This window comes from Mastigoproctus giganteus, chromosome 7, assembly GCF_048544385.1.
Source record: "Mastigoproctus giganteus isolate SK-2022 chromosome 7, ASM4854438v1, whole genome shotgun sequence".
Lineage (NCBI taxonomy): Eukaryota > Metazoa > Arthropoda > Arachnida > Uropygi > Thelyphonidae > Mastigoproctus > Mastigoproctus giganteus.
Genome location: NC_143581.1, coordinates 46,188,997 through 46,333,175, shown reverse-complemented (window position 1 = coordinate 46,333,175; position 144,179 = coordinate 46,188,997). Strand labels below are relative to the sequence as shown.

At 35.7% G+C, this 144,179-nt stretch overlaps 2 protein-coding genes across 2 annotated transcripts; both read right to left on the bottom strand.

The window, feature by feature from the left end:
- Positions 1-9,234: 9,234 nt before the first annotated feature.
- LOC150082868 (dynein axonemal assembly factor 4-like) lies at positions 9,235-54,343 on the bottom strand. Its single transcript, XM_090378304.1, has 9 exons — positions 54,215-54,343; positions 52,680-52,830; positions 25,029-25,162; positions 21,918-22,078; positions 19,541-19,829; positions 16,867-16,967; positions 15,123-15,203; positions 9,454-9,526; positions 9,235-9,300 (listed from the first exon to the last, which is right to left on the bottom strand). Exons 1-9 carry the CDS (start codon positions 54,341-54,343, stop codon positions 9,235-9,237), a joined length of 1,185 nt encoding a protein of 394 aa, XP_090234430.1.
- A 34,044-nt stretch (positions 54,344-88,387) lies between these two features.
- Positions 88,388-142,829, bottom strand: LOC150082867 (ras-responsive element-binding protein 1-like). Its single transcript, XM_090378303.1, has 5 exons — positions 142,784-142,829; positions 139,298-139,525; positions 114,297-114,531; positions 110,623-110,719; positions 88,388-92,709 (listed from the first exon to the last, which is right to left on the bottom strand). The coding sequence occupies exons 1-5, from the start codon at positions 142,827-142,829 to the stop codon at positions 88,396-88,398; spliced, it is 4,920 nt and encodes a 1,639-aa protein (XP_090234429.1). The 3' UTR covers positions 88,388-88,395.
- Positions 142,830-144,179: the final 1,350 nt, after the last annotated feature.

Genomic DNA, 144,179 nt, shown 5'->3' with positions numbered 1-144,179 from the left:
AACTACCATAGGTGTTATCATGTAATCTCCTGATGCCGTACTGCACATAAGTAATGTTGCATGATATTTTGATGCCTTAAAACCTGGTGTAGTTTTCTCTTTTTTTGAAATAAACATTCTGATGGACATTTTTTTCCACCAAAGACCTGTGCACCAAAAACTTGATGTGGTTGTATCTGTGCTCTTCAATAATTTTTTAAAATTCCTCTGCATACTTCTTAGCAGCTTCATTATCAGCCAATGCACTTTTCCTTTGAATTCTTATGTTATGTAATGAGAAGCAGTTTTTAATTCCCTCATTGGGTAGCACAGTTGGTAGGATCACCATCTTCCCACACCGGATGGAAAAGACTTGAGTTCGCATCCTGTTGATTACAGGAGGAATTTTTATGGGTTTTTTTCACGTGGCTGAGTTAGTCAGTCTCCGGCAAGGGAAACATGGTTTTTCTCCTGGAAACTCTAGTTTTTCATACAGCAAAAAGAAGAAAATTGACCTCGGAACACACCCGATTTACAGACAATATACAACACAGAGCAACATGACCTTAGTCGCCAACGCTCCTAAAACCCAATAACAACAACAGCGGTTTTTAATTCGCTAAAACCAACCTTTACTGGCAAAATCTCTGGATTAACAGAAGATTCTCCATTTTCTTTTAAATGGCTATGCATTTTTAGTGCCTTTTGTTTAATTACATTGCCGTTTAATGGGATCATTTTTTACTGCTATCATCAATCCAAATACTGACTGCTTTTTCCATTTTTTCAGTTATTGGCAGTCGGGTATGAGCTGCCATATTTGCAGAAATGAAAGATCCTGCAGCAACAGCAGTTCTAATTTTCTGTTCAATTTTCTTTATGGAAATTTTCTTTATGAACAAAAAAAAAAAAGAAAATTCAATTTTCTTTTTTTTTCTTAACTCTCCAGAAAATTTCAAGTTGAAGTCCGATTGTTTCATTTCATAGTGGTATTTTAAATTATAATCCTTCGGAATGCTTATAATCTGATTGCAAATTAAACAGATAATGTAGTTTTTTGTTGAACAAAACAATCCGTTGGTCTTGAAATACTCGTCCTTCTTCATCTATAGTCTGTTTCTTTGTTGGTCTGCTGTTAGTCGACAATTTATAAGGGTACTAAAATAATTTAATATATAAAATGTGTTATTATTCAGACTGCATGGAAACAAATATAAATCTGTATACTTGTCAAATTAATAGAGAATAGCTATACTTGAAAGTGTAAAAGAAGAACGGTGATAATTTCTTTTTGTTAGATCTAGATACAATTCTGTAAATAACATTAAATAAAATATTAGAATTCAAAGATAAATACAACCATTGAAGTCGATTAAACATCAAGGGACGAATTGTTACAAATGATGATAATTTTAAAATTTAAAATAAAATCAAGCTATACATCATTTAATTTTTTTTATTTGCAATGGAAAATATTATTAAATTGATATAAATATATTATTAAATAGGTGTGTATTATTATTATTATTGGAAAATTACTGTATTATAAAAGTGAAATGTAAAATATTGTTAGAAGTTTTTTGAAATCAATGTGAGTGGTTACAAGCTACCTAAAAAGCATTGTTGGGCTGCATGCAGTCTGTGGGCTGTGCACCTTAGCTTTATACTATTTCAACTTCCTGTAAGAAGGGCAAGTATTTTTAAAGAGTTCTCTTCTCTCACAGACAGCCAACTTTCGATGATAAGTTGCTTCTAAAAACCCACTAAAAAAAAAAGACGCCAAAAAACAAGCTGTATACTGCTATTTATTTAGAAGAGTGTCACTACTCTTAACAGTTTTTTCAGTGGTCCATCATCTTGCCAAGAGAGTGAATTTCTATGTTAATTTAGCATTGGCAAAGCAATCAATGAAATTATTTATTTATAATTTTTTGAGACACTTAAATTATATAAAATTATCTTCAACCACTACCTTCAACCATATACCAATATATACAATTTGGTTAAGGTTTCTGAATTCTAACTGATTCCTTTCAGAACTTATAAGTAATTTTGCATTGCAGTAACGTATTCTAAAATTATATTGCTGTATATATTCTCAAAACAGAAACCAGTCTTAATACAAATGAATTTCTTGTATATGTATTAAAAAAAAAACTCCAGTTGACAATTTTTAGATCATAAAATAAATACATTTCCTTAATGTGACAAATTATTCTGTTGCAAAACAAAAAACAAAATACAAAATTAGTTGGCACTTTACAATTTGTGTATGATTAAAAATTCCAAATACATCTGAACTAAGTTATGAAATCTGATGAAAAGATTTCATAACTTAGTTCAGATTTGCATTTGCTCGATAGATTTTTGTAAATTTCATGGTATGGAGCTAAACATTTTTGAAGCTCCCTTTTGAACTTTGTGCTCCTTTCAGTCGAAAGATCTGCATCCAAAAATTAAGATTCTAATTGCTCTGCTAAGTTTATACCTTTCCATATGCTTTTTAGTGTAAAATTTGGAACTTCAGAACTTCAGAAACTACCTTGATGGTAGTTACATATTTAAGTAATTCCCACATCAGTACATTGCAATCACTGTCACCCAGTGGTTCCTTTATCTGCAAATTCTTAATGCATGAATAATCACTACTGATAATCAGATCAAGAGTATTACTCCCTCTGGTTGCCTCTCGAACATGTTGCTGTAGAAAACAGCCATCCAATAAATCCACAAAAATCTTGCTAGTGTGGAGCGACTAACCCACAAGTTCCAGTCAATATCTGGAAAGTTAAAAATCCTGCATTGTAAGACATTCTGATTTACTGGCCCACTCTATTTCTCTGCACAATTGCTCATTATACTCATTAGGCCTATAACACATACCTACTCTCATTTTTCCTTTCCCAGTGCTTATGTCACACCAAACGGACTCAACATTGCATGGTCCACCAGCATCAATTGGATACACTTCCTCAGATTTTGTGTTTCTTAACTAACAGTATAACCCCTCCTCTCTTCCTGTTCAGAGAGGTTCACAAAGATATGGTCAAAACTAACAACTGAGAAAATAAAATTTTAACAAAATTATTACCTTCTACATACAATTCCAATTGACAAAGTGCAGTTCCTCTACGAACGTGACATTTAAGTCGTGCAGATGCATTTGCATCTACGTGAGGGATAAGTAAATCCAGGGCCTGCAATAAAATGATTTTTTTTGAGAAATAATCCATATAGTGTTAACAAAGCATAAATTAAAATATTATTTGTGATATTATAACTAATAAATTATAATAATGCCTTTAAAATTGAAATAATATTTTTAAAAATTATTGACTTAAGTATATATTTAAGGAGAATATAAAAGAGATAATAAAGAGATAACAACAAAGATTTAACGTTTCACAATAAAAAAATATATATATACTAAAATCCTCTTGTCTTGTTAATCTATCAATCAACCTTTTTTGTCGTGAGTTTTTTGAACATATCTGGATCCTAAGGAATATTTTTTGTTGGTGGGCTCTGTGAAATTTCTTCATGAAATGTGAAAATTTTTTAAATTGACACTTCTTCATAAATAAATGCTTTTGAATATTAACATTATTATTTTAACTTAATTGGTTGTTCAATATTAGCGTGAAATTATTTCAAAAATAAAATTAGAATTAAAAAAAATTACAAAAAACTTTGAAGAAAAAAATCAAGAAAAATTCATAACCTCATTGTTTCTTCTTTTTTGATGTAATATTATCTTATACATCTATTTCTGTGTCACTTGATTCAATTTTATCAACTTCTGAATTCTGAATCCAGAGAACTTGGGCTTTTGCAAGTCAAAATCAAACAATCTTCCAACTCCTCCTCTTCCAATTTTAAAATGTATTTTTGTTCTACCATCTATTTATTACAAATTGTGCCTCCAATTATTTAGAACCACAGTTAAAAGAGATGACAGTGCTTACTGGAATATTTCTAATGTAATTTGAGGCATTAATTGAAAAAAAAAAATCCTGAAAAACATGTGTATGTGTATACAGGTAGTTCCCGACTTCACGAGTTAATTTGTTCCAAGCGTGCGCTCGTAAAGCGAAAACTCATAAAGTTGGGAATTTATTTCCCATAGACATAATGTTAATAATAGGAGTGATGTTTTCAACAATGAAATTAGTTAGCTAATTAGTTTGTTTAAACAATGGTTGATTTATCCAAAGAAATGAAAATGTAGCCTGTAAAATCAAGCAAATTATAATAATAAAGAAAGAAAATATATGCTTTAGTCAAGGCTTAATAATGGTCATTATTAATAATAAAGAAATTATTTATGACTTACAAATGTTAAAGAAAGTTTATTCTTCATCATCATCGACTAAATGCACACTCATTGATCACTCATTATTGGCTCGGCACTTGTTGGTTTGTTGCACAAGGAGTCCTTCAGAAATGCTTCAAGAGGTGTTTATTTCCAAGATAATCTTCTCTTTTCTTTATAAATTTTAATAGCATGCATAAGCATTTTTTAACTGAATGCACAAATTGCAACTAACACGATTTGCATGGCGTAAGAAGTTTATGAAGCTTAAAAAAAAAGGAATGAAGAGAAGATTCTGAAAATTTATTTGTTTTTTATAGGATTGAAGATTTCAGTAAAGGGGAAACACATTTCACCATAATAACGTAAAAAACTACACAAATCCAGCTATCGGTATTTTCGCAAATGCAATAACATTGAGTTTACTACCTGTTTATAATTGCTTGTAGTAACAGAAAAGCCCAATAAAACAAAAAGTGCAAATTGTTTTTATTATTTTATGGTCGTGACCTCCAAAAATGTGCTGTAGAAAAACATCACAAAGCCGTTCAAAATTGGTTCTAATAACAGAATATATGATAATTAATGCAATTTACACTATTAAAACGATTTTTTAGAGAGTTATATAGCGAAAATTTCAACTTTTGAGGTCATGGAATGAATTACCAAAAAAACAATGTGTTATTGGGTTCACATTATGATATTTTCACAATACGATGGTGCCTCTGGAACAGATTAATTAATATTGTAAAGCGGGGTACACTGTATTGTATAGCTAAGCGCATGGTTTGAAATGCGGTATTTATGAATGTTTAACATTAATTTATCGCAATTAATGTTCATATTTTCAATTCTGTTGATACTTGAGAAAAAAAAAAACTTGTAAATCCAGGAACTTGTAAAGTGGGAACTGCCTGTATATATATATACAGTCGAACTTCGTTATAACAAGCACGGAAATAATGAGATCACGGCTGTAACGAGCAAAAAACCATAATGATTTTAATTTACACATATTCCCATACAATCACTCACTGTTATAACGGGCATACTACATGGATATACCGAACAAATTTTGGTAACTATGCAACCATTTTTAATTGCTTGGGTAGTCGAAAAAACTCAATTCGTGGAATAGACAAAAATGAAAAGGGTGATTTAGCTTTATGACCACCTGCATCAGATTAGCAGCCATTTTATGACCCTGTCCTTCTGGGGACAGGGGCTATACAATAGTGCATTGGCGTTCCACTTGTCGCATTACCCTATTTACAGATTGTCTTGTATTCACTGAACCATAAATTTATTTCAAGACTTCTAAGGATTTTGGAAACGGGACATCTAAGAACTTTGTATGCATTTCGTGCTTCTAAGAACTTTGTATGCAGATCACTTTATCATTTTAAAGTAAAATCAGTTAGAAACAAACCCTTCCTTTGGAAACATGTCTACTAACAAAAGAAAGTCTCTCGATTCGCAAAAAGTCAAAATTATTTGTGAGTTAGAACGTGGAGCAAAAAATGTTGAAGTGTGTAAAAAGTTTTCTTTGTTCTCTTCAAGTGTATTGACATTGTGGAAGAATAAAGAAGTTTACATAGTGGCACCGGAAAAGAACATAACTGAAAAAAATTTAGCAAGTGCAAGGTTACAAACATTGATGAAGCATTGCTTCAATGGTTCACCAAACAAAGAAGCATTGGATTTTCAATAGATGGTCTGATCTTGAAGGCTCAAGCAGAAAAATTTGTTAAACAATTTGGATGTGACGATTTTGTGTGTAACAACAGTTGGCTGGATCGATTTAAAAACTGACATAACATTAGTTTATGGAAAAATTAGTAGAGAATCTCGATCTGCAGATCCAATAAAAGAAAATGAATGGATTGACCATGTTTGGGCAGAAATCAGGAAAGATTTCAATGACGAAGACATCTACAATGCTGATGAAACAGGACTATTTTATAATTTGACACCTGACACATTTAAATTCAAAGGGAAAAAATGTGTTGGTGGAAAAAATCAAAGGCTTGCTTGATAGTGCTTGTATGCGCAAATATGACAGGAACTGATAAAAAAAACTGTTTGTTATCAGAAAATCATTAAAACCTTGATATTTCTAAAACATAAGGAAACTTCCTGTGGATTACACTGCAAACAAGAAAGATTGGATTGACTTCGGGTATTTTTCAGCAATGCATAAATGATTGGAATAAGGAGCTATTCAAAAAGAAGAAAAATATTTTATCGTTAGTTGATAACTATCCAGCACATCCCCAGATTCAAAATTTGTACAACATTAAGCTAGTGTTTCTGCCTCCCAATGCAACATCAATTTTACAATCAATGGACATAGGTGTAATCAAGAGTTTGAAGGGATTTTATAAAAGATTTCTAGTTCTACATCTCATCAGTCAAAGAGAACAGAAACTTATTGAGTCTATATTAGTATTAGATGCTATAAATTCATTGAATGATGCGTGGAATAACATTACTTCAACAACCGTATCAAATCGCTTCAAGAAATCGAAATTAAATTCAAATGAAATTTCAACTGTAGATGAAGAAAGCAACTTACCATTATCCGAATGTTTGCTACGTAACAACATTGTAGGTTTTAATACAGATAACATCAATGAATTTGTATGAGTCGATAACAACTTATTAACTAGTGGTTTTCCTACAGAGAGTGACATTGTAGATGCTGTGCTCAACAAAGACGATAACAATGATGGCAAAGATGGATTGTGCTGATGATACGATGACAACTGATCCTCAGTTCCTTCAAAAAAACTAATTATTAGTCAATTTTTTTGAAGGAAGTGAGGCAAGTAATGAGACTTTTAACGTGTTGAGTGTTTTAAGGGGAATCTTAAGATATATCAAAGTGAAATCTTTAAAACAAAAACATCAATTTTAAGATTCATAAATAAAGACTAATTGAAATCGTATTTATTATTAAATAGTATTGCTTACAATTACAGAGAAATAAATTGTTTAGTATTAAGTGTATGGTTTTAAAATTACAGACAAATAAATTGTGTTTAATATTAAGTGTATTATATTTTATACAAGCATATTAATACAAATAATATGTAGGCATATTCTTATATTATTTTTTTCTCTCTAATATTTCTTTAGTTTTTTAAATCTATCTTTTTATCAAGTTATTGAGAATTTAAAAAAATAGGAGGTAGATTTAACTCATCACTGATATAAAGTGTTCATTGTTTAACGGTCCCAGAGGTTCCCCATCTCCGCTATCACTGAGATAGAGAGTGATGGTGATAACGAGGAAATTTTGTTGGTCTCTTGATGCTCGTTATAACCAAGTTTGACTGTATATTATTTTTTTTCACATAAGCTGGAAAATGTTATTGATTATAGTAATCACTTATCTTGTCAAAGTATACATACACACACCTGCCATTCTATAAACCAGTAAAATTACAAGAAAATTTGAACTATAATATTAAACTAAATAAAACCAAAGTACTTAACATTAAGAAATGGGATCCTGCATATAAAATTCACAAGACAGCTGAATAATGGCCATGCACATCTGCAGGAATGCACCTTTCAAGTTTTAAAAAGGAAAATTGTGGGTTTTGACAGGAAAATTGTGGGTTTTAATAATCTAGACTTTGCCTTGAAAGAAACTTTCCTTGACATATTATACAGCTTTTATATTAACTTTTAATCACTAGTGAGCAATCACTGGAATGGAGAAAAACAATTTCTTTAAATACTATATCTTCCCATATGGAGAAGAAAGTAACTAATAAAATAATCAATTCTATCCCAGAAAAAAAAAAAAAAGAAAAAAAAGAGAGAGAGAAAGAAAACAATTCTTGATACTGAAATCTAGAACCTGATCAGTAAGTATTCCTATAATGCTCTACAGTAATGCTTTGTTTTTGATATTTAGTTGTTTTAATGTTTTTCTGTTTATTTTCTTTATTAAAATGTTTAATAAACGAAATAAACAGAATATTCTGTTTAATGTTTATTTCTGTAACTTCAATTAAAACAAAAATTGATCAAATCTGTTCTATGCCACAGATATCTGAGCACAATATTTAATGAAATTTGCCAAAACAATGAAGTTTTGAACACTCCTCTTACTATGTTAAACAGAAATTTTTTTTAAATATTTATTTTCTCTCTTTTATTTATTCTTATAATACAATTATGTGAATGAAAAAAAAAAATTGTTGCAAAACAGTGCCTTCTCACATGAAAATAATCAACATGGCAATTACAATCCAAACTGAAAAAGACAGATGTATGATAAATCAACTGTTACTTGCCATGGCACTACTAACTGTGGACTTCGCTTTCAAATGCAACATGTTCCAACAATAAGATACTAAACTTCTCTTAATGGGAACGTGCCAAATTTTGTTAAAATTTTTTAGAATATCTTGTGTTGTGCATAAATAGGAATATGGATAAATGGACAAAAAAGGTGTTTATGAAGATATAATTTTGAATCTAGTACAAACTGCAAATATCAAAACATAGCATTTTGTTTAATATTAATTATCTCTGTTGTAACTTAAAATCTGTTGAGGGTAGCGTTGACAATTCAAAAGATAGAGCTGTAGGGTTCTCTCCCACCCCCCAGTATATTTCTTAAGATTTTTCATCATACAAATATGCAGACCAATCCATAAACCATTATAATGGTTCTCTTGGAGTCACACTACAATTATTATACCTCTATTTAATCATGGAGATAACATTTAATGATAATGAAAAAAGTTCAGTATCAACTCATGGCCCTGAAGCCTTCAGTTATGAAGAGTGTAAAAATTTCGCAAATGTATTCAACCACCTCATCTTAAAATAATTGTCTGACAGATAAAAAGCATTCTAAAGTGCATTGTGAGAGAACATTAATAAATTTTAAAAGAATGTACTACTCAAAATGTAACAATGTTAGATTAGGAATATTCTGAAGGACATGGCATCAGTTCACATCTTAGGAGTGGCCACTGAATTGGTATGAACTGAATATGATTGTTAAAAAGAATATATTTAAAAAAATCACTAATGTAATAATTATATCCTTTATGGCATATTAAATAAGTATCATTTATTTAAAATAGGAAAATTCTACATATTTATCTTATTTTTTTTAGTGAAGGATTGAATTTAATTACCTTTGAGGTATCCTCTATAACTTTATGGAGATTTTTCAAGTATAGGTGACAAGCTGAACGATTTGAATAAAGGCTGTAAGTAAACAATAAGTTACCCAGGATGCATAATTTATTTAATGAAATAATTTTTTTTTTTTTTTGACTGATGCTGCATAAGCTTGCTTTCTTGCATCGTATGCCTCTACTAATGCTAATGCTATACTAGTATGCATTACTTTGGAATCTGGGAAAGCTTTTGATAATGCTAAATGATAATTTGCTATTTCATCATGCAAAGAATAATTTATACATACAGAAAAGTCCTCACTGTTCATCACAGTTATGTTCCCAGAACCATGACGAACAATTAAAACGACGAACAACAGGACCGATCAACATCCATATGTATTGACTTGCATATGACATGTTAGTTAGTTAGTTATTTCGTTTTTAGGAGCATTAGCAACTAAGGCCATATTGCTCCGGGATATGTGGTGGTCATTCCCTGACCTTTCCGCATCCTCCGTATTTGGTGGTGACTGGCTTGAAATATGAAATGTATTGCAAGAAAAATGTTTCAAAGGCAAAACAGAAAGAAAACTGTTTTATTTATGGACATCAAATCACAAATGTTTTGTAAGATCACATTTATAACTTTTAATAAAGTATAAAAATATTAATAAATAGAAACACAACTGAAGGCTCAACTCCCCTCCTCACTTTGTTCACGTCTTTCCCTCTCTTCCACATTATTCATGTTCTCAAGTCAGCAACTGTATTTATGCTAGTATAAACTTCATGTAATGTAAGCTATAAATATGCAAAAAAGTCACCAATTTATTTGCACAAGGCCTTAGATACTGCAGCTTCATTTTTCTTAAAAAAAGAACTGATTTTTGCTCATTTTATTTGCTTTTTTTTTCTTTTTGTGAAGTTCCTTTTAACATGAAATTGCATTTAAAACAATCAAGCCATCCACGACTAGCATTAAAAGCCTCTTCATTTTCTGCACTTTCACCAAATTCTTGCTTTATATGCACACATAAAGTAAACTAATACATAAACTCAGTACCTTGTCCATTATTATTATTTTCATACTAATGGGCATATGTTGATTCATATCCTCAGTACAGATGGCGAAAAGTTTTCCATTCTTTCCATAACATTGCTTCTTGTTCTTGTTACTTTGGGGGTACCTATATAAGTAACAATTTGAGCAGCACTTCTTTTTTTAGCAAGCAGATTTCACTGAAGTTGGCAGCATGGATAAATCTTGTGTAATGTCCACCAGCTTCAAACTTGTGAATATGTTTAACTTTTGTTCCAAATTGAATCATGTCTTTAGCTTTTTTTCTTTTCAAACATAAAATTATCAGTTGCAGTTGCAGGCCATTTAGATGTCATAATTAAACAGGGTATAGTTTTTACACTTACATATAAATTTAATTAGATAATTTATATTAATTTTATTAATAGTAGCACGGTTATTAAAACATGTAAAGATATTTTTAGTTTTTTTAAAAATTATTCTAAATATTTAAATAATCAAAATTAACATTAAGTTTATAATAAAATTTATAAGAAATTTTTAGAAATTCTAAATAAATACACAAAATTAATTGATTTAGCAGTAATACATGCAATGTTAGCAATCATGGACCATGGTGTGCATGTGATAGACAACAAGTGATGAATTACAGAAATGGAAAAAAATGGGGTGATTAAAAATGAGGACTTCCTGTAGTTATATATTTATCAGGCTAAATCAGTGTTTTCCAACCTTCTACTATGCAATCTCCTTTATGAGCAAACAAAATCAGTGAGTCCCCTTACTAGTAATAGCAAGCTTAGTTTTTTGTGATGGCTCATCAGTGTATATATACACTGATGAGCCAAAACATTATGACCATCTACCTAATATGATGCTGGTCCTCCACGTGCAGCCAAAACAGCTTGTACCTGGCGAGGCACGGATGCTACAAGATTTCTAAATGTGTGTTGTGCTATCTGGTACCAACACGTAACCAGCAGATCCTTTAACTCCTGTAAAGTCCGTGGTTGAGATGCCGCAGATCGGAGTTGCTGTTCCAACACAAACCATAGATGCTTGATGGGATTGATGTCTGGGGAATTTGGAGGCCAGGGCAATACCTAGAAGTCTTCCTCATGTTTCACGAACCAGTCTCGAACAATCTGGGCGATGTGGCATGGTGCATTATCCTGCTGAAAGACGGCACCACCAGAGGGGAAGACCACTGCCATGAAAGGGTGTACCTGGTCGGCAAAGATGTATAGGCAGATAGTAGACATCAGAGTGCCTGGCACATGGATGACTGGACCCAAGGTTACCCAGCAGAACATGGCCCAAAGCATGACGCCGCTGCCACCGGCTTGTTTTCATCCCACGGTGCATCTAGGTGCCATCACTTCCCCAGGTAAATGACGCACACGTACCCAGCCGTCCACATGGTACAACAGGAAATGTGATTCATTGGACCAGATGACCTTCTTCCAATCACTCAAGGTCCAGTTTCGATGCTCACGTGCCCACTGTAAGCGCTGTCACGGGTGAACTGTGGTTAGCATGGGCACTTGGAGCAGCCCCATTTTCAGCAGGGTTCGATGTACTGTGTGTTGTGACACATTACTCCCGTCACCAGCATTCCAATTACCAGCAAGTTGCGCCACAGTCGCCCTTCTGTTGTCACGTACCATCCGGGAGCGCCTTCGCTCAGCTTGAGCACTGATGATCCGTGGTCGTCCAACACCTCGCTGATGGTTTGTGGGTTCCCCTTCCTCGGACCACTTTCGGTAGGTACTAATCACAGCTGACCGTGAGCATCCCACCAGCCATGCCATTTCGGATATGTTCTGACCCAGTCGTCTGGCCATAAAAATTTGGCCTTTGTCAAACTCGCTTAAGTCCGCTGCCTTTCACATCTGAAGAACAAGAGTAACACTGATTAACGGAGCTCAGTATCAGGTGTTTTTTATACTGTGTCTTGACCCGTGCATGCGCCGTAGTTCATCTGCAGTTGCTTCGATTTGCATAACGACTCACTGGTCATAATGTTTTGGCTCATCGGTGTATATATACATATATAATGTGATCCCAGTGATATTCTTTGTGGGTAGTGGAACTCATGGTTTTTGACCCACTTGTTGAGAAAAACACTGGATTAAACAAAAATGCTGCTTCTCTTATGAAGTTTTGATGTGTTTATTGAAGTTGCATATTGATAACTGGAAAAAGTTCTTCACGAATGTAGTATTTTCTGTATGCTATTTTTGTACCATTACAAAACTCATGGTAGACTCATATCAGTATATGAATATCTGTAGTAAAATAAACCATTTCCCACAAAAGGCAACCCTTCTAGATCATCCTTGAAGTAAAATCTTCTAGTATTAATTTTCATGGGCAAGAAAAAGTAACTATCGAATTCCCAGTGCCATGCGTCATTCTGAATGCTAAATGAAAGTCAGAAAGAGCAATGTGATTAAGTTATCAAGTTCAACTGTGGCACCATTTATTGTAAGGAACTCAAATCACTAAGAATTTTGTTTCCGTTACCAACAGATGAACATTATTTTAAGGGAGACTTATGGTGAGAGGCTATGGAACTCAAACTTGACATAACATTTGAAACTGTTTATAAATACCTGGTCACCAAACTGAGGGTATAAACTGTCCTTTTAGCCAATTAATAGGTTGTGTTCAAACTGACTGCTAAGTCACCTTAAGACATTTAAAAGTTAACTGTTTAAAAGTTAAAACAGTAAAGGGTAGAGTTAACATTATGACTTTAAACAAATATATCAACTCTTAAGTCATGTGAAATGCTACCCAGGTTAATATAAACTCTACAATCATGTCCAGCTCTCAACTCTTTTATTTGAGTCATGCCATTTCTGATTTTGAAACTGAGTTTGATACACCAATACTATTAATTTTTATTTATTTTTCTTTCAAGACTCTGTAGAGGATTTTTTGTGTTCCGGCTGGGAGTGTAGCATCCCCAGTTTGAATACCATTGTTCTAGAGAATTTTGTAATAATGTCAAAATATTTTACTTACCTCTTCATTGGAGGTAAATAAAACCATAAATAAGATAAAACACATCTTACAAAACAAAAACAAAAAAAAGAGAAAAGGAAAAAGAAAAATGAATGAAAATGTTTGAATCCATGAGGAACAATTCTCAACCTGCCATATCTGATAAGAGCCAAGTTCCTTTAATTACAAAAACACATGCATCAAATTGTATGTAGCTGTAAAGAAAGTATCATAGTGCAAATCTCTCCACCCAGTTCCCCTACTCATGCCTTTGCCCTTCAAATAAGTAGCATTTCCCAATAAGAGAAATATACTGCTATTTATTTTCACTTGAGTGCTGTCAACCAGATGGCATACCATTTCAGACTGTTGTCTCCTCATCAGTGGGTGGGTGGGTGGGCAGGCACTATAAGTACAGGAGCTGACAACCCAGTTGTGACGTGACTAAACAATATGAGAGGGTGCAAGATATTTCATCTACACTCATGATGCCTACCCACCCATCAATGAGGAGGCAACATGCTCCAAAACATCTGGATGGTGGCAGTCAGTTGAGAATAATTAGCAGTGTATTTCTCTTATGGGAAAATTCTATTTATTTGGAGTGCATAAGCAGAGCAACTTGTGAAAGGATTCACAATGTGAGATGTATAATGATGCTGTTTTATGCAAACTTCAATTTGCTTTCATCACAGCTACAAAAAATTTGATGAACTACATTAACTATACAATGAAACATTTGCTCTAAATTAGCTAGGAATTCATAAAAAATACCAAATTATCAAAAAATCTAAATATATTTGTAAACCACACAAGAATTACTAAAATATCTTGCTTGTCTCTGAGCTTGTCCCTGAGCCTGTCACACAGGGTTGTAAAACTCCAGACAATATTTTAGTAATTTGTGCTCTTCATTTACTATATCCATGCAGCTGAAACTCCTAATAGCTTTTGAAAATGCTTCATTTCTCCATTGGAAATTCCAAAAAACTCAGTTATTTATCATGCAATTAGAAAAAAATTCAGGAATTAAATTAAATCTGATTATATACATATGAGTGGCATCTGTCATGTACAATTATTGACAACAAACTGGCTTTATTGATGTAAACTTTCCACCAATCGATAACACTCTCTGGCTTCATGACAATGCAGTGTTGATTGGAATAAAACTGTTCATGCATGGGCTTCACATTTCATTCAGGGGTGCTCCTGTTAGTGACAGGCTGACATCCAACTGCATACATTCGTTGAAGCATGTTGGTTTTTGAATTTGCATTTTGCTCACTGACAGGTCTAAAGGGAGTTTTAATTTTTAAAAATTAATTAAAAATATATGTGGCATCAAAAAAGTGAACAAGTTTGAATTATTTTCTGTTGATTTTTCAATTGCATGCATGTGGAATCAAAGTGATCCTGTATGCATAAAGGAAGAACAATCCTTGACTGCTGGCAGGTTAATGAAATATAAACAAAAATTTAATACCTTTGCATAATGAACATACATATTATTACCTAGATTTATACATTTCTTGCACCATTTGGTACCACTAACACTAATATTTGTTTTATAAATGTTCAAATATGTAAATGCAGTATATGTAAATAATATATCTTTCAAAAATACACTTACCTATACATGTTTGGACACATACTTATTGCTAACGAATATGCATTTACAGCAGCTTGATAATCACCTCTTGAATAAAATTGGCTAAGAAAGATAAGATATTATACATAAGCATTCTGACAATTGGCAAAATAGCAAAAACTATATTTCAAACATTCCGCTTCAAGCCAGTTCCATGGAAATAATTTGGTCACTACTTAAATTACAAAATTCAAATTATGAGTTCAATTAGCAGGTTAACCATAATTTATTGTCAAAATACCATATTTATTAAATATAACTCTTAAAACGTTAATGGTATCTGAAAAATTATTAATTAGGCTGTTTCAGAAGACTGAAAGACTTAAGCTTTAGATCCTAGCTAAAATTAGAGCCCTTGTTATAATGATGCAGTTAACACATGAATATTAATTTTTTATGTTATAACATGCAGTATATTTCTGAAATATCAGATTTGTAGTTACAGTAGTTCCCCCGCCACCAAATTACTTTACAACTAAATTAGTCATACACGTGATGATTTCTGCAATTGGATTTTCACCATTTGGCATCTCTCATATTGTGGAATTCGCAACCATGATGGCATATCTGCATTATCAGGGTACCTGCCTTCCCACTGATGAGTGAGCCAACAAGCTCCAAAATGCATCTGGGTGGCGGTGCCCACTGAGAATAAATAACAATAGTCTCCTCTACTAGAGAATTGTTATTTATTCAAGGTAGTGCAATACTTGGTATCTCGTTGTGAAGGTAGCCACAATATGAGATATAATCAAATGATGCCATTACATTACTTAAGTAGTTAAATTTATGGGTAAACTATGGTGTATTTACACAAATATTATATAGTTAATCTCAACCCATAACATATTATGCCTTGTGCATTTAGTCTTCAAAATATTATCATTATCTTCACCATCTGGCATCTCTCATATTGTGGAATTAACTTCTCTCATATTGTGGAATTCTTACACATTTTGTGGTACTTGACGTAGTACTTCTTTATTGTGCGGTGACCGGGCTAGCCGGGTGGGTAAAGTGCCTGCCTGGCAACCCAAAGGTCGTGGGTTCAAATCCCGCCTCGGGCTTGGATCAGAGTACTGCAAAAACCTTGGGAGGTGCATTATGGCCACAGAAGCCGATGCGCCAACAACTAACTAAAAAAAACAAAAACAACCAATCTTTATTGTGCAAAGCAGATGGTGTAATAACGGCAGCAATTCAGTTGCTGAAGTAGCACAGGAAGTACCAAGAAACATCTGAAAACTGTCTATAACCCCTTTGATAATTAAAGACACATTTTACTCTGTGCAAGATGACATGCTTAAATTTTCAATTTTTTTTTTCATTTTTATTTACCTGCATTCCATGCTACTAAAAGACCAGTTTAGAGTTTCTATTGTTTTAGTATTTAAACATGTATTAACAGCTTTTATTGGTAAACAAAGCAGTTGGCATATGAGTGTAACATTGTTTTTCTTTTTGTTATCTCTTAGAGACAATAATCTCACACTACTTGAGACTACACTGCATCTTACTCTCAAGTAAGATGCAATGTTTGGAGTACAGTCTCGTCTTTTCTTAAAAAAAAAAAAAAAAGGCCTTAACATCTATTTCTTCATTTTTTATACTTTTCTAAACCCTCTAACTCCCCTACATCAATTAACTTTAAGAAAAGAAAAAGGATACAAAATTCTTAAATCCTAAAAATTAATCATAAATACATATTAAATTTTTTTCTACTCACTCTCCTTTATCTTTCAACCATTGTGGATTTCTTTCTTCAGGTTTCAAATCAGCATATTCAGCCTCTAAAATGCGACGTCCTTCTGCTTGATTTCGTAGCCACTGAAAAATTAAAATGATTTATAAATAAATTCATATGCTTTCATCTTTTAAATGTTTTACACATTTATTTTCTTAAAATAATACTTTTATAAGAAAATAATGCAACTTTAATTTTATCTCAAGGTATATCAGGCTTAATGTCCAAGTATGCAAATGATACAAAGGTTGGCAGGGTTGTTAATGACAGTAATGACAGCATGCTACTGCAACAGGATCTAGAAAAGTTAGGCAAATGGGCTGAGAAGTGACAACTGAAGTTTAATATTGATAAATGCAAAGTACTGCATATGGGTAGAAGTAACCCCAGAGAACCATACCAATTGTGTATTGCGTGGTATTACACTCAGGGTAGCAGAGAATGAAAAAAACCTCAGATAATTGTGCATTCAGATATGAAGTTCTCTGACAGTGCAGACAGGTTGCCAGAATAGCTCATGGAGTCTTGTCAATGATATACAATAATTTTTTCTAGCAGGGATAAGAAGGTGATTATTCCTTTGTATAATCCAATGGTCAGGCCAAACGTTGAGTACTGCATACAAGCCTGGAGGCCTAATTTTTAGGAAGGATATAGGGTTGCTGGAACAAGTACAGAGAAGGGCAATGAGATTGATGATGAAAACAAAGGGGTGCGCTTACCAAGAAAGGATTCAGTTCTGCAAATTGTAGCCTCTGGAGACTAGGCACTTGTGAGGTGATCTCAATGAGGTGTTTAAGGATTTGAATGGTTTGAGCAAGCTCAATGCTGATGGGATTCTTCCTCTTTCTCAGATAACGCAAGGTGGCATAAATTCAAATTGAGAAAAGACAGTTGCAGAATAGATGTGTAGAAATTTGCCTTTAGCCAATGAGTGGTTAATTGCTGGAACAAACTTCCATCTGCTGTTATGAAAGGTGATAGCTAGATCATAGGTATAGCTTAGCTTAATTATCAGCACTCACCTCATAGTAATCCGCTTAGTTTGATGAAAGTTTCAACACATACATAGTAGTTATGAAATTTTAAAATTCCGATTAGTAACTATTTTTAACTTAAAGAAATTATGATCTTTAAAAATTGTTAAAATTTGCCTAAGAAAGGAAAGTGCACATTCCATTCTATAGTTGTCTAATTAAAATTATGTATTAAAAATAAATTAAAGTGAGATAAAGGCTAATAGTCATGCACGAGCGACTTTTGAAACCATCTTCAGTTGTCTAATTGAAGACATTAGTCTTCAGTTAGTCTAATTGAAACTAACTGAAGATGGTTTTGAAAGTCGTTCATGCACGACTATTAGCTTTTATCTCACTTTAATTTATTTTTAATATATAATTTTAATTAAACAACTATAGAATGAAATGTGCACTTTCCTTTCTTAGGCAAATTTTAACAATTTTTAAAGCTCATAATTTAGTAATTTCTAATTTTTAAATTCATAATTTCTTTAAGTTAAAAATAGTTACTAATCGGAATTTTAAAATTTCATAACTACTATGTACATGTTGAAGCTTTCATCAAACTAAGCAGATTACTATGAGGTGAGTGCTGATAATTAAGCTAAGCTACATGTATGACCTAATTATTGCATCACAGCACATAAGGATTCCTTAATATATCATCAGAAAGTTGATAGCTTAAATAAATTCAAGGAAGAACTAGTCAAACTCTTGGAGAGAATGGATAGGTGAAATGGTAAGTGGTCCCCCCCTTTTTTTTGGCTGTTGCTGTATAAGTTTGCTTTCTTGCATCATATGCCACTACTAATGCAAATATTTAACTCTATGAAGAATATATTCATCAATGGCATGAATGTAGTTCTTTCTGCTTCAGTTCTTCTCCTCAAATACCAATACTTCTACAATGAAACTGCCTTCTGCCACCTGTCTAAAAATATATAACCCCATAATCCATGACAGCATGTGTTATGTTGCCATAGTTATTTCTATTGTTATACCAAAAATTTTCCCATGCTAAATTAATTTATCATGGGAAAGCATCAGTTCATATCTGGAGTTCTATTTGCATGAACTAATAACTTCTCTGAATGGCATGATGCTCATATGGATTAGATATGTCAGATAAGAAATTAAACATTGATCCTATAAAGTTTAGCTGAACTAGTTAATTCTTGATTAGTTCAAATAATCAATGTCTCACTGTATTAGATAACCTTTAATATTAACTGCTATTTTTTCTTTTCAAAAATTTTGACCATAAGAAATCATTTCTATTCAGTGATGCTTTTACATAATACTCTGTCCTCTGTGACTTTTCACTTGTTTGAAGAAGTCTGAGTTTGAATCCTGTCAGAGACTGGAAGAATTCTTAATGGCCTCTTCAATTGGGTTGTACTCAGCTGTTCTGAGGTGGATGAATAGCATTTGTCTGCAAGTTATTCCAGCATTTTCAGACCACACAATGTACGAAGTCTCCCATGAACACACACTTGTACAAGCATAATACACACAGTGAATATGGCCTTGGATGCTGATGAACTATATAAATAGTAACAATAATATAATACTCTGTTTTTGCTCACAAGCCAAATTTGAACAGAATTATATTTATAAAAGCAAACTTTTCTTCTTACCTCATCTTCTTTTTCCTTCTGTGATTCCCTTGCAGCTGTTGGAAAAGCTCTAGGTGTAAAAGAAACATCAATATGCCCAGGTACTCGAGGAGGGGCACAAGAAGGCTCAAAGTTATCCTTTTTTGTTTTTGAAAGCCCAATATTCTGTTTTTCTTTCACTTTTTTTTCCTGTGTTCTAAACTTTTCAGAACACAAATGTTTACTTTTCTTGTCATTTAAATTTTCATCTAGGAGAGTAGTGACAGATTTGATTTTAGCATCACATGCAAGATTATCACCATCCTGCCTACTAAAAAAAAAAAAAAATACTATAATTAAATTGCTATATGCACTGAAAGTTTAAATTGATGTTTTTTATTATATTAAATTTTAAAATAAGGAACCCTCAAAGTGTTTCCTTAATTAGTTTTACATATAAGTTATTTAACAACAACAAAAAAATGGAATATGAAAATACATATTTAAATATCTAAAACCAATAACTGTTATATTTATATTTATTTCCTCCTACCAGATCATAAAAATTGCTTATCCAAAGAAATAAATGCAAAAACATGGATTAAAACATTGCATTATCATATAAAAATATAATAATAAATTACAACCAAACAAAATACATTACAATAAAAGTTGCACTTTTCAGTCATACTAATGATAATGTTTATTGTTTAAGTAATATATTTAGACAAAAATCTGAAACTGCCCTACTATTACTGCTGCTATAATATTGGAATCAGAAGCCTATCTGCAGATCCTCTTCTGTCTCAGTTCATGAAATTTCAGTATTTAAAATCAAGATACAAATTAAAAATCTAACCAAAACTTTACAAGAAAGTATGATCTGCAATATTTAATTATGAGTAATTCATTATTTTTGTGAATCTTCAGACAGCATTCCTGTTGCCATTTTACCATGCCAAGAAATCAGTGATATAATATAGGGCAAAATAGAGCCAAAATATACCTTATGCATTAAGACTTTCTTGCACCCACTACACAAGGGTCTGATCTGATTTTCCTTTTTTTTTTGTATTCACATATGAAAAACTCCTTGTCCCTGGTCTTTGCTCTCTTAGCTAGTGATTTCTTATAAATTTCAAAGGTTAAGTTTCCTTTGCCAACTTAACCTTTTCTGCAATACTATTACACATCAATTTGTAGCTACTATAGGCTTCATTAATTTTTATCACGATATCACTTTTCCATGCCATTTTTTCTGCTTCATTAAACTGGCTACTTCATTATTCTTTCATTATGGAATTCTTCTCATGCTATATATATGCATTCAAGGCTTCTGTGACTATAAATTTAAAGATGTACCATAATTCTAATGCATTTACACTCTGAGTTTTCTCTCTAGTTGTTAAAGAAAATATGCAGCCTTGACAGTATGTTAGTTAAAATACTTTTTTAATGCATTGTAATATGGGGCAATCACTAGCTGTGATTCAGTAGGGGCCCAAAACATAATTAATGTCTGAAATTCTGGGTCCCTATGAGAGATTCACAAATGGGCTACTCATTCTAACAACCAGGCCAAATATCTGGTCCCCTGACCACATTTTCCCCAGTGCCTCCGTAGCCAGGTGGGAAGGAGCAGCAGTGCGTGGTACACACTTCTTGATTAGACCGGGGTTCGAGCCCGTCATCACCAAATACGGAGGATGCGGAAAGGTCAAGGAATGACCACCGCATATCCCGGAGCAATATGGCCTTAGTTGCTAATGCTCCTAAAAACCAAATAACAAACAAACAAACATTTTCCCCTTTCCCTCTGGAGGCAGACCTGGCAGTTTCAGTACTGCTGTGATTGGCCAATAACAAGATAACTGAGGCTAACAAAAAACTCAAGGCTTACTTACCACTTATATATACATTACCACTGAATATATATATATATATATATATATATATATATACATACATACATATATATATATATATATATATATATATACACATACACACACATTTCACATTGGATTTTAAGGTTGCATCCAGCAGAAACTAAATGTTAAAAAAAAAAAGAATATTTTAAGGAACTCTTATGAGTAATACAAAACTATCAGTAACTCACAAAAATACCCTGAGAATTGTAAATGGCCAATGAAATACTAATTGGACAGTCCTTTTGTAATCAAAACATGATCACTGTCTTAAAAGCACAATGTGACACAAGATATCATTCCATTCCCTGTATGCACAATGTTTCTGCACATGGCTGACCACATAATCAAACACGACTGCAGTACCGATAATGCTAATGACTTCACGTAAATTCAGCTTACCCTCAACTTTAATATGATGATAAAATAGAGTTAAAAATGATTTTGCTTACTTATGATACTGTTAATGTCATTGAGAATGATGTACTTACTTATTATTCATATTATCCATGCTGATAGGAAAACATGTTCTCTGTGTTTTTTTTCTACAAGACTTTAGTCCATTTATTTTCCATTGCTCCAATTCTTCTGTAAGCTTCTGTCGTTCCATCTCTTTTATATTTTCTATCCTCTTTCGTTCTTTTTCATCCAACTAAAACAATTTGGAATGGTGCCATTTAATTTGAAAATATTCTTTACCATAAACATACATATAAATTAGATATATTACATATAAATAAACATACATATCAATTACACAATCAATTAAATTTTTGAAATACAAATACAATAGTATTTGTATGTCAAAAATTTCTATTATGGGTAAAATTTTTCCATAATAGAAATCTTGGACAATCAAACCATAAAGTGAAAGAAAACTCATAAATATGACAAAAGACACAAATATATGTAAATTTATTTAGACATGGATAACAAACTGGTACTGTTTCTCCAAAGTCCCAAGTTCAATCACCCCCCACCTCGAACAGATCAATGGAATTACTGAAAGATTAGTTTTTTTTCCAAAGCACCTTCTCATCAGTGAGAGCATTATTTCATGGAGTCAAGTACTGACTCATTAAAGTTGACACCTGAACACTTCAAGTTTATTAAGGAGCTGAAGTTTTTGTTCAATAGAAAGAACAATCTTTTTCCATTTTAATAAAATGGAGGCATACAGGCACAAATTTAAAAGACTTAGAGAACAATTTCAAAATTAATATTCCAGTAGTAAAGCTGAAGGACTGTTAAAATATAACTAGAATGAGCAAGTAGGCAGAAAGCAAAAGTACAAATGAGGTTTTTGAGAAATTCGAGGACAGAAACATTACAAACTACACTTGTAATAAATTCAACTTATCTTTTTTGTTGTCCAACTTAGACTTCTGTACACCATAGAGATACCAGTTAATATTATAAAGTAAATAAATTTAGTTTCATAACAGATTACTCGAGAAAAAAATAAAATCATATCAGTAACTCTTAAACACCACCTAGTGCACTTCTCCTGGTAATACCAACATGTTCTTGTGCAATGGAGGTGTGATTATTAACCCTTTCATGAGGGTTTTGGGACTATATGCACATGACTTGGAGCAAATTTTTTCGAGAAATTTGGAAGTTTGTAAAAATTGAAAAACTAAATACATGAATGCTTTTAAATATTAATTCCTTTCTATTCTGATTTTATAGTTAAATGTTTGAGTGTGATTACTGTCAAAAATAAAATCAAAAATTTTATTAAAATTTAAAAAAATATATTGAAAAAAATTATTAAAAAAATAAAATGTCACATTTTTTTATTTGCAGTAATATCTTTCCACATTTATACATGTACTATTTGATCAAGTTTCAGCAATTTCTGGATTTGCATTCCAGAGAATTTCTTTGATTCCAGTTTGTGCAAGTCCACATCATCTTGAACGCTGCTGAAAGGGTATAAGTATATGTATACATGTACATACTCATGAATGGGTTAATATAAAATTTCAGAAGTATTTAATACAGATACAGGTGATTAAATAAGAAAAAATTATTTGCATTCAAAATTTTTGATGTGCTTATTTAACAGAAGAACTAAACTGGTTTCCTGTTTAAGAATTGTTCACTTAAGCAGTTCCTGTTTAAGAATTGTTCACTTAAGCAGTTCCTGTATAAGAAGTTTCTTGTTTCAGCAGTCTACAATTTACTTCAAATTGGGGATATTTGAAAAACACAAATATCTGAATTGGAGCTTTAATTCTATATATACAAAATGGCTCAGAATAAAGAAACTTAAAAAGTGTCGACATGTATCTTAGTTCAAGTGAATTTGACCCGAATCAGAATATTTTGTAGAAGCCTGTTACTTAATTGTGTATATTGTTGTGCTATATCATTAAAGTGAAATAGATATCTGTGAAAGAGAGTTTATTTAAGAGCATTTTTTCTCTCATATAGAAATGGATGTGCTGGTGGACCAAGCATTAAAGCAGTAAGGTTGGTATATGAAAATAAATTTTGAAAACAGCTTTTATGGAAGAATGCAGTATAGTTCAAACAGTTCACACTGTGTGAACAAACTAGCAGTGTGTTCACACAGTGTGCAAGTGGTCTTTGATAAAATTCTGCAATCTCCAAAGAAAGTTAGTGATATATTGAAAAAGAACTTTATTGGCTGATTTTTCATTATGGTTCTAAGTGGCCTATCAGTTATATGCCTCAGACAAGAAACAGAGGGAACTACACTGCTCATAGACCATAAGTGACCCTAGTAATACAGTTTCAATCAAAACATTTTGTTTATCAATGTATCCAATCACCAGGATACATTAATAAATAAACACCATTTTCTAGGATTCCAATGACTAAAGGAACCAAAATGCTCTTGCATAGCAAATATAACAATATGGTGTGCCATTTCTAGTCATAGAATCACAGGTCCTACTTTTTGGAGGATGGGGATGGGTATAGTGTTACATCACTGGGAATCTGATCAACAAGAGAAGTAGATAAATTAATCTATTTTGATTCGTTCATTAATAAAAGAGTTAAATAAATATATATAAGCTTGGAAAGTATGAATAAACTAAATAAAATAAAATTTATAATGACAAAAATAATCTGAACATCAGAAACTGACGCTATATGAAGTTCTTGTTTATACTCCAGTACGACCACCAGGTCAGTGGAGTTTACAGGAAATCGTCTATACAAACTTAATCATATTTAGCAGTCACAAGCTTGAAACCCCGTCCACTCAAAGATCGCATACTACAGCACTCTCACTCCTGACCACTCGGCTACGCCAGGCCTGACGCTATATGAAACTAATTATCCCAACATCATGCTTACAGAACAGAGATTCATAGTTCCTATGCTGAGTGAGTGAGAATTTGAGAGAAAGAGGGAGGAATGGGAAGAATATAAGTATTCTGGGTAGTCTCTGTGAAAGATTAATGGAACCACGTGGTAAGGATACCAAACAAATTATGCAATTGTATAGGAAATTAAAGTACCTAGATACAATAAGATAAAATGCCACAGAAAATAGTACCTTTGCCCATGCGCCAAAAAATAATAAATTTCATATTAAACTTCTTTTTTTTACTTTTACTGCTGACCTCCATCTGTTTTCCAACAGTAAATCTTCTTATTTCTGCATTTTGTTCATTTCTTTTAGTTGAAATCTCCTCATAAACTTTCTGAATTTCCTCCAAAGCTTGGTTCCTTTGTTGTCGCCTAAATTCTTCATTACCTATAAATATTTAAACTGCAATCACTAAAACTAAAATAATATATTAAAGTGAAATGGAATTAACAGTGAAAAGATTTTATTACTTTAAATATTATTACAGTATGTAATGCTTATAAGTTCACTTTTTATTAGAACTGAGCACAAAGTAGAATCAGTTTTCCAAAGATGAAAAAAATTCTAGTAAACGGATTATATTGCACCACATATCATGATCAAAAACTTCAGTTGAATATGAGTACTCTTCGATGATTTAAGTTAGTGGTTCCCAATTTTGGGAGCCATGGATTCCCACGATGTATGTGAAAAATAATAACAATAATAATGGTGCAGTACCACACACAAGCACCTAATCTTTGACTTACTGGTATGATAGGTAAAAACCAGCAGGCAATCTATTAAACACTTTTACTGCCACATGGTGGCCTTGGGATTTAATTTGCTACTCCACCAATGGAAGGTTGCACTTTCTATTTAACTGCTATTTAAGTATGGTAGCATTAATTCTGTCATGGGTGGGTATGTGTGTTACTTCGTCAGCTTCAAGCTAAAAGCATGTGAAAGTGATTTACCATTGCAATTTCTGGATTTTTTTTTTTATTATACTTTATTGTCTTTATAAGAAAAATGTATGTTACAAGACAGTGACATCAAAAACCAAACAAACCTGCATGGCAGGGCGATCTAGGAAGGTAAGGAAGATGCATTACACCTGGACAAGACACATGTTCATTGTGAATGTATAGAACAGAGTTTAATTTTTAGCTTCAATGGTAAAACATAAACGAGAGTCAAGTCCATGAAGCATCTTGGAATCACACTGTTGGACATTTTCTCCATTAACATATTCACTTATGCCTATATCTGAGAGGGTGGGTTCAATGTGCCATAATTTTCAGAATGTCAAGGAGCAACTGCTTTAATATCTGACTAAAAATAAATAATGGTTGAAGAGAAAATGTCTGGAATTCATAGTTGACATTTACTTTTGGGCCAGGCTGTAAATCAGAACAAACCTCAAAATTTTATCAAAAGTTCATTCCATGTATATAAATTAACCACAACACAAAGTAAAGAACAAATAAACTTATCAAGTATTTACAGAACATAGTTGACAGTAAACAAAAATCAAGAAATGCTGAAAATAATGCAGATTTCAATCAGTATATGCACTGATATCAAGCAGTTGTTTATTTCATGTGCCTTTACTTTTACAGCTTTTACTTATTGACTACTTAAGGATAACCACATATATGCATCAGGGCAAATTACTTTGGGGCCATTTGATGCATATTTGCACAAGAGGCAGAAAATGTGCTAAGATTTTATATCAATTAAAATAAATGAATTTCATTTAAATTTTTGTTTAAATCTAATGTTTTAAAGTATAGCTAATATTCTAATTCCTGATTCTGAAATTATTCCAAATATTATTTTTATTTAATCTTTTATGAAAAAGATGCATTAAATACTAACTGCTTGCCCCACTTGATTATATATTGGCCATACACAGTTATTTTCCACTTAGCCATGAAATCCCTACAGCTGTGATTCTATAGTGGCCTAAGTTTATTGTTGTCATTCTACTAACATTAGCTGATGCTTTCTCTAATTGTACAGCGGTTTCAAGTTGGCAGTCGATGAATTTAGTCATTACTGTGTCACGTTTTCTTTAATATTAGAAATTGTGTTATGTATTTGCTTAAAAGTGAAACAAAAAAAAAAGGAATATATCCTCACATGTGAACCACTCAGTTATGGAAGCTATTTGTGATAAGTGCTGCATAATACACTTGGCAGTGAAAATGTTAAATTATGAATACAGAATTATTTTTGCTATCTTCAAACACTATAACAGTGATTCAACCTCTTAATCAGAGAATTATGGAATCTTCCAAGATGTTTTATTGATGTGATATGAGGCAGCAAATCATCTGGTCTAGATAATGGCTTTGAAAATTTATTAGAAACTGTTAAAAAAAAAAAAATCAATTTTAGATGCTTTTCATATGAATGCCTGAAATTGAGGTACTGAAAATAACATGAAACTATTTAGAAATTCTTGGAGATGAACAGAAGAGGAATTTCAAGGACTGGGCCTAGTAAAGCCATCTGATGAGATGACTGAGTAAAAATTCATTAAATGGGTGGATACTGATAAGGATCTGCAAGTGAGTGCAATCTTAACAAACACAGCCATTGTTACATAACTTCAAGAAAGTTATTTACAGGTTGACAATGAGGAGGGAAAGGAAGGAGAGGAAGAACCTGAAAAAGTTCCTGTTCCTAATTTGCACACAAGAAGACATTCTTATATTGATGAGGACTTTTGAAGAAGATGGTGTCACTAGCAATAAATACCTTTAGTTATATCAGTTTAGTTCTGGTCTTATTCCCAGAGGAATGGATCCAAGGCTACTAGGTGTATCCCTGGGTTGCAGATAGAGGAATGGCCCATAAATAAGGAAATTAGCTGTGAATAAGCTGGGAAACATGCAAAAAAGCAATCATGGGCAGTGGGCTAGTGTTAAACATCAGGAAGTGGTGAGGTAAGAAGTGGCATACCTGTCTCAATAAAAAAAAAAAGCCCAACAATTCCTAATGACAGTGGATGGATAAGATATAGTACAAATCTGCCATCAAATCAAACCCAGCCTGGGTGATGGGGCAATAAGATACTCTCCTGAGCATTGAAGTATCACAAGAAGTAACACTGATGTGATGTAAAAGTGGTAGGTGGAGAATCGTGAGGAATGAGTAAATAGTTTGCACACCAATCTTAGCAATTGCTAGCAATGGGATGTCACCTTATCAGACTTTTCCCTACTAGCACCAAAATGACAGAAATGAAAAGCAAAGCAGAAAGTACTGCTCAGTAGGATAAGGCTGCAAGTGTTACTGATAGTAGAAGGAATATCCAAGGGATATGAAATACAAGGTCTTGTCTAAGAGTTCAGTGAATGACCTTATAATTTCTGAATGTACAATGACAGGAGTTGTCCCAGGTAGGGGTTAAAAGGGTTCCCTCCTTAGAAAATCCTGGGCCACCACTGCATAGTGGTAGCTAAAAGATTGTGAGTGGAATTTACAATGACATCTTTTGAACATTTGCACACCAATTTTAGGTTGATGTTATATGTCAGTCTAGTGGCTACTCTGAATGAGAGCTTGTTTTTCTCATTTGTGATGTACTGAAAATAATGATATTTGGAAATGTGCAAACATTAAATTTGTCGTACACTTGGAAATTGCCACAGAAACACATGAAGTATTCATTACAGCTTACAGAGATAATGCTATAACAAAAAAAAAAAAAAAAATTCAAGTGGTTTTAGAGGCTTCACGAGGGAAATTTTTTACTTGAAAACGAAAAAAGGAGACAGTTGCCTATCAATATCCAAAAACAATCAAAACATCAATGACGTACACACAATCATTCAATTAGATTCATGACTGACCAATAAAAACTGTAGAGAATATACTCTCATTTTGTTTGGTTCAGATCATTTTTACTGAGGATTTGAACAAGAGGTGAGGGAGCACCAAGTATGTTGCACATATTCTCGCTCAAGATCAAAGACAGCATCTAGTACTCATTTCATTTGAGTTGTTTGTGCAAGCTATTTCAGATCCTGCATTTTTAACAAAATGTATAACAGGTGATAAGTCTTGAGTGCATAGATACAACCCAGAGACCAAGGTTCAAAACTCAAATATCCCAGAAAACAATGTCACCAAAGCCAAAAAAGACATGGCAGTCAAAATCACATATGAGGTTATGATGATTACATTTTTTAACAAGGGAATAGCCTCAGAATTCATTCCACAAGGTGTCACTTTTAATGCAGCCTACTACCAAGAAGGTTTAAATTGGTTGAAAGTTACAACATGCTATAAATGACCTGAAAAATGGCAAAACTGTTGACTCCTTCATCATTACTTGCCCCTTAGCAATTATGACCAACAAAACCATTCCCACTGTGCTGCACCCACTCTGTTCACCTGAGCTGGCACCATGCAACTTCTGTTTTAATTTATTCCCAAAATTAAAACAGTAGATGAAAGAAAACAATCTGAGTTGATTCAAGAAATTCGATTAAGCACAATGGACTACAGAACAGCTTTTTTTAAAAATAGATTGATAGCAATAATGATGGACCTGGTAAATAAATATCAGTAATGATTGCATTCATTTTAAAAATAATTAACTGCAAACTCCTCTGGCCTAGTGATCACACAGGAATATAAATAAGAACATTTAACGATGCAAGGGAAAAAAAAACAGAGATGAAATGTAGACAAACTTAAAAAAGAAGGAAAAGAATTCAAAACTGCAACAGAAAAATCAATAGATATAAGGGGAGGGAGGGGGGAGAGAAGATGATGTAAACAGAGGGGGGGGGAGTTTAAAAGATGTCATAAAGAAGAAAGCACAAAACAGGGTAGGTACATTAACTGAGAAAACACCAAGGTAGCAATGGATAAAGGAAAAGAAGAAAAATATATCAGAGCACATAAGAAGCATGAAGAAGCTATTACAGAAAACAATGCTACTTTTATGCTTTTACTGTCAGGAGAATGTTATTATTCTCTAGTAGCAGTGGCAAAGTTTGGGCTTATGCTCAATTTAGAAATTACATTGCTATCCACAAGTTGGCCTTAAATTACTAATGCCATTTTTAATTAAAAATGACATTAGCAACTTTAGTGACAATTAAAAGTGAATTAGTATTAGCCATATGGTACAAGGCAGCCAGAGTTTTGGTGCACCAGCCAAAAAAATAGTAATAATAATTAATTAATTAAAAAAAGAATAAATAAATAACAAAATAAAATAAAATAAACTATCTAATTGATCCCCTACTCACACCGATATTGATCCATCTGACCCTTGAATTTCCTTAAGCTGTAAACCTCAACTACAACACATGGAGGTAATTTATTCCAGTAATTAATAACTTGCTGGCTAAATAAAAACTTTCTGCAATACAGTCTAAATGTCTCTCCTGTAATTTGAATTTATGGCCACTAGCCTCTGTGATCATTTATTTACAACAGTGAAAATATCCCCCTTATTCATTTTACTCTCACCTCTTCGAGCCTTATCCACCTCAATCAAGCCTCCTCTAAGGTGCCTAGTTTCTATGCTCTGCAGCAAACATACAAGGTGTGGCTATTAAATAATGAGACTGTTGCAATAAAATAAATATAATCAAATATCTCATACCTTACAAGTTATCCCTTTCAAAATAATCGCCTTCGGGTTGCATACACTGCTCCATATGTTTCTTCCAAGCACAGAAACATTTCTGGAAGTCATCTTCTGTAAACTCTTTTAATGCTTCAGTCATTTTTTTCTTTTTTTTTTCGGAATGTCTTCACTGGACTGAAAATGAGTTCCCTTAAGTACATTTTTCAGTTTGGGGAAGAGATAAAAGTCACATAGGGCTAGGTCTGGTGAGTAGGCTGCACATTCACACAGAGGGATTTGTTTTTGGCTGGAAACTGGTGAACAGAGAATGCACTGTCATGATAGGGCATCCAACTATCCTTCTGCAATATCAGGTCCCGTTCTTCAAATTTTTTCATGCAGCCTTGTCAGAACTTCAATGTGGTATGTTTGATTGACAGTCTGATTTGGTGGGACATATTCAGCCATAATAATTCTTTTAATATGGAAGAAAACAAGAAACATGGTTTTCATTTTTGATTTTTTTTTGGTCAGCGGATTGTTTTGTCTTCTACTGCACTGACTGTCTTTTAGTTTTCAGGTCATTGGAACAGCCAACTTTTACTGCAAGTAATTACAGTACTCAGAAAGTCTGCATCTTCAATTTTTTTTCAAAACATCTTCAGAAACTTGGAACTGTCTCATTCTTTTATATTCATTCAAAATTTTTGGCACCACCCTAGCACACACTTTTCTCAGGCCTAAATTTTCAGTTAAAATTTGTCTAACTGTTTCTTTGTCCATACTAAGTTCTGATACAACCATTCTACTGCTTAAATGATTATCACTTCTAATCAACATCCATACCCAGTCCACATTTTCATAGGTACCAGACAGCCTGGTCTTCGTCGTCATCTCATAAACTTGACGTAACAACTCATAACTTTCAGCTGTTTTTTTCTTTAGTTTTGTTAAAAATTTGAGGTTGATTTATTGTTCAATTCTTTTGTCTGTCATGTTTTCAGCAAACTGCAAAACACAAGCTAATGAAAACCTGTTTCACTGCAAAGTGTGTTAGATATGCCAGCAGACTGATTAAAGAGGTTATTGGACTAAAAAATTTCCTGATATCCATTTTAATCCCAATAGAAAAGAAGGGAACAACAGATTGCACAGATCTTAAGACAATTAGCTAATTTTGAAACCAAAAATATTTCTAAAAGTCCTTAACAAGAAAAACAAAGCAAAGGTTAAAGAATGTGACTATATATTGTGTATGACTGAATCAAATGTTTTGCTAAAGTCCAAATATATAATGTCAAAATTATTTCATACATCTAACTCATGTGCGATACTTTTAAAATAGCTAAACAAATTAGTAACTATTCTACAAGTAGTACAAGGGTGGTCAGTAAGTAATGCAAAATTACACACACAGGCATGTGCATAAGGCAGCGTCAGGTGGGTTGGAAAACTGATAGCATGGGGGTATGTTATTTATTGTTATTTGGTTTTTTTAGTAGCATTAGCAACTAAGGCCATATTGCTCCGGGATATGCGGTGGTCATTCCCTGACCTTTCTGCATCCTCCGTATTTGGTGGTGACGGGCTCGAACCCCGGTCTAATCAAGAAGCGTGTGCTACGCACTGCTGCTCCTTCCCACCTGGCTACGGAGGCACCCACATCGGGGGGGGGGGATACACAGACTAAAAGGTTAACAGTGGCCGCAGGCAGAGGCAAAAGTGATTCTTGCACTGCTTCTATTAGAATGGGCAGCAGACTGGAAAGCAAGGTAATGGAGATTTCCAGGACTGCTGGAAGTCATAGTGGAACAAGTAAATACATGGGCTGTGTTAGGGTAACTAAGACGGCAATCGTAACTATTGTACCCGCCACAAGGGCAAAAAGTTTGTTTGTAGTTGTTGGCACATCAGCTTCCGTGGCCATAATGCACCTCCCAAGGTTTTTGCAGTACTTTGATCCAAGCCCGAGGCGGGATTCGAACCCGCGACCTTTGGGTTGCCAGGCAGGCGCTTTACACCCGGCTAGCCCGGTCGGCTAGGTAACTAAGAGTAGAAACAGGTGCATGTACACCAATGCTAGGAGTATAGTTAATAAATTTGATGAGCTTGAAGTGCTAGTGAATACAACAAAGGCAGATATTGTTGGGATGTCAGAGACGTGGTGTCACACAGAAGGCAGTGTAGAGTTGGAATTTGGGGGGTACAATGTGTATAGGAAGGATAGACAGGATAGGAAGGGAGGAGGGGTTATGTTGTTAGTTAAGAAACACATAAAATCTAAGGAAGTGCATCCAATTGATGTTGGTGGACAATGCAGTGTTGAGTCTGTTTGGTGTGAAATAAGCACTGGGAAAAGAAAAATGAGAGTAGGTGTGTGTTATAGGCCAAATGAATCTGATGAGTATAATGAGCAATTGTGCAGAGAAATAGAGTGAGCCAGTAAATCAGAATGTCTTATAATGGGAGATTTTAACTTTCCAGATATTGACTGGAACTTGTGGATTGGTCACTCACACACTAGCAAGACTTTTGTGGATTTATTGAATGACTGTTTTCTACAGCAACATGTTCGAGAGGCAACCAGAGGGAGTAATACTCTTGATCTGATTATCAGTAGTGATTCTTCATGCATTAAGAATCTACAGATAAAGGAACCACTGGGCAACAGTATTCACAATGTATTGATGTGGGAATTATTTAAAGATGTAACTACCATCAAGGCTAAAGGGAAGAGCTTTTGCTTTCGTAAAGGTGACTACAGAGATCTCAGACAGTTTTTAAATTCTGTACAGTGGGATCAACTGATGATGTTACCAACAGTGAATTCTAAATGGGAAGCCTTCAGGGACTTAATTTTGGAGGCTACTAGGCTTTTCATTCCAACTAAGAAATACTGTTCAAGGTTTAGGCCTAAATGGATGTCAGATGAACTAATTAGATATGTGGCAGAGAAGAAAATGCATGGGATGCATATAAATTAACAGGTGACACAGAAGCCTGTGATAGATATAAGCTGTTCTGTAACCAAATTACAAAGGAAGTTAGGCAGGCAAAGACAGATTATGAGAAATCTTTGGCAAAGGATGCAAAGAAAAACAGCAAAGAGTTCTTTATTTATGTAAATTCTAGAAGGAAGGGGATGAATCAGATTGGCCCACTTGATATCGATGATTCAACTGTTGATGATCCTGCTTAGGTAGCTAACAATCTAAATGAATATTTTGCATCTACATTCACATTTGAGGAGTTATTCAGGGAGGGGAATGCCAGAGGTGTATTAAACTCTGACAGTAAGCTAGATAATCTTGTAAGAACTGAGAGTAAAGTGAAGGAGAAATTGTTGAAGATAAACATAAGGAAGGCACCTGGGGTGTACGGGGTCTATCCAGTTATATTAAAGGAGGCAGCAAAGGAAGTAAGCAAACCCTTAGCCATAATTATGAGAGCTTCCTTGGACTCAGAGGAAGTCCCCATGAACTGGAGGTATGCAAATGTATCACCAATTCACAAAGGAGGTTCAAAAGGTGACATAAGTAACTACAGACCTGTTAGTTTAACTTGTGTTCCGGGGAAAATAATGGAATCACAGGTTAGGGGGCTCATATCTGGTGAGTATGGGCTTGGCACACCCAGGGTCCTGAGCTGGATATCATCATTCTTCTCTTTCTTGGTGATCCCCCTCTCTCTCTCTGGGGAATAGGGAAATTTTTTTTTGGCCAGTGCAGCATAAGCCTCAAGCTTCCTTGCCATATGGCTAATAATAATAATAATAAAGAAGCATTGCAGGATCATCTAGACAAGATTGCAGTAATAGTTAAGACACAGCATGGGTTTGTCAAAGGGAGGTCTTGTCTGACCAATTTGATTGCTTACTATGATGTGGTCACAAAGGAACTGAATGCCAAAAATAATTTTGATATCATATACTTGGATTTCAGGAAAGTTTCTGATACTGTTGCACATGGAAGACTGCTATACAAATTGGAGATGTACGGCATCAAGGGTAAGCTGCTACAATGGATAAAGGGATGGTTGAGTAGGAGACAACAGAGAGTGGTAATCAATGGACACTGCTCTTCGTGGACAAATGTTATTAGTGGAGTTCCCCAGGTTTGTTATTGTTTGTTATTTGGTTTTTAGGAGCATTAGCAACTAAGGCCATATTGCTCCGGGATATGCGGTGGTCATTCCCTGACCTTTCCGCATCCTCCGTATTTGGTGGTGACGGGCTCGAACCCCGGTCTAATCAAGAAGCGTGTGCTATGCACTGCTGCTCCTTCCCACCTGGCTATGGAGGCGCCGGAGTTCCCCAGGGTTCGGCCCATTGTTGTTTTGTATATTTATCAATGATATTGATGAAGGTATATCAGGTTTAATGTCCAAGTTTGCAGATGATACAAAAGTTTGCAGGGTTGTTAATGACAGTAATGACAGTATGCTACTCCAACCGGATCTAGATAAGTTGGGAAAATGGGCTGAGAAGTGGCAACTGGAGTTTAACATTGACAAATGCAAAGTACTGCAATATGGGTAGCAATAACCGAAGAGAAACATACCAACTGGGTGGTACTACACTCAGGGAAGTGGAAAGTGAAAAAGACCTGGGTTAAATGTGCAGCCAAATATGAAGTTTGCTGAGCAGTGCAGATGGGCTGCCAGGGCAGGTCATGGAGTCTTGTCAATGATATACAGGAATTTTGCTAGCAGGGACAAGGAGGTGATAATTGCATTATACGAGGCAATGGTCAGGCCACACCTAGAGTACTGTGTACAGGTCTGGAGGCCTCATTTTAGGAAGCATGTAGAGTTTCTAGAACGAGTACAAAGAAGGGCAACGCAACAAGATTGGTGAGGGGAACAAAGGGGGTGCTCTTACCAAGAAAGGCTTAAGTTCTGCAAATTGCAGCACCTGGAGAGTAGGCACCTGCGAGGTGATCTTATTGAGGTGTATAAGGCCTTGAATGGGTTGAGCAAGCTGAATGCTGATGGGATTCTTCATTTTGCTCAGTCTAAGAACCTGAGAGGGCACAGTTTCAAATTGAGGAAAGATAGTTGTAGAATAGATGTGCGGAAATTTGCCTTTAGCCAGCATGTTTTTGATTGGTGGAACAGGCTTCCACTTCCATCTTTTGTTGTGGAAGCTAATAGCCTAAATAAATTTAAGGCTGAGCTGGACAGGCATTTAGAATGAATGGAGGGATGAAATGTGAGGTTTTTTTTTTTTTTGGCTGATGCTGCATAAGTTTGCTTTCTTGCATCGTATGCCTCTACTAATGCTAATGCCAATAAGAAGGGGGGGGATTTATGATGTACATTTGTTGTACTATCAATATCCCATTAACACACCTAATATAATTCTTCTAGTGTTTTTAGCTTGAAGGTATGGATGGACAAAGTGATGGCCATTTCCGGCAATGGTGTGTGGAGTTCCTGTTCAAATCGGGTGATCAGTCCAGTCAACCACATCTATCCACTGAAAACTCCTGGCAGTCTCTGGGGACCATACAACCGATCAAAGTAACGTCCAGAGGTGGCTCCAATTGTTTCAGGAAGGTGATTTCAATATCAAGGACAAACCAAGAGCCAGAAGACCAATATCTGTCACAAACTGTGAAAAGAAAACTCACTGACCAACTCATTTGAAATGACAGGCACATAACCACCAGAAAAGTGACAGAGGGTGTGAAAATGTCAAAAAGAAGTGTTTTGCCCATCGGCAACAGACTGGGGTAGAAAAAAATCTGTTCTCGATGGGTGCCTAAACTGTTCACACACGAGATGATGGCTGCGAGGAAAGAGATCTGTGAAGACCATCTGGAGAGGTTTGGTGCTGGTGGTCCTGAGTGTTTTAAAGGAATCATCACCTGTGATGAAACATGACTCCTCCATTATGGCCCACAAATTAAACAATAATCCATGAAATGGGCACACCTGACATCACCTGTGAAAAACAGTCAAAACTTTCCAAATCGTTGACTAAACTTATGGTCATCGTCTGAGATCAAAATGAAAACATTTTTATCAATCTCTTGGAAACTGGAACAACCATCAACAAAGAAAGATACTGCTTGTCTCTGAAAAAGCTTAATCAAACTCTGAAAACTAAAAGACCTGAACTGAATTGGAAAGACATCAAGTTTTATCAGGATAATGCAAGGCCACACACAGCAGAGATGATACTGTCAAAGATTACCCAGATAGGGTGGATCTTAATGCCTCACCCCCCCCCCTTATAAGCCCTGACCTTGCCCATCAGATTTTTTTTTTTTGGTAGACTGAAGGCTACAGTCTAGACAACAGCTTACTTGTGTGATAAGGTGTAGAGAGTGATATGGAACTAATTTCTGATATTAAATAATGGTGTAAATGTCAGCCTCGACGTTCAGCAAAGTGAATTCGCTGCCTGAAAAGAACACAGGAGAAAATGTAGTGAGTGTGCTGGTGCTTATATTTAGTGATATTAGCAAGAGCACATGATGCAAGAAAGTAAGCTTATATAGCATCAGCCAAAAAAAAAAAAACACACACACACACACACACATATCCCCTTCTCATTTCACCCATCCACTTCTACAACGACAGCTGGAAGTTTGTTCCAGCAATCAAATACCTGCTAGCTAAAGACAAGCTTCTGCACATCTATCCTACAACTGTCTTTCCTCAATTTGAATTTATGCTCACTCAGGCGATTATTCTGAGCAAGAGAAAGAATCCCATCAGCATTGAGCATGCTCAAACCATTCAAGGCTTTATACACCTCAATCAGATCACCTCGCAGGTGCCTAGTCTCCAGACACTGTAATTTGAAAAACTTAAGCCTTTCTTCGTAAGAGCAACCCTTTGTTCCATTCACTAATCTTGTTGCCCTTCTCTGTACTCGTTCCAACAGCTATACATCCTTCTTAAAATGAGGCCTCCAGACCTGTATACAGTACTCAAGGTGTGGCATGACCATTGCCTTATACAAAGGGATAATCACCTCCTTATCCCTGCTAAAAAAATTCCTGTATATCATTGACAAGACACAATGAGCTACTCTTGCAGCCTGTCTACACTGTTCAGAAAACTTCATATCTGCCTACACAATTACCCCCAGGTCCTTTTCATTCTCTACCACTGTCAGTGTAGTACCACACAGTTGATACGTTACTCTGGGGTTATTGCTTCCCATATGTAGTACTTTACATTTGTCAATGTTAAACTTCAGTTGCCACCTCTCAGCCCATCTGCTCAACTTTTCTAGATCCTGTTGCAGCAGCGTACTGTCATTAGTGTCATTAACATCCCTGCCAACCTACGTATTGTCTGCAAACTTAGACATTAAGCCTGATATACCATCATTAATGAATACAGAAAACAACAATGGACCCAACACTGAACCCTGGGGGACTCCCTTAATAACATTAGTCCACGAAGAGCTGTCTCCATTGATTACCACTCTTTGTCTTCTCCCACTCAACCATCCCTTTACCCATAACAACAATTTGCCTCCAATGCCAGACTGCTCCAATTTGTGCAGCAGTCTTCCATGTGCAACAATATCAAAAGCCTTTCTAAGATCCAAATATATGATATCAAAATTATTCTTTGCATCCAGTTCCTCTGTGACTACATCATAGCATCCAATCAAATTGTTCAGACAAGAATTGCCCTTAACAAACCCATGCTGTGTCCAAACTATAACTGAAGTCTTGTCTAGATGATCCTGCAATTCCTTCTTCAACCAGTGCCTCCATTAATTTTCCTGGAACAGAAGTAAAAATAACAGGTGTGTAATTAACTGTGTCTCCCTTTGATCCTCCTTTGTGGATTGGGGTCAAACCTGCACATTTCCAGGTGCCTTTCTTATGTTTATCTTCAACAATTTCTCTTCCACTATACTCTCAGTTCTTACAAGATTATCTAGCTTACTGTCAGAGTTTAATCCGCCTCTGGCATTCCCCTCCCTGAATAACTCCTCAAATGTGAATGTAGATGCAAAATATTCATTTAGTTTGTTAGCTACCTGAGCAGGATCATCATCGTTGAACCATCGATATCAAGTGGGCCAATCTGATTCATCCCCTTCCTTCTAGAGTTTACATAAATAAAGAACTCTTTGCAGTTTTTCTTTGCATCCTTTGCCAAAGATTTTTCATAAGGGCTGCAAGAGTAGCTCATGGTGTATTGTCAATGATAAAGAGGAATTTTTCTAGCAGGGATAAGGAGGTGATTATTCCCTTGTATAAGGCAATGGTCAGGCCACACCTAGAGTACTGTATACAGGCCTGGAGGCCTCATTTCAAGAAGGATGCAGAGCTGCTGGAACGAGTACAGAGAAGGGCAACAAGATTAGTGAATGAAACAAAGGGGTGCTCTTAGGAAGAAAGGCTTAAGTTTTGCAAATTAGTGTCTGGAGACTAGGCACTAGCGAGGTGATCTGATAGAGGTGTATAAAGCCTTGAATGGTTTGAGCATGCTCAATGCTGATGGGATTCTTCCTCTTGCTCAGAATAATCACCTGAATGGGCATAAATTCAAATTGAGGAAAGACAGATGTAGGATAGACGTGCGGAAATTTGCCTTTAGCCAGTGGGTGGTTGGTTGGTGGAACAGACTTCCATCCCTTGTTGTGGAAGTTGACAGCCTAAATAAGTTTAAGGCTCAGCTGGACAGGTATTTCGAACGAACAGAGGGGTGAAGTGGAAGTGTTTATTTTTCATTTATTTATTTTATTTTATTTTATTTATTTTATTTTTTTGGCTGATGCTGCATAAGCTTGCTTTCTTGCATCAAATGCCTCTACTAATGCTAATGCTAATTTGCCTTTGCCTGCCTAACCTTCTTTGTAATTTGGTTACAGACCAGCTTATATCTATCACAGGCTTCTGTGTCACCTGTTAATTTATATGCATCCCATGCATTTTTCTTCTCTGCCACATATCTAATTAGTTCACCTGACATCCATTTAGGCCTAAATCTTAAACAATATTTCTTAGTTGGTATGAAAAGCCTAGTAACTTCCAAGATTATTTCTTTGAATGCTTCCCATTTTGAATTTGCTGTTGGTAACATCATCACTTGGTCCCTCCATATAGAATTTAAAAACTGTCTGAGACCTCTGTAGTCACCTTTATGAAAGCAAAAGCCCTTCCCTTTAGCCTTGATGGTAGATACATCTTTAAATAATTCCCACATCAATACATTGTGATCACTGTCGCCCAGTGGTTCCTTTATCTGCAGATTCTTAATGCATGAAGAATCACTACTGATAATCAGATCAAGAGTATTATTCCCTTTGGTTGCCTCTCAAACATGTTGCTGTAGAAAACAGTCATCCAATAAATCCACAAAAGTCTTGCTAGTGTGTGAGTGACCAACCCACAAGTTCCAGTCAATATCTGGAAAGTTAAAATCTCCCATTATAAGACATTCTGATTTACTGGCCCACTATTTCTCTGCTCAATTGTTCATTATACTAATCAGGTTCATTAGGCCTATAACACCCACCAACTATCATTTTTCCTTTCCCATTGCTTATTTCACACCAAACAGACTCAACACTGCATTGTCCACCAACATCAATTGGATGCACTTCCTTAGATTTTATGTGTTTCTTAACTAACAGCATAACCCCTCCTCCCTTTCTATCCTATCTATCCTTCCTATACACATTGTACTCCCCAAATTCCAACTGTGCTCTGCCTATATCTGTGTGACACCAAGTCTCTGATATCCCAACAATATCTGCCTTTGATGTTTTCACTAGCACTTCAAGCTCATCAAATTTATTAACTATACTCCTAGCATTGGTGTACATGCAAGTATACATGCACCTGTTTCTACTCTTAGTTACCCTAACACAGCCCATGTATTTACTTGTTCCACTATGACTCCCAGAAGTCCTAGTAATCCCCATTGCTTTGCTTTCCAGGCTGCTGCTCAATTTCATTTCAATAAAAGCAGTGCAAGAATCACTTTCGCCTCTGCCAGCGGCTACTGTTAATCTATTAGTCTGTGTATCCACCCAAGCTAACAGTTTTACGACCCATCTAACTCTGCCTCGATAGCATCAGCAAATATTCTTGCACCCTTTCTATTTAAGTGTATCCCATCCCTGTAGAAGCAGTCTCTCCTGTTATCAAGCACAGACCAGGCTGAGAAAAATTCTATCCCTTGAGCCTTGCACAATCTCTCCAGGGCCGAATTGATTGACAAGGCTATCGTCATATACTCCCTCCTATCGTGTTTGGGCAGAATTGCAGACACTTTCAAATTCAACGCTAACTCACGGCTTTTTTTCAACATTGACCTGTACTTGTTAAGTAATTCTTTCCCCCTGGCAGACATATCGTGGTCCTGTTCCACCTATCCTTTTTTGCACAATATGTTCCCCATTTCCCTGACAATAGTCACCGACAACAACTAGTGTCTTTGGGACCAGTGCATTCTGCCTTGGGGGTTGCCACTGCATTGCATGATGTTCAAGTGCAAGCTCTAGCATTGATGTGGGCAGCTGAGAGCTTGATGGCCCTCAATTTAAATCCTTCGAGGGAATCCACCCTGTCCTTCAAGCTCTCATATAGGCCCATAACAACGCTGAGTTGGCACCTGATTTCCTCACACTCCTTACTTCGCACATAAACAAATACATTCCCCTTGGTAATATTATGTCCTGTTCCTGATTGCTCCACAAACATCAAACAAGCAGTGCATTTCAAAAGGCTGTGATTCAGAGGACAACTGCTCCCCTCAGTTCTTGCCTGGGCCACAGCACTCCCATTAGTTTGAGCCCCCCCCCTGAGTTCTCTCGAGCCACAACACTTCCATATTTTCACAAAGTTGAAAGATTATACTTTATGTATATAAAGTATGGTTGCAATATCTCAGATAATAAAGATGTTACAGATTACAGTGTGTTACTTATTGATCTGCCCTTGTATGATTGAATTAATTTTTATGCAGCTATAAATAATGCAAACACAGTTTCCATAAAAGGCATCATTACATGTCTCATATTGTGAATCTTTTCACAATGAGTTTCCCTCATGTACCTTGAATGAATAGTACTTTGCATGAGGAAGTATGCTGGTATTTATTATCAATTGAGTACCACCACCCACAGAGTACTGTTTCAGAGATCTCCTCATTGGTGGGTTGGTGGGAAGGCACCCTGAATAGGCAGAATCTCTGAACTGATGCTGTATAGCTGATGACACTTGGCTCAGATACAGATAGCAGCATACTTCTCCTTCTGAGGAAGTGCAACTTATTCAAGGGGCATGAATAGAGCAACTCATTATGAAAGGATTCATAACATGAAATGTTATATAAGGATGCCTTTTCTGCAAACTTAGTTTGCTTTCTTTGTGCCTTTCTACAAAATAATGCTTCTGCTTCAAGCTTTATGCTCTAAATTTATTAATAATTAACTAATTCAGTTAAAGAAGATTTTCCCCTTTACAAAACTGTGCTGTTTTCCCTTAAGAATATCATTTCTATCTAGATGACTCTAAATTACATTTGTAATCACTACTGCTTTCATGATTTTCTCTATTGCTTAAGTCGGAATAACTGGTCAATAGTTATTTGCTTCATTCTTATAACCAACTTTATGGAATCCACAGAAATGTCCTGAGTCCAAAGTAGCTGTCATAATTAGCCTTAATGGTTTGATGCATTCCCTCCGAATAACTGGGGACCTTTTTTTTGATCTTTTGGCCAGGGGGGTTTCTCATATTCAGTATTTTCTAGACTAATCATTTCTGTGGTGCTGTTATGTTGTTGTTGTTTGGTTTTTAGGAGCATTAGCAACTAAGGCCATATTGCTCGGGGATATGCGATGGTCATTCCGTGACCTTTCCGCATCCTCCATATTTGGTGGTGATGGGCTCGAACCCTGGTCTAATCAAGAAGCGTGTGTTACGCACTGCTCCTTCCCACCTGGCTACGGAGGTGCCCAGTGCTGTTATAGATCAACTTATAACTGTTATATGCTTCAGAGCTTTTCATCACTCTGTAACTGTCCAAATGTTCTCCCTTTTTTTTTGATATATTAAATGAGACAGTTCTTCATTCAACCAACTCAGCATTCTTGTCACTCAAGATTTTATATACAAATATAAACAAAATATACTACTGATTATAAATATAATACAATGGATGGCATAATGCTAAGGGGGGCTAGCACCATTCATATATCTAAGTCACAACTGGCAAGGCCATCTGTTTCTGATTGTGTTTTACCAGTTTTATAAATTTAAACTTAATACTTTACTGGTAAAAAAATAGCCAGCCTGAGAAAGAGCAAACCAATTAAATAATATGTATAAATTACAATGAACAACAAATTTTGGGTCATATCTTGTTACGGGCATAAAAGTTTGCTTTATAGATTTTGGGGTGCTAAACGCAAAAATAGTGCTTAAAATGGTAGATTGGCTCTTGTTTTCGAAAAAAGTAGTTTTTTATATTTATACAAGGTATTTTTTATTTACATGGCAGTAAGATATAGCTGCAAGCATACCTGTATCAAACACGGGACCTTTTCGTTTGTATTCAGCTTCGGGAGCATCCCTTTTCATCATCCAACAATAATCGGCTAATGTGGCAGCACTCCATTTGCTTTTGTATCGTTGTTCCATCGCTGTGATGTCTTGATGGAAGTGCTCACCATTTTCGTCACTGATGGCACCACAGTTTGGCAGGAAAAAATCCAGGTTGCATGCAAGAAATGCATCTTCGATGACATGTTGCACCCAGTATTTTGTAAGAAGTAATGAGATCTTCCACAAGTTGTCTGTAGTTGCTAGCTTTAACATTTCCTAGAAAACCAGCTGAAACATTTTGAAAGGCTTTCCACACTGATTTCTCGCTATTACTAAGGACACATTCGAACTGTTTATTTTTGAAAAGTTGCCTTATTTGTGGACCAATGAAAGTGCCTGCCTAAAAATTCTCTGTATTAAGTCTTGGGAATTTCACCTGCAAGTATGTGAATGCAGGACCATTCACTTCTAAAGCGTTCAAAAATTTTTCATGGCCACCAGTTTGATGTGGAATAGTGGAAGCAAAACTTTATTTGGATCTACCAGAGATTCAAATGCTGCGTTCTTCATTATAGGTGTTAGCGATTTACATTGAGGTTAACTCCTCTTCTCGGAGTGCATATCCTTGGTACAACTATCCCACTTGTTGAAAACGCAACAGTATTTAGTGTAACCCTTTTGGAGTCTTAATAAAATGGTGATTACCTTTAAATCACCACAAATCTGTCACTCATACTTCTGATAGTGTACACATAAGAGGATGTTCTCCATGTTTGCGTATGTTTCTTTTTTGGGATGGCATATGCAAAGAGGTATTGAAAGCAGCATATTTCCATTGCATAATAACATAGCCTTAAGGTTAACCTTAGAAGTGTCTATAAATAGCCGCCATTCTTTGAGAATGTACCTCGTGTTCATTGCTGCCATTAGACCATCAACATCCTTACAAACAGTGAGTTCATCTTCTGTTTGACAGAATTTATCAGTCTTTATTTCGAGTATGAAATGTTGTCACTTTCTCAGAATGATCTAGAACAGGAGTGGCCAACTTAATTTGTGATGCGATCTACTTTTTTCCTTCAAAATGTACCGCGATCTACCATCTCAAAAATTTCATTGCACAAGGTGCACAAATCGAGGGATGACTGTATATTTAAAATTCGTCGTGATTGACCGAAATTAAATCTGCGATCAACTCGACTCACTGGCCACCTGTGATCTAGAAGATTCCACTGTTGTAGCCTCAAGGCCAAAAGCTTTGCCTTATTCTTTGCTAGTTCAAGATCCCTGATGAGGTCATTAAGCTCCCTTTCCGTGATATCATGTGGTTCAGAAGAATAAAGGTTTGGACAAAATGGTGAATCCCTTGACATAGATGGCTGTTGTACTTCATGTATATCAAGGTGATGTTCATCAGTATCTTCATCTTCATCAGAGTGTACATAAAAACAATCAGATGGTTCAGGAATAGATAATACTTCACTGTGAGGCACAGGATGAATTGCAGATGATATATTTTGGTACATCACTGTCCGTTTTTTCTTCATTGCCATCCCTTTTCTAATAGGAGGCATCATGCAGAAGTAACGGTCTGTGACGTGATTTGTTGGCTCCCTCCATATTGTGGGCACTGTGAAAGGCATAAAACGTCTCTTTCGATTCACCCACGCATTGAGTTTTTATGAACAGGTAGGGCAGCATATGAGTGAAGCCCAGTTCTTGTCCTGGTCACCTACTTTAGACCCAAAGAACATGAAGTAGGCCTTTTTTATGGCTAGAGTTAAGGGACGCTTTCTTGAAGCTAAAGTGACTTCCCACATACGTAACAGAAGTCATATGGACTATTCAAACAATTAAAGGGCATATTAATCTTACATGACACAAATATTGTGCAAAAAGTAGAAATCTCACAGAGAACAACCGTTAACTGAGAACACATCATCCAGTATCCTAGCCATATTCGAGGATTACTGCAACAGAGTTGAAGATGCATTTGAGGTAACAACTTATCACTTGATGAAGAGCATTTTGCCGAGAGCCGAAGTTGATAATGTAGAGTAACTCGCTAATATGAGACCCCAACTCTAATTCAAATACAAGAGCCAATTGACAAATTTTAATTTTCTTGTTTAGCAGCATGAAATTAGTCAAGATTGGGTATTTTCACTTTCATAACATTTTACATGTTGACTAGTGTTATAATAGCTATCTATGGATTAGATAAAAAAGGTAAGGTAAAAAGTGGTAGAGGACAGCAGAAAAGCTTCCTCCTTTAAAATTATCTATATGGTGTGTGTGTGTGTTTCTTAATAGTATATAGGCATAATAAAACAAAAAAATAATTACATTTTCGATGGAGAATGGTTCAAAATATATAAAATTTCATATCGTGTAGCAAAGTACAAACATTCAATAATAGAAATTACCATAAGGTGATTTTTACTTACTGATGATTAAATGTAAAGTAATGCATATTTTTATCCATATTTTATTACAGATTTGTGATATACATTATACAAGTATACTAAATATTCTAAGATACCTTACAAGTATACTAAATATTGTAAAATATCTTATACAAGTATACTAAATGTTCGAAGATACCTTAATCAAGTATACTAAATATTCTAAGATATAAATAGTCTAAGATAAAATATTCTGGTCAAGACAACAAATGCAGACGTTAAGATATCAGAGAGGTGGCATCACTCAGATTAAGGGATGCTGAATTTGAATATAGGGAGAACACTGTACAGGTAGTTCCCAACTTTACAAGTTAATTCATTCCTAGTGCACACTCGTAAAGCGGGCATTTCTTTCCCACAGACACAATGTTATAACCAGGGATTACGTTCTCAACAATGAAATTAGTCAGCTAATTAGTTTAAACAATGATTGATTTATCCAAATAAATGAAAACATAGCTTGTAAAATTGAGCAATTTATAATTTAAAGAAATTATTTATGACTTACAAATGTTAAAGAATGTTTATTCATCATCATTGACTAAATGAACACGCGTTGATCACTCGTTGTTGGTTTGTTGCACAAGGAGTAGTCTTCTTCAGAAATGCTTCAAGAGTTTCCAAGATAATCTCTTCTCTTTTCTTCATAAATTTCACGACAGCATGCATAAGTTTTTTAATGGCATGCACAAATTGCAACTAACTAACATGATAAGCGCAAGCGAGAATGCAACTAACACGATTTGCATGGAGTAACAAGTTGACGAAGAAGAAAATAGAGGGAATGAAGAGAAGATTCTGAAATTTTGTTTTTTTATATGATTGAAGATTTCAGTGAAGGAGAACTCATTTCACCATAATACTGTAACGTAAAAACTCACAGCATTCCAGTTATCGGGATTATCGCAAATGGAATAAGCACATGTTTGCTACCCGTTTATAATAGCTTGTGCTAACAGGAAAGCCCAATAAACCTGAAAGTGAAATTGTTTTTATTGTTTTCTGGTAGTGAACTCCAGAAATGTGTTTTAGAAAAATATCACAAAGGTGTTCAAAAATGGATTCTTATAATGGAATATAGGATAACTATGAAAGTGTAGTGTGTTTTAATGATTTGAATTGGTAACTAATACAATTTCCATGACCGTTTAGAGAGATAAATAGATTAGTTATATAGCTAAAATTTCAACTTCCGAGGTCTTGGAACGAATTAACAAAAAAAAAAAAAAAAAAAAAACAATATGTTATTGGGTTCACATGACAATATTTTCCCGATACAGTAGTGTCTCTGAAAGGGATTAATATTGTAAATCGGGGTGCACTGTATTGTACAGCTACGCGCATGGTTTGAAATGCAGTATTTATGAATGTTTAACATTCATTTTTTTATAATTAACGTTCATATTTTCAATTTTGTTCATACTTGATACTTGGAAAAAAAAAAAACACACTCATAAACCTGGGAACTCGTAAAGCGGGACCTGCCTGTATAAAGAAATGACAGACAGGGTAGGAGGGTTTACACTCTTATTAGTAGTAGTAATGGAGGCAAGTGATACAAGAAAGCAAGCATATCAGCTTATGTAGCAACAGCCAAAAAGGAAAAAAAATAATAAAAAAAATTTCACACATTCATTCCCTCTAAAAGTTTGTCCAGTTCCTCCTTGAATTTATTTAAGCTATCAATTCCACAATGACAGATGGAAGTTTTTTCCAGCAATTAACCACCGCTGGCTAAAGGCAAATTTCCGCACATCTATTCTACAAATGTCTTTCCTCAAATTGAATTTATGCCCCCTCAGGGTCATAATCTGAGCAAGCGGAAGAATCCCAACAGAAATCAGCATGCTAAACCTATTCAAGACCTTATACACCTCAATCCGATCATCTCACAAGTACGTAGTCTCCAACCGCTGCAATTTGCAGAACTTAAGCCTTTCTTGGTAAGGGGACCTCTTCGTTACCCTCGCCAATCTTGTTGCCCTTCTCTTACACACTCAAGCAACTCTACATCCTTCCTAAAATGAGGCCTCCACACTTGTACACAGTACTCAAGGCGTGGTCTGACCATTGCCTTATACAAAGGGATAATCACCTCCTTTTCCCTACTAGCAAAATCCTTCTATATCATTGACAATACCCCATGACCTGCTCTGGCAGCCTGTCTGCATTGTTCAGAAAACTTCATATCTGACTGCACAATTACTCCCACATCTTTTTCATTTTCTACCACCCTAAGTGTAGTACCACACAGTTGGTATGTTTTTCTGGGGTTCCTTCTACCCACATACAGTATTTTGCATTTGTCAATGTTAAACTTCAGTTGCCACTTCTCAGCCCATCTACCCAACTTTTCTAAATCCTGTTGCAGTAGTACACTCCATTACTCTCATTAATAACCCTGCCATTCTTTGTATCATCTGCATACTTGGACATTAAGCTTGATATACCTTCATCAATATCATTGATAAATATACAAAACAACAGTGGGCCCAACACCGAACCCTGGGGGACTCCACTAATAACATTAGTACACGAAGAGCAGCATCCACTGATTAACACTCTCTATCTTCTCCCACTCAACCACCCTTTTATCTATTGTAGCAACTTACCCTTAATACCATACTGCTCCAATTTGTACAGTAGTCTTCCATGCACAACAGTGTCAAAAGCTTTCCTGAAATCCAAGTATATGATATCAAAATAATTTTTTGCATCTAGTTCCTTTGTAACCACATCATAGTATCCAATCAAATTTGTCAGACGAGTGTTTCCCTTAACAAACCCATGCTGTGTCGGAATTATTACTGCAGTCTTGTCTAAATGATTCTGCAATACATCTTTAACCAGTGACTCCATTATTTTGCCCAGAAAAGAAGTTCAACTAACTGGTTTGTAATTACTCGTGTCATCCTTAGATCCCCCTTTGTGAATTGGGGATACATTTGCACATTTCAGGGGAAGTCCGTGGGGACTTTCTCAGAGTCCAAGGATGCTCTCATAATTATGACTAATGGTTTGCCTACTTGCTTTGCCGCCTCCTTTAATATAACTGGATAGATCCCATCCACCCCAGGTGCCTTTCTTATGTTTAACTTCAAAGATTTCTCCTCCACTTTGCTGTCAGTTATTACAAAATCATAAGCCCCTGTTACAGTTTTATAAACAAACTTCTGGATTTTTCCTCCCTTAATAAAATTCTTCTCTTTCTTGGTGATTCCCTTCTACTTCTAACTCTTGTTTTCTCTCTCTCTCACTCTCACACACACACACACACACACACACACACACACACACACACACACACACACACACACACACACACACAGTAACTCAGAAATTTGTTTTTGGCTGGTGCAGCAAAAGCCTCGGCTTCCTTGCACCATATGGCTAATAATAATAACTCCTCATGTGTGAATGTAGATGGAAAATACTCAATCAGTTTGTTAGCTATCTGAACAGGATCATCAACAGTCGAACCATTGATATAAAGTGAACCAATCTGATTCAACTCCTTCCTTCTAGAGTTTATATAAGTAAAGAAGTCCTTGCTGTTTTTCTAACATACTTTGCCAAAGATTTCTCGTAATCTGCCTTCACTTACCTAACCTCCTTTGTGACTTGATTACAGACTAGCTTATATCTGCCATAGGCATCTGTGTCACCTGATAATTTATGTGCATCCCATGCATTTTTTATTAGCCACGAGTCTAATTAGTTCATTTGACATCTATTCACAGGCCTAACCTGTGAACAATATTTCTTAATTGGTATGAAAAGCATAATAGCTTCCACGATTAGTTCCTTGAATGCTTCCCATTTAGAATTTGGTGACATCATCAGTTGGTCCCACTGTACAGAATTTAAATCTGTCTGAGACCACTGTAGTCACCTTTACAGAAGCAAAAACCTTTCCCTTTACCCCTGAGATTTACCCAGGGGTAAAGGGAAATACATCCAGCTCAGGATATCGTCATTCTTCTCTCTCTTGATGATTCCTTTCCACCTCTCTCTCTCTCTCTCAGTAACTCGGGAATTTTTTTTTTTTTTTTTTGGCCGGTGCAGCATAGGCCTCAGGCTTCCTTGCACCATATAGCTAATAATAATAATAATAATATCTTTAAGTAACTCCCGCATCAGTACACTGTGATCACTGCCACCTAGTGGTTCCTTTATCTGCAAATTATCTATACACGAATAATCACTGGTGATAACCAGATCAAGGGCATTATCCCTCTCTAGTTGCCTCTCCAACATGCTGCTGCAGAAAACAATCATGGCGCAATATAGCCGAAGCAGCTTTTGTGCCACAAAACTACAAACAGCAACAACAAAACAATCAACCAATAAATCCACAAAAGTCTTGCTACTGTGCGAGTGACCAACCCACAAGTTCCAGTCAATATCTGGGAAGTTAAAATCCACCATTATAACACAATCTGATTTACTGGCCCATTCTATTTCTCTGTACAATTGTTTGTTGTACTCATTAGAGTCATTAGGCCTGTAACACACTCCTTCTCTCATTTTTGCTTTCCCAGTGCTTATGTCACACCAAACTGACTCAAAATAGCACAATTTGGATGCATTTTCTTAGTGTCATTAGTTAAGAAGCATATATAACATAAGGCAGTGCATACAGTTGACATGGGTAACCAGTGCAATGGTGAGTCAGTTTGGTATGATATATGTACTAGAAAAGCAAAACTGAGAGTAGGAGTGAGTTATAGGCATAATGACTCTGATGAGTACAATGAATAATTGTACAGTGAAATAGAATGGGCCAGTAAATCAGATTGTGTTATAATGGGGGAATTTTTACCTCCCGGATATTGACTTGAACTTGTGGGTTGGTCACTCGCACAGTAGCAAGACTGTTGTGGATTTATTGGATGATTGTTTTCTGAAGCAGCACATTCAAGAGGCAACCAGAGAGGGTAATACTCTTGATCTGGTTATCGGCAGTGATTATTCATGCATTAAGAATCTGCAGATAAATTGTTATTGTTATGTTGGTTTTTAGGAGCATTAACAACTAAAGCCATATTTCTCCGGGGATATGCGGTGGTCACTCCCTGACCTTTCTGCATCTTCCGTATTTGGTGGTCATGGGCTCGAACCCCGGTCTAATCAAGAAGCGTGTGCTACGCACTGCCACTCCTGCCCACCTGGCTACGGAGGTGCCCTGCAGATAAAGAAACACTAGGTTGCAGTGATCACAGTGTATTGACTTTGGATTTACTTAAAGATGTAACTACCATCACGAGTAAAGGGAATGGTATTGCTTTCATAAATGTGACTACAGTGGTCTCTGAGAGTTTTTAAATTCTATACAGTGGGACCAACTGATGATGTTACCATCGCAAAAATTCTAAATGGGAAGCATTCAAGGAATTAATCACATAAGCTACTAAGCTTTTCATACTAACTAAGAAATACTGTTCGATGTATATGCCTAAATGGATGTCAGATGAACTGATGAAACTTGTGGCAGAGAAGAAAAGTACATGGAACACATAAATTATTGGATAAAACAGAAGCCTATGGTAGATATAAACTAGTCAGTAATCAAGTCACAAAGGAGGTTAGGCAAGTGAAGGCAGATTACAAGAAATCTTTGGCGAAGGATGCAGACATAAACAGCAAAGACGTCTTTATTTATATAAACACTAGATGGAAAGGGATGAATCCAATTGGTCTACTTGATATCAATGGTTCCACTGATGATGATCCTGTTCTGGTTGCTGACAAACTGAATGAGTATTTTGCATCTTCATTCACACATGAGGAATTCATTAGGGAAAGGGATGCCAGAAGTTCATCAAAATCTAACAGACAGCTAAATGATTTTGTAATAACTGAGAGGACAGTGGAAGAGAAATGTTTAAGTTAAACATAAGAGATTAATTGAAGTTTAATACATTAAATTCCAAGTACTGAATATGGATAGTAGTAACTCCAAAGTAATGCACCAACTGTGTGGCACTACACTCAGGTAGTGGAAAATTAAAAAGACCTGGGGTTACTGTGTAGTCAGATATGATGTTCTCTAAGCAATGCAGATAGGCTGCCAGGGCAGCTCATGTTAATGATATACAGGAATTCTGCTAGCAGAGATAAGGAGGCAATCCTATTGTATAAGGCAATGGTCAGGCCATATCTTGAGTACTGCACACAAGTCTGGAGGCCTCATTTTAAGAAGGATGTAGAGCTTCTGGAATGAGTAGAGAGAACGGCAATGAGATTGGTGAGGGAAACAAAGGTGAAATTGGTGAGAGGAACAAGTAGAACTGAAGTCTTTCTCTTACCAAGAAAGACTTCAGTTCTGCAAATTGCAGCATCTGGAGAATAGACACCTGCAGGTGATGTGACTGAAGTGTTTAAGGCTTTGAATGGATTGAGCAAGCTCAGTGCTGATGGGATTCTTTCTCTATCTCAGACTACACACGAGAGGACACAAATTCAAATTGAGAAAGGATGGTTGCAGAAGTTTGCCTTTAGCCAATGGGTGGTTGATTACTGGAACAAACTTCCACCTGTTGTTGTAGAAGTTGATAACTTAAATTCAAGGAAGAACTAGACAAACTATTGGAGGGAATGAATAGGCAAAATGGGAAGTGTTTTTTTTTTTTTTTTTTTTGACTGATACTGTATAAGCTTGCTTTCTTGCATCATTTGCCTCAGATTGTTAAGCTATTCAGTACAGATATCAAATATTCAGACTGTTTTTCAAAATGACAGCTAAACTTCAGGAGGTTGTTACTTATGTGATTGAGTTGAAAATGTTATATAACCATATAGCTCCTTCTCAAGCATTATAGAACTATGAACGTGACTTTGATGAAAAGTGGCTAAATGAAAAGAAAAGCACAGCAATTCATAAGCATTTCTGATTTTTTTAAAATAAATTGCACCAGATAATAATAGTAGGTGACAAAAGTTTTTGATACACAGCAAAATGAAAATAATTTTTTGATATGTTAGTAATTTAAAGAGTGGTGACAACCTTTTGTGAAGTATTGAAATAGGGCCAGTCCTTGAGGGGAGAGGGGAGTGCAGCAGGTTGTGAACTAAAAATGCATAAAATCCTAACAAAAAGGAGTGAGGCCTCAATCCAGGCAAGAACACCTCCTCCTTGGTGTTCTTTTTCCCAACATTAATTCTTGCACCCAGATCCCATGAATTCTAAGACTGGCCCTATATTTAACAACTAAAATCTGACATCCTGGTGGTATTTATCTAAAAACTGATGTTACCTACTGTTACTAGCTGCAATAAGTTATTAAATAAAATCAGAAAGGTTTAAACTCAAACAACAAAAGAATAATACTGACCACTATATGAACTATAAAGATCACCCCAGATTCCTTTCTCTTTCTTTATCAAGTGAAAAGTAATTTGATTTTCCTCAATTCTTGCAATACTCTGTTGTGCATCAATAGGCGATTTTAGAAATGCTTCCCAGATGTGGGGTGGATGACTTGCCTGATGAAAGTAATCATATTTAATTATAACAGAACTCACTTTATGAATCATAAAATTACAAATAAATTAAAAATGAAATTTCAAGGAAAGGAAAAAACAGAATACATTACTTAAAATATAGCATAACTATGAAATAAGGAAATAAAATAAAATCTTTAATAAACATAATTCAGAATATTATCAATTTCATGATTAAAGAAGCAATGACCTGTTACATCTTTCTTCACAGCTTTTTTTCATCATGCTGACTTTCATCAACCGGTGAAATACCACCACTTTGCTTATTGGAGGCTTGAAGTGGTGAAACCCATGTTTTGTCTCTAGAGCAAAGTTTCCGGCATCCCCCTCTCCCCATACTTCTCCTTCAACCCATGCACGGTACTAAGTACTATAGGTTTTGATACTTTTGGGGTTTTCATAAAAAAAATGTAATTACTGCATACACATTGGTAGTTGCAGGATTTTCTAAAGGGAGGGCTAAAAAAAAAGTGTTCTGGGAAATCATTAAGCTTTAATCATCATGCAGCAGTAAAAAAAAAATCTGCATTATTTTGATCATGAAGAGGCTATAGCCACTCTACTCCTGGAACTACTAACACACATATATCTTCTTCAAGAATATCTTCTAATATAATGGAAGAATCATGAAGGAGCTTTTCCAAAGATGTCAAAAATAGTCAAGATTATAATTGTTTTAATGGTAGAGGGGAAAACATAATGAATTAATTTTTGTCTGTTTGTGCTCAATATACAATTCCCTTCTTACACAATAAATGAATCTGAATTATGACTGGTAAGAAATTTTATTTATTTGAATTATTTTTGATGACTCATTTAGAAAACGAATAAAGGTGTGCTGTACGGCATTATATTCTTATTCGTATTATTTACTATTGCCCCATTATAAAGGATATTTGCAACAGGATATCCAGTTAGCAACTGAAAATTCTGAGCCTAAAACAAATATTTTGATAACTAAACATCCACTGTGAAGTTAACAAATTTTATCATAATTTGTTTCAGGGACGCGAATGGGGAGAGGATTGGGCAGGCGGATTCGCTGTACGTGGCTGAGCCATGTAATTGGAAGCGGGGGGGGGGATTCCAAAGCATGCCGCACACTATATAGAAGAGGAACTGGAGCAGTAAGACCCAGACGCTGTTTTTCACAGGGGTCGATACTAACTCTCAAAATGTCCTTGATTTTTTATATTTCTTATGAGGCTGCTAAAGAATGATTAATCTATGTTTCTTTAAAAGCAAAACGTTATCAAGCATTTCTTTACTTCATTTTTATCTTAGTAATATAATGTAAGTGTATTTATACTTTAGAATGAAATAGCAAGTAAATAAAAGAGAATAAAGAATAATGATTTACCATTACCTTCAGGTAGCTGGTAGAACAAAATATTGAAACATTCTTTTTCGTCACCCGTTTAAGAGGTACAATGACAGTCACACCATTATCATTTTCGGTCCAATCAACCTCTTTCGTCCCGATAACAAGCGGCATGTTTTACACGAAAAAAAAAAAAAAAAAAAGACTATAAAGACTGAATGTTGATCAGTGCATATGTTAACTAACCACAAATCATAATTTCAATAAATATTTAAAGTATTCGGATTTAAATAACAAAACAGAACTCTTGTACAGAAGTGCTTCGAAACTGATATAAAATCCAACTATATTTAACATCTCTCAAGTGTTATTATTTTAATTGTAATATTTATGTAATTGTCGAGTCAACGTCAGTAACATTCTAAGACATTCCCTCCTCAACACACATCCAACCCAAATATGTATGCACGCTAACTCGCACGCACGCACATACATATTTGATAGACACAATCGAATGAAGTTATCGAATGAAACTATCGAGTTATTCGATTGTTTCAAACTCTCCACAAATGAGATTGTTGGAGAAACAATCGAATGAATTCTTCCGTTTTTCATTCGGGCAAAGATAACCAATCAAATACAAGACACGTGACACTCAGCTTACTACAACTTGCTTTTCATTGGCAAAGTCTTGATAATGTTCAGTCGCTGGCTGACAGCAACTGCCTAGCAGTATGTTATCTAGGTGGCGTTGGTTTTGCATATGTCCGAAAGTTGAGCATAAGCTAAACCAATGTTGAATCCAGGGTTTTTTCACCGGGGGATGTAAACTTCGGGGGTTTATTATTATTATTTTATTATTATTATCAGCCATACGGTGCAAGGAAGCCCGAGGCTTATGCTACACTAGCCAAAAAAAATTCCCAAGTTACCCTGAGAGAGAGAGAGAGTCAGAAATAAAGGAGTCAGCAAGAAAGAGAAGAATGATGATATCCAGCTCAGGACCCTGGGTGTGCCAAGCCCATACTCACCAGATGTGAGCCACTGGGGTTTATATGTGTATATTTTTTATTATTATTTAATAATAATATTATTATTAGCTACATGGTGCAAGGAAGCTTGAGGCTTATTTTACACCAGCCAAAAAAAAAAAATAAAATAAAATAATAAATTCCCGAGTTACCCTGAGAGAAAGAGAGAGAGAGAGAGAGAGAGAGAGTCAAAAGTAGAGGGAATCGCCCAAAAAGAGAAGAATGATGATATACAGCTCAGAACCCTGGGTGTGCCAAGCCCGTACTCACCAGATGTCAGCTCCTGGGGTTATATGTATATGTTACAAACCAATCTGTATATTTATGAATGTTATAGTAAAAGAACACGAGAAAACAAAATAAGAAACAAAAGGAAATACTAAGGCAGTTCACAAAAACCACATTACTGACAATAATCATAGTTTAATAATATGAAAATCACCGATTAAAATTCGCAAAAAAATCATACAAATTATAATCAAACATGCAAGTATAATAAAAATCTTATTTTTCTTTGCATATGTATCGATCACTTTATTTATTAATTTTTCCGATAACTCACTAGGGCCTTCTAAGCTTATCCTCATGCAATTTTGAAATATTACAGTACAGATACATATACAATAAAAACATTATAAAATGTATTGTTTATAGGCTGCGACCAAACCGTTTTGTTTACGGTATACAAAGGAAGAATTAGTCACAACACAAGTAGACCTTTGCTGTGAAAAAAAAAAAAAAAATAAATAAAATAAAAGGAATGTGAAAACCATGAAGTGAAACTGCCGACGATTGAAATAGTGGCTGTAGTAGACTGCTCTCTGCCTAAACATCGTTTTAGCCCTCCTCCTGAAAGCCACGGGACACTCTAATTACAATATCATCCGTCTCTGGCGAACCTATTCACGGCTTGCAATCCAGTCGTTGTCTTCTTCGCGATATACAAACAAAGAATTAATCGCAAGTAAACCGTTTGATAGTGTTTGAAACACTATCAAGAGATGGCTTGTGCGAAAATAAAGGGAACCTAAACACCATAAAACGAAAATGGAGAAAAAAAAAATGAAATAGTGACTTTTAGTTACAATTTTTGCAGCTAGAAATATTGTCCAATTTATTATTTTGAAATTTTCATGTCTTTTGAATTTGAAGGGTTTTTTTTCGCTATGTACCACCTAACGATTACCATACTTGTTGGTGTGAATTTTTGTGTTGAGTTTATTTGACATAAATTTATTGAATTCGTGTTTTATAATTACAACATTGTGTAAACTGATAATATGGTCCCTGAACTGCGCAGTAAGAAGAAAATTTCCATTAAAATTAAAAAAAAAAAAAAAAACCTGGATATCATCATTATTCTTTTTCTTGGTGATTCCCTTCTACTTCTCTCTCTCTCTCTCTCTCTCTCTCTCTCTCTCTCTTTCGGGGGTAATTCAGAATTTTTTTTTTTTTTTTTTTTTTTTTTTTTGTGGCTGGTGCAGCATAAGCCTCGGGCTTCCTTGCACCATACGGCTAATAATAATAATAATAATAATAATATGAGGCGATAATTTCAACGTCTGAGGGCTTTGAATGTGACCGGGGGTTTCACCCCTGGTGAGACCCCCGGTCACCCCCTTGAATTCAACACTGGACTAATCCAATGCCATCAGAGTCAGATCTCAATATGAATACGCTCATTCATATTGAAATCTGACTACCTATTGCAAAATGGCCTCATGAGTTATTTATTTCATTCACTTATTTCAATAATCACAAAAAAAGCGAGACTGACCTAGCCTCGGTATGGGAGAGCCAAAATGCACCACGAAAAGGCCCTAATACCATTACAGATCTATCACCAACCTGCACTGCTGATACTTGGTAGGACTGCTCGATGGACTCATGCTGTTTTCTCTAGATTCTGGTCTTCCCATCAGCGTGAAACAGCAAGAACCAGGATTCATCACACCACCCAGCTTTTTCCAATCCGCCAGTGTTGGTGTTTCCAAACGCACCAAACTGTACCTTCTTGTCTTTACTGACAAGAGTGGAAGTGACAAGAAGTTTGGTCGTTGGCTGCAACACCCCATCCGTGATAAGGTACGGCTGGTTGTGCATCCTGAAATGCTTTTCTGATTACCTTGTTGTTACTGTACTGGGTTTTTATTTGACTGACTGCAGCCTTTCTATTATCCTTCAAGGCTTATCAGCGTCCGTCCCGTTGGTCTCTCGCATTTTTTGACCACAGCATCGCCGTTGACTGGACGTTATTTGCTTATTGGACCAATCTGAATGCACCAGAAAGTCGTACATGAAAATCCCTGCTGGGATTTTCTTGTACGACTTCTGGTGACGACTGCCGTACCATATTCAGTTACTAAAATCTTTCGTCTTGCCCAACCTCGCACTGAATTGTATGCATACACCGATGAACCAAAACATTATGACCACCTACCTAATATGATGTTGGTCCTCCACATGCAGCCAAAACAGCTCATACCCGGAGAGGCATGGACGCTACAAGATTTCTAAAGGTGTCTTTTGGTATCTGGTACCAACACGTAACCAGCAGATGCTATAACTTCTGTAAGGTCTGTGGGTGAGAGGCCGCAGATCAGAGTTGCTGTTCCAACACAAACCACAGATGGTCGATGGGATTGACGTCTGGGGAATTTGGAGGCCAGGGCAATACCTGGAAGTCTTCCTCATGTTCTGCGAACCAGTCTCGAACAATCTCGGTGGTGTGGCATGGTGCATTATCCTGCTGAAAGACGGCACCGCCAGAGGGGAAGACCGTTGCCATGAAAGGGTATACCTGGTCAGCAATGATGTTTAAGTGTAAAGTGTGTGTTCGGGGTCAAGTGGCACCGGGGATTTCCCCCATCTCTGCTTGATGGTTAGGTAAGGTGTAAGATATGTTAGTGTCTAACGGCTCCTGGAATTTCTCCCATCTCCGCGGGTGTACATTGTATCGGGACAGAGATTTGAAGGTGTGTGGGGGAAATGTGCTGTATATTGTGTTGTGCCCTTTGTTCCTCCAGTCTATTAGCCGCCAAGTCTCTAGTGGGACCCGAAGTTACCACACCGTGCCACGGGAAGGCTGACTGGGTGTACCACTGATGCTAGAGTACTCTGGCGGGTCCTACCACCTACTTTCCTGGGATTTCAGTGGCTAGGACCAGATTTAGGAATGAGATGATCGCTGTTTCTTGAGCAACGGTAGTAATTTTAACAGAGCGTAGGTTTGCTCGCTGATAACTTTTTTCTAGGGCCAAATAGGCCAAAAAAATCTAAATACATCAAAATTATTTTGATGTATTTAGATTTTTGCAGGGTAGGTACGGCTAGCATAGCCAGTCAGTAGGAGCTGACAACTTGGTGGAAAGCCAGCAGCGCGAGTGCTGGTGGATGGGAAGGTCTAGTCCAGGTGTCGTCATTGGGACTCCATTTGGAGTCTGTCGCATCCAGACTGAAGGCTGGTCCAGTATTCCATGGTAGCGAATAGTGAGGAGGTCAAAACCGGGACTCCAAGGTAGGATTGTCAAGTCCAGGGATCGATGTTAGGTCTCTTCTTGATGAGATGTGTCACATCCGGTGGGGAGAAGTTGGTTCAGGAGTCAATGATGAGGAATTTGTCAATGTATGTGAGGACCCTGTCTTTGATTGCACCGCTAGTATTGTCACAAACAAGTGGGGAGACCAGTTGACTACACGAGATGTGAGAGATCAAGTTGAGTTCTGTACTCTGGACGGTTTGTTGGTCAAGTCTTGTGTAAGTTAGGTCAAGGCGTTAGCATCCATGGCTCGGCGATGCGCAGCAACAATTGGCAGCCATGGTTGTTTTGACCTATTGATTCGGATACTATGATGGTGGTAGGGCTTTCTGCCAGATAAATAGGTCCATTGCAAATTGAGTCAGGGCTCGGTAAATTTCTTCATTCTTTAGGGTGAGGTGTTCTTGGTTTTGATAGTTGAAGTGTAGTTTCGTTATTAGGATCCTCTGGAAGTCCTCGTAGATTTCACAGCTGTGGGAAAGGTGCGCCCAAGTCTTATCCTTTTCACAGTGGCAGCGGGGTGAGTCTGAAATTCCGAAGTCATGTAGTTTTTTCTGGAAGGAGCCATATCCAGTGAGGAGGTCGGTAGCATAGAATCCCGATGAAAACCAGCCAGGTGTGAGGAGTTAAAAGGCCCTGACATCTAGTAGGAATCTTTTAGTGACAGCGCCATTAGTTGAGGTCTGCCATCTTTCTTGCCAGGTGTCTGTTAGATGTTCATTAAGTCTCTTCTTTTCAGTGTTTCTATTATTTGCTGGGTCAGTGGTGAAACTGGCGCAGGTAACTGTCCTTCCTTTGGCTAATTGGTTGGGTAAGGTGTGTTGAGGGTCTAACGGCTCCTGGAGTTTCCCCCATCTCCGCGTATTTTCTGTTTCGGGAAACCCTGAGATTTTTTTTTAAAAAATGTATGGTTCATGTGCTATGTGGTGTGTTGTGCCCTTTGTTCATCCGGCCTATTATCCGCTAGGCCCCTACTGGCACCTGACGTACCCAGTGAGGCTATTTTACTCTGACAGGTCCTGTCACTTACTTTCCTGAGATTTCAGTGTCTAGGACCTAAAATAAATAAATAAAAAATAATAAAATAATAATAATAAATATATATACATATATGTGGGTGGAAGACATCAGTGTGTCTGGCACATGGATGACTGGACCCAGGGTATCCCAGCAGAACATCCCCAAAGCATGACACCGCCGCCACCAGCTTGTTTTCGTCCCGTGGTGCATCCAGGTGCCATCATTTCCCCAGGTAAACACGCACACGTACCCGGCCGTCAGTATGGTGCAACAGGAAACGTGATTCATCGGACCAGACGACCTTCTCCCAATTGGCCAAGGTCCAGTTTCGATGCTCGTGTGCCCATTGTAGGCGCTGCCACCTGTGAGCCTTGGTCAGTATGGGCACTCGGAGCGGCCTGCGGCTACATAACCCAATTTTCAGTAGGGTTCGATGTACTGTGTGTTGTGACTCATTATTTCCGTCACCAGCATTCCAATTATCGGCGAGTTGCGCCACAGTCGACCTTCTATGGCCACGTACCATCCAGGAGGGCTTTCGCTCACCTCGACCATCGATGAGTCGTAGTCGTCCAACACTTCGCCGGCGTTCGTGGGTTTCCCCTCCTCGGACCACGTTCTGTAGGTACTAAATCAATCAATTATATCGTATGGTACGAACACGTATTGAAATAGCGCTCTATTTTAATATTATTAAAAAAAAAAAAGCTAGGTGTATCTCATTAAGCGGCCACTCGGTGCGTATGACGTACGAAAAGAGCAAAAATCGAAAATAAAAAAAAATATTAAAAATGAATATTTCTAAATTTTGTAGCCAATTAAAATTTTAAAACAACGAGAAACAATATTTAACCCCAGTGGTTCACATCTGTGAGTATGTGCTTGTCATACCCAGGGTCCTGAGCTGGATATCATCATTCTTCTCTTTCTTGGTGATTCTCTTCTACTTCCTACTCTCTCTCTCAGGGTAACTCTGAAAATTTTTTTTTTTTTTTTGGATGGTGCAGCAGCAGCTCGTGGCTAATAATAATAATAGGAAAATTTTTTCTCTCTACAATATGGAATTACTAAAGCGAATTTCAGTCACCATCCATTCACTGTCCAATCCAAACTAATAAAACTTCACTGGTCTTGTCTTCTCTGCCATCGGCCCACGCATGGTATTAAGTACTTCTTTCTCTCTCTCTCTCTTTTTTTTTTTTTTTTATTAAAAAAAATAATAAATAAAATTCCTGCAGTGAAAACAGCTATGGTAACTTCCACTGTATAAAGGCTGTATTCATCACAAATCTGACTGTGGTATTCATAACTTTATATTTAAAACAATATTTATACAAAAACTAACTATTTTTTTGATACAGCCAGAAGGTGGCTAAGGGATTTTACAGTTTTAAGGTTTACTGTTTTACGAACTAGTATATAAACAGGTTTTCATCCTGTATTTTTTGAAGATGGTGAGTTAGTAATAGTTTGACTTAAATAACTGAATGATAACTATAAACATACATAAGCAAAAGGTCGGTTTTTGCTAACTTTGGCATGGTTGAGATGACAATTTTATTATGGTATTTTTTGATTTGACTGGTCTTGCCGTTTCATTCCATGGCTTTATATATTTTTTTTTCGTTTGTGCTTTTATTTAATTTTCACAAATTTTTTAAATAATTACGCAATTTTATTTATTAATTTTATGCACTAAATATCTTAATTAGTAAATCAAACTTTTCAAAGTTTATTATTTTTAAAACAATCTTTTTCGTATAAAAACGTACTTCCCCACCTCCTGTTTTTTGGCTGAAGTCCAGATTAGGGTACCCTGTCCAACATGGCGAGGAAAGAAGTGATTGACAGGACAAGGCACATCCCACTCAGTGCTCTGATTAACGGTCCAGTTCTGTGATTGGATGATTATTCTGGAGGCGTTTTCTTTCTGATTGTTTTTTTTTTTTTTTTTTTTTGATTTGGTAGTTGTTGGCGCATCGGCTTCTGTGGCCATATTGCACCTCCCAAGGTTTTTGCAGTACTTTGATCCAAGCCCGAGGCGGGAATCGAACCCGCGACCTTTGGGTTGCCGGGCAGGTACTTGACCCACTCGGCTAGCCCGGTCGGCGATTGTTTTGTGTCGTTGAGGAGGGGGGGGGAGTGCTTAGCAGGGTGACAAACCGCCCCGAATTTTGCGGGACATCCCGATTTTCGGCTCTCTATCTAGGTGTCCTGAAAGAACCCTAGGCGGGACGCCATTTGTCCCGATTTATCACATAACGTAAAATAAATAATATAAAATACAGTATAATAATGAATCGTACTCAAATTCATTAACTAGCACAACGTGAATGTGTATAGAAAGTTTAAATAAAATAAATTTCCAGTTATACCTTCGATGTTTATTTGACTTAGATTCCTGGAATTATATCAGTCTAGTTTTAGACTAATGATTATTTATATTAAAAAATAATAGACTATGTTCTGTTGATTGTTTGATCTTGACCTAATAATGAATAAACATTTTACTTACCCACCTATGTATATTTAATTTATTCAACCTACATATTTTAAAAATTAATATGTCAAGATATACTTATACATGTATAATAACCAAGAAGGGACAATTACACACGTTAACATCACAAGATATTTTGTAATCTGATGTACCACTGAAAAAATCCCAATTTTTTTGGTTGTCTCGATTTTTTAAGGTTGATATCCCGAAATTGTTAAAATTTAGTGACGGGTACCCCCTTCCAAAATGGCACTGATTGACATGCCTAACCTGCTATGGTTGGGTGTTTATCTTCCCCCTTGCCGCTGTTTTAAAATCAGGAATTTGTGTTCCTATGATACTTATTAGTTAATTGAATTGTATATTCTCTAAAAAGTCTTCATTTTATTAGGCCTAAATATGATCAACTAAGTCTAACATCCACAAGCATGACCCAAATCCATGGTGTGCTCAGCTGCTTTAAAATAGGGTGTTTATCCCTGCCCTCCCGCTGTTTTAAAATAGGAAAAGGAGTTCCCGATTTTAAAGCAGCAGCAAGAGGGTTGGGGGAAATACCCCCAGGGGCTCACATCTGGTGAGTATGGGCTTGGCACACCCAGGGTCCTGAGCTTGATATCATCATTCTTCTCTTTCTTGGTGATTCCTTTCTACTTCTCTCTCTCAGGGTAATAGGGAAATTTTTTTTTTTTTTTTTTTTTGGCTGGTGCAGCATAAGCCTCAGGCTTCCTTGCACCATATGGCTAATAATAATAATAAAAACCCTAACTAACACTAACCATAGTGGGTTAGGCATGTCAGTCACTGCCATTTTGGAAGGGGGTACCAGTCATTAAATTTCAACGAAAATTTTAAAGAAAAATGATGCTTCTTCCTATTCTTGATAGATCTGCCCAATTTATTGTACAATATTTATTACTTGGTGTATACACATTGCATCAAAAGTCTAGGCCTCCTTGTGCAAAAATTAGATAGCAACAAAAAAAAGCGATTTGTTAATCATTTGGCTTAATCATCACCAAAATCATCTCTCATATCATAATTGATCTTCATTATCAATGTCAGGAAAAAAACCCATACAGATAGCACATAGTTGTAATCTCCAGAAACGCTATCCGTATAACAAAATAGGCAAACCGATCAGAAAACACGTGCCCATTTATTTGTGCACATTACATTTGGAGTGTATGAGTTATCACTCGAGCAACCATTATCTTAAACAATTACTTATACGAAAAACTATTTTATCCTAAAATAGTATTAGTATGAGTTACATGGTATAAGGGAAGTCCACGCTTTAACTGTATCAGCACAAAAAAAATATATTTTTCTTCTCATATGGGGACCATTCCACCTGACCCTTTAAATTTTCACTAGGTTGGCAGCCTCAAGGTTCATGGAGACAAATATTTAGTAATTAGCAATTGCTAGCTAAAAGAAAACTACCTATAACTTTCACCCCTTAATGTGAATTTGCGATTGCTTGGTCCCACTGGTCAAAACGTTAATTGTGGCTTCGTTGGAACATGTAGGAGCAGTTTTAGAATTTGCTAAAGGAGAGGGATAAACCATTGTTCCCAGGAATCATTAAGCTTGAATCATTGTGTAGTAGCAGTAAAAAACACATTATTTTGATCATGGGAGTGGTGGGGGGGGGTATAGCCTGTGTAGCCCTACATGGGAATATGACACGACAGAAATTGTTGCAGTTGAGTTTTAGGCGCATCAGCAACTTAGATCATATTGTGCCCTTGTGTATTGTCTTTGTATCGACGATGGACTGACCTGAATATTGTGAGGGCTGAGAAACCTGGAATAACTGACAGGGAAAACTCTTATTTCCTCCCTCTGAAATCGGCTAACTACAAATAAAAAAAAATATTATATTAGGGTCACCCGGTAATTTCTTAATGTATCCATGTGTATTTTCCTCTTTGCTGGCCCAGTTTCTGGGGGGGGGGAACCTCGCTATCTACACCTGAGACTGTCTTTCTCAGCCACAGAGTGAAAAAAGTCCATTAAAATTCCTCATGGCATTGACGGGATTCAAACCTGGGCCTTTTCCACCCAGTGTGGGGAGGAGAGTGACAATGCCACTGTGCTACCTGCGCAGACATCAGCTAACTACAAATTCAAATTATTATATTAGGGTCACCTGGTAATTTCTTACATATACCTGTATTTGTGCCTGTAAATTGTGCATGTTCTCTGGTCGATTTTCCTATTTTGCTGGAAGAAAAAACCTTGCTATCTATACCAGCAACTAACTCAGCCATGGAGTGAATAAATCCCGTTAAAGTTCCTTATGTCATCGACGGGATTTGAACCTGGGCCTTTTCCACCTGGTGTGGGAAGGACGGTGATGATATCACTGTGCTACCCGCACAGACCATCGGCTAACTACAGTCATCATTGAAGAGAACTTTACAAAGTTAGTCATAGATGGAATAGAACGCAGATCTTTCAAATGAGTAAGGTACTCACCTCTCAAACAAGTAGCAAAACTACCATACTGTCACAGAGGACACGTAAAACATCATAGGTGCTAAGGTACTATTTTGTCACTGTTAGGGATTACTTACAGTGTATAATCCCCAGAAACTGCTGGGCATTAGCATAGGCATATGATACAAGAAAGCAAGCTTATGCAGCATCAGCCAAAAAAAAAAAAAAAAAACTTCCATTTCACCCCTCCGTTTGTTCGAAATACCTGTCCAGCTGAGCCTTAAATTTATTTAGGCTATCAACTTCCACAACAAGGGATGGAAGTCTGTTCCACCAACCAACCGCTGACTAAAGGCAAATTTCCGCACATCTATCCTACATCTGTCTTTCCTCAATCTGAATTTATGCCCTCTCAGGTGATTATTCTGAGCAAGAGGAAGAATCCCATCGGCATTGAGCATGCTCAAACCATTCAAGGCTTTATACACCTCTATGAGATCACCTCGCCGGTGCCTAGTCTCCAGACACTGTAATTTGCAAAACTTCAGCCTTTCTTCTTAAGCGCAACCCTTTGTTCCATTCGTTAATCTTGTTGCCCTTCTCTGTACTCATTCCAGCAGCTCTACATCCTTCTTGAAATGAGGCCTCCAGACCTGTATACAGTACTGAAGGTGTGGCCTGACCATTGCCTTATATAAGGGAATAATCACCTCCTTATCCCTGCTTCACATCTGCAATGAAAAGAAAATGGAAGTGTCGCTCAGTTGCGGAATCAGTCTTGACTCTTGTGTAAGTGTTTTTTTCAGGGCATTAAGTGTCACTAGATGGTTTTGACAAGCAATAAATCTTCATAGCATATTCCAGACGTGATTCAGGTCGGGGAAGTAGGATTAATCTGCATGGGTGATATCCTTTTCTTCCAACATATTGTTGACCAGTGTACCCTATGTGGTTGAATTTCCCATCCATCAGAATAAACTCCCAACTGCACCAGCATAGGGAAGAAACATGTGTCATAGTATCTCGTGCAGGCAGGATCCTATTCCTCATGATGTGAAAGTCTGCTGGATCACTGAGATGAGACTAATACCAGCAACTCACCACGATGAGTTGCTGGTATTAGTTGCAGAAAGAGTAGTCTTTCTGCGTGGGCCTACCTTGTTGATTGTAGCTGGGCCTTTTTAGGAGCATTAGCAACTAAGGCCACATTTCTCTGGGAATATGCGGTGGTCATTCCTTGACCTTTCCTCATCCTCCGTATTTAGTGGTGATGGGCTCGAACCCCGGTCTAATCAAGAAGCGTGTGCTACGCACTGCTGCTCCTTCCCACCTGGCTATGGAGGCACCCGGGCCCAGAATTAGACATTATGTTGACAGTTATGAGGGCTAGCTCGGGGATCGGGAGTAGTCTAAGTGGATCGGGAGAAGTCTAAGTGGACCCTCGAGGGCAACTTTGCCAGAAAATATGCATTCCATTTTAATGTTTTTAAAGATTATAAGGAATTATGCCTGTCTGGGTCCCTTGACTCTTCCCTCTCAGGTGTGCCTTTCAATGAAATCCTTCAGGTGCATACCCTGAATATACACAAGTTTTAACGGCTGTTATTATTATTAGAAATAATAATACTTAATTGGAAATATTTAAAAATGCATACACATTAACACAGTAGAAAGTGCTTCAAGAAACAAAGTTATAGATAAAAGAGTTGTCCCTCCTCCTCTTCAAAGGTTCTGAGTTGTTTCGGGTTCCTAGAGAATATTTAACTGTAGGCTATACCTGGACTCATCTATGAACCGCACAGGATCAGCCCAATTATGATATTCGAGTGCCCATATTCTTCTAGCCCTACAATGTTGGCCATTCATTGGAACACAAAGCAGAGGTCTTGAATAAAATCCATGCATGTGCTGGCGATTGCAGATATAATCCTTGCCAAATTTGTAGGCACATATATTTGCAAGGGAAGCACATGATTTAATCCTTTACTTTTCGCATTGAGCCTTCACAGCACTTCAGTTCCAAACTGACTGCATAGATTCACATATGAGGAATTCTGTAGGGAAGTGGAGGACAGAAGCTTATTAAATTCTAAGAGGGAGCTTAATGATTTTGTAATAACTGAGAGTAAAGTGGAGCAGAAATTTTGAAGCTAAACATAAGAAAGGCACCTGGGGTGGATGGGAAATATCCAATTATATTAAGGGAGGCATCAAAGGAAGTAAGCAAACCTTTAGCCATGATTATGAGAGCATCCTTGGATTCAGAGAAAGTCCCCATGGACTGGAGATGTGCAAATGTATCCCCAATTCACAGAGTGACACAAGTAATTACAGACCTGTTAGTTTAACTTTTGCTCCTGGGAAAATAATAGTCACTGGTTAAAGAAGCATTGCAGGATCATCTAGACAAGAATGCAGTAATAATTCAGACACAGCATGGGTTTGTTAAGGGAAAGTCTCGTCTGACAAAATTGATTGGATACTATGATGCAGTGGCCAAGGAACTGGATGCAAAAAAAAAAAATAATAATTTTGACATCATATACTTGGATTTCAGGAAATCTTTTGATACTGTTGCATGTGGAAGACTACTGTACAAATTGGAGCAGTATGGTATTAATGGCAAGTTGCTACAATGGATAAAAGGGTAGTTGAGTGGGAGAAGACAGAGAGTGGTAATCAATGGATGCTGCTCTTTGTGGACTAATGTTATTAGTGGAGTCCCACAGGGTGTTGGGCCCACTGTTGTTTTGCATATTTATCAATGATATTGATGAAGGTATAGCAGGCTTAATGTCGAAGTTTGCAGATGATACAAAGGTTGTCAGGGTTTTTAATGGCAGTAATGGCAGTGTGCTACTGCAACAGGATCTAGAAAAGTTGGGCAGATGGGCTGAGAAGTGGCAACTGAAGTTTAACATTGACAAATGCAAAATACTGCATATGGGTAGAAGTAACCTCAGAGAAATGTACCAACTGTGTCGTACTACACTTAGGGTGGTAGAAAATGAAAAATACCTGGGAGTAATTGTGCAGCCAGGTATGTAGTTTTCTGAGCAGTGCAGACAGGCTTCCAGAGCAGGTCAAGTGGTATTGTCAATGATATACAGGAATTTTGCTAGTAGGGAAAAGGAGGTGATTATCCCTTTGTATAGGCAGTGGTCAGTCCACACCTTGAGTACTGTGTGCAGGTCTGGAGGCCTCATTTTAGGAAGGATGTAGAGTTGCTTGAGTGAGTACAGAGAAGGGCAACAAGATTGGTGAGGGGAATGAAGGGTTCCTCTTATCAAGAAAGGCTTAAATTTTGCGAATTGCAGCATCTAAGCTCAATGCTGATGGGATTCTTTCTCCTCTCAGACTACGAACCTTAGGCGGCATAAATTTATATTAAGGAAAGATAGTTGTAGAATAGATGCACAGAAATTTGCCTTTAGCCAGCGGATAGTTGATTGTTGGAACAAACTTCCATCTGTCATTGTGAAGTTGATAGCATAAATAAATTCAAGGAGGAACTGCACAAACTTTTAGAGGGAATGGATGTGTGAAATGGTTTTTGGCTGATGCTACATAAGCTTGCTATCTTGCATCACATGCCTTTACTACTACTACTATTTTATTATCGGTGACGTAAACCTACCAGATATTTCTGTCTTCCAAAGAACACATTACAAGGTAATAGTCCAAACTGTTTGGACACATTGAATATTCATATTTAATTGGATATATATTATATTCAATCATGTCACTTCCAAGTACAGTTTCTGGATGGCTGCAATAGTGAACCATGTGCTGTTGCTCATTGCCACGTAACAAAATGACACCACTCATCTAATATGTGGATTTCTTGTTTTTGATAACATAATCACATATGAACTTTGATGGTTAATGCGCCATTTTCACCTTTATGCATGAAATGGCATAAGAGCACAAAACTTTCTCAGTGCTTCAGTCTTGAACCCCAGGGGCTCACATCTGGTGAGTATGGGCTTGGCACACCCTGAGCTGGATATCATAATTCTAAGTTTAGGATTTAATTTTGTACAGAAATTGAAATTTTATTGAAAGTAAATCTAAATCATGACTCAAACCAGAGCAGCAAAGCAAAAGGCTCAAGCTAATGGGAATGCTGTGGCCCAGGGGAGAACTGAGGGGGGGCAGTTGTCCTCTGAATCACAGCCTTTTAAGATGCACTATTTGCTTGATGTTTGCGGAGCAGTCAAGTATGGGACATGATACTGCCATGGGGGATGTCTTTGTATGTGTGCGATGCAAGGAGTGTAAGGAGATCAGGCAACAACTCAGCGTTGTTATGGGCCTATATGAGAGCTTGAAGGACAGGGTGGATGCCCTCGAAGGATTACAAGTGAGGGGCCCATCAAGCTCTCAGCTGCCCACACCAATGCCAGAGCTTGCACTTGGTCATCGCGCAACACAGCGGCAACCCCCAAGGCAGAATGCGCTGGTCCCAAAGGAACTAGTAGTTGTTTTTTTTTTTTTTTTTTTTGATTTGGTAGTTGTTGGCGCATCGGCTTCTGTGGCCATATTGCACCTCCCAAGGTTTTTGCAGTACTTTGATCCAAGCCCGAGGCGGGAATCGAACCCGCGACCTTTGGGTTGCCGGGCAGGTATTTTACCCACTCGGCTAGCCCGGTCGGCTACTAGTAGTTGTTGGTGACTCTATTGTCAGGGAAACGGGAAACATGCTTTGTAAAACGGATAGGTGGAACAGGACCAGGGTATGTCTCCAGGGGCAAAAGTTGATGACGTTGTAGAGCGGATATCATCTTTTAAGGGCACAAAAGGTGATATAGTTGTACACGTTGGCACCAATGATATTAAGAGTAGGAGACCGGCGGAATTACTTGACAAGTACAGGTCACTGATGAAAAAAAGCCGTGAATTAGGGTTGAAATTGAAAGTGTCTGCAATTCTGCCCAGACAAGATAGGAGGGAGTATATGATGAGAGCCCTGTCAATCAATTCGGCCCTGGAAAGATTGTGCAGGGCTCAAGGGGTAGAATTTTTTTCAGCCTGGTCTGTACTTGTTAACAGGAGAGACTGCTTCTACAGGGATGGGATACACTTAAATAGAAAGGGTGCAAGAATGTTTGCTGATGCTATCGAGGCAGTGTTAGGTGGGTCGGAAAACTGCTAGATTGGGGGGATACAAGGACTAATAGATTAACAGTAGCCACTGGCAGAGGTGAAAGTGATTCTTGCACTGCTTATATTGGAATGAGCCGCAGCCTGGAAAATAAGATGCAGGATATTTCAGAGACTGCTGGGAATCATTGGGGTACAAGTAAACACATGGGTTGTGTTAGGGTAGCTAAGAAAAAGAACAGGTGCATGTATACTTGCGTGTACACCAATGCTAAGAGTTTAGTAAATAAATTTGATGAATTTGAGGTATTGCTCAAAACATCAAAGGCAGATATTGTGGGGATTTCAGAGACGTGGTGTCACACAGATATAAGGAATGCAGAACTGGAATTTGGGGAGTACAATGTCTACAGAAAGGATAGACAGGATAGGAAGGGAGGAGGGGTTATGCTATTAGTTAAAAAACACATAAAATCCAAGGAAGTGAAGCCAGTCGACATCGCTGGACAGTGCAGTGTCGAGTCAGTTTGGTGTGACATAAGCATTGGGAGATCAAAATTGAGAGTAGGAGTGTGCTATAGGCCTAATGACTCTGATGAGTATAATAAGAAACTGTTCGGAGAAATAGAGTGGGCCAGTAAATCAGAGAGTCTTATAATGGGGGATTTTAATTTCCCAGATATTGACTGGAATTTGGGGGCTGGTCACTCACACAGTAGCAAGGCTTTTGTGGATTTATTGGATGATTGTTTTCTACATCAGCATGTTCGGGAGGCAACTAGAGGGAGTAATACTCTTGATTTGATTATCAGTAGTGATTCTTCATGCATTAAGAATCTGCAGATAAATGAACCACTAGGTGGCAGTGATCACAGTGTGCTGAAGTGGGAGTTACTCAAAGAGGTAACTACCATTAGGGATAAAGGGAAGGGGTATTGCTTTCGTAAAGGTGACTACAATGGACTGAGACAGTATTTAAATTCTATACAGTGGGATCAACTGATGATATTGCCAACAGCAAATTCAAAATGGGAAGCATTCAAAGAACTTATCTTGGAAGCTACTAGGCTTTACATACCAACTAAGAAATATTGTTCAAGGTTTAGGCCTAAATGGATGTCAGATGAACTAATGAGGCATATGGCAGAGAAGAAAAATGCATGAGATACATACAAATTAACACGTGACACAGACGCCTATGATAGATACAAGTTGATCTGTAACCAAGTTACAAAGGAGGTTAGGCAGGTGAAGGCAGATTACGAGAGATCCTTGGCAAGGGATGCGAAGAAAAACAGCAAAGAGTTCTTTACTTATGTAAACTCTAGAAGGAAGGGGATGAATCAGATTGGTCCACTTGAGATCGATGGGTCAACTGTTGATGACCCTGCTCAGGTTGCTAACAAACTAAATGAATATTTTGCATCGACATTCACACATGAGGAGTTATTTAGCGAGGGGAATGCCAGGGGTGTATTCAACTCTAGCAGTAAGCTAGAGAATCTTGTAATAACTGAGAGCAAAGTGGAGGAGAAATTGTTGAAGATAAACACAAGAAAGGCACCTGGGGTGGATGGGATCTATCCAGTTCTATTAAAGGAGGCAGCAAAGGAAGTAAGCAAACCCTTAGCCATAATTATGAGAGCTTCCTTGGACTCAGGGGAGGTACCCATGGACTGGAGATGTGCAAATGTGACCCCAATTCACAAAGGGGGATCAAAGGCTGACACAAGTAATTATAGACATGTGAGTTTAACTTCTGTTCCCGGAAAATTAATGGAGGCACTGGTTAAAGAAGCACTGCAGGATCATCTAGACAAAACTTCAGTTATAGCTAGGACACAGCATGGTTTTGTTAAGGGAAAGTCTTGCCTGACCAATTTGATTGGATACTATGATGCAGTCACAAAAGAACTGGATGCAGGGAATAACTTTGATATTATATACTTGGATCTTAGAAAGGCTTTTGATACTGTTGCACATGGAAGACTGCTGCACAAATTGGAGCAGTGTGGCATTGGAGGCAAATTGCTGCTATGGATAAAGGGGTGGTTGAGGGGGAGAAGACAGAGAGTGGTAATCAATGGACACTGCTCATCGTGGACTAATGTTATTAGTTGAGTCCCTCAGGGTTCAGTATTGGGTCCTTTATTGTTTTCTGTATTTATAAATGATATTGATGATGGTATATCAAGCTTAATGTCCAAGTTTGCAGACGATACGAAGGTTGGCCGGGTTGTCAAGGATACTGACACTATGCTGCTGCAACAGGATTTGGAAAGGTTGAGCAGATGGGCTTCGAGGTGGCAAATGAAGTTTAACATTGACAAATGTAAAGTACTACATATGGGAAACAGCAACCCCAGAGCAACATATCAACTCTGTGGTACTACACTGACAGTGGTAGAGAATGAAAGGGACCTGGGGGTGGTTGTGCAGGCAGATATGAAGTTCTCTGAGCAGTGCAGACGGGTTGCAAGAGTAGCTCATTGTGTATTGTCAATGATATATAGGAATATTTCTAGCAGGGATAAGGAGGTGATTATTCCCTTGTATAAGGCAATGGTCAGGCCACACCTAGAGTACTGTATACAGGCCTGGAGGCCTCATTTCAAGAAGGATGTAGAGCTGCTGGAACGAGTACAGAGAAGGGCAACAAGATTGGTGAATGGGACAAAGGGGTGCTCTTACGAAGAAAGGCTTAAGTTTTGCGAATTACAGTGTCTGGAAACTAGGCACCAGCGAGGTGATCTGATAGAGGTGTACAAAGCCTTGAATGGTTTGCGCATGCTCAATGCTGATGGGATTCTTCCTCTTGCTCAGAATAATCGCCTGAGAGGGCATAAATTCAAATTGAGGAAAGACAGATGTAGGATAGATGTGCGGAAATTTGCCTTTAGCCAGCAGGTGGTTGGTAGGTGGAACAGACTTTCATCCCTTGTCGTGGAAGTTGATAGCCTAAATAAGTTTAAGGCTCAGCTGGACAGGTATTTCGAACGAACAGAGGGGTGAAGTGGAAGTGGTTATTTTTATTTATTTATGTTACTTTTTTTTTTTTTTTTTTGGCTGATGCTGCATAAGCTTGCTTTCTTGCATCAAATGCCTCTACTAATGCTAATGCTAATGGCATAAGAGCACAAAACTTTCTCAGTGCTTCAGTCTTGAACCCCAGGGGCTCACATCTGGTGAGTATGGGCTTGGCACACCCTGAGCTGGATATCATCATTCTTCTCTTTATTGGCGATTCCATTCTACTTCTGTCAATCTCTCTCAGTGTAACTCAGGTATTTTTTTTTTGGCTGGTGCAGCATAAGCCTCAGGCTTCCTTCCTCAGACTCCATATGGCTAAAATAATAATAATAATCAGGAGATAACTGTTATTGCACTGCATGCCCTCTGGTTAAACATTCCTGTGGAACATTTTTGCCACCATATGGGCAGGGCGGACTCAAAGATATGTGGTACCCCTAGGTCACATTGACTGATAGCATCTCCCCTCCCACTGATGCAAAGATTTTAATTTTTTAGAATGATTAATTTTACCATGTGCCAGGGTTTAGGGAGCACCAATGCCCCCTAAACCTTAGTGGCTCTAAACCAGTGCCTACTCGGCCTTACCCAAAAGCTCGCTCCTCTGTGGGTAACAAAAATGTTTCACAGGAATGCTAGTTAATGCAGTTTGATCAGATCCCAGAGATTCTTCAGATTGCATGGTGAAAGGTCTTTGTCGTTAACAGCTTATCCATCTCATTCCAGAGATGCTCGATCATCTGACCCAAATTTCCTTCCAGACCAATTGGGGCTAGATTAGAAACGTATGGGAATTTGGGAAACAATTCATAGCTAGCCTGATGAATTGTCACCATGGCAACAGCTGATCTGTGTATAGGTACATTGTCCCAGCGAAACAAAACACAAACACTTACCTTCAATTAGCTTTTCTGGCCTCTTTTTACTTGGTTGTATCTTATAATTTAGTCAAGTTAGCACAGTATTAACCATTTCTCGTTTGTCCCTTTGCAAGATAATCTACCATTATTATCCTCTTGAATTCCAGAGGATAGATACCATGACCTTACCTGCTAAAGGCACTGACTTGACTTTCTTGGGATGTGATGAATCAGCATGCTTTTATTGTTTTGATTGCAGTTTTGCATCTGATGAGTGGTTAATTCTGAAGCCATGTTTCATCCATAATTATCTGGCCAGACACTTTTTTGGGATCTGCTTGATAACAAGCAATATGATCCTTTAAAGTTTTGAATCATAGATGTTTGTAATTGAATGTCAAAAGTAGGCACCCAAAGTACAAAAACCTTTGTCATACCTAATTCATTTTACAAAATATTTTGTACCAATTCAGTTGAGATGCCTGTAGCATCTATTTTTCATATAATTACAACTGATTCCTTGTTGAGGGAGCTGTACCTAACAAGCTGGCCACTCAGTGTGTATATATAGCTTATGTTTGATGCAGAGTAGTAGTAATGGCAAATGATGCAAGAAAGCAAGCTTATATAGCATCAGCCAAAAAAAAAAAACACAGTTCACCCATCTGTATCCTCTAAAAATTTTTCTAGTTCTCCTTTGAATTTATTCAACCCATTGACTTCCACAAGAACAGGTAGAAGCTTGTTCCAACAATCAACCACCTCCTGGCTGAAGACAAACTTCCACACATCTATCCTGCAACCATCCTTCCTCAACTTGAATTTATTCCTTCTCATGTGTGTAGTCTCAGCAAGTGGAAGAATACCATTAGCATTCAGCTTACTCAATCCATTCAAGGCTTTAAACACTTCTCAAGATGCTGAAAATTGCAGAACCGAAGCCTTTCTAGATAAGAGCACCCTTTTGTTCTCTTCACCAATCTGGTTGCCCTTCTCTGCACCCATTTCAGCAGATCTATATCCTTCCTAAAGTTAGCCTCCAGACCTGTACACAGTACTCAAGATGAGGACTAACCATGGTCTTATACAAAACGATAATTACCTCCTTATCCCTGATAGCAAAGGTTATGTATATCACTGACAAAACACCATCAGCTGTCCTGGCAGCATAACTGTACTGCTCAGAGAATTTCATGTCTGACTGTATAATTACCCTCAAGTCTTTTTCATTCTCCACTAGTATAGTATCACACAGTTGCTAAGTTACTCTGGGTTTACTGATACCCATGTGTAGTACCTTGGATTTGTCAATGTTAAACTTTAATTGCCATTTCTCAACCCATCAACCCAATTTTCCTAGAACTTGTTGCAGTAGCTCACCCTGATGACTGTCATTTACCACCCTGCCAATCTTTGTATTATCTGCAAACTTAGATATTAAGCCTGATATACCTTCATCAATATCACTGATAAATATTAAAAACAACAATGGGCCCAGCACCAAACCCTGGGGAAATCCACTAAAAACATTAGTCCACAAAGAGGAACTCCAGTAATAACATTAATCTGCATAGAGCAGTGCCCATTGAAAACCACTCTCTATCTTCTTCCACTTAATCATCCATTTATCCATAGAAGTAACTTGCCCTTAATGCCACATTGCTCCAGTTTGTACAGCAGTCTTTTACTTTCAACAGTATCAAAAGCTTTCCTGAAATCCAAGTATATGATGTCAAAAATTATTTTTTGCATACAGTTCCTTGATCACTGCATCATTGTAACTTATCAGATTGGTTAGACAAGATTGCCCCTTGACAAATCAATGCTGTGATTTCAGTATAACTGCATGCCTGTGTCCAAATGGTCCTGCATTACTTGTTTAACCAGTGATTCCATTATTTGTCCTGGAACAGACATTAAGCTAATGTGTCTGTAATTATTCCTATCACCTTTTGATCCCCCTTTATGAATTAGAGATATATTTACACATCTCTAGTCCATAGGGACCTGCCCTAAATCCAGGATGCTCTCATAATTATGACTAAGGGTTTGCTTACCATCTTTACTGCTTCCCTTAATATAATTGGATAGATTCCATCCATCCCAAGATGCCTTTATGTCCATCCTCAACAATTTATCCTCTACTTTTCTTTCAGTTATTACTAAGTCATTTAGCTCCTCATTAGAGTTTGATAAACTTCTGGTATCCCCTCCCTAAAGAATTGCTCACGTGTGAATGTAGGTGCAAAATACCTATTCAATTTGCCTGCAACCTGAGCAGGATCATCAACACTTAACCCATAAACATCAAGTGGCCCAATATGATTCAACCGTTTCTTCTACTGTTAATATAAGCATAGAAGTCTTTGATGTTTTTCTTTGCATTTTTTGACAGAGACTTATAATCTGCCTTAGCTTGCCTAACCTTCTTTGTGACTTAATTACAGACTAATTTATATCTACCATAAGCTTCTGTATCACCTGATAATTTATATTTATCCCATGCAGATTTCTTCTCTGTCACATGTCTCAATAGTTCATCTGACATCCATTTAGGTTTAAGCCTTGAACAGTATTTCTTTGTTGGTATGAAAAGCCTAGTAGCTTCTTTGATTATATCCCTGAATACTTCCCATTTAGGATTTGCTGTTGGTAACATCATCAGTTGGTCCCACCGCACACAATTTAAAAACTGGCTGAGAACTCTGTAGCCACCGTTATGAAAACAAAAGCCTTTCCCGTTACCCTTGACAGTAGTTTTGTCTTTAATTAAATTCTGTATTAGTATACTGTGATCACTGCCACTCAGTGGATCTTTTATCTGTAGATTCTTAATGCATGAAGAATCACTGCTGATAACCACACTAAGAGTATTGCTTCCTCTTGTTGCCTAATGTGCTGCTGTAGAAAAACTGTCATCCAAGAAATCTGCAAAAGTCTTTCTAGTATTCCAGTGACCAACCAACAAATTCCAATCAATATCTGGAAAGTTATAATTCCTCATTATGAGACATTCTGATTTGCTGGCCTACTCTATTTACCTATATAGCTGTTTGGTATACTCATCACAGTCATTAGACCTATAACACACTCTTGCTCTGAGTGTTGTTTTCCCAGTGCTTATATCACACCAAAGTGACTGAACATTGCACTTGTCACCCAAGTCAAGTGGATGCACTGCCTTCAATTTAATATTCTTCTTAGCTAAGAGCATAATCCCTCCATCTCTCCTGTCCTTCCTGTATACATTGTACTCCCCATATTCAAATTCAACATCACTTATGTCTGCGTAACACAATTTCTACACTATTCCTACAATGTCTGCATTTGATGACTTAATCAGTACTTCAAATTCACATTTATTTATTTAGTGTACATGCATTAGTGTACATGCATGTGTTCTTACTCTTAGTCACCCTAACACAGCCCATGTATTCATTTGTCCCACGATGATCCACAGCATGGCCTGAAATCCTAGACACCTTGCTTTCCAGGCTGCTGCATGTACCAATAGTAGCAATCCAAGAATCACTTTCACCTCTGCCTGTGACTCTAGTTAAACTATTATTCTGTGTCCTCCCCCAAGCTAGCAGTTTTCCTACACACCTATCACTGCCTCGATAGCATCAGCAAATATTCATGCACTCCTATTCAAGTGTCTCCCATTCCTGTAAAAACACTCTCCTGTTAACAAGCACAGACCACACTGAGAAAAATTCTACCTCATGAGCCTTGCACAGTCTCTCCAAGGCCGAATTGATTGACAAAGTTCTCATCATATACCCCTTCCTATTGTATCTGGGCAGAATTGCAGACACTTTTAAATTCAATCCTAACTCGCAACTTTTTGCCAACATGTACAATGATATCACCTTTTGTGCCCTTAAATATGATATGTGTTGTACGTCATCTACTTTTGTCCCTGGCAGACATACCCTGGTCCAATTCCACCTATCCTTCTTGCACAACATATTTCCCGTTTCTCTGACAATATGTCCTGTGAGACCAGCACATTCTGCCTTGAAGATTGCTGCTATGTTGTCTGATGCACAAGAGTGAGATCTCCCATTGAGTTGGGCAGCTGAGAGTTTGATGGGCCCACATTTTAATTCCTTCAAGGGCATCTATCTACCCTTCAAACTCTCATAAACACCCATCAGAATACACAGTCTATGCCTAATTTCTTCGCATTTTCTGCACCACACACACACACACACACACACACACACACACACACACACACACACACACCCTCCTTGGCTGAATCATGTCCTATTGAAGAAAGGTATGCAAACATTTCACAAATTTAACCCCAGGGGCTCACATCTGGTGAGTATGGGTTTGGCACACCCAGGATCCTCAGCTGGATATCATCATTCTTCTCTTTCTTGGTGATTCCCTTCTACCTCTCTCTCTCTCTCTCTTGGGGTAATTCAGAATTTTTATTTTTTTTTTTTTGGCTGGTGCAGTATAAGCCTAAGGCTTCCTTGCACCATATGGCTAATAATAATAATAATAATAAGTTGCACATTATGGAGAACCGCCCCTTTAGTTCTCTGAGTCACAGCACTCCTGCTACTTTGTGCCCGTTGCTTTGCTGCTGTAGCCTTGTCCAATCTGGAGCATGATTTCCGTTAAATCCAATTTAATTAATTAACAATGAAAATTAATAAATTTAACTGACAGTAGACTACACTAAACTAATAGATTCCCGAATTCAGTGATACGTATTACACTATCTAGTTTTATGTTATACCTTATGCTATCAAGTTCAAGATATACATTATACTATGCAGTAACGATTGCAAAGTTAAATTAGTTATATTCTTGCTAAAAAGTAAAAATTCCTTAGATAAACACAAAAAAGATATATGCTCAAGTGATTAGAGCCTTTGAGCTACTTATTTATGTCAATTAAATCCCTACTATTCCTCTGCACTATTCATATGCTATGATATTCGCACCAAAACACCGATATAATGGCAGTACGAATGGCAAGCCATAATTTACAAAATCACTAGCTGAATTTAAAAATAAGCTAACATAAATGACTAAGACTATTTAAAAAACACAATTTAATATGTTAATTAATCAACAAGACGATAAAAATTTCCAAAAAACTTATGTTTCCATGAGCTCAAAATTCTGCATCCTGGCTTATTGGGATACAAAGGTACAGGTACACTTTTAAATGTTTCAGTATACCATTCATGTTAATGTTGGCATCACGTTCTTTAAATTAACAACAAAGACCACAGTAGTAAAAGAAAATGGCCCCTAATTTTTCCATCAGAAATTTGGATTGACATTTTTTGCTCTTTGAGATTGATGCTTCCACTGCATACTTGAAAGTTACCAAAGCAGTTTTTGAGTAGCAACCAACACAGCTAACATTCTTTTATGAATTATAAAAAGTAAACCTTGTTATAAGCTAGCATGTTTGAATTTCTGTGCATTTGATTAATCAAACTCTTGGACGTACATCCAAGAGAATCATTTCTACTGGAACTTTGAATTAAATGCAGCTGTCAAAGAATAGTTCACACTTCAACAGCTGAAAGAATTTTTTTGATGATAGAATATATAGATTAGTGAAGAATTAAGTACATGTTTAAATACTGAAGGTGATTTTTAGAAATTTTTCGAAAATAAAAATGTCTGAAATGTTTTTAAATGACAATCCTTGTGTGTACCCATACAATAAACAGTAATGTATATTAGAGCTCAAAGAATTAAAGAAAAAGAGTGTGGTCAATAAAGTAGCAATTCTTGCAATTAATGGAAAAATCCAATTTGTGGGCGATAACAAAAAGTCTTAGGATCTCCAATGGTAAACTTTTTACAACTTTGCAATGCATTGTAGTACTTAAAAATAATGAGTGTACTGTGATACACATTAACCTATTATGAAATTGTAGTGTACCTAACTATGTTATTAGCAAAAAACTGTTTTTTTTCCCCTTCTAATAGAAATCCTGGTGTGAAAGCATAGATTAGGTAAACAAAATTCTGATTATTTGAAATAATATGACACAGAAGCAACTTGTGAAGGTAGAGTACTTGTATGAAAGATCTATCAGTCCAGTGCAGAACAGGTAAAAGTTTATTTTTCCTTTTCTAATTTCTTGTACAAACCTAGAAAAATCATTGACACATAAGTGTTTAAGTTTCTGGATCTGTCACTCCCCTACATCCCCATACCACACAAACATAACAATTTGTGACTGCTGATGGTTTTGGAAAAGTTGCTAGTCTTAAGAATGTTATATTTGTTTTTTTTTACGATATTTCAAATAAAACAAACAAAAAAAAAAGAAATTTCACTATTAACTTTTTTTTTAATATATGTACAAGAGAATCATTTCTATTCAGATGCGGAAGTCAAAGACTTACCTCAAGAGCTTAAAAGAATTTTTTGATGTGATATACAGAGAGTAGTGAAGCAATGTAAAGAAAAACACACTTCAAAACATTTACAAACTTTATTGGAATCTGTAGCATGCTTTATTATAATAAAGAGAAACAACAACGTGAGCAATGATTGTCACAAGAGTAAACAGATTAGTGCACTTATGAGCAGTGATATTTTATACTAATTCTAAGTGATTTCTTATCGGTATACCACAGCCCAAAACAACTAGCACTCAATTTATACATTGCAAATATATATTTGTGCATAGAAATTATGTAAACATAAACACAAGCCGACTAGCAAAAGGAGGTACTGATGTTCTTAGCTGTTAAGGCATGTCATTATATAATTATTTAGAATATGGTTAACAGAGTATGAAATGATAAAAATAAATATCTTTAAATTCTCTTTAGCAAACACACAATGGTTAACAAGCAGCAATAATTCGAAAAACTCTCACTTCACACTTCTAAATACTACAAAGCTATTTTCATCAGCAAAAACAAATTTGCTTGGTAAATATTAACACAAACTTTACTACATATGGGAATGATTTAATACAGGATCAATGTTAAGCTAATGAATACACTATTATCACATTGGTGAAACTTAATATTCATTCTCAAAATTACTTGGACAATATGTGCACTCATACTATACAAAATATTACAAGTATTTAATTTCAAGAGTACAGTTTTGGACAAAATAGAAGCTATTAATTGCCACTTTTTCTATGTGATCAAGAATATAAATTAGTTCTTGACAAAGAGAAGGCAGGAAAAATAACATACAAATTCTAGAAAAGTTCTGTAGTGAATGTGGTCCCATAGAATTCCTATTATAGCTTTTATTGTGCAACCTGGTCATTCTTATCATTTAAAATTTACATAAAGCATAATTTCTATATACACTGCATGTGAAAAATGCTTTAAAATTTCTTTCAATGTCCTTCAGTTTTTTATTTTCCCTGACATTTATATTAAATCACCTCCAGTGAACTTTGTTGGATATACATATATTTTGTAACTCTCATGTTATTGAGGTATTGAATGATTCAGAAAAGCTTTGCATTTCAAGAATTTCATACAGTTATTCATATACATTTATTTAAATTATAACTTTGATAATAAAGGCACTTAATACATAAAAAAAGATGGAACGGTATTACCTGATATGAATATTTGATAGACAGTGGTGGGGGGGGGAGTACCTGGTAACCATAGTTTCTGCTTTAATCAGAGTAACAGTATGGACGGCATATCATTTTTAAATGCATCAGTTACTTTAGAACACAAATATCATCCAAAGATAAGTTACTATATACAGCAACTATAATTTTTGCAAAAAGTGTTAAACTGAAAACCTTAAGTTACTGTTCACGTGAAAAACCGTAATATTTGTAAAGAGCTGGATGGATGCTTAGGAATTATACCCATCCTCATATTTATCTTCATAAGCATTGTCAGAAGAAAATATTTAAAAAATTTTAACATCACAAGTACTATATGTTAAAAAAAGAAAAAAAACCTGAAGATGTGATGAAACTGAAAAAATTCCTACTTTAATTTTAACTGGGTTTCAGTTAAAGAAATTTCAAAAACTCTCTTGCCTATACTCAGAAAATTATGGAATGGAAAAGTATGAATAATATTTTATGAGTATTTAATTTTATGATATTCTGCTCAGAAATTCAGCTCACATTTAAGACAACAATGAATTTTATTTAAACTGATTTACTAATATAAAGTGATTGGCAATTACTATGATATTGTCCTTGTTTTTCACTTTTAAGAAAAAGCCTTAAAACTTTATATATAAAATTTCATATCAAAAGATAAAGATAGTAAGCAATGTTTTAGACAGTATCACACTAAATTAGTCGGCATCCTTTCGTATTTACTATTTTTATCTTTAGATATTATGAAATATATTTTTCATAATTTATTTAAAGGCTAACAATAAGTTACAAAACTACATCTTAATTGCTAATTAGAAGATTGCAGTTTTGTGACTTATTGTTACTTCCATCTCAACCACACACAAAGATAAACAGAAAAAAAAAAAGCCTTAAACACGTAAGAGTATAATTTTTAGGATAACAAAGTTTATTCAAACATGAAAATAATGCCTCCAACCAAAGTCACAGGATGCTGTGAAAGGTTCCCAGGCATAGGAAAAATGGAAAAAAAGAGTTGCTTGCCTCCTCTCATCTATTCATGTTGCATTTTATGAGCTAGTTGTGATGGTGAGGAACCAAATAAGTTTTTTGCATTTCAAAAATGCAAAAGGTTTATAAAAATCCACTCAATTACAAGAAACTTTCCTTAACACATAAAAAAAAAATTACAAAAATAATAGTTTAACTCTAAATTCTTTATCAAAGCTGAAAAACTGGCATCTTGCTTTCATCAGCTTACTATTAGGATTTTAGTAAAGTTAAACTAAACTAAAAAGTTATGTAAGGTCATTAAATGAACTCCTATATGAATATCATATGCAGGAAATATATCAGTTTTACTTGTAGTTTTAAGTCTGAGTAACCATTGCAATTCCTTTTTTTTTATTCATTTTTAAAAAATACACTTGGTCCATTTTTTACTGTAGAGAAACATTAACAAGTTTATCTTTGCTCATTTCAACTTTTTTTAGCCTTTGGTTCATTCTACATAGAGAAATAGTAAAAAGAACAAAGCTGTACATTGTATTGCTATTATCATAAAATATTTTTAGAGTCTGTGCATTTATGCACCGACTCTGACACATTTAATGACATATCTCACTAAATTTGCTTTATTGCCAGTGATATGTATATAAATGTTAACAAATTGCTGATCACACATGGCTTAATAATGCAGATTTTTTTAAATAAAACAATTTGAGGTACTGTTCTCTGGTCCCACTTTACATTCATATAATAAATGGTAGATAAAATTAAAGATATCTACATATATATATTCTAAACAAAAATATTTTAAACCATTATTAAGCTCTTTTAGCCAAATAGGTGAGATTTATTATGAACTTTTTTTTGCTCAAAACGTAATCAAAAATTTATTCTAAAAATAAAGAAGTTTTCTTGAAGATTTTTTTTTAACTTAGCACATTAGCTCAGAAATCTGTGCTGTATGTACTTGTGCATACAGCACAGTATATTGTACATGTACAGTGATGTACATACAGCACAGATATCCAACTAATTATAATATGCATAAAGGCTAAAAACTTTGCGAATGATTGGTAAAATGAAGTAAACAATAATTATATATATAATAAAAATTATTTCATTTAATTTTACATGATTAAGATAACAACAAAAGGTCATAAAAGGTACTAAAGTATATAATTACGTGTGCTTAAACCATTTACCCGTGTCACAGGACCTTCGATTAGAAAGCATAACTGGAGTTACATATTTTATATAAATTGTGTGGCACTGAAAGAGGAGATAAATCAAAATGAAGTCACTGTTTATATAAAGGATTCATAACTTTTCAGAATTTTCTTAAAACCATAATATCTGATCATATAAACATAAAACCCAGGAAAAAAATGAAAAAAAAACAAGACTAATGCAAAACAGAAATAGATAAAAACTGATCCTTTCAATACTCAATTACTTTTAATATTCTATATCATGCATATTTATTTCCCTCTAGAAGTAATAATACTGATTGGCGAAAGTGGATATGTGTTTGCCCTCACTGATCTGCTCTCCCTCTTTCAGGGTACATTAATGGGGCAGCCCCACTGCAAAAATTTTGTATTTAGAAAATTTTACTAGGAGGGTATTTGATGAATGAAACTGATTCACACCTTATGAAAAATGCTATTATTGTTTTATGCTGTTCTAATAAAAAAATTCTTACTCGAACTTTTTATAAGTTCTATTTTATGCATAAGTTTCAATTATGTTTTCAACAATTATCACCCTAATAAAATTTTTGCAGTGAGAGTGTCCAAAAAATCTACCTTGAAGGAGGGAGAGCAGATGAGTGAGTGCAGAACATAACCATTCTTACCAGTCAGTAAACACTTAGTGAAAAAGCAACATTTAATGCAGCCACATATCAATAACACAAATTAAAATATGTAACCCAAAGCATCAGTGGTTATATACTGTACAGTCACCTGATGAAAGTACCGTTTGCTTAAAACAAATAATTTGTTTCCCACCGCCTATATTTATACAAATCATTGACACACTTTTTTTTATGATGAATTTCTATCAGCTGAGAAAAATGGAAAAATATATTTGTGTTAAAAAAAGCCAAACTTATTATTTGTAGTAAATAAAGTACTCAAAAACTGTATTATAATATAGACCTTAAATTCACTATACTATACTACATTTTATGCATAATTATATGTGTGTGTATAATAGCTAGTAAAAATTAGATTTACACATGAATGCTATTTTAAAATTACAGTTAAAAGCTTTGTAAATGGTCACTGTGCTGAAACTATTATAAGATGACAAGTTTAGGCAATAAGCAATAGCTAAAAGCTATTTAAACTTATTTTGAATGCTAAAGCACTCAATTTTGGGGAAAAAATGAATATAAATATAGAGTAAAGAAAAGAATTACACACTTTTCAAGTATCTAACAACTGTATATTAGAAATAATATCAAAGCAAATGAAAAAATAATTGCTTTGAAACCTATTTTGTATTATGGAGATGATTTGCAAAAAATGTGTCAATATCAGATATTTCTAGAATTGTCACCAATCAGTTGGAGTATCAGTATTATGCTTAATATAAAAACTAAAAAAGTTTATCAGTTTTAGGTATCAAAGAAAAATATACACAGAGAGTCAGATAAACTTTAAGTATTTAAGTAATATTTAAGTAAACTGTAAAATTGAAACAATAGCTTAAATCAGGGGAATGTACAATGCTTTAAGATAATATGGAACCATTCAAATAATGTGGAGCCATCACAAAAATAAAAGAACTTAACAATTATCTGCAGTGATTGCTCATGAAATATTAAGGTAAATTAATAATACTACTGCATTTAGATTTAAGCCAACTTCAAAATAATTTCGCCAGCCTAAAAAAACAAACATGAGCACTTCTAAAAAGAGATCAGATCTATTTTTCAAAGAATGGAAATCCTTATTAAAACACAAAGTCTGCTTAAAACATGTGCTGCTACTATGAGCATTTTAAGTGAATCTGCACTTATTTGTTAAATTCTATATAGTATACTAATACTATACTACCTTATTAGGTAATTAATGTATTAATTACTGATTTCTATAACAGGAAAATTAATTTTTATTTTTAATATAATATTAAAATAGTATAATGTGAAAAGTATTGTTATTTTCTTAAACAGGATATTTGTCGCTCATAAAAAAAAATTAAGCTGTCGATTTACTTATTCAAGTCTACATATTAAGCTTAAAAGCTAATTCTTTAGGTGCATTTTACAATACTAATAAAAAATGACGTGAATACATACTTGTGTTTCACTATGGCTTTATACTTTTATGTGCTGTTTTTACTCTAGTTTTTAACAGCTAGAGATCTTAAATATTCCCTAATTGAAGAATTTTATTCATAAAATATTAAACCTGTGATGAAACTAGAACCTATAGTTTCTCCATTACATTAATTATGACTGCTTATATTTAAATTTTTACTCTAGATTTTAACAGCTAGAGATCTTAAATATTGTCTAATTAAGGAATTTTATTCATAATTTATTAAACCTGTAATGAAACTAGAGCCTATAGTTTCTCCATTACATTAATTATGACTGCTTATATTGAGATATATATCTAGATATTTAGGTTTTTTCTCTTTTAAATAAGAACCTGCCATAAAATATAGCAATAAATTCAAGCTGATAAACTCTAAAATGACCAATCCACAACTGCTTCAAGAAGCTTCAGAAATGTGTGTACATATAAACACACAAGAGAGGATTTTTTTTTCTTTACATTATATATTTATGTACATTATGTTTTCTTTCAAATAACATAAATGACCTAAAAGATAATTCAAAACATATATTCTGTTTCCCTTGCATAATATTCTTAACAAAAACATATACATCTGTCTACACATAAATGATGATGAATGATAACAATTACAATTCAAATACATTTTACTGTACTGCATTATGTATAATTATTAACATTGACTCAAGCACATCTCTGAAGAATGTAACAAAACACATAATGATTACTGTTTTAATTCTTTTTTTTTTAATCAATTACACTAACTGACAGAATTATACTGCTAATGCTATCTAATTTTCTTATTAATATGATTAAGAAAATACTAATTTGTGGTGATTTTTTTAACCTAAAAATCTTAGTATCTTAAATGTTCCCAGTAATGAAATTTCAGCAGCACCCTACATTTCTCTCATACTTACACAGTTACTTTCTCTAGAAATGATAATGATATTTACAAGTGAACAGTGATTAAAATATTGGTCAGTTATAAAGTCGAGAGAGAGATTACTATACATAATTTGCCTAATTATTCTGAAATTAAAAAATAATAAGCAAATACAGTATGTATTTCATTTATCTACGTTTCACTTACTAAAAAGCAATGTGAATGAGAAAACATTTAATAAAGCAGGGCATGTGTTTTTGTTGGTTGCGAAGAGGAGCAAAATGCATATGTTACTAGTGTACATAGCATTAAATAATGAAAATTAGCTGATATTTCCAGAGACAATATTCTTCAATAAAGTATAGATACATCTCTCTACACCCTCAAAAACTACAAAAAACAGCTTTCCAAATTGAAAATTACATGAAAAGATGACTACTTCACTCCTAAAAGGTTTAGAAAGTGTAGGAATTGCATCATAGAAGTTGCCAAAAAGTATTGCTTACTAACATATTTGTAAGGGTGGATTCAGAAGGGGATAATAGAGATAATTACCCCTGAGGTAATTCCAATAGTTTGGTTTTGTATGTTGTGCTCTTGCATTATCTGTAAACAGAACAACATTCCCACACTGCATCCCCAAAACATAAAGGTAATCAGGCACTCAGGTACCCCTGAGATAATTTGAATAGCATATTTTTGTATGTTGTGCTTTTGCATTATCTGTAAACAGGACAACATTCCCATGCTGCATCTCCACCCCCAAAACAAACATAAAGGCTGAATCTACCCTTGTTCTGTTATCCTCCCACAATAGGAAGGCTCATCCATCCTTGTTTATTTTGTGATGTGTAACTCACAATTTGAATGCTTTTATGTGTCATAGAACAAGGCAGTTAATTTTTTCTTCATTTTTGGGTAATGTAACATAAACTTATCAGAAAAAGTCAGGAAACCAAAAGGGCAGTATGATAATTCAATGTATAGTTAGCTTTAAAAAAGTGCCATAAATGAGAAGATAGTAAAAAGAATATCATGATTAGTCCGACTAGTAATACAATAGCTAACTGATAAAGAGAGAGATGAAACAAAAGATTATTAAAAATTTAAATTAAACATAATTAACATATTTTAATCATTATTTAAGAAAGTCTGTGATTATCACTGGTTTTATTCTAACCTTCGTGAAAAGCCAATAAAACGTACAATACTAGAAAATAAAAATACAAATTCTTTATTTTATGATAGTTAAAAACAATACTTGCTTTCTGTTAATTGCCAAGGCTTGATTATATCTTAGCAAAATAATGCACTTGGTATTTTATTTATGTCAGCTTCATTTTAATATACAAATGGAATGTATGAAAATCCACTGCAGCAGAGGCGGATTCCTATTTTTTGCTGCACTAATCTGTAGAACGAATATACCCTGAGGATTAACACACTTCAGGGATGAGAATGGAAAAAACTCCCTTTCAAACACAATACTTTTTCAGCATATATGCAACTATGAATAAGATATTCAAATCAACACAACAGTAAGGAGCTAAATATACATGAATTTATCAAAGATACAAGCAAACTTTAGCACCAATGGAATTCAATTACATGCAAATAAACAGATGTATCTCTTGAAGAGACTGTGGAATGTGGAAAGCACATTGTTAACTAAGTTAATAAAGACTCAAATGAAGCCTTAGTAAAACTTAACTTGTTGCATAACAAAGAAAATATAAACTGACAGAGAGCATACAGATATTGTAATAAAATGTGATGAAAATCTACAAAAAAAACAAACAAACAATGATATGGTCTCATAATTATCACAGGACTGACTTTACATGTGATAATTTTGTTAACTATTGCATTTAAACAATCTAGTTATCAGAAATTATATTTAAATACAAAAAAACCTTTTGCGGATGATTTTTCTGTTATACTTCTTTAACTCCTAGAAGGCGGGCAGCTGAATCAGCAGACTCGAGCATTTCATCAATCATTTTTGAGTCATGAATGTCCAAAAGCCTTTGAATCAAATCTGTGTCATCAGCATCTCTATGTGCAGTTTCTTTATTACCAGATGAGGCAGATGTTCTGAGGTCAACAGACCCATCTGCTGTGCCATGATGAGATTTGGAAGAAGATGCAAGGGTGCTTTTGCCAGGAAGGAGATATAAGAGAGAGTTCTTAATTTGCTTCTTTGGATGCGATTTTTTTAAATCTGTTAATTTTTCCTTCTTATTTATTAATGAAAAATTAAGTTGACTAGCTTCCTGGGAGCAGCAATTTTGAGGCAGAAGGTTTTCTTGACTGTTTGGATAGGAATCCTTTAAGTGTATTTCCATATGTTTTTGTAACTCAGCAGTAGAATGTAAATACTGGAAGCAAAGAACACATATAATACTTGAATTGAGCATTTCATTTTGCAGTAGAGACTTAGAGTTATCAGTATTGACCTCAAATTTGTCGTTTGCAGCTTCAGGTATCAAATTTATATCAAAATTTCCAGTTTCAGCAATCTGTGGATCTATAAGATGTTGACATTTAAGATGATCCAAACAATCCTGTCTATTTGTAAATGCGTCATTACATACATGACACTGATATGTAAGACTGGAATGTTCCTCTGTATGCAATCCAAGTTCTTCAGCACTGCCAAAATTTTTGTTGCAGCTCTGACAAAAGAACCGATAAAATTGATCCTCTGTTTGTTCTCTGTTCTCTGAAAAATTTGATATGTTATCTGAATCGCTATCAGCAAGTTCTAAAAGTTCACTTTCACTCATTCTTGGGCTCCTTCCAATGAAACGCTTTGCCCAATGCTTTAAATAGTAGTGCTTTTTTAAATTTCCTTGGGTTGAAAATGTACTGCTTGGGCATAAATTACACTTGTAAGGCCTTTCAGGAACACTGCGGGTAGCTGTATCCCCATTACGCCCATGTTTACGCACCAAGTGTCTTTCACAGTTTGATTTTGTAGTAAACCAAATGGGACACCTGGGACACTTAAAGGGTTTTTGTCCAGTATGTGTTAAAATATGTCGACGAAGAGAACTTGACCATGGAAATTTTCTTGAGCAAAACGGACAAAATACACTGTTTGGAGATTCAGTGTATGAACTTCGTTTCTTGCCATTATTACCAGTCACACTATTGCTGCCAAGGAAAGCCTCACTGTTAACATCAGAAAGCACATTTTCATTATTTTCATTTCTTACTGTGTTGCTTGTTTCTGAATCGCCTGCTGCTAAATATTGCTTGAATTCTTGAGAATTTGCTGTATGTATAACTGAAGAAACACTAGCTAAATCAGCCAAATTCTCTGGTTCTTCACCATCACTGCTAAAGTTGGATGTTACACATTGCTCTGGACTATTGCATGGAATGGGTTCTGAAATATTTTTCATTTTTTCGCTCTTCTGACTGAGATCAACAGACTGGTAGTTTGCCATATTCTTTTCTTCTTTATCTACAGAATGTTGCAAATATGCTAGCTGTGTAGGATTTTCTAATGAAGCTTCAAGAGGTTTTTCATTACCCTGTGCAAACTGAGAACTGACCTTACTACTAAGAACTTCCCTAAGGGCATCTCTAGTTTTAGTGGAGAGAGTTTGTATGCTAGGTTTCTGTACAGTTGGTGTAAGTGAAGGTATAAAATTACGACTACGGGTTGGTCTTGCAAATTCAGGATGTTTCCTTTTAATGTGTCTTTCCATATTTGATTTTAAAGTAAACCTTGCAGAACAATATACACATACAAATGGCCGGTGATGAGGGGAAAGTCTGTCATTTACAAATTTAAATGTCATTTTATAAGCATCAGGCTTATTTTCAGATGAGGAGGGTGGAGTCTGTTTGTTGGTACTGTCATGTGAAATATTTAATGTTTCTCTTGGTTCTATGTATGAGTTAGAAGACTTATTTGACAAGTCTAAAAAATGAGCATCAGTTGATGGAGGTCTTGAAACAGTGTATATACTAGTTGGTTTTGACTGCATCCTTAATAGTCCAAGAGTGGAAGATTTCATACTCAAGTCTATGGCATGAACAGCTAAATCTAATGGTTCTTCTTGAGGAATATTTGATTGAGCAAGACTAACTAACCCCTGAACTGCACTATCGATGTCCTCAGAATTGGTAAAATTGTGGTTTTCATCTGTTTTAAGATGTTCTTGAGGTTTTAAAGTCAGATTTAAAGGCTCAGAAGAATTATTATTACTATCAAAACAGCTTTTCTCAGGACTTTCATCTATTAGTATAAGTGACTCCTGGTCTGACACATCGCTTTGCACATTAGGAGATACGGCATTTCTAATTTTATCTTTCATATCGGGATGCTGCTTCAAAACATGTCTGATGCAATTGTTTTTTGTTGAAAATCCTAATTTGCAAATATTACAGCAGAATGGTTTTCTATTGCAACTATTATGTAATGATCGAAGATGATGTCTGAGTACTCTATTGAATTTAAAATCCACGCTGCAGTATTTACATACAGTCTCAGTGCTATTTACCTCAGATGGAAGGATGTCTGAAGTTTTCTGTTCCATATTTGGATTATATTGCATAGAACTTCTTATTTCTTGTTTTGAAAGTTTTTTATGTCTTTTTCTTACATGCCGTTCACAGTTGGCTTTGGTGGTGAAAGCATACTTGCATATAGCACACTGAAAGGGTCTTTCACCATTATGTGTTCTCAGATGACGAATCAGGGTACTCTTATCTAGACTTTTATAAGAACACATATGGCAAGAATAGGAGGCACCTCCTTGAGTGTGGGATCGGTTGTGCCGTTTTAGTGCATTAGCACTTCGGAATGACTGCTTACAAACCTGACAGAAAAATTCACCATTTTCATCATTTGAACGGCTACCATCAACTTCATCAGAATCTGTTCCTTTGCTAGAACGATGATTAGAGTCATCTTTGGACGGAGTTTCTGGGCTGGCATTAGCTGAATCTGCAACAAGAGGAGATTCTGGCAAGAATGATGATGATGTTGATGAAGTTCTTTGTACTGGAGATGTTGGGCATACTACTGAAGATGATGATGAAGAAGGATTGATATTAGGTATAACAGGAGTTTTTGATGTCAGAGAGATGATTGACTGTATATCTGCAAAATCACTGCTTGAAGTTTCTGATTCTAGTCTGCTTACTACTTTTTCAGGTTTTCCATGTATAAAATAAGAAAAATTTTCAAAGTTTTCTTCTCTAGGTGTATTTGTCTGAAGTCTTGATAGTAGAGTGTATTGTGATGATTTAGTTTGTAGCTCAAGCAATGCAAGGAAATCCTCTTTCTTTGATTGTAGTTCTCCGTTAGCTTTAACTTCTTGTACTAAACTTTCATTCTGTGTACAGTGTTCTGCAGATCGATGTTTTAACTGGTGTACCTGAAGAAATGCTGGTGCTTGAAAATCACAGCTGCAGCTTGGACAGTATGTTCCTATTTTATCAGTATGTACAACCTTGTGTAGATGCAGAGCACTTCCACAAGGAAATGCTTTCAGGCACCTTGGACATTCAAAATTATGAAAGGCACTACTTGGACGTCTACTGTTATGCTCACAGAATGACTTAGCAATCAAAGAAAACTTCTCAGCAGAAAATTCTACAAATGCTAATTCTTTGAAACCAGCTGGCATCGATTCAGTAGGAGTTGTGTCAAAACTTTCTTCTTTTGTAGAATTGCATTTGTGTATTGTAAACTCTGAATAATTACTCGAAATTTCTCCACATTTCTGACAACGTATGGGATCATTAGGATGGGTTTCCATGTGTGTCTGAAGGCCATAATTACAAAGGAATGTTTTACCGCAAACAGGGCAATGCAGCTGATCTTGTTCTTCTGAAAGGGTTTCCGATTTCTTTGACGATGATAAGCTATCAAAAGCTAAACTCAGTTTACGCTTAACAGAATTCTTTGGCTTGTTTTCTTTTACTCTAGTAGTTTCACAAGCATCATCATTTTCACTATGTGTGCGCATGTGTCGGTGCATATTTCCATTTGTTGTAAATGCCATGTCACATAATTTGCATTTGAAAGGTCTCTCACCAGAGTGTACAAGCATATGTCGATCTAAAGAACTTGCTGAGCTTAGTGTTTTACCACAGAGAACACAAGTATGTGATTGGCTACTTGGATGATACTGTTTAATGTGAACTGTCAAGAACTGAGGAGATTCCACTTCCTTTTCACAAATTGGGCATACATGGGAGGACTCCAACTGAGCTTGGGTGGCTTCATTCTAAAAATACATAAGAAGTCAAATTATTAAGGTTTCTTCAAACAGAAGATAATCTTGTTAAAATATATAAAAAAAGGTAGGTTTTGTACTAAAAAAAATTACTTTAAAGTTCCCCTTGTTATCAGTGAACAACAAAAAAAAAAAAAAAAAAAAAAAAATATATATACAGGAAATCCTTGATTAGTGCGGTTAATGAATCCTTGAAATATACCGCACATATTAAAACCGCACTAATCAAACTTAAGAAACAATGGGAATAATTATAATGAATCCTTGAAAATTATGAAATTGTAAAAATATATTTTTTCTTACTCAACGTACCTATAATGCACTGCATAGTTCTTAAATTATTAAGGAATAAATTTAAAAAAAGATAGTATGATTTAAATTTTATTTTTTGCAAAAAAAACTTATCTAACTTCAATTGAACAGTGGTAGCTTTCTTCCTTTCCTCCATGATCTTGCGATAACAATCAATTTGCTTATCTAACCCTCAACGAACGTTCATGCTTCTCTCTGCATCTGGATCAATCTCTAGTATGAGTTCTTTTGCTTTTTAAAGTGTATTAAATAGTTCAAGTTTTTTGAATGAAATTTCTTTGGGAGCAAATTGCTTTTCTTCTGCTTCATTTTCGTCTTCTTCCTCGTATGCATGTTGATGCTCAATTTCAAGAAGATCGTCGTTACTTAAGTCTTTTGAATGCGATTCCAATAATTCTCTAACGTTTTCTGAATCTACTTCCTCAAAGCCGAGGTCTTTTCCAATTGTAGTAATTTCATCAATAACTTTGTTGACAGGATTAATGAAACCGCAAAAATCATTTGCGCATTCAGGCAAAAGATTCTGCCAGACAGCTCTCATGCAGCTGTTCGTCATTTCTTCCCACGATTTGTGTATGTTCTCAACTGCTTCTTTAATATCATAATATTAAATAAGTTTAATATTAATAATAAAAGAATAAAAGAATATGAGTTACCAGAGCAAATTTCAATTTCAGAGTGGTATGGGGTGCTGCTGTCGAGCATTTTGGAGTCGATTCCCATTCATTTAAGTTAGAAGACCCTGGTGAGTGCGTATCACGTATTTGCCGCTTTAGGCGCCGTTGTGATTGCCAAGCACCGCAAGAAAAAAACAGCGCACTAATCAAATTTGATAACGCATATATTAAGGGGATAGTATCAAAAAAATTTTGCGCACTAATTAAAACCGCATTAATCAAGGGTTTCCTGTGTATATATATATATATATATATATATAATGAGTAATATGGAAAGAAAGTTAATTGTAACAGTTAATAAGTTTTGTGTATATATTTTAATTTATATTCTCTTCTTTCCCTTTTTTTGTGTATGTATATATATATGTATATATATATATATATATATTTTTTTTTTTTTTTTCTACTAACCTTTTTTTCTATAAATCTATCTTATTGTCTTCTTGAATTGTCTTCAATATTAATTGCTATATACAAAATATTTTGGTGTTAATACACCAAAGTTAACCCATAAATTTGAACTACATAAGTAGTATAGAAGGCATTTACCAAAGGGTGTTGGTAAAAAATGTAATTTGAAAATGAAATGCACAAGGCATAATTATACTACTTATGTAGTTCAAATTTATGGGTTAACTATGGTGTATTTATACCAATACAGGCATACCTCGGTTAACGTTACCTCTGATAACGAAGCTTCGATATAACGAAGTCCGCAATTTCAAGCCCCATTTAACATTAAAAAAATATTCCAGTTTAATCACCTGAAATCTAAACAAACTGACGAAATTACGGAAACTTTTGGGCTTCTCGTGGTTGGTTCGAGAAATTTAAAAAACGGGCCAGGGTTCATAGTGTAAAATTAACAGGAGAAGCCGCAAATAAGTTTTCAGAAAAACTAAAGGAAATAATTGAACGTGAAAATTTTCCAAATTTGGTGTTCAGTGTTGACGAAAGCGGTTTGTTCTGGAAACGGCTACCAACAAAAAGTTTCATTTCTATTGAAGAAACACCAGCTGCTGGGTTCAAAGCAGCTAAAGACCGTTTAATGTTACTCTTTCGATCAAATGCCTCTGGCGATTATAAATTAAAATTGTTATTAGTTTACCATTCAGAAAATCCGAGAGCGTTAAAAGGTAACATAAAAATGAATTTACCTGTAATATGGAAAGCAAATAGAAAAGCGTGGGTTACCAAGGAGTTATTTACTGATTGGTTTGTTAACCACTTTTGTCCTGAAGTAAAACGGTATTGTCAAAAAAACAACTTTGAAGAAAAAGCTCTTTTGTTGTTAGCCAATGCTCCGGGACATCCTACTGATCTTAACACGTTGGACACATGCATTCCTGTCAAAGTTGTGTTTCTTCCAGCAAACACAACTTCTCTGATTCAACCATTGGATCAGGGAGTGATAGCATCATTTAAAGCTTATTATCTGCGTCGAACATTAAGCAATTTAACTGAACTAGAGGATAAAGAGGAAATGACAGTTAAAACTTTTTGGAAAAACTACATCATTAAAAAGGCAATTGAAAACATTGATAGTTCTTGGAAAGAAGTCACTAAGAAATGCTTAAATGGAGTTTGGCGCAAAATATGGCCAGAAGTTGTACTAGAAGAAGAAAATAGCATCCAAGAAATTAGAAATGAAGTTATCCAGATGGCTCAATCAATAGGTTTCGAAAATGTCGATGAAGAGGATGTTAGAAATTTATTGAATGCAGAAGATGATGGTTTTTCAGTGGAAGATTTAGAAAACCTTGTTAGCAACGAAGACAAAGATAATGAAGACGAAGTTAAAGAAGTTCCTGCCGAAAAAGTGTTAACAAACAAAGATTTAAAAAGCTGCTTAAATGACATTGAAAATGTTTAAATTTTTTTAGTGAAAATGATCCTGATTTAGGAAGAAGTTTTATTGTTAAGCGATCAGTGTTAAATGCAATAACTCCGTATAGGCAATTGTTAAATGAAAGAGTTTGTTATTTGGTTTTTTAGGAGCATTAGCAACTAAGGCCATATTGCTCCGGGATATACGGTGCTCATTCCATGACCTTTCCGCATTCTCCATATTTGGTGGTGACGGGCTCGAACCCCGGTCTAATCAAGAAGCGTGTGCTACGCACTGCTGCTCCTTCCCACCTGGCTACGGAGGCGCCTAAATGAAAGAGAAAAAAAGCATAAGCAATCAACTTTAGACTCATATTTTAAAATGTGATTTCACTTTGTATGTAAGTTGAATGTTTATTTAATAAAACTTTTCTTTGTTCGAAAAAAAAGCTTTTCATTTTCTTTACGTAGGAACGTATCCCTATTCTGGCCATAGTATTTTTACCTCTGAAAACGAAGTTTCGCTTAACGAAGTAATTTCGTGGAACGCATCCTATTCGTTATTCGAGGTATGCCTGTATTATATAGTTAAATACCAAAACTCATAAGAATTATACCTTGTGCATTTCATTTTCAAACAACATATTATATATATATATATATATAAAACAAAGTAACCTTCAGCTTAAAATAACTTATGTATTAAAAAAAAAAAAAAATCGCCAATTACCAACCATAGCTCACTGATTTGATTACGGGACTGCTTGACTATTATGTGCTATTAATCATGAGTTTATGTTCTATAAGGGAAAATAATTTGGTGAAAATTAACAGTTCAGTGTTTACATAACAATAAATTGTACACTGTGTGGAGCCCCATGTGAGATAACAGTTCTCTAAACCACTAATACATTTTGCAATTATTTTTATGTAGTGAACAGTCTAGTTTACTGACTCAGTCAAAAATCCAATGTGGACTGATTAATTTTTAAAACGTTCCCTGAAGGACTTAAATTTTTTTGTGAACACCTTTAAGTATTTCTTCTTATTATTATTCTCCTCAATAACTATAAAATCATTATGAATAACATTAAAGTTAAAGTAAATTTGATAATATACAAGGTGTTACCCAAAAGTTATGAGAATGGTCACAAGGCTGCTTATAACAATATGAATTTCTATAGGCTAGGAAAGACTGGTGATGGAGTATACTTTTGTGGTATTTTGCCTCCATGTACTATTCTGTGTTGTTTCTGTGATAAATGCAAAACTGTTTAGTGAAGGTGTACAGAACATGCTCTGCCACTTTTTGAAATAAGTGATTTAAAAGAACAAAGAGTTTGCATCATGCTTGGTTTTTTTTTTTTTTTTTTTGGTAGTTATTGGCGCATCGCCTTCTGTGGCCATAATGCACCTCCCAAGGTTTTTGAAGTACTTTGATCCAAGCCCGAGGCGGGATTCGAACTCGCGACCTTTGGGTTGCCAAGTAGGCACTTTGCCCACCCGGCTAACCCGGTCGGCCATCATGCTTGGTAAACCAGCTTAAGTAATGTGTAAATGTTACTGAACAGCTTTGGAAGAAATTGCTTCATCAAAACCACAAACTTTCAGTTGTTGCAAATGATAAAGTACCACTCGTCTGTCTCAGAGTTTCTGGCCAAGAATCAAATAACTGGGGTCTCTAACTCCTCTTACACTTCAAGCTTTGCTGAATTTAACTTTTAGTTTTTAAAGATGAAATTGAAGTTCAAATTTATGCGATTTAATGATGTCTTGGATATTAAGCAAAAATCACAGAAGATACTTGAAAGTATTATGAAAAAAAAAATTTTCAGACATACTTCCACCACTGGTAGGATTGCTGTGTTCTTCAAATAGGCCTCTGAGGTTGGGAATGTTCTGATTTATAATAACTGCAATAATATACCAATCCGTATAACTGAAACTTTATTAAAATAGGAATAATATAGTATAAGATCGAATCGAATTAAAATGATAAAATAAAATATACTGATTGTACAATAAAAGCAATAAGATAAAACAAAAATAAAATATAAAGAATAGCAATTACACTATATGGAATAAAAGTGATAAAAAAAAAAACAACTGTAGCTTTCAGAGGTGACTGCCTCCTTTATCAACAATAAGATAAGTTGTCATGGTACATCCAAGATCTTCTGAGGGTACCCACATTTCCTGAGATCTGCTGTGACATATTTAATCTCCTATCTTGGATAAATACGTTCAGAAAGTGGCACACAGACAAAGAGAGACATTTGCACCCATTGCCACTGCAGAAATCCCTTAATATCCAGGCTTAATTGAGTGAATCGCTCGAGTATTACATGCTTGTCAGAAACACTGTGTGCAACTACCAGGGCGAAGATTGCACATAGTCGTGTCAAAGGTTAAAGATCCCGTACCCATGGAAAGTACAAGTGGGATCATATATGAGATTAAATGCTCGGATTGTGGGGAGTGCTATGTTGGCAAGACAAAATGGTGTTTCAGAGATCATATGGGGGAGAACATTAATGCAATAAAAGCCACAGATTATGGGAAATCTGCTGTGGCTGAACATTTTTTGGAGGAGAACCACCAAATTTCACCTGGCGATGTTGTTATAGTCAACCGTTTGCACAGATTTTGGAACAGCAAATGGCTTGAGAGTTTGCGGATTTGCTCTTCTGAGCATACTACCATTAATAGAGATGGGAATCTGTATTCATCCCCTCTTTGAAACCGTAATTCTGGGACAGGATGAACAGTTCCAACTGGCATGCTCCTGAGCCATTTCTGGTTTCAATGCAAGTGTGGAGGATACTGCCCATGCTCCTACGGTAACACGTGCTGCAAGCCGTGCTCCTGCAGTTATTTAAGGATGCACCATGACAAGTTGAGTCTTACTGTTGATAAAGGAGGCAGTGGCCTCTGAAAGCTACGGTTGTTTTTATTGTACAATCAGTATATTTTATTGCTTTAATTTGATCCGATCTTATACCATATTATTCCTATTTTAATAAAGTTTCAGTTACACGGTTAGTGTATTATTGCAGTTATTATGAATCAGGATTGCTATGCACAGTATATTATGCACCAATACCATACTTTGAGGTAGACGTGATACAAATTTGGGTAAGTTAAATGAATCTTTCTTTTAAAATATATTCTCAACTTTTGTGTAGCAATGTTTATGCGTTTTTCATGTAGATAGCATGCATATTTCTTCTTTTATTGATGACTGCCATTGGTTCTTTTCAAAAATTAATTTTTCTATTGTTGGGTTCAGGGGTATTAAATAATTCAATTGCTCATGTTCATGATCTTATACAACTAGATGATATTTACTATCCAATTTTATTTTGCTAATGAAATTGGTATTTCTTATGGGACATGTCAATCAATTTTAACACAAGATTTGAGAATGCTATGCACTTCATCCAAGTTTGTACCTCATATCCTCATTGATGATCACAGAGAGTGGCAAGTTTTGCATGTCAGGATCTTTGTCAATGCGCTTCTGGTGACCCACGCTTTTCTTCTATCATTAAAGCTGCCAAAATTAAACCTTCAAAAAGCTGAGAATCAGGCAATTGCAAGCAGGACCAAAACAGGAAAATTTTGGGACAAAACAGAAAAAAAAAAAAACACTAGGTTTTTTTCACAAAAAGCAGTTCATTGCATAAAAGAGGAGGAAGATAGTAGATTTTTCTGAAAAAGCAGAGGATCCTTGTAAAGTCCATACTGCATTAGAAAAAAAATTTCAATGAAAAAAAAATACACATTTTATATTAAAATACAGCCCCAGAACTGCTTATTAGTACAGTATGGTTTCAAGCATTAACTTAGGATTTTTCTGTCTGTGGAGTTCTGTTTGGACTGTGTGTTAGACATCAACTGACTATGTTTGCTTCAAGAAAGATACTATTACAGACTGTGCACCTCTTCAGAAATGTGAAGTCAGACATGTCAAAAAGAAATGTAGAATCGGAATCATCCTTCTGGTTTACTCTGCTGTAGTAAACCATTTCTAAAATGGAACTGGAAGATTTGAAAATTGTTGGTATAATAAATTTGCACTTAACATTCTTCATACATTCAGGAATAATGACCCTTGGTACATGGGTGTGAGATACAGTGGATTAAAGAGCTACGTTTGGATTTTCAAACATTGACATAATATTTAAAAGAAACAAGCAAATTGCTTTATTCAAGCAAGGAGAGAGGAACATGAACTGACTTTCTGTAAAAGAGAGAATAACATGCCTAGAATTGAATATCAGCTTGCCTGGCCTGTCTAGGATTGCTTACACCAAACGTTTCTTGAGGAGTTCATTAATTTGTCATCTTTAAAGACTTATTTTGGATTCATGAACTGGATTTAGATATGGACAGTGGCACTTGCTAGTGATTGCATGTTGTACTTTTCAATTTGTTAACTATGGAAGGTTCTCACACAGCTTTTCTCACCACTTCTAACCTCTTCTTTAAATAGACTTGTCAAAAGTTACCACTGTTCAGTTAAATATTTAACCAAAGGTGGCTAATATGTACACACATGCTTCAAATCTCTTTTACTTCAGTGGTACACATCAGTTGAAATTGTTTAAATATATCTTTTCTTCTGGCACGTCTTTCTAGATAGTAGTAAATGACCACCAAATATTCACCAACTTTCACAAGAAGGCATGCAGCTCTCTTTTAGCATGCAAATTAATAAGATAACAAGGACAGTCTGTTATCATCAAGTGCTCAATCTCTTCTTTTATTACCCTTACTACTCCAATTTTTAGGCCTACCATAATAGGCACATTTTCAACACTAAATGCCAGCCAGTTTTTTGAAGAATCCAACATGCATTCAGGTTATACATAAGATGCCCAATATTGTACCTAGTAGAGCCATCTTCCAATGCTTTCATTGAGAGCAGGCTGCTTTCAATTTTATGATGTTTCACATTTTATGATTATTATAAAAGGTCACCACAATGGTATATAACTTGGAATTACTTTGATTATTGGTCACCTGCATGTGCAATGAGCAGCAGCCTGGAAAACAAGATGCAGGATATTTCAGAAACTGCTGGAAGTCATTGCGGTACAAGTAAACACATGGGTTGTATTAGGGTAGCTAAGAATAGGAACAGGTGCATGTATACTTGCGTGTACACCAATGCTAGGAGTTTGGTAAATAAATTTGATGAATTTGAGGTATTGCTCAAAACATCAAAGGCAGATATTGTTGGGATATCAGAGATGTGGTGTCACACAGATATAAGGAATGCAGAACTGGAATTTGGGGAGTACAATGTGTACAGAAAGGATAGACAGGATAGGAAGGGAGGAGGGGTTATGCTATTAGTTAAGAAACACATAAAATCCAAGTAAGTGAAGCCAGTCGACATCGCTAGACAGTGCAGTGTAGAGTCAGTTTGGTGTGACATAAGCATTGGGAGATCAAAATTGAGAGTAGGAGTGTGCTATAGACCTAATGACTCTGATGAGTATAATAAGAAACTGTACAGGGAAATAAGAGAGTCCTATAATGGGGGATTTTAATTTCCTAGATATTGACTGGAATTTGTGGGTTGGTCACTCACACACTAGCAAGGCTTTTGTGGATTTATTGGATGACTGTTTTCTACATCAGCATATTCATCTTGATCTGATTATCAGTAGTAATTCTTCATGCATTAAGAATCTGCAGATAAAGGTACCACTAGGTGGCAGTGATCACAGTGTGCTGAAGTGGGATTTACTCAAAGAGGTAACTACCATCAGGGGTAAAGGGAAGGGTTTTTGCTTTTGTAAAGGCGACTACGATGGTCTGAGACAGTATTTAAATTCTATACAGTGGGAAAAACTGATGATGTTACCAACAGCAAATTCAAAATGGGAAGCATTCAAAGAATTTATCTTGGAAGTTACTAGGCTTTACATACCAACTAAGAAATATTGTTCAAGGTTTAGGCCTGAATGGATGTTAGATGAACTAATGAGACATATGGCAGAGAAGAAAAATGCATAGGATACATATAAATTAATGGGTGACATGAACATCTATGATAGATATAAGCTGGTCTTTAACCAAGTCACAAAGGAGATTAAGGCAGATGATGAGAAATCCTTGGCAAAGGATGCAAAGAAAAACAGAAAAGAGTTCTTTACCTATGTAAACTCTAGAAGGAAAGGGATGAATCAGATTGGTCCATTGGATATTAATTGGTTATTCAGCGAGGGGAATGCCAGAGGTGTATTCAACTCTAGCAGTAAGCTAGAGAATCTTGTAATAACTGAGAGCAAAGTGGAGGAGAAATTGTTGAAGATAAACACAAGAAAGGCACCTGGGGTGGATGGGATCTATCCAGTTATATTAAAGGAGGCAGCAAAGGAGGTAAGCAAACCCTTAGCCATAATTATGAGAGCTTCCTTGTACTCAGGGGAGGTACCCATTGACTGGAGATGTGCAAATGTGACCCCAATTCACAAAGGGGGATCAAAGGCTGACACAAGTAATTATAGACCTGTGAGTTTAACTTCTGTTCCCGGAAAATTAATGGAGGCACTGGTGAAAGAAGCACTGCAGGATCATCTAGACAAGACTTCAGTTATAGCTAGGACACAGCATGGTTTTGTTAAGGGGAAGTCTTGCCTGACCAATTTGATTGGATACTATGATGCAGTCACAAAAGAACTGGATGCAGGGAATAACTTTGATATTATATACTTGGATCTTAGAAAGGCTTTTGATACTGTTGCACATGGAAGACTGCTGCACAAATTGGAGCAGTGTGGCATTGGAGGCAAGTTGCTGCTATGGATAAAGGGGTGGTTGAGGGGGAGAAGACAGAGAGTGGTAATCAATGGACACTGCTCATCGTGGACTAATGTTATTAGTGGAGTCCCTCAGGGTTCAGTATTGGGGCCTTTATTGTTTTCTGTATTTATAAATGATATTGATGATGGTATATCAGGCTTAATGTCCAAGTTTGCAGACGATACGAAGGTTGGCAGGGTTGTCAAAGACACTACTGACACTATGCTGCTGCAACAGGATTTGGAAAGGTTGAGCAGATGGGCTTCGAGGTGGCAAATGAAGTTTAACATTGACAAATGTAAAGTACTACATATGGGAAACAGCAACCCCAGAGCAACGTATCAACTCTGTGGTACTACACTGACAGTGGTAGAGAATGAAAGGGACCTGGGGGTGGTGGTGCAGGCAGATATGAAGTTCTCTGAGCAGTGCAGACGAGCTGCAAGAGTAGCTCATGGTGTATTGTCAATGATATATAGGAATTTTTCTAGCAGGGATAAGGAGGTGATTATTCCCTTGTATAAGGCAATGGTCACGCCACACCTAGAGTACTGTATACAGGCCTGGAGGCCTCATTTCAGGAAGGATGTAGAGCTGCTGGAACGAGTACAGAGAAGGGCAACTAGATTGGTGAATGGGACAAAGGGGTTCTCTTACGAAGAAAGGCTTAAGTTTTGCAAATTACAGTGTCTGGAAACTAGGCACCAGCGGGGTGATCTGATAGAGGTGTACAAAGCCTTGCATGGTTTGAGCATGCTCAATGCTGATGGGATTCTTCCTCTAGCTCAGAAAAATCACCTGAGAGGGCATAAATTCAAATTGAGGAAAGACAGATGTAGGATAGATGTGCGGAAATTTGCCTTTAGCCAGCGGGTGGTTGGTGGGTGGAACAGACTTCCATCCCTTGTCGTGGAAGTTGATAGCCTAAATAAGTTTAAGGCTCAGCTGGACAGGTATTTCGAACGAACAGAGGGGTGAAGTGGAAGTGGTTATTTTTATTTATTTATGTTACTTTTTTTTTTTTTTTTTTTTTTTTTTTTTGGCTGATGCTGCATAAGCTTGCTTTCTTGCATCAAATGCCTCTACTAATGCTAATGCTAATGCTAATGGTTCAACAGTTGAGGATCCTGCTCAGGTGGCTAACAAACTAAACGAGTATTTTGCATCTACATTCACACATGAGGAATTATTCAGGAAGGGGAATTCCAGATGTGAAGTAAACTCTGGCAGTGAGCTACATGATTTTGTAATAACTGAGAGGAAAGTGGAGGAGAAATTGTTGAGGATAAACATAAAAAAGGCAACCGGGGTGGATGGAATCTATCCAGTTATATTAAATGAGGCAGCAAAGGAAGTAAGCTGTGACCCCAATTCGCAAAGGAGGATCAAACGCTGACACAAGTAATTATAGACCTGTGAGTTTAATTTCTGATCCAGGAAAATTAATGGAGGCACTGGTTAAGGAAGTACTACAGGATCATCTAGACAAGACTTCATTTATAGCTCGGACACAGCATGGCTTTCTTAAGGGAAAGTCTTGCCTGACCAATTTGATTGGATACTATGATGCAGTTACAAAAGAACTGGATGCAGTGAATAACTTTGATATTATATATTTGGATCTTAGAAAGGCTTTTGGTACTGTTGCACATGGAAGACTGCTGCACAAATTGGAGCAGTGTGGCATTGGAGGCAAATTGCTGCTATGGATAAAGGGATGTTTGAGGGGGAGAAGACAGAGAGTGGTAATCAATGGACACTGCTCATCGTGGACTAATGTTATTAGTGGAGTCCCTCAGGGTTCAGTGTTGGGTCCATTACTGTTTTCTGTATTTATAAATGATATTCATGATAGTATATCAAGCTTAATATACAAGTTTGCAGATGATAAAAGGTTGGCAGGGTTGTTAAGGACACTACTGACGCTATGCTGCTGCTGCTGCAACGGGATCTGGAAAGGTTGAGCAGATGGGCTGAGAGGTGGCAAATGAAGTTTAACATTGACAAATGTAAAGTACTACATATGGGAAACAGTAACCCCAGAGCAATGTATCAACTGTGTGGTACTACACTGACAGTAGTAGAGAATGAAAAGGACCTAGGGTTAATTGTGTAGGCAGATATGAAGTTCTCTGAGCAATGCAGATGGGTTGCAAGAGTAGCTCATTGTGTCTTGTCAATAATATACAGGAATTTTTCTAGCAGGGATAAGGAGGTGATTATTCCCTTGTATACGGAAATGGTCAGGCCACCCATTGAGTACTGTATACAGGTCTGGAGGCCTCATTTCAAGAAAGATGTAGAGCTGCTGGAACGAGTACAGAGAATGGCAACAAGATTAGTGAATGGAACAAAGGGTTGCTCTTACGAAGAAAGGCTTAAGTTCTGCAAATTACAGTGTCTGGAGACTAGGCACCGGCGAGGTGATCTGATAGAGGTGTATAAAGCCTTGAATGGTTTGAGCATGCTCGATGCCGATGGGATTCTTCCTCTTGCTCAGAATAATCACCTGAATGAGCATCAATTCAAATTGAGGAAAGACAGATGTAGGATAGATGTGTGGAAATTTGCCTTTAGCCAGTGGGTAGTTGGTTGGTGGAACAGACTTCCAACCCTTGTTGTGGAAGTTGATAGCCTAAATAAATTTAAGGCTCCGCTGGACAGGTATTTCGAGCGAATGGAGAGGTGAAATGGGAGAGTTTTTTTTTTTTTTTTTTTTTGGCTGATGCTGCATAAGTTTGCTTTCTTGCATCATATGCCTATACTAATGTTAATGCTAATCTGTAGCTGTCAAAAATGGCCAATTTTTCAGAGAGCCATTACTACCTGTTATTTTTCTATCAGTGTAATTTCACTAACAATGCTATTTATTTATTTTTTTTTTGTTCTTCCATAACCACATTTTATTGCTTTTTCACTATTGGTAAACATATTTCTGAACAACATGCCTGCATGATTAGCACAACTAAGAAAAAGATTATATTCTATGACAAATGTTTTTGCATTTCTTTTATCCATTTTCTGCAGCTTGAAATTGAAAAATCACATCTACATGCAGCACACAAGAAAAACATACTGCCTTTTTCAGATTTTACAATACATGGAATATTTCACATGAATGTCTTCTGAAATTTTATGTCATATTTCTTTAACATAAAAGAAATAAGGGACATACTGGAAGACGGTGTTAATTAGCTTTTCACCACATTAGTATGATGAACTTATTCCATGTTACACAGAACAATATTATTATCCCACATATCTATTTTATAATGCAAACTAGCACATCTAGTGGTGCCTATTCATTAACAAAAATAAGTGGAAATTGGCAATTTTTTTTTTTTTTTTTTAATTCCAAGTTTAAAATAATTTTATAATTTTTTTTTGGAAAAATACAGAGAAACTCTTTGTCACAAACTATATTATGATGATGAGACAGAGAAGGAGTTAAATTGACTGAAAAAAAAAGATTTCCATTGCAAATTCAGAATTGGCAGCTATGCTAATGATGAATCAGGTGTATAGCTATGATCCAGAAACAGACTCAATCTTCTCCAAGGCCCGGAAAAAAAAAAAAAAAAAAAATCAAGACAATGTCAATCAAATGCCTATAGAATTTTTTGGCTCACAGGTAATTGTTAATTATGAATGTGTTATTGTCTTTATTTAATGTGTTATGCACATTAAAATACTGTGTTTAAATACTTTTAAATTAAATTTTAATTAAAATACTATGCATTTGAATATTTTTATCATTATATGCTTTCCCATTTAAGAACTAAATTAATTTTTATTCAATTTTTTATTTTATCTGTAGCTAGATGCATTTTAGATTCATTCTAGGATGGCACTGCTGCCCCTAGATGGTAACACCAAAAGCAATTCATGTGCCATTCCTATAATATCCAATGCTTCTGTTCTCTGTGCCAGAATAGGTGGTGATATATGCTGCTGGGAGGCATCTTTGATGTACAATCAACTGCATGACCTCAGTAAGCCATTCTATGAGGAGTTTTCTGATGGTTGTCGGTTCTACACTTATCACAGTTCTGCAAACTGTCTCTGAGATTTGCTACTTCAGGGTGCTGTCACAACTTTCTTTTACTATCTGTTTTAGCTATTAACATTCTCTGGGCTATGCACCTACCTGATCAACATTCTCTGGGGGTATGCACCTACCTGATCAACATTCTCTGGGGCTATGCACCTACATGGCTTGGAATAAATGGACATGTTACCTCCTATCTTCCACTGACATATGTTTACAATAGTTGATTTTTGATGCCACATGCTCTTTGTTATCTGAACATCCCTGCTTCATGACAACCTTCTATGGTATCTTTTGAGAAAGGATCTAGGTTCTTTTCTCATGTACTATTTATGTTTTATTTTAACTGGTACTGCCATATACCTGTCATATGACTTCTGGAATTAACCATTACTTACTTCCCAGGGGTGAAATAATGTAATATATGTTGGAGGAGTGTGTGTGTGTGTGTGTGTGTGTGTGTGTGTGTGTGTGTGTGTGTGTGTGTGTGTGTGTGTGTGTGTGTGTGTGTGGACATTAGATAATTCAAACACTTTCACTTATTCTGGAAAATGTTAACCATTCATATGACAATAAGTTCAAAAATATGAAACAGTGGATAAAGACTTTATTTTATTTTATTATTTTTTAATCCCTTCTGGAAATGTACTGGATGGTTATAAAATAAGTTTCCTTATTCAGGAAACCCTAGTGTCAAAACAGTTAGAGTTAGCACTGTGAAAATCGGAGGGTATGTCATTTAGGGTATGGGGAAAGCAATTTGTAGAAGAAAAAAAAAAAAATAGTTCAAATTTCTGCTACCAGGGGAAAAACAGCACTGCACATATGTAAAAGTTGTCATTTACTTCAAGACACTCTGCTTGCACAAATGATATCCTGTTAGATAAAAGCAGAAAGGCCAACGTCACCATTGATAATCATTATAGCTCTTACAAAAAAGGAATGTGCTCTTTTAGTAAAACTGTTCTACCAGAATAATAGAAACGCTAATGCAGCACTACGAGAATATCGGAAACTTAAAAGGTTTCTGTAAAAGACCTTTGACATCAGTGGGGCTTCGAAAACTAATAAAGAAATTTGAAGTGACCAGGGAATTAGGTGTAATTCCAGGCAGGGGAAAACCATGTATTGGAATGGAGGTAGTGGATGAAGTGGCGATTGCAATGGCCTCCAGGTCAGAATGCAAAACACTACCAGTCAGTAGGGCTAGAGGTGTGTCGAGAGACTTGAAACTTCCTTGGTCTACTGTACGTAAAGTGTTTCAAATAATTTTATGCTGGTTCCCATACAAGATTCACATAGTGCAAGAACTAAAGTCTTGTGATCAGCAACAATGAATAGACTTTGCTCTATGATTTCTGGCTCATACGGAACTTGATGATACATGGGCTTGAATGATCTTGTGGTCTGACGAGGCACATTTCACGGGGCTGTAAATGCACAAAACTGCCGAATATGGGGAACTTCTCATCCATCTGCTGTGCATGAAAGACCACTACAAAGTCCATACATTACGGTATGGTGTGGATTCACAGAAGAGTTTATAATCAGACCATTTTTCTTTGAAGAGTCTACACCTGATGGCCCCATAAGGCATATGATAACTAGTGCACAGTACTGCGCTCTTCTAAGAGATCACATTATTCCTGCTCTGCAAGAAAGGTAATGCTTGGAGTCCATAGTGTCCATGCAAGATGGCGCCTCTCCCCACATTGTTCAACAAGGTGAGGAAACTGCTCCATTCAACATTCGGAAATGATCGCATTTCTAGAGACTTTCTGCAGTTCCGACCAGCCCGATCACAGATCTCAATCCCTGTGATTTCTGGCTATAGGGATACCTGAAAGACAGTTTACTGTGGCAGCATACTGATGCTTGTCGATTTGAAAGCAAGCATTAAACAGCATGTAGCCAACATCCCTAATGAGATGCTATGCGAAACTGTGTCGCACGCAGTCCTCTGTTTTCAGAATGTCATCTCAAGTGGAGGAAAGCACATAGAACAATATCTGTAGATTTTTAAGTTTTGATATTAAAATCTAATCCTAAGTATTCCATCTCATGTTTACAATGCCAATTTCTAACCTAGTTGCAGAAATTTGAACTAATTTTTTTTTCTTCTACAAATCGCTTCTCCATACCCTAAATGACATACCCACCAATTTTCACAGTGCTATCTCTAACCATTTTTACACTAGGGTCTCCTGAATAGAGAAACTTATTTTATAACTACCTGGTATTTCCCTCACATTTGTTGGGAGTGAACACTATGTCAAAATGGCTTCTCCACACCAGAAAAAAATTTCATGCCAACCACTCTGCAAAGTCCAATTCAGTAACTACTCAGCAAAATGACTCATGCATGCTATAAACCAACAACAATGTAAATCAACTTATAATTGGCATAAGCAATTTCAAAGCAAAGGCTGTATCTAAAAAATCTTCCAGCAGAGCCCACTTAAAGTTGTAACCATAAACTAATATGCTTCAAAACAACAGTGGTGAATTCTCTAGAAGTGATTGCTTCTGAAAGCTTACAAGTGGCAGTTAGTGCTGGTGCCTAGTAAGAGAATTAGCAATGGCATCTACAAATTTTATGAGAACTACCTCCTGACGTAACTATAAAAAGTGATAGATGGCATGAAGGAGGTGTTTATTATTGTGTGTTAACATTACACATAAGCAGAATAGAATTAAGTACTTTAGTAGCAGAAGGTATGCCTTGAAGGAAACTATCTAGTAAGAGAATGAGCAATACTTCTATGTTTATGCTTTTCAAAACAGGTCTCATAAAAATCAGACATGCTGTTGCTGATTCTCTTACTGTTGAGTTGGGGGGGGGGGAGGGATATGAATTTGAAATTATCCTAAAATCTTTCCAGGGACTAGCAGAGCATATGCTGAAAATTTGTTTATTTAAAAACTTTCCCTCATTGAGCAATGCCAAATATCTGAAACATACTTCCACTTATAAACAAGTATATATAAATTTGTGAATTTTTGGAAAAAATTGCATAATTCTTATTGATCCAATTTTAACCCTTTTGCAATGCATTTTTTCATATTAGGGACCAAAGGAGAATGTGTGTGCATGCGAATGTGTGTTTTTAAAGTTCTTTCAATGCAGTATCAAAATTATATCCATATACATACCAATTCCCTTGAAACTATAGTGTTGCCATCTATTCACCTGTGTTTAAGAAGTAATAGTAGCTGTTTTTTTATATTTATGACAGTTTCAAAAATCAACACAGAAGGATTTACGAAAGATTTGAAATGATGTGCACTTACACAGCTGAAACTGAAGCAATCCTCTGGAATTTTGATCCAAAAGTTGATGAAACTGAATCAAAATAATATGTATATAAATGTAGAGGATATTGCAAGAAAACAATGACGAGCTTTTACTTTTCTATGATTTTTTCCAATTTTTTAAAAAAATAATAAATTCTGATTTTTATTTTATTTTTGCCCAAAATCTTGTTATATGTTTGCCTATAAAGTCAAAATCACAAAAAAAAAACAAAAAACAATAATAATAATAATAATATTTATAAGTGTTTATGTACATAAATTAAGTTTTTGAAAACTTCCAAATTCCTTGAAAAAATTCACTCTGTGTTGAATGCATATAATCCAGAAACCCACTTGCAAAAGGGTGAATGAAATTTAGGATTATTTGACAAATCAATCTAAAAGGTTAAAACAATATTTCATGAAAAATCTATCCACTAGGAACTGAGTTGATATATGCAGATGTTCAGACTTCTGAAGACAGTAAGTACTTTACACATTTGCAAATGCATTTATTGTCTTAATTTATTTTTTATACTTTTAAAAAGAAAAAATAATAACACAAACTAAAGATATTTCAATTACAAAAAACTTCTCAAACAAGGGCAGTGACGTGGCCATAATTTCCATTTAAAAAAAAAAAAAAAACACACACACTTCGGGGAAACTTTTTGTTTCATTACCAGACATTCTGCCTGGCGTAGAATTGTCATTTTTTGTCATGCATGATAGTCCAGGATAACCAGTTGGATTCCAGTTATAACAGTCCTACAATAACTTACATGGCTGTCTGTGAGAGTTAATGATACTAAACCTTCATTGAATGAGTTTGAAAAAAATAAATGAAGGATTGCATATCTCTGTCAAAGGTTATAATTACTATAAATCTATTATATGTTTGGTAATACTATATAATTTATGATGAGTTACCTTTGTCTTTTTTTCTTGCCTTGATTCCATAGAAGTATCCACATTTATAGTTTTGCTTGTAGTGGTCAGCTCATCAGAAGGCACACAGGAAATGCCACTACATGAAAATACACTCTAATTAACTTTGCAAGAATTCATTATACTGATGGAAATGCAATCAGCAAAATATGCTTGGCATCAATTGAACTACTAAGTAGTAAACACCTTTTTACAGTTACTTTTTCTGCTGGAAAAAAAAAAAAAAAAAAAACTGAAACCACCCCTTTCTTAGACAAAACAAAAGTCCTTCTATATTAAGAAAATAATTGATACAAAATAGGAAGGCAGACACTTCTTAAATGATTAATAATAAAAATGTAAGAAAGTGCTATGGTTTAGAAAAATGAGCGAAAGGCCTGTGTTATGAATAGCTATAAACTGGAACGAGGTTGTTAGCTATCTTAATATACTATTGGTTTAAGAGTGATAGCATATCCCAAGAGTATAATAATAAAAATAAGAATAAAGATAAATCTAAAAAGGTATCTGGTAGGTAAAAATGAATTTCGTTAACATGTGGGAAATCTAGTTAACATTCTGTCAACTCCTCTGATTCATGTGGTAATACCAGAGTATAAACTCCGGCACAACCACATAGCTTACAAATACAGGAACTCTACGATTTACATAATATTCGACTTAGCAAATTCGACTTTGTGTAAGTTCTTGCTGGCCGGTGCAAACTGAGAAAAATATATGGAAACTTATTTTGCAGCTGTAGGAATAAATAGAGATATTGTGAAAATATTGTAATGTGAACCCATAACAGTTTTTTTTTTTTTTTTTTTTTTTTTTGTAATTCGTTCCAAGTCCTTGGAAGTTGAAAATTTCTTTATATTACTAAGCTATTTATCTCTCTAAAAGGTCATATTTATAATGGAAATTGCACTACCCTTTCATCATTATCATATGTTCCTGTTATAAGAATAAATTTTGAACACCTTTGTGATATTTTTCTAAAGCATATTTCTGGAGGTCATGACCAAAAAACAAAAACAATTTCCACTTTTCGGTTTATTGGGCTTTTCTGTTAGTGCATCTGATTATAAATGGGTAGTAAACTCTATCTTATTGCACTTGCGATAATACCGATAACTGCAATTGTGTGAATTTTTACATTATTATGGTTAAGTGTGTTTCCCCTTCCATGAAACCTTCAATCATATAAAACCATGAGCATCAGAAATTATGTACTAGGTACATAATGAGTTGCTACTGCTCTACTCTGAGACTGATACACTGCGGCAGCTGTTAAAAACGTCTTTACTGCAGGAACTCATTTATGAAACTGGTACAGTAAAAAAAAAAAAAACATTATGAAACACTGGTACAGTAAAATGAATAAAAAGGTATTGCTGCATTATTTTTATTGAAAAATAATTTCAGTACAATGAAATACAATGAATAGAATTCTAACAACAGATGATAATTTATCCATCATCGCCATTCTCATCTCCTCATCAACAGTTTTCTTGTCGGTAAAGAAATCATCATCAATTTATTTTGATTTAAGAAATTCTTCATTATTTTCCACTGCCAGTCCATTCTCATCATCAACTAGGTAAAATCACCCAAGAAATCATTAAATTAGTTCTACAATATGAAATGAATGTGAAACTGAACTCACACAATTGGATAAAAAACAGAACACTAAACTGGAATAAACATATCAAACAAATGCAAGATTAGTAAAAAGAAATGAGACTGAATACCAAAAGACAAGAGGAGCCTAGGAAGACCTAAATTAAGGTAGGATTAATCAAGCTGGAAAATTGAATGGGCACAACATACTACAAGCATAATGTGGTAAGGATAAAGAAGAGGAAGAAGATATTAATATTCAGTCTTTATTTCTACCATTTATATCACTTCCTTCACAAATTGAAGGAAGTAATAGAAATGAAAAGAGTACAAAAAAGAAAAAAAATATATATTCAGCATCTGAAATTTCCCCATACTTCAACTTATTCTTTTAATGGCAGCATTGCTTTTTGCTCACATCTGTATCACGTATTTATCTGTAGAAGTGTGTCTTCACAGACAAATTTACATGCTGAAAAACCTGAACTAATTCATGGGTAAAAACCTGATTCTTCTGCCTGAAATGGCTAACTACAGACTTGATTGACTGAGAGGAGTCAAACCGAGATTTCTCTACATGATGGCACACAGTGAAGCATCATGCCAACTCAGCTGCCATGGGAGAAGCTTAACCTCCACAGTTCATTCTCATATACATATTAACATCACACTATGCCAGTGTTTCTCAAAGGGTGTGCCGCGTCACATTAGTGTGCCGCAAAATTTTCCAAGTGTGCCGCGAAATTTAGAAATTTCTTCTTCTATGACTACGTAGGTGTGCCGCGAAATTTTTCTTCTTTGGAAAATGTGCCACGAGAGTAAAAAGATTGAGAAACACTGCACTATGCTACTTCTTCCTCAACTGCTTATAATACTTTGAGATTTGAGATCATGGCTTGAGGTCCAGGCTGAACCAGTTTGGTTTGGTTCCCTCTGGTCTGTGTGAGTGTGGGGCAGTGAAGACCAGTCTTCACAGTGCCCTCAACTGTTATAATTATTTGGATATTAGATCTGAATTAGAAAGAGGTACTTTTGTATTAAATGATGGTTCTCTTCCAGAATTCTTTTTAGATAAAAGTTTATTTAAATTGTTTTTAAGAGTTTATAAATAAGGTTTTTAAAAGAGTCGGAATTCTGTCTACATATGGCATACCTCCGCGAGGTCTGGACGGAAACTGAACGCTTTGGACAGCATTCAGTTTTGAATAAAACCGAATAAAATTTTATTCAAAATTTTAATATTGTTGTTTAGATTGTTATGTAATTATTCAAAATTTAATAATTATTGTAAATATAATTCATTCTACCGTATGAATGAAATGTAAATATTGTATATAGATAATTATTATTATATAGATAATTAGTATATTATTACATATTTATTATATTTACTCCTTTTTATTGTATTGGTTTATTTATATATATATATATATATATATTTATTTTTTTTAATTTATAAATAAGCTTTGGGTAGTAATAAATTTTAGTGGATGAAATTAATGCATATGGACTTCGGTCCTGGTGGTGCCTTTTAGGGAAGTGCCTAACATGTCCAATACTTTGAGATCTACTGCAACATCACAGTAGTGAGCAGCTGAACAACAAAAGCTATAATTAAAAATTAATCGACTAAATTCTGGTCATAATGAGAAATTGTAATCTCAATTTCTCATTATGACCTTTCAAGATATATATATTATTAGCATATGGTGCAAGAAAGCATTATGCTGCACCAGCCAAAACAAAAATTTATGAATTACCCTGTGTGTGAGAGAGAGAGAGAGAGAGAGAGAACAAGAACTAGAAGGGAATCACCAAGAAAGAGAAGAATGATGATATCCAGCTCAGGACTCTGGGTATGCCAAGCCCATACTCACCAGATGTGAGCCCCTGGGGTACAGTTTTGATAATGTAAAACTAATTGCTAGTAATTGAACTGTGACTAAAAAAAAAAAAAAAAGCATAACAGCATTATTTAGATTAACTTTCACTGTAGTTACCCCCAGCAATGAACCACTTTCTGATAAGCATAAATATGGAAAACATAGATTTACTAGTTATTTACCTTTTCTTTAGATCCTTTAAGCCCTTCCTTTTTCTTTTTAAGAACTGTATCCTGAACCATATTAACCTTATTATTTATTTCTTTTTCTTCACAAATATCATTAGTTACTGATCCATTCTTTCTTCTAAGTGATCTCTTATTTTCATTTTCAGGAACAGGTTTCAAAACTTTTTCAGATGTGTTAGTTTCCTTGCAATCAAGGTTTTTTTCTGCTGTTGATGAATCTAAAACAAAATACATCAATTATAAATTACAAATAATTAATATATATAAATGATACATTGAAACAGATAATGCAAACACACAGAATTTCACTGGCTGGTTGTATGCTGGATCAGATTATGAGCTAAGTAATATAAGTGAGTGCTGTTGTTTGTTATTTTGGTTTTTAGGAGCATTAGCAACTAAGGCCATATTGCTCCGGGGATATGCAGTGGTCATTCCGTGACCTTTCCGCATCCTCTGCATTTGGTGGTCACAGGCTCGAACCCCAGTCTAATCAAGAAGCGTGTGCTGCGCACTGCTGCTCCTGCCCACCTGGCTACGGAGGCGCCATAAGTGAGTGCATAGGACCTATTTTTTGAGGATTCCAAAATTACGCTGTGCTAAGACCCGTGACAATTTTAATCTGGCTCTGATGGCAAACCATCATTGCTTAGAAGATTATTATTATTATTACTATAATGCATATGGTGCAAGGAAGCCTGAGGCTTATGCTGCACCAGCCAAAAAGAAAAAAAAAAATTTCTGATTCACCCTGAGAGAGAGAGAGAGAGAGAGAGAGAGAGAGAAAGTAGAAGGGAATCACCAAGAAAGAGAAGAATGATGATATCCAGCTCAGGATCCTGGGTGTGCCAAGCCCATACTCACCAGATGTGAGCCCCTGGGGTCACTTATGATAGAGAGCTTCAGAAAGCCTTGAAGTAAGGGATTTGCAGGCTGAAATGATAAAAACCCAACACACAAAAAGCATTAGAACTTATATTACTTAGTGCCACATATGATCATATGGTTAGAAGGCAAAAAAGAAAGAAGATACCTGTTGACAAACTTGAATTCTATAAACTGTAATTTTTGGGAAGATATATATGCAGGAAGTTGTTCAGAAAATAGAGGGATAAATGAAGAAGAGAAAAAGTTGGTTCTGTAAGTTTAGAGTTGGACAGCTAATGAATACTGACTGCTTGTAGCAGGTGTTCAGATTTGTTTGGAAGAGTGGGAAAATTATAGATGCCAATTCAGAAGAACTGTATCCATGGAAGCTTCTATAGAAAGAGCATAAAGCAGAAACTGAATGTGTATGAGACAGAGTGGAGGGACTTTCTAAAAGATGGGTCATTAATTAACTTTATACCCTCTTTTAAACAGAATCAAGAAGCTTGAAAGAGGTTTTCAGGACACCACCCCAGATGTGAAAACAATAAACAATATTCCATGGTAGGGCAGATTTGAGGTTTGTACAGAGTGAGTAGTTGTTTAAAAGAAATATAACACTGATTGTGAAAAAGAAATCCAGTTTTATTTTTATGCAGAGGATGCAATATTTGTGATGCGATTATACCAAGAGAGATTAGAAGTCAGGTTAATCTCTAAGAGAGATATGTGATCTTGTCTAGAAATGAGTGCTGCTGAATATCAACACAGGTGCAGTAGACCATTTTTTGTAAGAAATAAGACAGGACTGAATTTTAGAAGGATTGAAATTAACTAAGTTTTCTTTGCTCCACTGAAGGATTACCTAGAGATCAGCATTTAATGAATTTGTGTTTTATTTTCGAAAAGTTGAAGCTGTTTGTGCAGGGCAAGATTTCTCAAACTGGAAGGTGAAATATAGGGTGCTATCATCAGCAAAACTATGGTTAGGGTTTCCAGTCAGTGGAAGAAGGTCATAAATATATAAGAGGAAAAGAGTGGGAGAAAGAACTGAACCTTGGGAACACCAGCATTAGTGGAGAAGTTAGAAGATGGAGCCAACTACCATCACTTGCAAGTTGTGGTCAGAGAGGAAAGTGGACACCAGATTTCAAAAATTAGTCAACAATCTGCAAGACAGGAGCTTGTTTAGAAGACCTTTATGCCAAACACAATCAAAAGCCTTAGAAATGTTAAGGACAACTGCTTGAGTTTCATTAAACTTTTCCATCAAATCTGTCCATAGCTGAGTAACAAATAATCTATCACAAGTAGATCAGCAGTGATGGAATCCATATTGGTAATCATTGATACCATCAAGATAGTTTAAGAGTTGGCAGTTAATTGATTTGTCCATTACTTTGGAAAGAGTAGAGGTAAGTGCAATTGGACAATAATTAAAAGGGGAATGGATTTATCACCCTTTTTAGGAACTAGATGATATCAGCACAATTTCCAAGTGGAAGAAAAAAGGTGAGCGGAATAAGAAAGTGTAAAAAGGCAACAGAGGAGCAAAGTTGGGTGCACAGGTTTTGAGAGCAAGCAGAGAAATGTCATCAGAACCTAGAACTATTTTGACATCAAGACTGTTCAGAATTTTTGTAACATCCTTCTGTTGGAAGACCATGGGAGGCATTGCGTGGATTGTACTGGTTACGACAGGAGGTTATTTACCAAGATCATTGACACAAGGGTTAGAAAAAGAAAAACAGATTTAAATAAATACACCAACCGTTTTGATTAAAATAGTTTAATACTGTAAAAATATATGGGGGCGTCAGGATGGCGACTAAAAAACAGTCTGGGGGAACACATGAGAGCCATACAGACTGCAGAGTTCAATAAGTCCGCGATTGCTGAGCATTATTGGGAAAAACAGCACCAAGTCTCCTCCGAGAATGTTGTCATTCTTGACCGGGCGCACAGGTTCTGGGACCGTAAGTGGTTGGAGAGTTTGTGGATTGGCTCATCCGAAAACAGTAGCATGAATAGGGATAGGGGTGTTCGGCTCCACCCCCATCTTGGAAACTGTAGTCCTTGCAAGAGATGAGCGCTTCTTGTTTCCACATTCTTGAGCCACTTCCGGTTCTGGTGCACGTGAAAGTAATACTGAACATGCGCCTGGTCAGCCATGTGTGCCGTGAACCTGATACTAAAGGATGTGTTGCCCAAGTAGCATTGTTGTTGAGAAAGGAGGCGGACGCCCCCGAAAGCTACAATCATTGTTTTATCGCTTTTAATTTTTGTATTTTAACATTTTTGTAATATATTTTATTTTATAGTGAATAAGTTTTGTAATATTATTTTACAGTATTCACTGTATCGCTTGGTACATTTTATCATATTTATATTTTTATATTTTTAGAGTATTAAATTATTTTAATCAAAATGGTTGGTGTATTTATTTAAATTTGTGATATGAACTATTCTCCCAACCTTAGAGGCCTTTTTGAGGATAAAGAAAAACAGAATGCTAGTAAATCAGCTTTGTCATTAGCTGAGGATGCACAAGAACCATCAGGTTGTTAAAGAAACAAGAATATTGATGAATGGAAATTGCAGCCAATAGCTTTGGCAAGAGACTGCTCAACAATCATTTGGACAATAAGTCTTCTACTCTTAGCCTGTTCAAAATCAAGTTTGGATTGATTAATAATTGTTTTGAAATTGTTGCAAGCATTAGTATAGGCAGAAAATTAAGATGGTGATTTGCATAAAAACCAATTGCAATATGCTATATTCTTATCTTGAACAGCCTTAGCACATTTTGGAAAACCAAGGTTAAGGTTTTGAACAGAAATGAGGGACAAAATTTTAGGCTGGAATACAGAATAAAGGATTTCAGACCTACAAGAATAATTTCACTGACATGAAATGAACAAACATTCTGAACAATAATCCAACCAAGGTAAGGAGGAATAGAAATCACAGAGATCATACCATTTCATGTTCCTGTAATGCCACACATGAAGCTGAGAACAGCATGAGAGAGATTGTCACCAAGTTGTGATCTGAGATGTCTAACTGACCACTAACATTGACAATGTACTTGAAAGGGTTGTTGGTGAGAAAAAAAAACAAGTGTGTTGGATGTGTGGTTAGGATTATCTAGTACTGGTATCTAATGACCTTGCTTAGCTTATTCATTACATAACAGAATATCAGACCATCCTAGTTACACACCCAACATCCTTGTTCTTTTTCTCACCAACATTCTTTCAAGCATACTGTAAATGTTAGTGATCCTTTACACAACAAAATTTAACACTTTAGAAGCAATTTCAATTTTAAATAATGTAAAAAATATAGCAGCCTCTAAAATACTTCCTTGAACATTTCTTGTTTAGAGTGTGCACTTGCTGAATTTATGAATTGCTTCAAATGATATCGAAATTCACTGTAATCCCACTGAATAAATAAATGCCAATAATTATTTTTGATGTGTCCCATATTCATATACTACAATTGCTAACAACTAGTGGTTCTTTTATGTTAAGATCTTTAATATTTGATGAGTCTTAATCAGGTCAAAAATATGCAGCCATGCTAAATAACTGTGGTGTGAAACTGCCACATCAATGAAGTCGTTAGCACTTCTCTTACCTTGTGGTTATCAAGGAGTATAAGCCAATGCTAGACTACTTATAATGATATATAACATGGTACCACCCTTTATACTGTCAGTGCAATAGTTGAGAAGAACGTTTTTTTCTCCTCAACTATTGCACTAGCAACAATTGTATACAGGATGGTTAGAATTAAACCACGTCAATGTGAATGCTTGTAGATGGAAATCGCCTATTTGAAGAGAAACTAAAATTCAGAATAAACAAATCACAATTTGGAAATGAATGCCAAAGGGATTAAAAAAAAAAGTCCCATAAATTGCCAAAAGGGAAAATTGGCACTGATGAAGCTATCTGCACAAATTATACACTGTTGATGTGCAGAGAAGAGCTATAAGAAAAGATGATAATATAACAGATTCAGCATAAGACTTATAGTGAGAGATCAAAGTTTTGGCAATTAAGCTCTATCACCAAAACAATTCCTTAACTGCTATTCATAAATATCAAAGACAGAAAAGATACACAATCGACCTCTGTCACAAACTAGACTATGTAAAACAATACAGAAATTTTAGGAAATGATGTTCTATATTTTTGTGACGGTGTTGATGAGAAGGATGTTGCAATGACTAAGAATGCAGCACAAAAATCACATTTCACTACTATTAGCATAAATGGTTGCACAACTGGTCAAATGTATGCAAGGTTCTATGAAGTATACTACACCAGTACCCATATAAGTGGCACACAGTGCATCAATTTATTCCAACTGATCCTGAGAAACATTTTAATTTTGCTCTTCAGCTCCTAGCTAGAACAGAGACTGAATAATATAGGAAACTGGGCTTAGAACATCCTGGGATGTATGGGACATACTTCTAACTAGAGTCAAATTTATGTCTAGACAAATTATAGATCCTATGTCTAGGGTCTATAATTTTTTAGACCCCAGTGACAATCGCTAACTCAGGTTTCATTATTTTAATGATGTTATTTTTTTTTTAATTAGGCACAGACAATTGTAAATGGTTCCTTTAGACATGCTACAATCATTATACTATTTTTTAAATTAAAAGATTACCTCAAATTACTCTTTCAAGCATCATTACTTGAAATTTCTTCCCAGACCACTATAAAAGGGATGCATGTAAACATATTTTGTCTAGGGTCTGTTATATGGATATTTTTTCTAGGTCCCACAAATTAATAAATGTGCCCTTACTTCCAACTGACCTATCAACACTCAGAACTGCTGAATATGATCATCATACCCATGAGTCACTGATGAAATTCTATTTCATCAGTGAAATAGAATTTCACTGATGAAATAGAACCACCTATTCCACCTATCCTAAAAAGGATAGGTGGAATAGGACCAGGGTATGTCTGCCAGGGGCAAAGGTTGATGACGTTGTGGAGCGGATATCATCTTTTAAGGGCACAAAAGGTGATATAGTTGTACACGTTGGCACCAATGATATTAAGAGTAGGAGACTGGCGGAATTACTTAGCAAGTACAGATCACTGTTGAAAAAAAGCCGTGAATTAGGGTTGAACTTGAAAGTGTCTGCAATTCTGCCCAGACACGATAGGAGGGAGTATATGATGAGAGCCTTGTCGATCAATTCGGCCCTGGAGGGATTGTGCAAGGCTCAAGGGGTAGAATTTTTTTCAGCCTGGACTGTACTTGTTAACAGGAGAGATTGCTTCTACAGGGATGGGATACACTTAAATAGAAAGGGTGCAAGAATTTTTGCTGATGCTGTCGAGGCAGTGTTAGGTGGGTCGGAAAACTGCTAGTTGGGGGGGATACAAGGACTAATAGATTAACAGTAGCCACTGGCAGAGGTGGAAGTGATTCTTGCACTGCTTCTATTGAGCAGAAGTCTGAAAAACAAGATGCAGGATATTTCAGAGACTGCTGGTAGTCATTGCGGTACAAGTAAACACATGGGTTGTGTTAGGGTAGCTAAGAATAGAAACAGGTGCATGTATACCTGCGTGTACACCAATGCTAGGAGTTTGGTAAATAAATTTGATGAATTTGAGGTATTGCTCAAAACATCAAAGGCAGATATTGTTGGGATATCAGAGACGTGGTGTCACACAGATATAAGTAATGCGGAACTGGAATTTGGGGAATACAATGTGTATAGAAAGGATAGACAGGACAGGAGGGGAGGAGGGGTTATGCTATTAATTAAGAAACACATAAAGTCCAAGGAAGTGAAGCCAGTCGACATCGATGGACAGGGCAGTGTCGAGTCAGTTTGGTGTGACATAAGCATAGGGAAATCAAAATTGAGAGTAGGAGTGTGTTATAGGCCTAATGACTCTGATGAGTATAATAAGATATTGTACAGGGAAATAGAGTGGGCCAGTAAATCAGAGAGTCTTATAATGGGGGATTTTAATTTCCCAGATATTGACTGGAATTTGTGGGTTGGTCACTCAAACACTAGCAAGGCTTTTGTGGATTTATTGGATGATTGTTTTCTACATCAGCATGTTCGTGAGGCAACAAGAGGGAGCAATACTCTTGATCTGATTATCAGTAGTGATTCTTCATGCATTAAGAACCTGCAGATAAATGAACCACTAGGTGGCAGTGATCACAGTATGTTGAAGTGGGATTTACTCAAGGAGGTAACTACCATCAGAGGTAAAGGGAAGGGTTTTTGTTTTCGTAAAGGAGACTATGATGGTCTGAGACAGTATTTAAATTCTGTGCAGTGGGACCAACTGATGATGTTACCAACAGCAAACTCAAAATGGGAAGCATTCAAGGAACTAATCTTGGAGGCTACCAGGCTTTACATACCAACTAAGAAATATTGTTCAAGGTTTAGGCCTAAATGGTTGTCAGATGAACTAATGAGACATGTGGCAGAGAAGAAAAATGCATGGGATACATACAAATTAATGGGTGACATGGAAGCCTATGATAGATATAAGTTGGTCTGTAACCAAGTCACAAAGGAGATTAGGCAGGCAAAGGCAGACTACGAAAAATCATTGGCAAAGGATGCAAAGAAAAACAGAAAAGAGTTCTTTACATACTTGAACTTGAGAAGGAAAGGGATGAATCAGATTGGTTCACTGGATATTGATGGTTCAACAGTTGAGGATCCTGCTCAGGTGGCTAACAATCTAAACGAGTATTTTGCATCTACATTCACGCATGAGGAGTTATTCAGGAAGGAGAATGATGTAGGTAAAGTAAACATTGGCAGTGAGCTGGATGATTTTGTAATAACTGAGAGGAAAGTGGAGGAGAGATTGTTGAGGATAAACATAAAAAAGGCACCTGGGGTGGATGGGATCTATCCAGTTATATTAAAGGAGGCAGCAAAGGAAGTATGCAAACCCCTAGCCATAATTATGAGAGCTTCTTTGGACTCAGGGGAGGTACCCATAGACTGGAGATGTGCAAATGTAACCCCAATTCACAAAGGAGGATCAAAGGCTGACACAAGTAATTATAGACCTGTTAGTTTAACTTCTGTTCCAGGTAAATTAATGGAGGCACTGGTTAAAGAAGCACTGCAGGATCATCTAGACAAGAATTCCGTTATAGCTCAGACGCAGCATGGTTTTGTTAAGGGCAGGTCTTGCCTGACCAATTTGATTGGATACTATGATGTAGTCACAAAAGAACTGGATGCAGGGAATAACTTTGATATTATATATTTGGATCTTAGAAAGGCTTTCGATACTGTTGCACATGGAAGACTGCTGCACAAATTGGAGCAGTGTGGCATTGGAGGCAAATTGCTGCTATGGATAAGGGGATGGTTGAGTGGCAGAAGACAGAGAGTGGTAATCAATGGACACTGCTCAACGTGGACTAATGTTATTAGTGGAGTTCCTCAAGGTTCAGTGTTGGGTCCGTTGTTGTTTTCGGTGTTTATGAATGATATTGATGATGGGATATCAAGTTTAATGTCCAAGTTTGCAGATGATACAAAGGTTGGCAGGGTCGTTAAGGACACTACTGACGCTATGCTGCTGCAACAGGATCTGGAAAGGTTGAACAGATGGGCTGAGAGGTGGCAAATGAAGTTTAACATTGACAAATGTAAAGTACTACATATGGGATACAGTAACCCCAGAGCAACGTATCAACTCTGCGGTACTACACTGACAGTGGTGGAGAATGAAAAGGACCTGGGGGTAATTGTGCAGGCAGATATGAAGTTCTCTGAGAAGTGCAGACGAGCTGCAAGAGTAGCTCATGGTGTCTTGTCAATGATATACAGGAATTTTTCTAGCAGGGATAAGGAGGTGATTATTCCCTTGTATAAGGCAATGGTTAGGCCACATCTTGAGTACTGTATACAGGTCTGGAGGCCTCATTTCAAGAAGGATGTAGAGCTGCTGGAACGGGTACAGAGAAGGGCAACAAGATTAGTAAATGGAACAAAGGGTTGCTCTTACGAAGAAAGGCTTAAGTTTTGCAAATTACAGAGTCTGGAGACTAGGCACCGGCGAGGTGATCTGATAGAGGTGTATAAGGCTTTGAATGGTTTGAGCATGCTCAATGCCAATGGGATTCTTCATCTTGCTCAGAATAATCACCTCAGAGGGCATAAATTCAAATTGAGGAAGGACGGATGTCGGATAGATGTGCGGAAATTTGCCTTTGGCCAGCGGGTGGTTGGTTGGTGGAACCGACTTCCATCACTTGTTGTTGAAGTTGATAGCCTAAACAAATTTAAAGCTCAACTGGACAGGTATTTCGAACGAACGGAGGGGTGAAATGGGAGTGGGTTTTTTTTTTTTTTTTTTTTGGCTGATGCTGAATAAGCTTGCTTTCTTGCATCATATGCCTCTACTAATGCTAATGAAATTCTATTTCATACCCATATGTTACTATATGGTGTGGTCTCACTAGAGAATCTTTCTTCTTTGAGAAGATTCAGCTGTAACGTGCACTGGGATTAGTGTGTTATTCTCAAACCATAAAGCTACAGAATCCTTGGAAAAGTAGTTTTCATATAGGATGGAGAATAACTGCATATTACTTGTCCAGTAATAAGACTGCTATTATAACATGTTTCCTCTCTGTTCCCAACAACTTGGCTACCTTGCTCACCCAACCTTAATAATTTGAATTTTTGGTTTTGGAGTTATTTGAAGAACCAGATGTACCTGGATGACACTCAATTTCTGGCACATATAAAAGATAGCACAGCAATGCATACTGGGAACATTGTAATAATAATTAAAAAAATGAGGTTTTCCACAGTTCCAGTATATAATGTTTCATCGATGGATGAAACATTATATGGATCATTGGGCAGTTTGGCAAACATTACTGTCTGAGAAAGACATCTACTATTTGCAATCTGAATAAATCTATTGCACAGGTGCACAATGTGTCGTGTCTCCAGTGTAACTTTATAGAATTTTTTTTGTGTTATTCCTTCCCGTGCTGCTTCAAATACTGTTCTAAGTTCTGCTCCATGCAATTAGACAATTACCACTACAGGCCCTTGTGATATGGTTAATTATAAACAACTCTGTATTTTTCCTCCATTTATAGCACTGTTAAATTTATAAACAATACATTTTTGAGTAGAACATGTTATTATCTTGTTGGATCAGTTATATAGATTATAATTATATAGAGTTAATTAAGTTCACTCAATTAATCATAGTTATGAGTTTAATTAAACAATATTATTTAGATGTAAACAGGGATTTGACAATATTTGGAAAAGTAGAAAAACTAGGAAGACATTTTATTTATTTTACTTATATTTTATTTATTTTAATTTTAGTTTTTGATGACAGAGGATAGCTTTTATGCCCCTGACTAATGCTGGTGGTCTTCTCTGCACCCATTCCAACAGATCTACATCCTTTTTTTAAAACGAGGCTTCCAGACATATGCAGTACTCAAGGTAAGGCCTAACCACTGCCTTATACAACAAAACAGTCAACTCCTTGTGCCTGCTGGCAAAATTGCTGTATATCATAGACAGAACCTAATCGACTGTCCTAGTAGCCTGTCTATACTGCTCAGAGAACTTCATGTTGGACTATACAATTACCCCCAGTTTTTTTTTGTTCTCCATTATCTTGAGTGTGTTATGTTATTCTGGAATTACTGCTACCCATATGTGATACCCACATTTTATCAATATTAGACCTCAATTGCCACTTCTCAGCCCATCTGCCTAACTTCCCTAGGCTTATTGTAGTATTAGCATACTCTGATTCTGATATAACACCCTGCAAACCTTTGTATAATCAGCAAACATAAATGTTAAACTTTATATGACTTTATCAATATCATTAAAAAATATTGTAAACAGTAAGGAGCCCAGCACTGAACCCTGAAGGACTACAGTAATAACATTAATCCAAGATGCAGTGCCCATTAATAACCATTCTCTGTCTTCTGCCATCCTTCATCCACAGCACTAACTTGCTCCTATTGCCACACTAATTCAATTTGTACAGCAGTCTTTCATGCAGAGCAGCATCAAAAGCTTTACTGAAATTTAATTATATGATGTCAAAATTACTTTTTTGCATCCAGTTCCTTTGTTGCTGCATCGCAGTAGCTAATCATACTGGTCAGACAAGATCACCCCTTAACAAATCGGTGCTATGATTTCTGTATGACTGCATTCCTGTTGAGGTGATCCTCCATTACTTTTCCTGGAACAAAAGTCAAAGTTACAGGTAATTACTGATTTTGCCCTATGACCTCTTTGAAAATAGGGGAGACAGTTGCACACCTATACTCTATAGAAACCTCCTCTGAGCATAATGATGTTCTCATAATGATAGCTAATAGTTTGCTTACTTATTTTTTTCCACTGTTTTTAATAGAACTGAATAGTTTCTGTCATATCCAGGTGCCTTGTTCACTCTTCATTTCAACTATTTCTCTTCCACTTCCCCTGTCAATTATCACAAAATGAATTTAGCTCCCAATTATATACCATGTTATAACTGGGAACTAAATGAATCACCTTTAACGTGGTATACTTCTAGTATCCCTGTCCCTAAACACTTTTTCATATGTGAAGGTAAATGAAAAATATATTTATTCAGTTTGTCAGCAACTTGAATAAGATCATCAATAGTTATACTATTCAAATCTAGCAGATCAATATGATTCAACCCCTCTATTGTTAACATAAGCAAAAAGTTCTTTGAGTTCTAAGAAAAAGATTTCTCATAATCTGCCCTAGCTTACCAAACTCCCTAAGTGACTTGATTGCCGACTTGTTTGTACTTATTGTACATTTCTCTATCTCCTGATAATTTATAACCATTCCATGCATTTTTCTTCTGTGACAGTAGTCTCGTCATTTCATCTAACATGTATTTAGGTTTAAGCCTTAAACAACTCTTAACTGGTATAAAAAGCCTAGTACTTTCCACAATTACTTTCTTGAATGCTTCCCACTTAGAATTTGAAGTTGGTAATGTCTTCAGCTGGATCCACTGAAAGGAATTTATAAACTGTCTAAGACCACTGCATTCACCTTTATGAAATCAAAGTTTCTTCCTTTTTTCCTTGCTAGTAGTTATATCCTTAAGCAACTGTTATATCAACAAACTATAGTCACTGCCACAAAGTGATTTCTTTACCTGGAGATACTTAATGCATAAAGAATCATTGCTGATAATCAGATCAGAGTACCCTTTTCTCTTTTTGTCTCTCTAACATTCTGGCATAGAAAACAGTCATCCAGTAAATCTGGAAAGGTTCTGCTACTGTGTGTGTGTGTGTGTGTGTGTGTGTGTGTGTGTGTGTGTGTGTGTGTGTGTGTGTGTGTGTGTGTGTGTCCACAAGTTCCAGTCAATATCTGGAAAGTTAAAATTCCCTATTATAAAACATTCTGATTAACTGGCCTACTATTTATATATATAACTGTGCATTACGGTCATCAGCCATTTGGCCTGTAACATGTTTGTACTGTCATTTTTGTTTTCCCTTGACTGGCAACATTCCTGTTACCCAAGTGGTACAGCTGCTCAGCTGCAAAGACCTTTAATTTTTCAGTGTTATGCTTCAACTGTCATTTTACATCCCATCTAAATAGTTTATCTAGGTCTTGCTGAAGCAGTATGTCTTGATAGCTGTCATTAATTGCCTTGTTCATTTTTATTCAGTGAACTTAGACATTTTCACAAAATGAATGTGAAATATCTACATTAGAAACAGTAAGCAGCCAACCCCAAACTTCATTAAACCTCATTCATGAGGTTAGTTCATATCTGCTATCAACTAACTATCCCTATATCTAATAGTAACTTGACCCCAATGACATTGGGGTCAAGTTACTAATGTCGTTGTGGAAGTTGATAGGTTAAATAAATTTAAGGAGGAACTGGACAGGCATTTGGAGGGAATGGTGTGATTTTTTTTTTTTTGGCTGAGGCTGCATAAGCTCATACACTTGCTTTCTTGCATCACATGCCACTATTACTACATCACAGTTGTTCATGTGGGACTGTATTAAAAACTTTACTCAGATCCAAGTAAATACTGTAATTCCAAAATTGCTCCTTACATCCAATTCTTTTGCAGCACTCTCATACAAGTTAATCTGATTAGTCAAATATGATCTCCACTTAACAAATCCATGCTATAAATCTCTTATTATTCCTGTTTACATGATCTAGTATTACACCTTTAACTAAGAACTCCATAATCTTCCCAAGCACAGAAGTCATACTCCTACTTTCATTTCTGTTTTCTTGATGTTTATGTCACAATAAACAGACTCAATGCAGTCATCTACTGGATCTACTCATTTGAATTTATATGCTTTTAATACCATATACAAATTCATCATATTGAATTTATCATATTCAAATTTTAGCAAGCAGTATATTTCAATACCATATTTCTGATATTTCTACAGTATCTGCATTTGTGGATAAGCTTCAAATCAGTGGCATATTTATGCATAGATGTGCTAGGTGTATGCTTAAGAGTCTCTGCTAATTGGGGGCCACAGTTTTTTTTTATTTTTCTGAATTTTATTAACAAATCACTACAATTGGAAAAAAAAAAAAAAAAAAACAAATACGGAAATAAATTAATATAGTACAGCCTCCCACACTATTTACAACAATTACAAAAGTCATTAAAATCAGTCACACCCTTTTCATGCTATTTTAGTAAAGTTGCTATCTGGTTTATCATCATAAAATTCAAATCGCAAATGTAACATACAGCAATTTGAGAAATATATAATTAAAGAATTAAATGAGTGACTTGCTGCTTATTATTGAAAGACTATAAATAATTTAAAATGATGTAAATAAAAATACTTTGTCAAAACTTTTATAGATACTTGAAATGTAGATCTAATAAGTTAAAATCAGAAAATTTAGTTCTCAGTTTGGCCATTCATCAAAGTATCAATAGAGACAATTGTGAAGAGTGCAGATTTTGCCTAAGAGAAATAAGTTTTTTATTGTGCAACAACATCAAGAAATTTTGTCAGTATGGAATTGTCTAATTATTGGGCAAGACTGGTGACTTATCTATAACAAGCAATGGGTTTTACTCAGTTTCCTAATTTGTAAATATAACATTAAACTTAGATAACAATTTTCTAAGAATATTTACTGTTTAATAAATGTGTTTAGAATTTCATCTGTAAAAAAAAAAACATAAATATAGCAACTCTCATCCATCTCACTGCTTGACAAAATTAACAGAACAACGTTTTTCATGAATATATTATTGTGAACAGTGTTGCCGAAAACAAATATTTGATATAATAGGCACCCTGGCATGCAAATTTCGAGTATCCAATAGAAATCAAACTACCCTATTACAGAGCCACGCACTATGCAAATTATTCATGCCTATAAAAACAGGTTGTGACTACATGACTTCATTCCCATTTTTTGGTTTGCTCTGTGGGATAGCCACATCTCAAGTACTCAGGATGGCAAATCATCATCATTTAGATTATTCTTTGAGATGGCGGGCCACTGGATAACTTGAACTTCGGTAGTCACAAGCGGAGGTGTCACGTTGGTTTAATGTGTCGGGCAGTGTAGTCTTGGCACTATCGAAGCAGTTTTAGGAGACAGGAACGATTACAATAAGAGGTAACCAAGGTCGTACAACGTCTACATCAAGAACAGACCACTGTCTGGTTCTAACAGCAAGGTGGAACCCTACGATGTCCTGTCATCAACTGTCTCTTGAGGTTTCTGTGGCCACATTTCCAACTGGCCTGTGTTAAGAAGGTTCAATTCAAGTGGACTCCACACAAGGAAGCTAGTGGTTTGTATCCCATTAACCGCTGCAGAGCTCATACAATTCTGTTCTCTGATGAGTCCTGTTTTAGCCTACAAACAGATTCTAGATGTTATTTCATCTGGAGACAATGAGGAATGCAGTACCATCCCTCCAACTTCAGAGAAAAGGACACTTATGGTGGAGGTGGTGTTCTCGTGTGTAGCAGAATGATGATCAATGGCTGCACCCCTCTTCGTGTTTTTGATAGAGGTGCCATAGGCCCAGATTTTATTTTCATGTATGACAACACCACTACACATAGAGCTCAAGTGGTGGAGGAATATTTTTAAACTGAAGATATCAAATGACTGCCATGACCAGCACAATCACCAGACTTAAATCCAATCAAACGTGTGGGACACCCTTGAACGTTGCATTGCATGCCAACAGCCAATTCCTTGGTCGCTTGCTAAGCTCAGATCTGATCTGTGTTGGTGGAAGAATGGGATTTGTTACCACAGAATCTTATGGACACCCTTATATCCAACATGGTTCACCTCTGTCAGGCCTGTTTAGTGGTTGGAGGGGATCATATGCCTTGCTAATGTCATGTGTCCATATTTTCGAGCATCTTTTATTGACTTTTGTAATGTGACCGTTTTAGTAATTCTTATACAACCCCCTATACCTGTCCGAAGTTTCTTGCTGTCTCCTTGTTTCATAGTTATTTCATGGTACACCACTATACCAAATTTTGTCCCGCTTCATCGCAAGCTGCACGAGTTACACCACGTTTTCTACTTGTTCTGTTAATTTTGTTGAGCAGTGTATTTGTCCATATACTGTATAAAAGAAAATTAAGTAACCAACGGATTCTAGTCTTTCAAAAACACCTACACATTCCCAATAGCACATTACTAGAAGCTTGGGCTCTGGTGCAATATAATTTATTTTTTTTAATGTAACTATTTCATTTTTTTTCTTTCAGCCCCACCCTCCACCAAGCTTTGAATGCTGGTACAGCTGAATTCTCCTGCACCATAGGATGATATGCCACTGCTCTAATCTTATCTATTGGAAAAGGTTGCATTGTTAAACACACTCAAAACTGAGCCTTCAGCGAACTGACTGTGTGATACTTTTCACTTTTACCCTTCTACAATATACAATATTTTAGAAGGGGGTTAAATTTTATTTTGTTGTACTTACAGTGAAAAAATACAATCAAAATAAAATTTAGTGCAGGGCTATTATATTTTCTATGTTGTGTATGTTATCTTTCTCTTGAAATAAAGTACTATGTACATATAATGTAACGTACAGAAATGCAACGTTTCTCACGGCTTTTTTTTATAACCAGTGGCAAATCATCACAAGATTGTCCCTTGTTGCAACGTTTCTTTACTGACACCACAAAGCCTTAGCTCTTTCCCAATTTGTCTCCTCCTCCTCCTCCACAAACTCAGAGTTCTTGTTCAGCTTGCACCAAAAATAGACCAATGTTTATAATTATGATATGACCACTTCTGAAATCTAGGAAATTGTAAGATCTGGCAAAAATGAGGTCGAAAGATTGCTAGGCTTTGGTGGGGCTGAATGAAAAGTATAGTTTAAAAAACGTATTTAGGAGTTACAATATAAAATTCTCTGTGCAGTGTAGACTAGCAGAATGGTATTCTACTATAAAAATTTGATTGTAGACAGGGAAGTCATAATCCCACCATATAATGCAATTGTAACATTGCACTTAGAATACTACATCTAAGTATGGAGACTTCACCTAAAAAAAAAAAAAAAAAAAAAAAAAAAAAAAAACCATCAAGCTTCAAGAAAGGACCCAAAGATGGGCAATGCACCTGTGAAATTGGCAAAAGGGTAAGAATATGAGGAAAGACCAGGGGCCCCAAAATAAATTATACACTTGGTGGGGTTGAATTAAAAACAGTAGAGGAAGAAAGAGATCTGGGAGTTTTGATACAGGCAGATATTAAGTTTTCTGAGCAGTGTAAACAGGTGGCCAGGAAAGCCCATGGTGTCCTAGCAATGATTTATCAAAGAATATCCTGTAGAGATGGGAAGGTCATAATCCCACTGTACAAGACAATTGTAAGCCTGCATTTGGAATACGGTGTCCAAGTACGGAGACCTCATCTGAAAAGAGATATCAAGCTTCTTGAAAGGGTCCAAAGAAAAACAACTCGCACAGTGAGATCAGCAAAAGAGTGACTGTACAAAGAAAGACCAATTATGTGGGCTACAGAGCTTGGCAAATGGGAACCTTAGAGAGGGACCTGATTGAGGTTTATTAGGATCTGAGAGGGATTAATAAAATGAATGAGGACAGAATTTTCACTGTTATAATGAAATCTAGAACTAGAGGCCATATTCAAATTACAGAGCTTGAAGTTTAGATTGAATTGTAGAAAGTTTTCTTTTAGCCAGCGAATTGTTGATTACTGGAACAAGTCAAGTTGCCTTTGCATGTAGTTGACGCTAACAGTTTGAATAAATTCAAAGCTCAGTCAGAATTACCAACATGAGGAGGAAAGTGCATAATTTGTATTTTCTTATCCACTTTTTTTTTTTTTTGATTGGTGCAGCAAAAGTCTGTGGCTTCCTTGCACTATAAGACTAATAATAATATGGCTACTACTAATAGTTTAGTAGTAAGTGTAGAGAAAGTCACTCATTCAGAGAGAGTGATTTACTCCTCACTAATTCCTCCACATTAGTAAAAGATAAAATATATTACAAAAGCTGTAACGTATATTTTAACAATATAAATTTAAATATTAGAGAAGCATAAAAATTATCTTAGAAAGAAAAAAAAAGAACTTTGCTCAAATATTCATAAACTAATAGCCTACAGAAGTTCTGTAACATTCAGATCCATTAACCTATTAAAAACACAACCTAAGCACATTATGTATCCTTCTTGTAGATAATGGTCACTATAAAAGAAACACCATCTACTCAAGTATATAAAAAGTAGGGTGATAAATATATCAAATTGTCAGCTATAATCAACCTGTACAAAATAATTCGGAAGAATTATTCCTTTTTAAATGCTTCTTCACTCACAAACAGATCGTCTATGCAAGCTGATTCATTTTCAGAATTAGTTAGGAATTTGTTACATGATTCTGATTTTGCACCTTAAGGCATCACATGATATGCATTTTGAGGAGGTGGGAAGGATTAAGTCTTTATAGAGTATGCAATGGATAGATTTTATAACCCACCTGGTCTAAAAATAAACAGATATTTATCTGAACCACATTTATAATAGTTTTACTTCTCTGTTGTTTGCACTGATCATGTTTGAATTGCTTCTTTGGTTAGGTTAGTTAGTTGGTTTTAGGAACATCAGCAATTGTGTACTATGTCTGCACAAGTGTGTGTACATGGACTGATACGTAAGTTGTGCAGGCTGAAAAACCCAGAATAATTCATAGGGGACTTACTCCCTCCACCTGAGATTTACTAATTAGAGCCCTTTAGAAATTCCTTCAGTTTTATTATTATTAATATCATATGGTGCAAGGAAGCCTGAGGCTTTTGCTGAACCAGCCAAAAAAAAATTTGAGTTACCCTGAGAGAGAAAACATGAGTCAGAAGTAAAATGAAATCACTAAGAAAGAGAAGAATGATGATATCCAGCTCAAGACCCTGGGTGGGTCAAGCCCATACTCATCAGATGTGATCCCCTGGGTTGTTTGTTTGTTTGTTTGTTTATTTGGAGCATTAGCAACTAAGGCCATATTGCTCCGGGGATATGCGGTGGTCATTCCCTGACCTTTCTGCATTCTCCGTATTTGGTGATCATGGGCTCGAACCCCGGTCTAATCAAGAAGCGTGTGCTACGCACTGCTGCTCCTGCCCACCTGGCTACAGAGGCGCCGAGCCCCTGGGATTAAGACATGAGATTCAAACACAGCCTTCTCCAAATGAGTGATGTGGTGAAACTACCATACTGTCATGGAGGATATGTTTCTTTAGAGCCCAAGAGCTTTCTATCCTAAATCTCTTAGCAATGAATTAATTTACTTTTGAAATCTTGTTGTTTGCACTGTAAAGCTACTATAAAGTTCTCCAATCTTCATCCAATTTTTAGGCATTACACAATATGCATTTTAGCATTAGTAGAAGCATATGATGCAAGAAAGCAAGCTTATACAGCATCAGCCAAAAAAAAAAAAACCTTCCCATTTCACCCATCCATTTGCTCCAAAAGTTTGTCCAGTTCTTCCTGCATGGAGGTAAGGCTTAAATATTTATGGAGCATGCAATGGATAGATACTGAATTTGTATCTGGTCAAACAAACAAATAATAAACATATTTCTTGAGGCTATGATGAACTACAGCATTTATAATAGTTTCATTCTCTGTTATTAGTAATGACTGTTTCTTCAGAACCAAAGATCCTTTTTGTTCTTATATCTCAACAATGGATGAAAATTTCCATTGAAAGTTGTGTGCCTGAGCTGTGAACCTACTTTGAATATAATGTTCTGCGATCTGTATTTGGTATCCCATATTTTGGGCCTTTATAATAAATAAACATTTTATCACTCTTCAAGGATCAATCTGAAATTGTAAAAATGCTATTATATCACATATTTTCCTATAAAATAGCATTTCAATGATTTCAAGAACTGAAACACTGTATAATTAAACTAAGATTAAGGTACTAAGATATTCCACAAATGGCATAATAATCTGGATATACAATATCAGAATTGTTTCCAGAATGTAATTCTTTATAACCTAATCATACTGTATAATTAACCAGATTTGTTAGCAAAGATGATTACAGAACCTGTACTGTAATTATCTAAATGACTAGTAGTTGAAACTCACTAGTCTTATATGATTAGATAGGAAGCATAATGTATTAATTGTTAAACAATCAATTTAAAAAAAAAAAAAAAAAAAAAAAGTTTAGTTAGTCAATAGCATAACCAGGTGAAATTTTTTTTTGCCCAAGAACATTTTTTCCTTGGTTGACATTTATGGAATCCAGCAAATGCTGATAAAGAATATTGGAGGAGGTGGTGTCAGGACTGAAAAGGCATAAGCTTCCTGTACTTGAGATAACATAATGACTTCTTCCTGTTTTAGAAATGACTAATGGAAAAATATCAATAATAAAACCTCTATTTTTTTTTATTATGGTAACTATTCCTAGGTGTAATCTGATACATGCTTCAGAATAAGTTAAGTTTATACTTAAATGGTCTGCCAACAATCATTAATGTAATGTTCTTCTTCATTTGGTAATTATGTAGGTGTGTATGTATGTATGTGCAAGCACCATTAATTCTTTCACAATTCAGAAAAAAGCATACAGAAATAAAAATTTATAAAAGTGCAGGGTCTATATATTATGAACACTGTACCTTAACTTTATGACACATCATTACAACTGTTCGTAAAAGATCTATGCAATAATGTTTTGTAACACAAAGTCCCTAGCTGGTAACCAGTTTTAAGTTTTAATTAGCTTTGCTTAAAAGCAAAATGTTTATAATACACATCTTTTTGGATAATTAATCATCACTTTTTTTCCACATCATTTGTTTCTATATTATGGTATTGCTTTGTGACAGTATAGTGGCTTCACCACCTGTTATTCATTTGGAGAGTTTTTGGATCAAGTCCCATCAGCGACCAGAAAAATTTCTAAAGTTCTCTTCAACTGAGAATGTGGTAAGCTGATTTCAAGCAGAAGGAGTAGGGTCCTCCCTGTGAGTTATTCCAGGGTGTTTTTGCTTGCACCACATGCAAATCAACCCACAAACTTCTACAGGCAAAATACACACACGGTTTTGGATAATGCCCAGGAACCATTAATATAATGATCATTATATTAAGATATCAATTTTTCCTGATAATTCTGGAATACAAAACTACTCATCAATTCTTCCATATTCTTTAACATATGATATGCACAATGGTTTTTGTTTTTCAACTAAATCAACTTAAAATTCAAAATATGTAAAGATTAAAGTACAGTAGGCCCTCGATTTAACGGACAAAAAAATTTCTGTCCTAAAAGAAAAAAAAATGTATAACCTATTTATATCTGATAGCATCGCACATCAGACAGCACATCTGTCTGATGTGCAACACTATCAGACAGATGTGCTGAAAATTCCTTCTAATGAAATAAAGGCTGTTTTATTGCTGGATAATGCACCTACTCACCCTAATGCTGAGAGGTTAGTTAGCAGGGATGGGAGAATTAAATGTTTTTCTGCCTCCTAACACTACCTCACTGATACAGCTGATGGATTAGGGTGCAATCATTACATGTAAGAGGTTGTATAAGAAGAAGTTTTTGGAAGAGGTGATGGTTGTTTTGGAAGAAACAGAAGAAGATACAAGAGAGTCACCAGGATACTGCAAAATTTACATGCATACAACATCAAATCTGCTATCTTCAACTTAGCAGCTGCATGGAAATATATGAAGATTACTACCTTGGCCAATGTTTGAAAAAAGTTGTTGTACGACGTGGAACCTGAAATGGACTTTGAGGAAATTGAGGTGTCTAATTTTTGGGACATTTTTCTGAGGGCCGGCAACAAGAATGCAACTGAGAATGATGTGGAACAGTGGCTCAAAAATGATGAAGGTGATCCAGGCTATCAAATTTTTTCTGAGGAACAGATTGCAGAAAATGTTCTTCATGGAGAACAAGAGGACAATGATGATAACAAAGGTGAAGAATCAGTTCCACCTCATCCTAAATTGTCATAAGACAACATGTGGATGACATCATGCATTATATTGAATCATCATCAGACCCTGATGTGCTTCCTTATTATCAGGGTCTGATGAGCTTCCTTATTATGAAAATTTTAGAGAATTTCGATCTACAGTAATAAGGAAGCAGCCAAGGTGTAAGGCAACTGAAGCTTGATCTCTTCAAGACCACTTCATCAACTGGACCTGTTTCACCAGAACCCTTTACCACCAAGGAATTAACACCTCTCCCTTCATATGACAGTTGTTTCTGACTCTGAAAATTGTGGTTCTTTCAATTAATTTAATATTGAATAGTATGCATCATTTTTTTGTAATTTTTATTCAATGGAGTTTAAAAATTTTAAAGTATTTTTTCTTTCTAAAATGGATTTAAATGAAAAAAACTAATGTTCACATTGAAAAACAACTTTGTGTGAGCTTTAAGAAAAAAATAAAAATAAAAGTGGTGGAAACACTCCATTAGTTACATTGTATAGTTTTTGACATGTTTAATTAAAATAAAGTTTGGTTCCTGTCGTAAATTTATTTTTATATTTTTAACAGATGTTTTAGTGGCGTGTATAAATTACTCAATGTACATTATAATAATATTTTATTCATACTTATACATTATTAATATATGTTTTCAAAATACATTCGATTTAACAAACTTTCAGCAACAGCAGACACCCCTTCCCCCAATTAGTCCGTTAAATCAAGGGCCAACTGTATATTCAAAATATATAAATTCTTGGTAAGAATGAAGGGATTACAGCACAAGGTCTGAACGTAGAGCCTAACAAATCTGGTTAATAATGTAATATGATTAAGTTAAAGCATTTAGTTAATAGAAACAATTATGATATTGTATAATCCCCAGGGGCTCACATCTGGTGAGTATGGGCTTGGCACACCCAGGGTCCTGAGCTGGATATCATCATTCTTATCTTTCTTGGTGATTCTCTTCTACTTCTCTCTCTCTCTCTCTCTCTCTCTCTCTCTCTCTCTCTCTCTCTCTCTCTCTCTCTCAGGGTAACTCAAGAATTTTTTTTTTTGGCTGGTGCAGCATAAGCCTCAGGCTTCCTTGCACCATATAGCTGCTAATAATAATAATAATAATATAGATTTTAGTAAAACTTTTGATTTGGTCTTCCACAGGAGGCTACTGTATAAATTGGAGCACACTGGGAAGATACATAAGTGGATCAGGGACTGGCTGAATGAAAGGAGACAGAAGGTTAGCAATCAGCATACATTGTTCAGGATGGATTAATTTGGCTGAGTCCTCAGGATTCAATTTTAAGGGCCCTCTTGCTTCTTATTTCCTTCAGTGATATTGGTGAGGGTATAAAGGAAAAGTTTGCTAATTATTTAAAAGGTAGGTAAAATAGTAAATAATGGGAGTAGCCAGGCTGCTATAGAACATCTTAGATCACTTTCACACATTATCTTTAAAATGACAACTGACGTTTAATCTTGCTAAATTTAAAGTTTTGCATTTGGAGATAAGAAATCAGGCAGAAACTAAATATAATATTATATTATATTTGGATAAAAGAAACCTGGCTGTCTGTTTATATAGATAGACAGGAAAGTAAAGTGCAAAGAATCTACTACCTACAGAATCTTTTATAGCAGCGAGAAGGATGTTATTCCTCTTCATAAAATGATGAGGAGACCAAATTTGGAATATTGTATTCAGATATGAATGCACCTAAAAGGATATAGAACTTCTACAGAGGTATCAAAGAAGGACAACTAGACTGGTTAGTAGTGCTAAGGGTTGTCTCTATGAGGATGAGGAGCATCTTAGATGTGTACTACAAATACTGATGATTACACACTTCAGGAGTGACCTGACAAGCGTTTAAGGCTCTTGAAGGAATAAGCAGAACAAATGAGAGAAGTATACTTGTAGCAGCATATGAAACTATACTGAGAAAACGCAGACATAAAATTTTGGGAAGCAACAAAAGATTAGCTCTCACAAGGTTCACCAACCTTCTGGCAGCATGCTACTGATCATTTGGAATAAGTTGCCTTCCAAGCAGTGGAGGTAGAGGCTGTAAAAGTGTAAGGCAAAAAAGTTGGATAGTTACTTTTTAGTGATGGGAAAATGGCAATCGATTCAGTTTTATTTATTTATTTTTTTGACTGATACAGAATAAGTTCTTCCCTTGCATCACTTGGCCTGATTAATATTTATACAGTAGACTCTCGATTTTCCAGGACAGACGGTAAAAAACAAATCCCAGATAATCGATTTCCTAGTTAATCCAAAAATCTCCGATATACGTAAGAGATATGTTCCAGGCCTTCTTATTTAGTTTTATGTAACTCGGGAATGACTAATAACATATTGCTATTATATTATTATTGACAAATCTGAATTCCGCGTGATACTTGTTAATGTTTGGCCATTTTGATACATCCTTATTATAATGATTCCTTAGAGATTTAACAGATGCACCGTTTTCAAACTTTTGAATAATTTCAAGTTTCTGTTTAACTGAAAACACAACTCTTTTGTGTTTACCCATCATTTTCGCAATTTCTAAATAAAAAAAAAAAAAAATTTTTACCATAAAAAAAAATTCCAACATCCCTGACATAAATAACAAAACAAAATTTGTTCTTTTGCACTGCAACAGAACACAACAATTGACGCGCCGCACTAAAACAAACTAAACATTTGGTCTCTTTTTTTTTTTTTTTTTTTTGAGCGGCGGATGTCAAGACAGCGGGGATTGCAAGATAATAGGTACACTAATCTCCCAATGACGACTTATAATGCCACTTGTCGCTTATTTACGACTTGCAAAATATCTGTTTATACCTATTCTAGTTATTACTTGAATTTTATGATTTCTGGTTGATTTTTTTTTTTTTTTTAATTTGGAGTCTTGAAATGTCCCAGTTAATCAAGAGTCTGCTGTACTTAATTAACAGTTGTTTGTTTGTTTGTTTGTTGATTGGTTTTTAGGAGCATTAGCAACTAAGGCCATATTGCTCCGGGATATGCGGTGGTCATTCCCTGACCTTTCCGCATCCTCCGTATTTGGTGGTGACAGGCTCGAACCTTAATTAACAGAGATAAGGTATGATATACTCTCACTGGACTATTCCCAGAAAGAAGAACACCTGATAATCTTACCCCAAATTCTTTTTCCTGGGAATTTAATTAGTGTGTGTACTTTTTTCCAGATGATTATAGCGCATTTCTTGTTTGTTTTATGAAAATGCCTGCATTATAAAAAATATCTTATAAGAATTTTTTCTATAAATGGTAAAATTCAATCACAACAGACTATCATTCATTAGTGTTTAAATCAAAAAAATTATTTTTTTGAAAACTCTAACAAATATATATTTTTCATATTTAAAAAAATTGACTGAATAGTGTTAAATAAAATACTTATATTGTACTATTTCTCGAAGGTAATGTAATTTTTTTTTCTCCTTCAAATAAAAGTTTCTATAATATGTACAGATATACCTATCTAATGATGTATATATGTATGCATAAATACCTATGTTTTCCTGCATTCCTGAAGTTTTTACTTCATTCTTTGGAGATGCTGCTGAAGAGCCATTTGTATTTTGCCTTTTTCTCCATGCCCCAGTCAATCTTTTACCTTTCTCATCCTGCCTGCAAATTATCTTTCCTTTTCTTCTGAGATTAATTCTCTTCAAATTTTGAGTTTTATTGCTTCTGGTTTGCTTAACCACCCTGGAAGCAGCTCTTTTCGGTGGAGGTCCTAAAATAGAACAAAAAGTAACTTATTACACAACATATTTTAGTTAAAACTAAAACATTTAATCAAAACTGGTTCTTTAAAATTGGCAGGGAATAAAATTAAGATATATGTGACTAATCTCAGTTTAAAGGATTCTGACAGTGCACTATAGATAGTGCCTCTATTTACAATGGGGGGGGATGAATCCTAGAAAGTATGGCTTAAACCAAAACATATTTTCCATTGACATAACTGATATAAACAGGAGTGCATTCCTGCAAGATGCCATCCATTATTTGGCTTATTATCAGTTTATTTTCACTATTTCTGTTTAGTAGCATGAAAACAGGGAGGCCCAATTAGAAAATGCCACAGGCCCATAAGTTCAACTTCTATATATTTGATTTTATCTTTTTATGAATCATTCTACTCCTGGCTATGCTACTGTATATGCACTGTTCAGTTGGCTTATGGTGTAGTGCAGGCAGCACTGCACCTTAAATGTGGCACTCACACCCAACTATATTTGTGAAATTTTTTTCATTAAAAAACACAACCTGAACATTATCAACTAAATTTTCAAACTCCACTGGATATCCAGATTCATCCAGGAGGGATACAATTCTGTTCAAGTTTTAGAGAAATATGAAGTTATCCTATTCTGAATTTAAGTTGTCATCATCCAAGATTTTTTATCTTTCTACACTCAACAATTCTTCCATATGATCCATAACCTAGTTCCTTCCTTTTTGTAATTCTGACAACACTTGGTACCACACTCTAGCACATTCTTTAATTTTTTCAGCATTTGTATGAGCCATCAACACAGTCAGTGATTTGTGATATGTTAAGTGCTCAGTATGTCCATCACATTCAACTATTGTAATAGTTCTAATTAGAATGCTTTCTATAATTTTTTTTTGGTGTCCATATAACTGTACTTGCTGGAGTGATCTGGACACAGTCTGTATACTGTTACTATCAACAAACAGACAGAGAATCTGACATATGATTATTCCACATGTAATACTAGATGGTAATAAAACAAATTGATGTACTTGGTCTTATTGTGCAGATTAAGCAATTCTGTCAAATTGCCCAACTGTCATAATCCTTCACTTATATCATTATAATACTTGACTCATTTAGAAAATTTTATGATTTATCAATGATAATGTAGCAAAACAAATATAGATAGGAATGTAAAGAAGTAACTACTTATAAATGAAACACAAAAGATGGTGCAAAAAACAAGGATAAAACTGAAGTGAAAAAAAAACATGATTTTGATATAATTGGCAATTTCACCATCAAATCAATGAAGTTATCCAAGGATTTCCTGAGTACTCATTGTTGAGGGCATTCTCTAGCTTCTGGAGTTTATTATTATTATCTATATGGTGCAAGGAAGCCTGAGGCTTATGCTGCACCAGCCAAAAAAAAAATTCCTGAGTTACCCTGAGAGAGAGAGAGTTTCATGGAAACACTGATCAAATAATATCACTATTATACATCTCATCACTGATATTCATTTCATACAGCATGCTGTCGACCTGTGTCCTATAAAGTAGGGCATTATTTCCCCAATAACTGTGCCATATAAAAGGAATATTAATTTCATGATCTCATCTCTATATACCTTATCTGCAGTAATCTGTTCCTGATGACTGCATTTCCATTAAAGCTGAATTATCCACAGATCATCAGTCCATTAAATAAAACTGATGCCATTCCTGCACAAGGGAAGAGCTTTTTGCAGATTTCAATTCACACCCAAATTAAGGACTTGCCTTCAACTCAGTGTGGTTTTCGAGCACAAAAGAGTTAAAAAGGAAAGTGGGAGGTCAAAATCATCCACATGCAGGTCCCAGTCGGCTCTGTTGTTGCATGAATCTGATTGTCACATAATCTAATTTTTATGCTCAGAAAAGAATACAGAAAAATAAGACTAAAGTATGTAGCATTCCGGTGTGGCCAAATGGTTGTAGAACTGTCATTCTTCGTCATACATGTCTAACCCTCCAACCAATTGGAGCCATGCCACAACAGTGTGCTCCAACATCACAGACTCTTGCAACTTCAGTGGTTACAAGTCTATGATGCTGTACTTTGTACAGAATGCTGATAAAGTAACTTAATATAAAAATGTTACTTGACATACAAGAAAACAATGATCGTTTTATTGTTGTGTCTCAGCTTATATGGCTACAGATATTGTTCCCTCTAAATCAATATCAGCTCCAATTAAAGTAATAAAATTATGAATAGTGTGGGAAAGCTGATCTGGGGACACATTCACTATCTCTATTTGACTGCTCTCTTTACCTGTGATATATTTTGGCTCACTGTATATGCAACCTTTTAGATAACCCAACAACCAATATCAAGAGGGTTCAAATCTAGACTTCAAGGTGGCCACTTCATCCAAAAGCTCTACCAATATTTCATCCAACAAAATGTTCTTTTAATAAGCAGTAACTCTTGGGTGAGTATGTGAAGCACTTCATCCTGCTGAAATATCACCTGGTCCATCTCTCTCTTTATTATTATTATTTTTTTTCATTGTGAATGTACCCTAACATGCCTGCTTTGGGGTTCATCTTATGAAGTGGTGCAGAGTAGGTCTCAGTTGCCAACTGCCACAATTTACAAATGCAAATCATGTGTCCCACTTTGTTAAGTGGAACAGTGAAAATATAACTTTCTACTTTTATTGACTGATACATCATTAGTTAATTTGATTAAATTAAAAAAATTATTCTACCAATTCCACATTCTCTTGTCACAATTGGATTAATCTTTAGGTTTAATGAAAAACATATTGCAGGTTGTCACTGATTGGAAGCAGAATCAATGATGAAATGGCACTTTGATTTTACTTGTACAGGTTTAGAAAATATCTGAACATGCCCAATGGCAGAAAAAATTCCTCAAAATAAAGGTCATATAGACACATAATAAACAATAAAAATTAAATAAGTAACAGTGTCAAGTGCAATACAATATTATAAGAATTCCTTTTTGTTGTAATATTTTTTTTCTTTGTTTTTGCTTTAACATAATTTAATTTTGATAATATGTATAATATATAGTATATATATCATACACATAACATATGAAATTTATATAATATATAAACTAGGGGACTCCACCCCCTGCTCGCTTTGCCAATCCCCAGCCAATATCAAATATATAAAAAATGTTATAACCTGCTTGACATCATTACTGAAGCCACTTTGGAAAGAGTTTCCTTCACATAATAGATCGATTTGCTTAAACCTGCTGTTCGAGCAGCTTCTTCAAAAGTCTTGTATACTAATGCCATTCGCAGTTCTCATGCCTTCGAAATACCATAGATGTTTCGCTTTTGTAACAATAATTTCAAATGAAACCTCTCCACATCTTGTAGTGAGACAGTATTTGAAATCTAATCAGGAAGAGTGACCACTTTATGCATATTTTTACATTGACACCATTTATTTCCCGTTTTGTCCCACGTAAAATGTAGAAGTATGACAGAGTAAGTCAAATCTTCTGCACCCCTCTCGTAATTATACTAATATACTAACATTAAAACGCACTGAATCAAAATCTAATCAGGAAATCACCTGTGTAATTATTTACCTGTGCATGTGTAGCGATGTAATTGCCCGCCCACTTGTACCACGTCACCTGCATCCCTCTTCTCCCATTGGCTCGAATAAATATCACCAGGAGGAAAACTTTAATGTATAGAGAGATAATACTGTATTTATAATATATAGAAAATTTGATTTTTCTATATATTATAACACGGGGTGTGTGTTGGGGGGAATGATTCCATTGGCATTGGGTGATGCTCGTGTGTGACATACTTATGATAACGCATTGTATATGACATCACTTCCATCAAGAATTCTGCTGTCTTCCCCTCTGGCAGTCTTTCCCCTCCAACCGATTTCGAGATTTCAAAATATAGTAATAATAATTTTAAATCATGGACACTAGATGACAGCCCAATATTCTAGTTCAGTGGTTCCCAAACTACTGAGATCTATGGACCCCTTCAAAAATGTTCGCAGACCCCCTATATATATACACACACACACACACACACTGGTGTTCAAAGAAAGTGCATCACCTAGGAATTTCACATTTATAACCCTTTTTCGCGATGGTATATTATATTAATGACTAGCATCACAAATAGAAATATAACAAAAGATATTTATAAATATTTAAGGCAAAGCTAAGTAATATTTGACAGGTGCAAAATATTCCAAAATGAGCATTTGCAACCTTTATACAGCAGTTTCGTTAAACATGACAATTATGGCTGAAATGTTATCAGAAGCCTTCAATTTGCCTCAGTTTATCATTTTAAATGGAAAACAAAAAAGTTCACCAGGTGCAAACTAATATTTAGTTGAACTGCCTCTAGCCCTGATGACAGCAGCACACCACCGAGGCATTGACAAGATCAATTTCTGAAGATAATCAACTGATAGTTTGTGGTTCCAAATGGCTTCCTGAAGTTCATGAAGGGTCTTTGGTTTCTTTCCGACAACTGCAGATTCCACACGATGCCAACAGTTCTCTATAGGATTCAGGTCCGGGCTGTTTCCTAGCCAGCTAAGAGTTGTAATGGACCATTTTTTTCACCTGTAATAAATATAAACACATTACTATCGAACAT

What these genes read in the sequence shown, in the direction of transcription:
- LOC150082868 (XM_090378304.1), bottom strand. Translation starts at nt 54,343, where the DNA reads ATGCCGCTTGTTATCGGGACGAAAGAGGTTGATTGGACCGAAAATGAT. An exon ending in TCTTTATAGTTCATATAGTG is followed by an intron (nt 25,163 to 52,679) that starts GTCAGTATTATT and finishes AAATATTTATAG; the next exon opens with GTAATGAAGAATTTAGGCGA. An exon ending in TTATAGAGGATACCTCAAAG is followed by an intron (nt 9,301 to 9,453) that starts GTAATTAAATTC and finishes AATCATATTCAG; the next exon opens with TTCATACCAATTCAGTGGCC.
- LOC150082867 (XM_090378303.1), bottom strand. Translation starts at nt 142,829, where the DNA reads ATGGCATTAGTATACAAGACTTTTGAAGAAGCTGCTCGAACAGCAG. An exon ending in AGGAATGCAGGAAAACATAG is followed by an intron (nt 114,532 to 139,297) that starts GTATTTATGCAT and finishes ATTTTGTTTTAG; the next exon opens with ATTCATCAACAGCAGAAAAA. An exon ending in AAAGAAAAGGTAAATAACTA is followed by an intron (nt 110,720 to 114,296) that starts GTAAATCTATGT and finishes ATTTTCATGTAG; the next exon opens with TGGCATTTCCTGTGTGCCTT.